General features: G+C 29.4%; 1 protein-coding gene across 3 annotated transcripts; it reads left to right on the top strand.

The window, feature by feature from the left end:
• The first annotated feature begins 80,630 nt into the window (after positions 1-80,630).
• LOC129960872 (uncharacterized) lies at positions 80,631-124,967 on the top strand. Of its 3 annotated transcripts, none has more exons than XM_056074577.1 (4): positions 80,631-80,682; positions 98,681-98,752; positions 116,233-116,325; positions 119,484-124,967. In XM_056074577.1, the coding sequence occupies exon 4, from the start codon at positions 119,509-119,511 to the stop codon at positions 120,535-120,537; it is 1,029 nt and encodes a 342-aa protein (XP_055930552.1). In that variant the 5' UTR covers positions 80,631-80,682; positions 98,681-98,752; positions 116,233-116,325; positions 119,484-119,508; the 3' UTR covers positions 120,538-124,967. The 3 variants fall into 3 exon arrangements, with proteins under 3 accessions (XP_055930552.1, XP_055930553.1, XP_055930554.1); XM_056074578.1 differs by lacking the exon at positions 80,631-80,682 and adding an exon at positions 86,457-86,689; XM_056074579.1 differs by lacking the exon at positions 80,631-80,682 and adding an exon at positions 92,256-92,518.
• The last annotated feature ends 19,212 nt before the right edge of the window (positions 124,968-144,179 follow it).

The raw sequence follows: 144,179 nt of genomic DNA, 5'->3' as shown, positions 1-144,179 counted from the left end.
TTCATTCATATTTGCCACATGCTAGGAAATAATTTTTAAAGTTCCAAAATTTGATAATTTCTTTACAGATTCTGCTCATTTATTAATGGCTTACTAAAAAAGAAGTTTTTTTTTTCTTTTGTAAAATAAATTTTACTTACTACATTGATTGCAGAAAACCTCCAAAACATTCTCCAAAAATGCTTTCGTAAATAAGACTTCTAACTAGCTTCAAACGGAAGTGACTCAATTTTAGTAATGAAAATATCAATGCCTATTGATATTTATTCAATTGTCGAAATGAAATTCTATAGAAATATAAACATGAAAGCTAAGTTTACTTTCAAATAAACACAATTAAAATTTGACATGAAGGCTAACCTGTAAAATTCTATTTGTTACGGAGGATCATTTTAAAATATGTACCTCAAATGTACTCTATGTATTCAATAAATCCATTTAAGAATATTTTAAGGAAATTTATATTTCTAATCTCAAGAAATGCTCAAATATATTCTAGTGTGGTTTATGCTTAAAAATTCCTTTTATGCATACAGTTTACAAATTTAACGAAGCATATTATCAGTATTTCTTTCTCCACGGATTGCTGCGGCGAATTTGAAAACGTTTGAAAGAAAGGAAGAAAGTTTTTGAGTTATCATATTCACAGATAGATAAAATTCCATATATGCATTCCTTTTAGAATTGTTTAGTATATATTTCGCATACGAGAAAGAAAACACGCAACGTTTTAGGCAAAAGAAATTGTGAATGCTGTCTTGTAATAAAAAAAATTTAAATCTATTTCCAATTAATGTTAACATCGTTGAAAACGAAGACACGGAAAATTCGTTTTCGGTTCTCCTGTCTAAACTATGATACTAAGCGTTCAGTATTGTAGAACTATCGTATTGGTATACATAATAGTTGAAAGGAGAAAATGTTTGCCTGTTTATCTTCTAAAAGTTGTTTCGAATTTCAACGTGAATATGATTTTTTGTTGATTTTTAAATTATCGTCTTAAAAAATGATTATCTATTCTATTTCAAAAATAGAATATTTTATTCGAATATTTAATATCAATTTTAAAGTACAGTTGAAATAAATTTTCCGTCTAATGTATTAATCTAAAATTTAAAGGGAGTAGAAAGAGATTATTAATTCTGCACTGCAGAGATTTTTATATACATCACCAATATTTTAGTCCTTCTTGAAATAAATTTTTAATGAATTATTATCTCTTTAATAAATTTTTTAAGTCAACATATTTTTAATTTCAGGAGGGACAGATTTTAAATTCGAAAAGTAATTGCACCGTCAACGTTTCAATTAATATTTTCTGGAATAAATTTATTAAATAATGCTGTGCAACTTTTCATTTAAATTTTTTTTTTTAAATTTTATGATGACAGCAATCAAGTGAAAATTTTAAATTTTATTGTCAGAAATTTGTCCTAAAAATTTTGATTTTTTTCACTTTGAATAATTTAAGGATAACATAAACGTACATTATTTGTGTCAATGGCTCTCAAGTGGTAAATATAGTGAATTCAAAATTAAGTTTGAAATCATTTTTCTCCGGCTTCCCTCACATGTATTGAATACTAGGGATTTACTCAACTTTTTTTTACAGAAAATTTAAACTGTGTCAGTTTAGTGTAAAGGTTTCGACGAAGGAATTTAATAAGAATTGATCTTTCTTTTAAGAATATGAAAAAATTTTAATAATTATAATTTTTCATGTAAGTAGAGTATGTTGTCAAATGCAAAAAAGATATAAAATTTACCTAGGTGTACATTTGAATGAAACATTTCATCCAAAACGATAACTAAGTATTTTTTAATAAAATATATAATTGAATACTTCAATTCTGACATTAAAAATTATGTAATCACCTTTCATAAAATTATGAAATTTGCTTCAATCTTTTTACACTTATATAACCGAACCTGATTTAATGCAAAAAACACTAAGTAGCCCGCAGTTAAGATCAAATTAAATTATCAAAGTCTAAAATTTCTGTCTTTGACATAGGATATCATTTATTTCAAAATTATATCCCAAACTATTCCAGAACTCAAAAGTTCACATGAGAATGTGAGGTATGTGAAAAAAAGGAGAAGAAATAAATTATATTGTATTAAAAATAGGCGAAGGATCTCTGTTTTTGGTCCTCTTTGGTATTGTAAAAATATTTGGCACCACTGAAGTACCATGCTAGTTATATAAAAATCAATAAGGAATATATAATTTTGTTTAATTAATAAATCTAGAAAAAATGAATAGTTTTAAGCATAAATGTTTTCTAATTTCGATTTATTATAATTTTTTAAAACTTTTCTGCTGAAATTTTATAATTTAAACTGAAAAGGGTTAAACTTCTGTTTCTGCACAAAAGCAAGACCCACTGAAAAGAGGAACTTGTCCATTGCGTAGAATATTGAATTACTTGTTTTGTTTAGCTAGTAATTTTGATTAAATATGGAAAGTGCAGCTCAGAATCTTGCTTTTACAAGTTTCTGCAAGTTTGGAGAAATCGGGTCTTTGCTTATATACCATATATTTCAGATAGATTTTAGATTCTTTGCATCGTGTATTTGCGGTATTATTAGGTTGACAATAGAATTTTGATTATATTTAAAATTTTGTTGTTTAGTCGCGACTTTTTGCCTATAAATAACTGAGATAATAGCATTGCAGTCAAATTTCCGGCTGACCATGTTGTGGTCATAAGAAAGATGGACAATCGATTTGATTTCAAATTTAAGTGAGCTGTGTTTCATGATGGTGAAATTAAAAGTTCTGGTTGAACTGGGGGGAAATGTGGTAACTGTGGTGCTGCATTTCTGAATAAGTTGATACATTGGGCTGTGAAAGGCTGCAAGTAGAAAGATAAAAAAAAATTAATTTCCAATTGCTAAATAAATAAAGTAGTAAAATGTAAAAAATTCTTAGAGGTAAAAGTCTTAGACATTATATTAACACTGACATTATATTAACACTGACATTATATTAACACTGACATTATATTAACACTGACAGATATAGTTGATCAGGAACTTTATATGTTTCCGTATGTTCACTTGGTTCTTACAAGATGTATAATAGCTAATCATTTGTTTAAAATATAATTTCAAGTATCTCTATATACTAATAAATAAATCGCAACATGCGCATTGTCAGAAAATTACTAAAACGAAAAAGTAAACTAAAATGTGTATCTAAATTCACCAGTTCTACACCCTTTATTTCAGCTTTTTACAACATTCACATTTATTTATTAGTATATAGAGATACATGAAAAAATCATAAAAAGGGAGAGGAAGTTCATAGAGTGTAGTACCTATCATCCAAAAATACTTAAATCCGCCGTTGTAGGGAAGAAGGTTAGAAATGCAAAAATTTTAAATCCCTTACATAGAGCTTAGTTGAGGAAGAAATACTCTAGTTGATTTCTTTTATAGTAGTTTGGTTTTTGAAATTTGATTGTCGAAAGTCATGTAAATATTCATCCGTTAAATTTTATGCAAAAGAACTAACTACTTTTTATTTGATAGCATGAGTTGCAACTAGGGATTGCAATATCGGACCAAAGTTTCAATACCGGTATTCGGAATTTTTTAGATCTTAATACCGGGATACCGGTTTTAATACCGGTATTAGAAATTTTAGAAAAAAAAAAGAAAACACAGGATTTTTTTTTTTTGTTTTACTTGCCAGTTTTATTAGAGAGTATAAATATCATAAAAAATAATTTGTAACCTATAAATTATAACAGTATATAAAGAATCACAAAAAAAGTAAAGGAACATCTTATTTATTTAAATTACAAAAAGTGTAAATATCACTATTCAGTCTGTGGTACTATTAAAAATTTTTGAAAAGTGATCTTAAAAAACATATTGCATCAATTGTACTGTCATTAAGCCCGAAAAGTAATTTTGTGCAAATTACCAGCGGTCGAAACCGCTCTTTCGACATCTACGCTAGTTGTTGGTACTGTTAGCAATGTGCGATATACTTTTTCCAAGTATTTACCTCTAAATCCCTCATCTTCAAATAAATCGATTTCTCGTCGGATGGTTTTGGATATAGCTGATTTCTGTATTATATTTTGGTTCGTTGATTTTTTTTATCGCTAATTCTAATTTTCATTCAAGAGACAATTCCTTTTCACTATCGAAATTAGTGTCATCATAATCTTCGATAACTGAACGGAATTCTTCTGCATGTGGATAGGTTTGTGGGAAAAATTTTTAAGAAAATTTACTATAAATTTGATCAGAGTTAAATTGGTCAGTCTCTTTTAATTAATTCGTTTTTTATTTTAAAAATCATTATAATTATGTAAATACCAGAAGACATTTTTTTTATTTCGGTATGCCTTTCTTCTGTGCGATTTTTCAATGTAATATATAATTAATTCTTCAGATAGTGATGTGTGGTGTTCTTTCAGTGACTGCAACATGAAATTAAATTTATTGCTGCATTAGCTGTTAATAAATTAGAATCTCTCCGACATAATACCTCAACAGCCAGTTTTATTGGAAGTAGAGCTGATACAGTTCTGGATATTAAGTCGAATTCACTATCTGAAAAAATTAATTTACACGTTTAAGTCGATTATTGCTTTTTGGATTAGATTTCCCAGTTTCAAAAATCATTCCATCATTAGGAGTAACTGTTCCAATGTGTTTTAGAATCTAATATTAACGTATATTATGTTTTATTTTCAGTTAGTATATATTTTTGCAATATGGAATTTTTTGTAGGGGAACGTTTAAATATCTTAAGAATTTTTTGAACTTTATAAATTGTAGGAAGCCATTCTTGATGGGTTAATATTTCATCCTCATTAGCAATATCTTCTTCAACAATTACAATGTCATTATCTTCATTATCAATATCACTCACTCTCTTACTCTCTTCAAAGTTGGAAGCCGAAGCTTCTATATCCACAGTATTTGGATTGTTCTGTTCTTTATTTCTTTATTTTTTTTTTTTGGTATAATATATCCATTGCTCCTAATTGAATTCCATGAGCATAGCACAATTGCTGATTTGCACCAATCAACTTTCCAACTTTTTTATAACTGTTGCTCTATCAGTCGTTATGAATACAATATCTTCTTTCAGGGATAATTCATGTTTCGCTAACTTAGATTTAAGAAATTAATTAAGCCGTTAATTAGCTAATTAATTTCGCCCCTTAGGGTCACATAAAAACAAAAACTTTTACTATTTTGCTACGTTGGCGATCCCTGAACATATAGTGGGGACAATTTTAGAAATTTCTAGTAAATACCAAAGAAACGGTATTTAAACTTGAAATACCGGTATTACAAAATTGTATGAATGGCTCAAAATACCGGTATTCGGTATCCTGGTATACCGGTATTGCAATCCCTAGTTGCAACTCACTTTTTCTGTAAATTGATACATACTTTTCTATTTCCACATCTCTTCTGAAATATAAAGCTAATTATTCATATAAAAAACATGTACATGTATAGGTATAATTTTTTTTCTTACAAAAATTATTTTACAATAAATGAAAACACATAAGGAGGAAATTAAAGTACTGCTTGGCTAAAATTTTAAAAATAGCCATTCGTTTAAGTTTATACCAACGCGCAATTTTAATTAATAACGCGAATTCCATCCTACATTAATTTTATTAATATAAAAATGTATGAATATATTGGTATCATTATTTTCTTATACAAATAGTTATACCTCATATGCGCGCATATAAGCAGAAAATAGAGTATTGACTAGCTGAAGTCATGAAAATATCTATCAGATAAATTCATGTCGAAACGTTAATTCTTTTTAATTGATAACTCGAGTTCCAACCCTCTTTGATAGTAAATTGCCACTACAAATCCGGTTTGGTTTTCTGTCAATCTTTGGTCCAATACAAGACTTATTAAACTTCATTCACTTGCTATCCCAAGTTTATTCATAAGTGGGAAAACAAACTCGACAAAGTATTAATAAAAGATAATTAAAAAAAATGCCAATAACTATTTTTTCACCCCAATTTCCAATAAATATTTGAGGCTATTTTACTTTTTACAAATTTAATGAAAATTATTTTTATAATTTTTGCTTAATAATTTTAGAAGTATGATACATATATATACAAATCTTACGTTCCCATTTAAAGCAGTAACCCAAAATTTAAAAAATTATATTACAATGCAAATCGAAATTAAATAAAGGAATTAATATGTCTGGTTTGATTACAAGTATACATTTCAAACTATTTGCATCTTATGTATTAAATTATTACATTTTCAAGCCAAATTTATCAGCATTCACTTGCTCATTAAAAATGTATAATACTTTCACAAAAATAATTCATTTAAATTTGACTTCTTTTGAATAACTATTATTAAAATCCATAATAAATATTACTCATTCGGCAGAAGCGAGCCATCCCTCAGACTACTCATTTACAATTCCTAAATCCGGCATGCACCAAAACAGACCATACAATGAAATCAGCTCGAATGTACTTCTTGCAAATTTCTGGTGTTCTTAAATAACATATGATTTTCTTGTCGGCAGCAAACTCCTATATGCCCCAGCACTGTCCGCAAGAAAGAGTTCCTTCCATATCCCGTGCCTCAATTTCGTAAAAATGACAATATTTATGTCATGTAAGAATTCGAAACTGCCTAGAAATTAGAGCAATTTTAGCTTTTTAAACGGTTCATATTTTCATCAAATGTTGGTTTAAAATATATTGAAATAACAAATTTTTTGGCATCATATCTGTAAAAATTTAAGAAATTATAAAATTGAGTTGAATTGTTGAAGCAAATAAAAATTTATGGTATTCCAGATTACTAACTTTCTTGTGATGAATAACTACACAAGTTGATTCCTAGAGACGGTAAGAAAGTGTAATAAGAGAATCAGGGTTAAGTGAATGTCCTGTGGAAAATAAGAGCTAATTAGGAACGTAAATATACCTCAGTTCCGAAACAATTATGATTCCGGACAGTATACCTGTATCTTTCTATCTTGCTTCTACGACTTCTAGACCAACAATCCGACACAATCAATAATTTCGCTCTCTTTCTCTCTCTCTCTCTCTTATTAACAAAAGCGCGAACTTTCTAATAGAAAAATATATCAACAATTCATGAAATTCTATAAATCTTTTAAATGAATTTATAGATCATAATTGATGTTGTATCAAAATTATATTTTATTAAAAACAAAAATCTTCATGGATGTCTAACGAAAATAACAAGATGAATTTTGCTATTGCATTCCTGCATGCAAAGAGAAAATATTATAACTGTCAAGATGTTGACGAATCTACACGTTTCTGACCTCCTTTCGTATAAACACATTTCCAGAGTTATACCCACCTGTCTGAGAAATTTATAACTTAAAAACACTTTGTTTTACGGTTAAAATTTGATGTGTAATGTTCCTTACTCCAAATATGTAGATTTTTATCAAATTTTGAACAATATTCATTCAGCGGAAATTCACCATGAAGAACTAAACAGATAACACGCAACCGTCCATCAGTCTACCGATTAATGGTGTGTGCTATTCGATACATGTAAAAGCGATAACATAATAATGCAACGACAGAGATAAATGAAATTTTCTTAGTAAATGTGCTATTAAATTTGCAGTTTCGTGTCAAATTATAGTTTCAATCATTCAATAAAAAAAACGCCCTGAACATAAACTCGGTAGCTTACTCGGGCGCTCACAGCTTTGTTTAAACCCAAGAAGTGTTATGCGAGAGGAGAGGAGAGGAAGGACGGAGTTTTATGCTAGAAAGAAATATGCTAGAAAGTTTTTTGGAGACCAGTCCTGCTGCTTTAGATGTTAGATCATGAATTAGCCTCAATTACGGAAATATTTTTTTTAACTTCCTCTAATCCCTATTTTTTATTTATAAAATTTAGACTCAACATCTTTTTTAAAATTTATTTAATAAAAAATGTATTTTTCAGAAATTTATTATATTCACAATATAGTAATAAAATTTAGATAGTACTTGATCACTGATATCGTAGACTCTGTAGAAACGAGAAATGCAATTTATTCCCCTTAAACCTTTAACGCAATTGAAGTTCTATATATGGTAGAAAAATTGAGAAGAAATTTAACCCATCAAAAAAAGAAACACAGACTATTGAATGTCGAAACTTAAAGGTAGGCTAGCAATCATAATGTCGTTTTAATAAAGAATTTTCATAATTTAAATATCCTAAGAGGAAAATTTAAAAAAAATTAATGACCAAGAAATGTTTGGGAATCATGTATTATTCTTTTTCGAAATTATTTTTCTGTTTCTGTTTCTGTTTCTAGTTTCTGTTCTTTTTCTGTTAAGTTTATTAATGTAATTCCGTATGTTTTTATATTGTATTCGTATTTGTCATGCTTTTTTATGAGGTTTATTTACTATTATATATATAATCTAATATATTTCTGCATATTTAATTAAATTTAGAAAAATAATTGATTTTGTGTATATATTTAGTACATACGTTTCCTGTATTGTGAAAAATCTTTTACAATTGTTAACCCTCTGCACTCGAAGAGTGCTTGTCGTGCACCATATAAGGCAGTGCATCGTTTTGATGCTTTATTTATTTATTTTTATGTTTTGATTGTTAACAATACCTATAGAATAGTAAAAAGACGTAGATTAACATTTTGGAGAAATTCAACTTAAAACAAATATATATATATATATATATATATATATATATATATATATATATATATATATATATATATATAAGTAACCAATCTAAAGTAAGAATAGTTTGAAAACGAAACTAAAATGAAATCGAAACAAAACAGTTTCGAAATCGCAATTAAAAATTATTATCTATTCAAACTAAAACTGGAAAAGGAAAGAAACTTCATAGTATATAGAGAGCGCAACTGCAGCTACTTCTAAAACACAGATGAATTGATACAAAAGTATTAAAATCAAGTTAATAGGAAAATTTACTGAAATATTACTGAATTTTAATATTACTGAAAATTACGTTTTTAATGGCATTAATTTTTATAAACAAGTCAAGGGCATTCCAATGGGAACAGCTTTCTCAAGTGCTTTAGCTAATATTTTCCTACATTACTATGAGAAAAAAATAATTAAATGCAATTTAATAAACGGGTGGAGATATATTGATGACCTGCTTTTGATTAACTTCGACAATACTAATATTGCTACTAATTGCTATCCAAAAGATTTAATATGAAGATAAAAGATTTAACGGAAACAAATAAAAATCAACTTGATGCTACCTTTCTGGATTTAAAAATCGAAATTGCTAATGATAAAACAATAGTTGGTATATACGATAAAAGGGATGAATGCAACTTTAAAATAACAAAACTATGTAACTACCATTCTAATCTAAACTCTAAAATTTTCAAAAATCTAATTTTCTCACAAGTTAACAGGATCAAAAGGGTTTGCAATAATAAAAATTCCTATATTGAAGCATCAAACAACCTCATTAAAAATTTAATTAAAAATGAATTTCCTAGAAATTACTGTAATGTCAATTTTTTAATTAAACAAGGTATGGTTTGAGATTGAACCTTTGGCTTAAATAAAAATAGATCTTTCCTTGCATATTAGATCACTCAATAGATGGCGCTGGCAGCCTACAATTTCTTACCTAATTTACCGGTAATGTTTTTTAAAAAGCGGGAATCACAATCGATAGCTTAAAATTTCCTTGACTGCAGATGGTAAGTTCTTGCCTTTTCGTCTTCCCGTTAGTGCTATTTTATGATATTTTTGTTTATATTGTTATTTTTGTTATTGTATTTTTACTTTGTAGTGGTTATTTTCTTCTAATTTGTTGTTTTCTATTTTCCTTTCTGTAAAAATGGTATATCTCTTGGGCCTAATTTCAGGGGATTGTCGGGTCACGAGGAATCATTATTAGACCTTTGTCTGGATTTCCTCACAGAAAAAATCCCTTTCTTTGAATCCCTGCCTGAGGGTGACCCTTGAAAAAGTCTTCAGGCCGGATTCTTTTTTTATTTGGTTTATTTGATTTTCCTATTAACTTGATTTTAATACTTATATATATATATATATATATATATATATATATATATATATATATATATATATATATATATATTGGATCAATTAAAAAGTATTATTGTGTAACTGTCTCGTATTAAGTGTATAATTATGCATTGAATTACTTTTCCGAGTGCAAATGGTTAAAAATGTAAAGAGATCCGAATTCAACACTCAGACGACTGGAAATAGTGCAAAACTAACCAAGCGAGTAATGTATAGTGCTTCGGAAATACCGATCATATAACTCGGTACTGTTGACATATATTAGAAAGAAATATCTTTTTACACTATTAGAAGGTAAGCTTGATATTAACGATTAGATTCGAAAATTAAAAGGTGCCCATTCAAATGGTGCCAGGTGTCGACTAATAAATCATTGCTACATTTTTAAGGATATATTCTATGGTATTAAATAATATTCGATAATAATGCTGAATATTGAATATTAAAGTATAATATCGTATAATATAGTACATATTGTACAATATCTTGTGCTACCAGGGCCTCAAGTCGTTCAAATTCTCAGTCATAAAAAATGTCAAATTTTTAATCTTTACATTTTGGTTCCGTTATTTCTAAATACATGGGTTTTAATAAACTCCTTTAAGGTGTGAATATATGAACAAAGAAGCGAAGACGTGTACCTCGGAATAGAAAGTATTAGCAGGAACCAAAGCATGCGGCAATTCGGTTTATTTAATTTGAGCATGCTTGAAATGCAAATTGTTACTTATTTGATGCGCTTTTCATTATATAATTTATTCGTTGTGAATTTGTTTCACTCTCTCAAAAAAATGTTTTCTTTTCAATTTACAAAATGTGTGTTGTCTTTTATTGATTAGCTAAATTTCTTTAGAAGTCCGATTTCTGTTTCTTACTAGAAACCAAATTAATTTGTCTATTGCTGGGACTCCAAATGAGATCGACTACATTATTCTACCAACGTATAAAAACGTATAGCTGTACTATAATTGGATTTCTTTACTAAAATATATCTGATATCCACGGACGAAAATGATTCACATTTATGTGGAGATTACTAGCAAGATAGAAGAAATTTGAGACAACATTTCAATTCTTCACAATGCAAATACTTTTATTAAAGACAGAAAAATGAAAACTTTTAATGTTACTTAAATTTTTCTAAGTACGAAAAGGTCCATGCTTTTAGAATAAAGAGGCCAAAAATCTTTAATAAAAGCATGGATATTAATTTGTATAAGAAGGGGAAATCACGTAGTGTGACACTATGCCACTATAGGAACAGCAAACAGATGAGAAGTAAAGAACTAAGGTAGAAGAACTACTAACCATTCAATAACTTCAATAAACTGCTGAAAGGAAAGATAAAGACCAAGGTATCAAATGAAGAAAAGCGTCGATAAACTTCAGCTGGAAGTGCTGAGGCCATTTGAAATCTTTCACAACTTTAAAGAAGGGGGCAGGAAAAGAAAACGAAGAACACAATTTATTACAACATGGATGTTAAAATTGAAAATAAGTACTAAAATAAGATATACCTTTTAAACAAAGCTAAAGTTTACAACATTTAAAAGATCGTGCTACTGGTCAGAAATTGTTTAATGGATAGCCACCGTTCTTCATCAACATCACTTCATAATTTGAACTTTGAAAAAAAAATGATGATGCGAATTTTAGAATAATTGCTATCACAAATATATTTCGAAGACAGAGAAAGAATGAAAACGAGATCTAATCTCAATGAACAAGCACGGTGGGAAGAACAGCAGTGCTCTCAAATATTTACTTCGGTGGTTCGAAAGTAGTTTTTCGGCAGTGAAACCGAGTTCCTTGCGAAGGAAGAGAACATAGAAATCTGTATGAGTCGTCACTACAATCAGGCAAGTGGAACCACAACCAGGACTTTCAGGACTTTTCTGTCTCCACTTCCAGTCACAACCGTCTCTAAACAACTCTGAATGATAAAACATCTACAGCATTATGGATACAATACCAAGAGTTAAAACTGATGGATGTAGCTTCGAAAATAAACCAAATGTGTTGGATTCTTACTTCTCGAGTACAATGACAAGAGAAGTATTCAATATTAACAAATACAAATTGTTGAAAAAGGTTATCACTTATCGACACGCTACGACGTACAACAAGATATGACAATGATTGGAGAAGCTACATGGAGATCAAAATAATTTGGAAAAATATCAACCATGCAAACAACACTCCTGGACATCAAAGATTTGTAATATTACTTTGAAAAATGTGGAAGTGATACTGACCACATACTTTGAGTCTCAGAAGACGTATATGGAATTTTCGAAACCAGCGACATCCAAACACTTCAGCTACACTTGGAATCCCGGATGTAAGGAGACTGGACGTTCGACGAATTGACAAACAACATATGAGGATACCATTTACAAGAGACACTACAATGAGCTGCTGACTGTACAGCGCATTCGAACAAATTCTAAAAGCTCCGGCGCAAATGTATTAAAAACAAGTTGAATTTGCAAAAACATTTACTAAAATTTTTGAAATAACTGTAATAAAATATTGATCAATTTTGACATCCTTGAAAAAAACCTGTAAGTGTTTGTATAAATATTGATATTTTGAAAATATGTGATAGTGAATTCTATTCATTTCTCAATATTATGTTCCCTTATCCTGGAATTGCAGCAACAGTATTAAAAAGAAATTGTTCACAAGAGTTGTTAAAAATGAAAGAACGGATCTGGAATTGAATAAACAATTGAAAATTGATAATCAACATGCATTAAGATAAATTGCTCATTCCATTATTTCGCAGCAAATACTTCAGCTTTTTTTTTCTCTCTTTCAAGTGACGACAACTGACGGCTAACTGTTTGAATAACTAGCGTCCTTTGTTATAATGTTCTTCCGGCGCAGAATGGCTTTTGCGATAATCTACTTTTACAACTATGCCTCTGCTTGCTTTCATTTGCCGCTGCGAAGTTACAAATCAAAGCTTTCTGCGAATTTTGTGCCTTACCAAAATACTTCGTAAACATGCGTAATTCATTTGTAAGCTCATTGATTTTGACTAATTTGTCATCAGCCACTTTCTTCATTTGTGGCTATCAACAACCAAACGGACTTAAATGTCTCAAAGTTGCTTGACAAAATATATAAATATTTGCACAGTAGCATTAGGTAAGGTAACTTATGCTCACCTCTATCTTCAATACCGTTATTGTGTTCTTTCCACAGACTTCCGAGATTAACAATGTGTAGAAATATCATTGCTGATTAACCAATTAAAAGCACAAAAATACAATGCAAAATTTTAAACAACTGGTCTTTGGATATGAGTTCAAATGGATATTTTAGAGCTTCCCAGGCTTCTTGTGCACTCTTTATCTATTATTTTCTTTGACATTTTATCAGTAACAGTACCTGAGATCAGGGATTTGGTATAACTATTTTATCTTCTGTAGAAATCACTCCGTTCTTTGTGAAAGTTTCAACTGGACTGACTTGACATCAATCCGTTCTAGACTTTGATGTATGGTTTTGTGTAATAAGTAACATTTAAGCCTATCACAAATCACTGAATATAATTTTTTCTTTCCATTTCAGAAATTTCGATTTTCATCTACCGCAGTTAAGTTCGAGGTTTCTTGTGCTTTTTCTCACCTTACAGTTGTATCCAACTCTGGAAAAACTGTTTGAGCTGGAACAACTGGGGGTTATGAAAATGCTCATTTAACCATCGAAGGTGTCTTTTGTGAAGGAAAGCTCAACAAAAGAATGGTATTATGTAAGTACTTTGTTAATTCTAATTAGACATTTAAAATGTTAATAAGGGTGTAAGTGTCTTTTTACTTAAAAATTTTCTGATTTAAATTTGATGCAGTTCAAAAGATTTGCTGCTGACAATAATATCCTTTAAATCGCATATGGAAGTGCAATTTAATGTGTAAATGTTTCTCCTAGTCATGATATATTTTAAAAAATTTAGTACTTTCGATATAGAAATGTCTGGCAAAAAAATTGAAACACAAAGCGTTAATAAATTAGTATTCTTTTTTGTGAATCAGGTTTGCAGACTCAATAAAATGTCTATAAGATAATGTACATTCACTCGAACTTGAATATTTCCAGCTGGAAATTTTTATTCTGTTTTTTCTTCAATATATTTTAATAGTATAAAAATTTTCATTAAAGTTAATATAATATGATGCATTTCTTATTTGTCCTTTCCTTGTGTTAGCATATCAATCTTATGGAGGAGAAATGATATGAACTTTCGAGTAATACTTTTGTTTTGCAGTTATTCGAATCTTTGGTTAAATCAGTTAATCAAATTCCTTTTGAGAAACTCCCTCTGATATATATGTTTTGTAAGTGTAATAACTGACATTTAAAACTTTCATAAATCGCTACATATATTCCTTTTTTCTCTTGCCTTGCAAAAATGTTTAGATTTTCATGAACTACATTAAAGTTTTGAGATTTCGATGCTTTTTCTCATCGTTTGAATTGTGTTCAGTTCTGGAAACACGATTTGAAATGAAGCCACTGAAAGAGTGTGAAACGACTATTTTTCTACTCGAACGAGTAATATGTAAAAGAAAATCAAAAACAGAATTAATTCTCGTAGGACATGAATATTTAAGTTTCGCTCTCTTCTTAATTATTTTCTTAATTTCAATTAATTGCATTTTAAAAGATTTGCTGTTGACAAATATCGCCTTTAAATATCATGGACAAGTGCATGTTAATGTATATTCATTTCTAATGAACTTGAAGTGTTTACTTCAAATGGTAGGCACCGATATATTTGAAAATTTAATATTTCCCACAAAGAAATCTCTGGCAAAAAGGGGAATGGAAATTTAGAATTCTTTTATTGATTTTAGTTCATTCGAAATTCAATATTTCCAGTTGGGAATTTCTAATCTTCTATTGTTCAAATTGTTTCAATGACATAAAAATCGACATTAAAGTTTATCGCATATGATAGATTTCAGATTTTTCTTTCCTATTTGAACATATCAATCTTCAATAAAAGAACTGATATGAAATATTGAGTCATACCTTTATTTTGTAGTTAATTCAAAATTATCCGCCTCAAAAAAAATTTTAAGGAGCTTTGTGAGCTCCTTTCGATTTTCTCATATAAGTATATATTCTGGCCCAATTCGTTCAGTAAATTATAACATAATTATGGTATTCTATACATTTAGTCCGTTTGACCGATTAACTCTAAAATTTGAAATTTATTTAGGATGCTGATTTTTAAGTCCATATTCGGAATTTCATATATCCAAATTTTTGAATTATTACTCTCTACCTATCTACGAAATGTCTATAACAATGATGCCTGCCCTTCCAAATTGTTAAATTGGCCAAAATGTGACAGTAGTAGTGACCAAATTATGAGGAGAATTTAATTAATTTTGCTGATTACGCATTCAGGTTATTGTAAAATACAAACCGGCATACCACTTGCATGCTTACTAAGACAACTCCAGTCTTCATTTTGATTTAAATGACTTGGTTCTTTTTAAATATCCAATTATTGCATAAAAGTTCCATCCAAATTTTTCTCATATTACTGCTTGCATTTATAAAACGATAGACGAAATTAAGATAACTATTCACTGATATTGGGAAATCTCAACATTGAGATCTAATTACGATTTTAATGCATAATTCCATACACCATGTAAGAGAAGCCAACACAATCGTTCTTCAGTTCCCTTCAAATCTGTAGAAAGTGGAGAATGTTGTTTCTTTATTATAATACTCTTTTTGTTGTTTTAACAAATTCCTACAGGTAAACAGATTGCACCTGTGATTCCTGCTTTTGCCGCTCCTAGCCACATCAAAAATTTGGTATATTTGTGAATCTGAGGTGATGAGACTGAATGAACTAAACTATGCTGCTCGTCAAATGAAAAATTTTCTCCCATTACTAGCTTGCTATTTCTTAATCGTCATGTAAATGTCACACCTTGTAGGTGGCAGGCATTTTCATTACAGATAACGTTTCCCCTCTGAAAATCATCACCCTGTGCGATTATCTGTTCATTCTGAGAGACTTTTAAGCGATTCATAAATTAATCCGTCTGACATTTTGAACATCAGTGGAAGGCTTGCCAACCTTCAATCACTCTTTCCAAACTGTTTCTTCTACATTCTTGTGCACGTTCACATGCATCATTTGAGAATGATCCTGAGAAGATTAATAAAAAACGAAGGAAATGGCATGCGAAAAAAGTACAGTTCTCATCCTTAGAGAAGTATAATGTCAAACTAAAAGAGAATAGAAAAATAATAAATGAGTATTCTTTTTGTGATTCGAATTATTTTATTTCGGCCTATTGAAATCACCTATGTCCACTCGCCACTTCGTCACTTTTCTCCTCTTACTCATACTTAGACTTGTTTACCTATTTCAAATTCGTTTCAAGAATAAAATTGAACTTCCAAGTACAATTGAAGCATGCCAATGAACAATTAAGTAAATGCTATATAGCGATTATGTTATCATTCCACCAACAAAAAGCATTAAAAGCCATTGAAAATCTATGTTAATTACCTACTTTTTTTTTCAAGTAAAGGCAGTGAAAAATTATATTAATGGGGAAATATTCAACTTCGAATTTTTGATGATTTTACGTACTTTTCCGAGAATGAAAAATAAATATTCGTCAGAATTATATTTCTGCCTATCCATGCTCTAGACAACTAAACAACGGCGACCACATGGAGAATGAAATTTTGTATTCAAACATTGAAAAAAAGCTTTAAATTATTAAAACAATTACTGAAAATTGTGTAATGACTTGTACGTTGAACAAAACCTGTGTATGGGAAAAATTCATAACAACTCTATGATTTAATTACTACATTTATAACTGCCTAGGTATACATCGTTTTCTTTATAAATCGCTTCGCTTCATTTTTTACATTTTAGAAGTTACGATTTTCATCAAACGCAGTTAAATTCCGAGACTCCTGTGCTTTTTCTCACACTTTCAGTTTCTTCTCTATCTTGGAAACTTAATAACTGAAAAAGTGTGAAACGGCCCATTTTCTACTAGAAGGCGGAGTTTACAAAAGAAAACTCAAAAAACAGGACCGTAATAGGTAGGTATTTTGTTAATTCTAATTGCGCATTTAATATTTAAGAATTTGAATCACTTCTTACACAGTATTTATTTTATGTAAATAGATATAGTTTGCATAGTAATTTAAGTTTAAAACATGCATTAATCACTTCATTTTTTTTTTCTTTTGCGTTTCAGAAGTTTTGATTTTCATCAACCGAAGTCAAATTCTAAGATTATTGTGCTTTTTTTCACCTATTCTGCTTTTTCAATGCCTTGGGAACTTCATCAGACATGAAGAAGCTGAATTAGTGTGAAACGGCGCATTTTCAACTGGAAGGCAGCGTTTACAAAAAAAAAATCAAAAAGAAGGATCGTAATAGGTAGGTAAAATGTTCATTCTAGTTGTACATTTAATATTTAAGAATTTCTTACGTATGTATTAGGCCACTTCTTACGTAAGAATTTTTTCTACATATATATATATATATATATATATATATATATATATATATATGCTTTGTTTGCATTTTACTTGATGTTTTAAACCTTCATAAATCGCTTAGGTTTTTTTTTCTTTTCTTTTCTTATTTGCATTTTAGAAGTTTTCATTTTCATGAACCGCAGTTAAATTTTTAGATTTCTGTGCCTTTTCTCATACCTTCCGTTGCTTTCAGTTCTGGAAACTCAATTAGATTGGAAGTAACTTAAAAGTTGTGAAACGGGGCATTTTCGACTAGAAGGCATCGTTTGTAAAAGAAAAATATAAAAACAGCAACGTAATAGGTAGATATTTTGTTAATTCTAATTGGACATTTAATATTTAAGAATTTGAATCATTTCTTACATAATATTTGTTTTATGTATACAGGTATTGTTTGCATATTAACTGAAGTTTCAAACCCTCATAAATCGCTTGGTTTAATCTTTTTGCATTTTAGATTCGATTTTCATCAGCGGCAATTAAATTCTGAGATTACTGTGCTTTTTCTCACACTTTGAGGTGCTTGCTCCGTCCGTCGGAAGTATCTGAAAGGGTGTGAAACGGCGCATTTTCCACTTGAAGGTGTCATTTGTAAAAGAAACTCAAAAAACTGGATCGTAATAGGTAGGTGCTATATTAATTCTAATTGGATATTTAATACTTAAGAATGTGAGTCTCTTCTTACATAATATTTATTTTTTTGTATATAAATTTTGTTTTCATAGTATTTGACGTTTAAAACCTTGATATATCGGTTGGTTTAATTTATTTTTCATTTTAGATGTTTCGAATTCCATCAACTACATTAAAATCCTGACATTAGTGTGCTTTTCTCACATTTTGAGGTGCTTGCAGTTTGTAAATTCAATTAGATTGGAAGTATCTGAAAGCGTGTGAAACCTTGCATTTTCCACACGAAGGTGTCGTTTGTAAAAGAAAACTCAAAGAACTGGATCGTAATAGGTAGTCACTATGTTAATTCTAGTTGGACATTTAATATTTAAGAGTTTGACATTTAATTATTTAATATTTGAGTCACTTCTTACAGGAAGTTTTTTTTATGTATATATGTGTTGTTTGCATGGTAACTGACGTTTAAAACCTTCATAAATCGCTTCGTTTATTTTTTTACTTTTCTTTTTTTATTTGCATTTTTGAAGTAATGCTTTTCATCAACCACAGTTAAATTCTGAGATCCCTGTGCTTTTTCTCGCATTCACAGTTTCCTTCTTGTTCTGGAAACTCAGTTAGATCATAAGCAAATGAAAGGGTATGGAACGGCGTATTTTTCACTCGAAGGTGTCGTTTGTAAATGAAAACTCAAAAAATTGGATCGTAATACGTAGGTTCTATGTCATTTCTGATTGGACATTTAATATTTTAGAATTTGAGGCATTTTTGAACATAATATTTATTTTATGTATATTTGTTTTGTTTCATGGCATTTGACGTTTAAAACCTTCATTAATCGCTTGGTCAATTTTTTTGGATTTTAGACGTTTCGAATTACATCAACTGCAGTAAAATTCAGATATTACTGTGCTTTTTCTCTCTTTCTCTTTTCACTTTGAGGTGCTTGCTGTTCTGGAAATTCAGTTATATATGTATATATATATATATATTAGAAGTTTCGATTTTCATCCATCACAGTTAAATTCTAAGATCCCTGTGATTTTTCACACCCTCACATTTCCCGTTTTGTTCTGGAAACTGAATTAAATCAGAAGTAAATGAGAAGGTATGAAACATCGCATTTTCTACTGGAAGGCCTTGTTTGTAAAAGAAAACTCAAAAACAGGATGGTAATAGGTATTTACTATTTTATTTCCATTCGGATATTTAATATTGATGTGTTTGAGACTCTTTTTTCTTTAAAGCTTTTCGAATTTGCATTTCTTGCATTTAAAATGATTTGCTGTTGAGAAAAATCGATTTTAAACAGTAGCTAAAGGTGCGTGATGATATTTTTTTTTTCCTTTTTGTCATGAAAAAAACTTACTTGATGTGGTAAATGCAGATGTATGAAAATTTTGGTTTTTCGTCAGAAGAATGTCGTACAAAGTAATTTGAAATTCCGAATATAATAAATTTACAAGGCTCTCGATGTCATCATCGTAATAATAATCTGTAATGTCTAATTCGAATATTTCATTCATTTTGTTTATTTTTTATTACAAAAATTATTTTCTTACATCTTCTTAATTTAATAGCAATGTTGCTAAATCAAATTTAAAGAAACTTTAGTCCGGCTCCATGTTTTTTCTTCTTTGAAAATATTTCGTTTAATTTATCGTGCACAAATGTTTTATCTCGATATTCTAAAGCAGAATCAATTTTTGGTAATACATTTGTTTTATTTAACTGATCATGCAAAAAATTAACAGCCTTTTCTTTCAAGGCAGGTCCGACAGCAGACATTACATTGGAAAAGTATCCTCTTCCTTGTATCTTCTTACTCTTCTTACTGAAGAGCAATCTGCTTTAAACTGAAGGGCCTGGAATATTCAATAGTAAAATCCTCTGATTTTTCCACGTTTTTCGAATCTAATATTAGTAACACCATTTATTTGCTAGGTTCTTATGTGAAAGAATATAACACATCTACGACTGATTTACCGTTGTTTCTCTCGCTAATGTATTTCATACAAAAGTAACCACACTTGACAGAAGAAGGCTGTTGTAAAAAGTTCGAGTTATATCCAATTTCTTTTTTGCCAGAACTTTGTAAATATTTCTTAACGTTAGGAAGAATTTTGTACACATATTCTCCAAAAGGATCGAAATACTCAACGAAACTGTTGTTAGGATCGTTATAGTAACACACCCAGTGCGTTCCTGGTCCTGTAGCTATGTCCAGATTAATAATGCCATTTTCAAACTGTCTCATCTTTTTAGGTAATCGATCTGAAGTAAAGAAGCCTCTAAATCCCTTTTCGTGTTTCATGTTTTGCTCAATTACTTCGTTGGATGTTCTCAATTTTGATAAACTCCCTTTCCAAGGGACTTTTTTTTACAACCAAATCCTGAAATTGAATCTAAAGCTTTCTTGCCCCCCCCCACCCGGCCGCTCCACTTGCAGCACCTAATGCTAAGGCCTTTGCCCCATCAATTGATGCAGGTATTAAAGGTGCTAGAAAAAGGGAGAAAACTGCCTGTTTTCTTGAGTTGAGTCTTAGAGATAGTGATTCGCTTCCCCTTCCCGATTTGAGTGATTTGTGTTGGAGTTGAATACATGTCACAGTTAGAGGCTTTTGTCTTATCTATTTGTAGAGACACTTCTCCTTTTTGGTATGCAGATTTTAGCGACCTGATGATCGCTTAGATGTATTTTGGTTTTTGTGTAATTACTCATTTATTTATTAAAAAATTTTTATAGTATTGTTTTACTTGGTAGTTGGTCGTAATTCCTTCTCACAACAGTGCATCCAATAAATCAGCGACTTGAGTGTGTAATTTTTTACTTTTGCTTCCATTACACAGCATGTCAGTAAATCGACCTAAAATTCCCAATTTATCTTTCACGCCTTTACCGATATATATTTCTTTTCGTTGTAAGTCCCTTAGTCGATCTCGATAATCCTCCTAATCTCCATATGATCTTTTAAATAATCAGCCTTACCTAATAAAACATCTTCTCTTTCCTCATCTTTTCTGGTCATTCGAGCTATCTGACTCATAACGTTTCCTTTCTGACGAGCCATTTTCATGTAAGTTTTATTTACTTTATTAATTATTTCCTGCAGTGCTTTCTTGCTTTCATAGTACAATTTTGAAGGTCTCGGAAAATTGTTTTTCTCTAAAAACTCTACATCCAGTTCTCTATCAAAATTAAAGATATCTGAAGGTGATGAATGTTCAATCGCTGGAGGAATATTTTCAATCGCTAGAGGAATGCTAGCAACAGAATTTGTTATAGCCTTTAAATGTTCTTTTCTACTATGTTCATTTTGTCGAAGTTTTTCAGTTACAGGCCTTTGGAAGTCGGACAATGATTTTTGGAGACCTAATTCTTGCTCCAGTTGTTGTTCGTTGTTTCGTCTAATTTCAGCCTGAAGCTTAAACACTTTCAAGTCATTTTCAACTACTTCTCTCAACTTCTTATTTCGCTCTTTCTGTAAAGCATTTATTTATTATTTTGCAAAAAAAAGTTTTTATTGGAAGCAAATTATGTTTTACCGAAAGCAAAATATGTTTTACTGGAAGCGAAATTTTTCAGCATGAAATAAAGATGATTCCAATTGAAGATTATGCTGAAGTAGAAGAATTAGTTGACTCGAATCAGCATTATTTGTAGCCGAAACACCCTTTCAAACTTTTGATCGCTGGAGCTTCAGGTACAGGTAAAACAAATTTGCTGCTGAATTTCATATATGATTATCTCGAATTTGATAATTTATTCGTTTGCGCGAAATATAAGTATGAGCCCAAATATGCTAACTTAAAGAAAAGTACACAATGTTTGATGACGTGGATGTTGACGAAATGTTAGTAAAGTATCCCAAAAAGAAGAAAGAAATTATGCTAGAGTTTTATGAAAAATTTGGCAAGAAGGAAACTTTATTCTCCTCTGATACAAAGGATTTTGTATTCTTCTCTGTGTTGGAAACTTAATAACTGCAAATGTGTGAAACGGCTCATTTTATAATAGAAGGCATCGTTTGTAGAAAGAAACTCAAAAAGCAATATCGTAATAGGAAGGTATTTTGTTGATTCTAATCGAACATTTAATATTAAAGAATTTGATTCATTTCTTACATAACATTTATTTTATGTAAATAGGTATTGTTTGCATAGTAATTTAAGTTTAAAACTTTCATAAATCACTTCGTTTTTTTTTCCTGCATTTTAGAAGTTTTTATTTTCATCAAACGTAGTTAAATTCTGAGATTCCTGAGTTATTTCTCACACTTTCAGATTGTTCTGTGTCTTGGAAACGTAATAACTGAGAAGGTGTGAAATGCCGCATTTTCTACAAGAAGGCGTGGTTTGCAAAAGAAAACTCAAATAACAGGATCGTAATAGGCAGGTATTTTGTTAAATCTAATTTGATATTTAATATTTAAAAATTTGAATAATTTCTTACATAATATTTATTTTATGTAAATAGGAATTGTTAGCCTAGTAATTTGAGTTTAAAACCTTCAAAAAAAAGTTTTTTTTTTTTTTCGCATTTTAGAAGTTTTGATTTTCATCAACCGAAGTTAAATTCTAAGATTATTGTGCTCTTTCTAACCTTTTCAGCTTATTCATTGTCTTCGAAACCTAATCAGACAGGAAGAAGCTGAGAAGGTATGAAACGGGGCATTTTCAACTGAAAGGCGGCGTTTGTAGAACAACGCTCAACAAACAGGATCATAATAGGTAGGTAATATGTTAATTCTAGTTGGACATTTAATATTTAAGAATTTGAGTTATTTCTTAAAAAATATTTGTGTTATATATATATATGTGTTTTGTTGCTTAGTAACTGAAGTTTAAAACCTTTATAAATCACTTCGTTTTGTTTTGCATTTTAGAAGTTTTGATTTTCATCAACCGCAGTTAAATTCTAAGATTACTGTGCTTTTTCTCACGTTCTCAGTCCCTTCCATGTCTTAGAAACTTAATCAGACAGGAAGAAACTGAGAAGGTGTGAAAAGGCGCATTTTCAACAGGAAGGCGGTGTTTGCAAAAGAAAACTCAAAAAACAGGGTCGTAATAGGTAGGTACTAAGTTCATTGTAGTTGGACATTTAATATTTAAGAGTTTGAGTCACTTCTTACATAATATTTGTTTGAAGTATAGTAATTGACGTTTAAAACTTACATAAATCGTTTCGTTTCCTTTTTTTTCCCATTTTAGAAGTTTTGATTTTCATCAACCGCAGTTAAATTTTGAGATTTCTGTTACTTTTTCTCACACTTTCAGTATCTTCTCTGTCTTCGAAACTTAATAACTGCAAATGTGTGAAACGGCTCATTTTATAATAGAAGGCATCGCTTGTAGAAAGAAACTCAAAAAGCGATATCGTAATAGGAAGGTATTTTGTTGATTCTAATCGAACATTTAATATTAAAGAATTTGATTCATTTCTTTCATAACATTTATTTTATGTAAATAGGTATTGTTTGCATAGTAATTTAAGTTTAAAACTTTCACAAATCATTTTTTTTCTGCATTTTAGAAGTTTTCATTTTCATCAAACGTAGTTAAATTCTGAGATTTATGAGTTATTTCTCACACTTTCAGATTGTTCTCTGTCTTGGAAACGTAATAACTGAGGTGTGAAATGCCGCATTTTCTTCAAGAAGGCGTGGTTTGCAAAAGAAAACTCAAATAACAGGATCGTAATAGGCAGGTATTTTGTTAAATCTAATTTCATATTTAATATTTAAGAATTTGAATCATTTCTTAGGAATTGTTAGCCTAGTAATTTGAGTTTAAAACCTTCAAAAAAAAGTTTTTTTTTTTTTCGCATTTTAGAAGTTTTGATTTTCATCAACCGAAGTTAAATTCTAAGATTATTGTGCTCTTTCTAACCTTTTCAGCTTATTCATTGTCTTCGAAACCTAATCAGACAGGAAGAAGCTGAGAAGGTATGAAACGGGGCATTTTCAACTGTTTGTAGAACAACGCTCAAAAAACAGGATCATAATAGGTAGATAATATGTTAATTCTAGTTGGGCATTTAATATTTAAGAATTTGAGTTATTTCTTAAATAATATTTGTGTTATATATATATATGTTTTGTTGCTTAGTAACTGGGTGATTTTCATAAAATTTGTCACAATTCAGATTTGAAGTTCCAGTTTTGTCAAAAAATTAAAAATTATTTACATTAATTCTTTATGTGGTATAAGCTTTGTTATAATATAGAGTATTGTAAAAAGGCTAATGTTTGCGAGTTTTTGTTTTAATTAACTCAAATTAGGTGGTTTTTGTACTTAATGTACCAATATATCTCAAGAGTGTTACTATTTTAATTTAATTAATAAAATTTTATTAAAAACTGAATAAAGTTTGTGTGTTTAATGGTGCAGTAGACATATCTGACATTATTTACAGATATTGCTGAAGAATATTTATATAATGATTTTCTTCATTTTTTTCAGAATAAAGACTCACGAGTGTTACACTGTTGCAAATTTAGAACCGAATATTTCTGTTAAAAATTATATTTTTATATTAGTATTTAAAATCATGTTAATAAACTTAATGATATTTATTAGCCTATCACACCATAAGTTTGTAATTATTGAAATTATTTTTTTATGTTCTAAAATTTGAATTTTGGTTACAGTAATATTCATGAGGCGTGGTAACACTCTTGAGTGTTTATAAAAATATATGTTATATAAGAGGAAAATATCTTGAAAATGATATATTATATAGGGAAAGAGGATTCAGGGTTATCAATTTGCTTTATTGTAACTGGTAGAATTGAGGATACTTTGTAAAATTATACAGTCTATGACTACTCGTAAGCATCTATGCTTCCTTTAAATTTATAATATGCTCGTTTGCCATTCAACCTTAACATCGGATCTGGCAATATTGCTACAATTTGATCAAAATTAACATCTGAAATATCAGACTCATTTAACTTGAACAATGTATTTTTTTCTCCACAGTTTTTTAAATACATAATTCGTACATCACCATCTTCATCAAGTTCAGATTTGCAAAGCCCTACATATCTATACTTTGTTCTTTTCCTTGATCCGCTTGCAAATTCTACTAATACAAAAGTCCTTTTTTTGACTCCATGTACAGAAGGAATTTGTAGACATACATCCTCCTTCTGTGCAGATTTAACTGATCCACTTATCAGGTCATCGTCTATGTCAGAAAAAATTGTACCATCAGAATCGCATTCACTTGATGTGTATATGCGGCATTTCTTTGTTTTCTGTTTTATCAAAGTTGTTACCTTCCAGCCAAAATGACAGTTGCACAATTTACCTTTATGCCATACATTTTTATGGCAGAAACAAGAAAGGTCGATGAAAAATTTGACCTCTCACATTGGCACAAATTTGATGGATTTTTTGAGTTCCATCTACTGCTTTAAGATCACTTGAAATTAATTTGGAAATATTCTTATTTTCCTCTTCTGTTACGAAAAAGATCTTCACCTCTGAGGTATCTTTTAAAGTTTCAAACAATATTCTTGCATCTGGAATATCTTTTCTGTAAGCAACATAGTCATTGGCTTTCCTTTTTAGTGCACTGCCAACACCGTCAGCTGTTCCTTTCCCATGAGAGAACTCAAAGAAAGACCAGGTACCAGCCACAAAAGTGAGATCAAAAAGACGAGTTGAAAATAAGAAAAAGTTCTTTTTTTGGCGATACTGAGTGGAAGGTCCATCAGAGAAAAAGTGTATGGTATCTACTTAAGGAAATTGCTCTTTGAGAAGTTTAAATATGGGATCCAAATGGGCCCATATTGCTGATGGGCTATGGTCAAGTGAATCCGATATAGTTGCAAATGAAACAACTTTTTTGCCTACATAGAAAACTCCTGTGTGTAGAGTTGCTTGGTTGCGAGATGAACCAAAATGGTAGGACTGGATTTCCTTGGCTAATTTGCAAGAATAATTCTCCGAAAAATCCACGAGAATAGCTGCTTCATTGTCCATGAAATTTTCTTTACATGATTTAAATTCTCTATTTTGATTCTTAATATTAAACAAATGCCTCTTAAAATCTTTCATATCCTTCTGGAAACTTTCTTTAAGTCTGCTGATAGTATCAGTTACGATTATTTTCTTTGATTTTTTATTTTCCTTTATAATTTTCTTTCCGGCAGCATCTGTTTTTTCAACTGTTTCTTTAACAATGGTCCCTTTCTCATATGAAATATTTTCTTCTGCATTAATCATGGTATCAGAAAATGGTAAGATTTTGTTCTTGCAAGAGACACAATTATTATACATTCACTTAACAGAGTTCTTATTGCAAGTTATTAACTCGCACAATGCGTGGGGGTTGTTGTCACTCAAAAGGCCAAATTATTTCAGCTTTTTTTGCTTTCAGTTCAATATTTGTATTAGTTTTACACAGACAAGTATCCTGTCCTATATCAGTAGGCTTTAGAACATGAAATGGTCTATACCTTATAAAAGTGGTATATGAAACCTTTTTACTGACTTCACAAAAGAATTTCTTATACAGTGTTTTAATGGGAGCATTTAAAAATCACTTTTGTTTTTTCAACTTATTCTTGGTTATTGTTTCTTTCATCCCTGCTGTATTTCGACTTACATCATCTCTTACAAAAAATGATTCTATGTCTTTCTGGAATTTTCTCTCTCTTTCTAGTTGTTTCTCCACCATCCTTTTTCTTCCAGCCAGACCGACTGATCTGCTAGTCATTGCTTGAAGTCTGTAACGCTTAACAAGACTCTGTGATAACATTATTTGGCTTAAAATATTTTTATCTTTTCTCTTTCTGGCCTGTTGATAACTTTGTTTAAAGGATGAAGCAAGGGTGTTATAAAAAAGTAGCCGCCGAATCTATTTGCTTTTATCTCTTCCTTTTGTTTTCTGAGCTTCATGAAATATCTTAGTGGCCTTAGATTTTGGTGTTAGTTGATCCTCGGGAGTACTCATAACACTTTTAGCTTCATTCTCTGTAACCTTTTTTTATACTTTGCATTCTTTCTTTTTCTTATTGGAGCTGATTCTTTAGTTTTTCCATTTCCTCTTTCAATTTATAATTTTGTCGAACACACTTTGAACGATTCTTGAGAACAACTTTTCTTCCACGAATTTCGTTGCCTGAAAACTCCAGAGAATTATCACATGGTGGAATGGGAGATACATTCAAATTTTCTGTCACCATCTTCTGTCTCCTTATTCTGTCATAGACTTTCCACTTTCGTCTCTGAATGCGCTTCTCTCGTGCTGTCATTTCTTCATTTTTTTTTCTTTTAGTATTCCCCATTTTCTGTTTTTCCTTGTAAGCTGCTTCTCTATTAGGATCAAGTTTTCTTCTTTCTCGATAGAGACGCTGCTTGTCAGAAGCCTTGCCTAAAAATAATTATTTTTAAGCATTTGTGGAAAATTTGAAGCATAATACAAAAACAATAAATTCATATTAAGAGTTTAGAAAGCGAAACAGAACATATGAAATTAAAACACACACACAAAAAAAACAAGGCGCAAATTGTCAAATTATCTGTGAATCATTCATATAAAAACATTCGATATTTAAACTCATAATTTTAATTCATAAATTAAATAGAAAAAGTTCAATAAATATTAAAGAAATGCTCTGTTTTTGCTTTGAAGTTTCTAAATGGAACAATAATTCTTTTTATATTATTCTTAAACTCATGAGTGCAACATCCTCATGATATTAAAACAAAAAGTAATTATTTTTAAAGATTTACAGGAAATTTGAAGCATAATACAAAATATAAGAGTTTAAATTAAGAACAAAAATTAAGACTGAGAAATAAAACAAAAAATAAAATCCAAATTAGAAAAAACAGGTGTGCAAGTTCTTAAAATTTTTGTGAAATCATTCATCTAAACACATCTGATAGTTAAACTCACAATTTACTTTTAATTCATAATCTAAATAGACAAAGTGTAGTAAATATATTAAAAAAATTGCTTTGTTTTTTTGTTTTAAAGTTTCTAAATAGAACAGTAACTTGTTGATAACATTCTTAACTCATCACAGTAGAATACTTCTTCCTCAAGAGTGTTACTTTTATAGAGTAACACTCTTGAGAAGTAACACTCTTGAGATTTCACATAAAGTTTTTGCTCTAAAAGAAACAACTTGCACATATAAAAGTACGGTTACTTCAGTAGACTAGTATACAAATATGCGTCACATTTTAAGTGAAACTTTTTTACTGACTAGGTTGAAATACATATTAATCACAGTAACACTCATGATATAAAATAAAAATACTCACCATAGTGAAGATGAATTTTCACAATATTTTTGAATGTAGTATCACAGCTCAATTTTTACCAGCAGTAAGTAAATAGAAGACAAACATGGCTCACTCCAGAACTGTTGCCAATCTTTAAAACTAAATTATTATAAATATATTTGAGAAACACTCTTGACGTAACACTCTTGATCAGCAGTGGGGGACAGATTATAAACTGAAGTTTTAATGCACAAATTCAAAATATAATAAAATACTCATTCTTTTTTTTAACTTAAAATATTACAGTATATCTACTAATTAATATTTTATTGCTGTCTCACTTCTTTAATTTAAAAAATCCCAATGAAATCTTATTTTTTGGAGTTGGGACATGAAAAATTTCCTGACTCTATAACCACTTAGCAATATAAATCATTAAAAACATAATAAAATCATCACATGTTATATATATTTGTGAACTAGAATAAAAAGTCTGTTAATTTATTGATATAAGAATCTTTGAAAACTAGAACTTTTTATGATACTGATTACTTTAGTGCTGGGACATCAATGTGATAATTTATTTGAAAATCACCCAACTGAAGTTTAAAACCTTCATAAATCACTTCGTTTTGTTTTGCATTTTAGAAGTTTTGATTTTCATCAACCGCAGTTAAATTCTAAGATTACTGTGCTTTTTCTCATGTTCTCAGTCTCTTCCATGTCTTAGAAACTTAATCAGACAGGGAGAAACTGAGAAGGTGTGAAAAGGCGCATTTTCAACAGGAAGGCGGTGTTTGCAAAAGAAAATTCAAAACACAGGGTCGTAATAGGTAGGTACTAAGTTCATTGTAGTTGCACATTTAATATTTAAGAGTTTGAGTCACTTCTTACATAATATTTGTTTGAAGTATAGTAATTGACGTTTAAAACCTACATAAATCGTTTCGTTTCTTTTTTTTCCCATTTTAGAAGTTTTGATTTCCATCAACCGCAGTTAAATTCTGAGATTCGTGTTCTTTTTATCATCTGTTCACTGATTGAGTCCAGTCTTGGAAACACAATTTGTAGGAAGTAACGAGTGAAAAGGTGTGAAACGGAGCTTTTTCTACTGGAAGGCGTCGTTTGTAAAAGAAAACTAAAAAAACACTGTCGTAATAGGTAGGTTCGCTGTTAATTCTAGGTGGACATTTAATATTTAAGAATTTCAGCCACTTCATACGTAATATTTTTATTTAATATATATATATATATATATATATATATATATATATATATATATATATATATATATATGCTTTGTTTGCATTTTACTTGATGTTTTAAACATTCATAAATCGCGCTTCGTTTCTTTTTTCTTTTCTTTTCTTAGCTTCATTTTAGAAGTTTTCATTTTCATCAACCGCAGTTAAATTTTGAGATTTCTGTTACTTTTTCTCACACTTTCAGTATCTTCTCTGTCTTGGAAACTTAATAACTGCAAATGTGTGAAACGGCTCATTTTATAATAGAAGGCATCGTTTGTAGAAAGAAATTCAAAAAGCAATATCGTAATAGGAAGGTATTTTGTTGATTCTAATCGAACATTTAATATTAAAGAATTTGATTCATTTCTTTCATAACATTTATTTTATGTAAATAGGTATTTTTTGCATAGTAATTTAAGTTTAAAACTTTCACAAATCATGTTTTGTCTGCATTTTGGAAGTTTTCATTTTCATCAAACGTAGTTAAATTCTGAGGTTTCTGAGTTATTTCTCACACTTTCAGATTGTTCTCTGTCTTGGAAACGTAATAACTGAGGTGTGAAATGCCGCATTTTCTTCAAGAAGGCGTGGTTTGCAAAAGAAAACTCAAATAACAGGATCGTAATAGGCAGCTATTTTGTTAAATCTAATTTGATATTTAATATTTAAGAATTTGAATCATTTCTTACATAATATTTATTTTATGTAAATAGGAATTGTTAGCCTAGTAATTTGAGTTTAAAACCTGCACAAATCTCTTTTTGCATTTTAGAAGTTTTGATTTACATCAACCGAAGTTAAATTCTAAGATTACTGTGCTTTTTCTAACCTTTTCAGCTTATTCATTGTCTTCGAAACCTAATCAGACAGGAAGAAGCTGAAAAGGTATGAAACGGGGCATTTTCAACTGAAAGGCGGTGTTTGTAGAACAACGCTCAAAAAACAGGATCATAATAGGTAGGTAATGTGTTAATTCTAGTTAGACATTTAATATTTAAGAATTTGAGTTATTTCTTAAAAAATATTTGTGTTATATGTATATGTTTTGTTGCTTAGTAACTGAAGTTTAAAACCTTCATAAATCACTTCGTTTTATTTTGCATTTTAGAAGTTTTGATTTTCATCAACCGCAGTTAAATTCTAAGATTACTGTGCTTTTTCTCACGTTGTCAGTCCCTTCCATGTCTTAGAAACTTAATCAGACAGGAAGAAACTGAGGAGGTGTGAAAAGACACATTTTCAACAGGAAGGCGGTGTTTGAAAAAGAAAACTCAAAAAACAATGTCGTAATAGGTAGGTACTAAGTTCATTGTAGTTGGACATTTAATATTTAAGAGTTTGAGTCACTTCTTACATAATATTTGTTTGAAGTATAGTAATTGACGTTTAAAACCTACATAAATCATTTCGTTTACTTTTTTTTCCCCCCATTTTAGAAGTTTTGATTTTCATCAACCGCAGTTAAATTCTAAGATTACTGTGCTTTTTCTCACGTTCTCAGTCTCTTCCATGTCTTAGAAACATAATCAGACAGGAAGAAACTGAGAAGGTGTGAAAAGCCACATTTTCAACAGGAAGGCGGTGTTTGCAAAAGAAAACTCAAAAAACAGGGTCGTAATAGGTAGGTACTAAGTTCATTGTAGTTGCACATTTAATATTTAAGAGTTTGAGTCACTTCTTACATAATATTTGTTTGAAGTATAGTAATTGACGTTTAAAACCTACATAAATCGTTTCGTTCTTTTTTTTTCCCATTTTAGATGGTTTGATTTTCATCAACCGCAGTTAAATTCTGAGATTCGTGTTCTTTTTATCATCTGTTCACTGATTGCGTCCAGTCTTGGAAACACAATTTGTAGGAAGTAACGAGTGAAAAGGTGTGAAACGGAGCTTTTTCTACTGGAAGGCGTCGTTTGTGAAAGAAAACTAAAAAAACACTGTCGTAATAGGTAGGTTCGATGTTAATTCTAGTTGGACATTTAATATTTAAGAATTTGAGCCACTTTATACGTAATATTTTTCACACACACACACACACACACACACACACATATATATATATATATATATATATATATATATATATATATATATATATATATATATATATATATATATATATATATATATATATATATATATATATATATATATATATATATATATATGCTTTGTTTCCATTTTACTTGATGTTTTAAACATTCATAAATCGCGCTTCGTTTCTTTTTTCTTTTCTTTTCTTAGCTTCATTTTAGAAGTTTTCATTTTCATCAACCGCAGTTAAATTTTGAGATTTCTGTTACTTTTTCTCACACTTTCAGTATCTTGTCTGTCTTGGAAACTTAATAACTGCAAATGTGTGAAACGGCTCATTTTATAATAGAAGGCATCGTTTGTAGAAAGAAACTCAAAAAGCAATATCGTAATAGGAAGGTATTTTGTTGATTCTAATCGAACATTTAATATTAAAGAATTTGATTCATTTCTTTCATAACATTTATGTAAATAGGTATAGTATGCATAGTAATTTTAGTTTAAAACTTTCATAAATCACTTCGTTTTTTTTTTCCTGCATTTTAGAAGTTTTCATTTTCATCAAACTTAGTTAAATTCTGAGATTACGGAGTTATTTCTCACACTTTGAGATTGTTCTCTGTCTTGGAAATGTAATAACTGAGAAGGTGTGAAATGCCGCATTTTCTACAAGAAGGCGTGGTTTGCAAAAGATAACTCAAATAACAGGATCGTAATAGGCAGCTATTTTGTTAAATCTAATTTGATATTTAATATTTAAGAATTTGAATCCTTTCTTACATAATATTTATTTTATGTAAATAGGAATTGTTAGCCTAGTAATTTGAGTTTAAAAGCTGCACAAATCTTTTTTTTTTTGCATTTTAGAAGTTTTGATTTTCATTAACCGAAGTTAAATTCTAAGATTACTGTGCTTTTTCTAACCTATTCGGCTTATTAATTGTCTTCGAAACTTAATCAGACAGGAAGAAGCTGAGAAGGTATGAAACGGAGCATTTTCAACTGTTTGCAGAACAACGCTCAAAAAACAGGATCATAATAGGTAGGTAATATGTTAATTCTAGTTGGACATTTACTATTTAAGAATTTGAGTTATTTCTTAAAAAATATTTGTGTTATATGTATATGTTTTGTTGCTTAGTAACTGAAGTTTAAAACCTTCATAAATCACTTCGTTTTATTTTGCATTTTAGAAGTTTTGATTTTCATCAACCGCAGTTAAATTCTAAGATTACTGTGCTTTTTCTCACGTTCTCAGTCCCTTCCATGTCTTAGAAACTTAATCAGACAGGAAGAAACTGAGGAGGTGTGAAAAGACACATTTTCAACAGGAAGGCGGTGTTTGAAAAAGAAAACTCAAAAAACAATGTCGTAATAGGTAGGTACTAAGTTCATTGTAGTTGGACATTTAATATTTAAGAGTTTGAGTCACTTCTTACATAATATTTGTTTGAAGTATAGTAATTGACGTTTAAAACCTACATAAATCATTTCGTTTACTTTTTTTTCCCCCCATTTTAGAAGTTTTGATTTTCATCAACCGCAGTTAAATTCTAAGATTACTGTGCTTTTTCTCACGTTCTCAGTCTCTTCCATGTCTTAGAAACATAATCAGACAGGAAGAAACTGAGAAGGTGTGAAAAGCCACATTTTCAACAGGAAGGCGGTGTTTGCAAAAGAAAACTCAAAAAACAGGGTCGTAATAGGTAGGTACTAAGTTCATTGTAGTTGCACATTTAATATTTAAGAGTTTGAGTCACTTCTTACATAATATTTGTTTGAAGTATAGTAATTGACGTTTAAAACCTACATAAATCGTTTCGTTCTTTTTTTTTCCCATTTTAGATGGTTTGATTTTCATCAACCGCAGTTAAATTCTGAGATTCGTGTTCTTTTTATCATCTGTTCACTGATTGCGTCCAGTCTTGGAAACACAATTTGTAGGAAGTAACGAGTGAAAAGGTGTGAAACGGAGCTTTTTCTACTGGAAGGCGTCGTTTGTGAAAGAAAACTAAAAAAACACTGTCGTAATAGGTAGGTTCGATGTTAATTCTAGTTGGACATTTAATATTTAAGAATTTGAGCCACTTTATACGTAATATTTTTCACACACACACACACACACACACACACACATATATATATATATATATATATATATATATATATATATATATATATATATATATGCTTTGTTTCCATTTTACTTGATGTTTTAAACATTCATAAATCGCGCTTCGTTTCTTTTTTCTTTTCTTTTCTTAGCTTCATTTTAGAAGTTTTCATTTTCATCAACCGCAGTTAAATTTTGAGATTTCTGTTACTTTTTCTCACACTTTCAGTATCTTGTCTGTCTTGGAAACTTAATAACTGCAAATGTGTGAAACGGCTCATTTTATAATAGAAGGCATCGTTTGTAGAAAGAAACTCAAAAAGCAATATCGTAATAGGAAGGTATTTTGTTGATTCTAATCGAACATTTAATATTAAAGAATTTGATTCATTTCTTTCATAACATTTATGTAAATAGGTATAGTATGCATAGTAATTTTAGTTTAAAACTTTCATAAATCACTTCGTTTTTTTTTTCCTGCATTTTAGAAGTTTTCATTTTCATCAAACTTAGTTAAATTCTGAGATTACGGAGTTATTTCTCACACTTTGAGATTGTTCTCTGTCTTGGAAATGTAATAACTGAGAAGGTGTGAAATGCCGCATTTTCTACAAGAAGGCGTGGTTTGCAAAAGATAACTCAAATAACAGGATCGTAATAGGCAGCTATTTTGTTAAATCTAATTTGATATTTAATATTTAAGAATTTGAATCCTTTCTTACATAATATTTATTTTATGTAAATAGGAATTGTTAGCCTAGTAATTTGAGTTTAAAAGCTGCACAAATCTTTTTTTTTTTGCATTTTAGAAGTTTTGATTTTCATTAACCGAAGTTAAATTCTAAGATTACTGTGCTTTTTCTAACCTATTCGGCTTATTAATTGTCTTCGAAACTTAATCAGACAGGAAGAAGCTGAGAAGGTATGAAACGGAGCATTTTCAACTGTTTGCAGAACAACGCTCAAAAAACAGGATCATAATAGGTAGGTAATATGTTAATTCTAGTTGGACATTTACTATTTAAGAATTTGAGTTATTTCTTAAAAAATATTTGTGTTATATATATATATTTTGTTGCTTAGTAACTGAAGTTTAAAACCTTCATAAATCACTTCGTTTTATTTTGCATTTTAGAAGTTTTGATTTTCATCAACCGCAGTTAAATTCTAAGATTACTGTGCTTTTTCTCACGTTCTCAGTCCCTTCCATGTCTTAGAAACTTAATCAGACAGGAAAAAACTGAGGAGGTGTGAAAAGACACATTTTCAACAGGAAGGCGGTGTTTGAAAAAGAAAACTCAAAAAACAATGTCGTAATAGGTAGGTACTAAGTTCATTGTAGTTGGACATTTAATATTTAAGAGTTTGAGTCACTTCTTACATAATATTTGTTTGAAGTATAGTAATTGACGTTTAAAACCTACATAAATCATTTCGTTTACTTTTTTTCCCCCCCCCCCATTTTAGAAGTTTTGATTTTCATCAACCGCAGTTAAATTCTGAGATGCGTGTTCTTTTTATCATCTGTTCACTGATTGCGTTCAGTCTTGGAAACAGAATTTGTAGGAAGTAACGAGTGAAAAGGTGTGAAATGGAGCTTTTTCTACTGGAAGGCGTCGTTTGTAAAAGAAAACTAAAAAAACACTGTCGTAATAGGTAAGTTCGATATTTATTCTAGGACATTTAATATTTAAGAATTTGAGCCACTTCATACGTAATATTTTTCACACACACACACACATATATATATATGCTTTGTTTGCATTTTACTTGATGTTTTAAACCTTCATAAATCGCACTTTTTTTTTCTCTTCTTATTTGCATTTTAGAAGTTTTCATTTTCATCAACCGCAGTTAAATTTTGAGATTTCTGTTACTTTTTCTCATACCTTCCGTTGCTTTCAGTTCTAGAAACTCAATTAGTTAATAAGTAACTGAAAAGGTGTGAAACGGAGCATTTAATACTAGAAGGCGTCGTTTGTAAAATAAAACTCTGCATCGTAAAGGTAGGTATTTTGTTAATTTTAATTGGACATTTAATATTTAAGAATTTGAATCATTTCTTCCATAATATTTATTTTCGTTCGTAGGCGTCGTTTGTAAAAGAAAACTGAAAAACACGATGGTAATAGGTATTTATTATTTTATTTCCATTCGGATATTTAATTTTTATGTGTTTGAGTCTCTTTTTTATTTAAAGCTTTTCTAATTTACATTTGTTGAAGTTAAAATGATTTGCTGTTGAGAAAAATCGATTTTAAACTGTGCTAAATGTGCATGATGATATTTTCTTTTTTCTTTTTGTCATAAAAAACTTACTTGATGTGCTAAATGCAGATATATGAAAATTTTGGTTTTTGATCAGATAATGTCCTACAATGTAATTTAAGAGGCTGACGATAATAAATTCGTATTCATTTGTGAAGCAAGTGTGCCGTTCCTATTAAATATCGATGAAGAGCATTCACTCTAAATTCAATATCTCCAGCTGGAAATTTGTGTTTTCCTTTTTTTCAAAATTGTTTTAATAATGGGAAAATCGGCAATAAAGGTTATTTTATATGCTGAATATCTTTCTTTCTTTTTTTTTACCATGTCTGAACATATCAATTTTATTTGGGAGAAATGTTATGAAATATTGAACGTACCTTTATTTTGCAGTTAGTCCAAACCTTGGTTCACGATCAAATACCTTTAAATAAACTCACTAAGATATATGTGTTTTAATTGCATGATAATTGAAATTGAATCCTTTAAATAATCGTTACGTATAATTTTTTTATTTGTCTTTCAGACGTTTCGATTTCCATCAACCGCATTTAAAAATTTGATTATTCTGCTTTTTCTCTCCTTTTCAATTATGAGTTGTTATGAAAAAATTGTTTGAGGACTCAACGTAGAGTGAAAGTGCTGCGTTTCCATCGAAGGCAACGTATTTGAAACAAAACTCAGCAAATAAAGCAGTAATAAGTAAGTACTTTGTATTCTAGTTACTCATTTTATGTTTAAAAGTTTGAGGCTCTTCTTATTTTGATGTTTTTGAAATGTAAATTTGTACCATTTGAAGAGTTTAACTCCTTATCAAGCTCGATTTTAAATCGAAACTAGTGGTGCATGTTAATATAAATTTGTCTCCATTGTTCATAAGAAAATTGCCTGATGTTCGACAAATGACTATCATTGAAAGAAACGGAAATAGAGGATAATAGCACCCATATGTATTCTTTATGTATTATTTAATACAGTTTTTCACTATTTGTCAATTAAAGAGATAACATAAAAAAGAGATGGGCAAATTATCACTCAGCCATTAAAGATGCGAAAGCCTGCTAGGAAAATTGGTGATAGAAATTCAAAACCAATTTATGAAGAAAAGGAGGTTTAATTATTCAGATTCGCGAACTACTTGTTGTTTTTATTTTTTTCTACATTATTTCTACATTATTCTTTGAGCTTTATTCTTCTTTTATGGACAATAGACCAATATTTTAATGTTTACTGAATGTGTCAAATAATCTCTAAATATTATTTAAAATTTGATTCCTTAAAACCGTTGCAATCAGGATGGGAATTTCAGGAAAAATAATCGTTTTATAATATCTTAATTTCTATAATAATTTGTTAGAAATTATACGATATGTAGAAATAAAAATAAAAATAATAAAATACGCTTTAATAATTTGCTTAAACCCAAAAAAGGAAACATTTATCAAAATCATAAAAATAAAAATAAAAAATGGCGAGAACATTACCAAAAAGAAACACAATTTCTTCGATTATCAGAAGAATAAAAATTCCTCAAAATTCACTAATTACTATAAATAACGGCTGTGACTAGAATTTGTGGCAAACTAAGGAATTTTGTAACCTAAAGCAGTGCATATTACGAGGTCTTTCTTAAAATAACTACCAAATCCTTTTCAGTACTAACCAAATTTTTTAACTTCATGAGCAGGTTAAATATTTATTTTATTTTACTTTTTTTTAATGTATATGAACATAAATATATATTTTAATATGTATTTCATGGGAGAAAAAAGACAAATTCATGAAATTCATGTAAAATATTAGTTACTTAAATACTAATTTAGGTAAAAATACATTTAATTAGTATGAGAGAAGTTATTTAAGATCCGTGATAAATAGATAGACAGACTAATTAATAAATTTATTTATAAAATAATAATAAATATCAAACATATAGAGAATTAAAATTATTTTGCAGGACCTCTGAAGGGGAATGTAACATAATCAGCTAAAGGAATAATTGATATTCCATTATATTTTAAATACCTAACTAATTATACTTAATTTATTAATAATTTAGATAATTCAATGTAAACACACATTGTAATTCAAAGGTTTTATTATCCATAAAGATTGCATTTCATACCAATTTATTTATTTGGCAGCCAACCCAAGAATTTTTTTTAATCGATTTGCGAGTAGACCTTCTGAACCCTGTGTATTTAGGCAAGTCCGTAGTCGGAAACTCGCCACTGATTAGAATTTTAATATTTTGAGAAAATTCGAATAAAAGTCCCTCTGTTTTAATATTTAGTTTTTACATTTAAATTTTAAATAAAATATTATTTTCTACTTTTTAGTACAATAATAAAATCGTCTTTAAATGTTATTGTTATTATCACATAAACGCTCTTCTAGCTGTAATTCCTTCATGTCACATTGAAACAATCTTTTTTTTCCCCAAAAAATTCATAATTACATTTTAAGTATGTCCTCAGAGGATAGACACACAAATACTGGTGTAAAGCTCCAGCTAATTTCACTTTCAGAAATTTATCTTCAGTATGTCAATCTTGTCTTCGGAGGGGGGGATGAACTACTATTAGTTTACAACATTTTGGTTTTCAAGATATGTAGAAACCGAATAGCCTGATCATAAAGTCGCGAATTCGGAGTCAGAGGGAATAAACTCTATTCCAACAAGGTAACGCCAGCTTGCTCTGAGTGGATCTAGAGCAGGAGAATTAACTCGATCTAGAACAGGCTAAATCAAAAGAGGAAGGGGAACAGATACAAGCACTGGGCCCTTTCTCGTCATCTGAGTATAATTCAAAGTTACTTCAGATGGTAATTGAAGACATATTTGAAAATTTTGGATTTTCGACAGAGGAGTGTCAGGTAAAAATTTTTTAATAAGTACGTTAATAAATTCGTATTCATTTGTGAATCAGTTTCGCTGAGTCGAAGAAATACAGTCACGAAATTCAATATTTCCAGATAGAAATTTTTACTATCCTTTCCTTGAAATTGTTTTAATAATGTGGGTATTGACATTAAAGATTATTTCAGATGTTTCTTATTGATTTTTACCTTATCTGAATATATCGATCTTAAGTAAAAGAAATGTTATGAAATATTGAAACATACCTTTTTTTTACATTTATTACAAACCCGGTTCTTAACAAATTTTTAGTGAGAAACAAACTTTGATATATGTGTATTGTTTGTATCATTATGACATTTAAACGTTTCTCAAATCGCAACGTATGATTTTTTTTTCCTTTTCAGGAGTTTCGATATCTATCAACCGCAATTAAATATCAAAAATTCCAATGATTTTTCTCATTTTCCAATGCTTTCGGTTCTCAGCTTTTCTGGGAACACTATTGTAAAAGCGGATACTGAAGAAGTGTGCAACTGCTCAGTCTCTTTCGAAAGCGTCACATCTGAAAGAAAACTAAAAAAAATAAATGGTAATAAGTCAGTCTTATTTATTCTATTTGCATTTTTTATATTTAAAAGATTGAGGATCATATTTTTATGTTTCACAAATTTATACCATTTAAAAAATTATCTTCTTATAAAATTGATTTTAAATCGACGCTACAGGTGTATATAAATATATTTTTTTCCTAGTGATAATAAAAAGATTACTTGACATGGTAGATGCAGATGCATTTGAAAATATATGATTTTCAACAGATGATTGTCTGGGAAAGGCACTGAAATAGCGGACGATAGTGTAAATATGTCTATCCTTTTCGAATTAATTCAGACAAACATGTTTTTCGTGTCTGAGTTGGTATGTGATTACCAGTGATGTCTCGAACCTCCTCAAACCAGTTATATCTACCTAGAGATTGCTGACGGATCGATCGTGACTATAATTTACTGATTTATAATTAAAATATACTCGTTTGACTGGTTTTAGTATAACAGTAGCTCAGTTGTGAGACTTTCAGCGTGGCAGCTGGTAATTATAATTTGGGGAACAGTGTATGTAACACGTGTTAGTTTTACTTGTTCCAGCATGGTCATTACTTCGAAGAAGCATTCTAAAATTTTCGCTCTTAATGAACACACTTCTATGATTGTAAAAAGTATAGCTACGGCAGTTGGTGTGGGAAAATCAAGTGTTTCAAAATTTTTAAGAACATTTCAAGATTCCGGATCGTAGTCTCTAAAGAGAAAAGAAAAATGTGGGTGCATACGGAAAACTAATCCTAGAACTGATAAAATTCTAATAAGAAATACAAAGTAAATCCTAGAAAGACAAGCAGAGACGTTCGAAGGGATTTATTGGATTATGGTCTGGAAGTAAGTACCTCAATTGTACGGAAAAGGCTTCTGGTAGTTGAACATAAGGCAACAAGACCGAAGAAAAAGCAACTTCTAACTCAGAAAATTATGTAAAAACGTTTAGCATGGACCAAACAATGCCGATCATTAACAGTTAACAACTGGAAGAACGTGATTTTCAGTGATGAAACACATTTATTTGTGCAGGCATATAAATCAAATTTAGTTAGACGAAATGAAGATGAAACTCTGCCACCAGATCGTATCCAACAAACTATAAAACGCACTTCTAAACAGATGTACAAATACATAGAAATATTACGCAGTAGGTTTGTTTACTTCATAGAAAGATTTGTCGGAATTTTTCAATATGACTTGGCCCCTTGTCACCCTTTGCAAGTAGTCTATACTTTTATGTGGAAAAATAAAATACTAGTTTTTGATTGGCCTGGTAATTCACTAAAACTAAATCCCATTGAGAACTTATGTAATATTCTCAAGAATTGTTTAGATAATATGAAATGCATGACAACAGAACAAAAGATAAAAAAATGCTTTACAAGTGTGGTTCCATGATAATGAAGTCAAGAATACGTGCGCTACACTAGTGCAATCGATGCGAAGATATGTTGAAAAATTCATTCCTGCTAAAGGAGGATATATTAAAATTCGAGTGAATGTACTTCATATTCTAGGAATTTAATAAAATCATTGAACATGATTAAAGAAAAGAATACTATACTGTTCCAACTAATTGGGACAAATGGAAAAAAAAGATTTTTTTCTAAAACCTTAGCTTTTAATAATGGCATACCTTAAATATGCTGATAAGTCTCTATATTAGTAAGAAGTATCTCCCACAATGGATTTTTTTTCTTTGTTAGATTGGAAATCTTATGTACCAAAACGATATGAAATATAGAGGCTTAAATTCATTTTGCGGGTAGTTCATACCTTAGCTCCTTTTGAACTCCTTTTGAAAAATCACCACTCATGTATGAGCTTAACATACACAATAACTCATATTTAAATCAAGCAAATAATTTATACCACACACACACACACACACACACACACACACACACACACACACACACACACACACACATATATATATATATATATATATATATATATATATATATATATATATATATATATATATATATATATTCAGTTAAAAATCTTAGATTACTGTGCATTTCTATTTTAGCTGGAAAATTAATATTTAATAGCATGGGTCATGAAGCTTTTCTGATTTAACTTTGTTGCATTCGAAAATATATAAGCTCATAAAAATCGATTTTAAATCACAACGACAGATATACGTTAATAATAATTAGTTACTACTGACCAAGAAACGCTTAATTCAAATGGTAGTCGCAGATACATGTGAAAATGTAGGTTATACGACAGAAGAATGTCTGACAAAGACATACAAAAAGAGAAGGTAAATAAATTCGTTTTCGTTTTGAGAATCTGGTTCAACAACTCGATTAAATGTCTACATGATGACGCACATTCTCTCGAACTTCAGTATTCCCAGTTGAAAATTTTATGCTTCTTTTGTTCACATTGTTTTAATAATATAAAAATTGTCTTAAAGTTTATCTCATATTATAGATTAATTAATTGATCATTCCTTGTTTGATTGTATCTATCTTATATAGAAAATTTTTTATAAAATATTATTTTACACTCAGTACAAACCTTGACTTATGGTCAAATCCCTTGTGAGAAATACAATATGATATATGTGTTTTGTTAGCATCATTAATGACATTTAAACCTTTCTTAAATTACTAAATATATTTTTTTTTCAGATTTTTGATATTTGTCAACCACATTTAAATATCCAAAAATTCCTGTGTTTTTTCTCACTTTATCACTTCCGATCTTCTCTGAGAAAAATATTTGGAAGACGGGTGTAGATAGAGTGTGAAACTGCTCACTTTCCATCAAAGTCGCAGTGTGTGAAAGAAAACTGAAAAAAATAAGGTGGTAATAAATCTTTTCTTCTTTATTCTATTTGCATATTTTATATTTAAGAGATTTAAGTTTTTCATAATTTCATGTTTCTCAAATTTAAATTTAAACCACTTGAAAAAATGACATCCATATAAAACGGATTTTAAATCTACTCTACAGGTGCACGTTAATATAAATTTATTCTCTATTGATAATAAAAAGATTACCTGACACCTTCGATACAGATGTATCTCAAAATATATAATCTTCGACAGAGGAGTGTCTGAGAAAGAGATTGAAATAGAGGAAGGTTGTTTAAATATGCATTCTTTTCTTAAATTATGTTCGATTATATCATTAAATTCTTAGAATAGGAAGTGCATTCACTCGTTCATAAATGTTTTTACTGGAAATTTTTATTCTCATTTTATGCAAATTGAATTAAAAATCTAAAAATTTGTTGTAAAGTTTATCTCACATGACGGATTTCTTATTTGTTTTTTCTTTGTTTGATCATATTAATCTTATGCTGTAAAAATCAATTCAAATATTCACGCTTAAATTTATTTTGCAGGTGGTTCTCATCTTAGCTTAAAGTCAATCTCTGTTTGGAAAATCCAGTTTCATATATGAGTTTTGTATGCCGAATAACTGACATTTAAATCAATCAAAAATCTCTCTCTATATATATATATTTCAGTTCAGAAGTTTTCATATTCTTTCAAAGCAGTTAAAAATTCTAGACTACTGTACATTTTCTTTCACTTTCAGTTGTGTCCAGTTCAGTAAACACTATTTGAATTGAGGCAAATGAAAAAAAGTGAATTGTTTCCTCTTGAAATCGGTATATGTAAATCAAATTTTAAAACAGAATAGTAATGGGTAATTATTTTTTTGATTTTAGCTGAACATTTAATATTAAAGAGCATGTGTCTGTTCTTTCTTTAAATATTTTCTGACTTAAATTTGTTTCATTCGAAAAAAATTTCTGCTCATAAAAATTGATTTTAAATAGCGGCTACATGTGCATGTTAATATATATTTGTTAATTCACATCAAGAAAAGCTTAATTCAAATGTTAGGCGCAGATACATGTGAAAATGTAGGTATTATGACTGAGGAATGTCTGACAAAGAAATTGAAAAAGAGAATGTTAATAAATTTGTTTTCGTTTTGTGAATCTGGTTGGCCGACTCCATTAAATGTCTACAAGATGAAGTGCATTCACTCGAACTTCAGTATTTCCAGTTGGAAATTTTTGTGCTTCTTTTGTTCACATTATTTTAATAATATAAAAATAAACATTAAAGCTTATCTCATATTATGTATTCCTTAATTGATCATTTCATGTTTGATTAGATCTTTTTTCTGTAGAAAAACTGTTATAAAATATTGAGTCATACGTTTATTTTACGCTTAGTACAAACCTTGACTAACGGTCAAATTCCTTGTCAGAAAAACAATATGAAATATGTGTTTCGTTCGCATCATAAATGGCATTTAAACCTTTCTTAAATTACTATATATAATATTTGTTTTCATTTTCAGATTTTCAATTTTCATCAACCACATTTAAATATCGAAAACTCCTGTGCTTTTTCTCACTCTATCACTTCCGATCTTCTCCGAGAATAATATTTGAGAGATGGCCGTAGATAGAGTGAGAAACTGCTCATTTTCCATCGAAGGGGTTTTATGTGAAAGAAAACTGAAAAAGATGACGTGGTAATAAGTCATTTCTAAATTATTCTATTTGCATATTTTATATTTAAGTTATTGTGGCTTTTCTAACTTGATGTTTTTCAGATTTAAATGTATTACCTCAATATAATTTTCGATTTTATATCGAACCTAAAGTTGCAAATAATATAAATTTATTTCTGCGATTCAAGAGAAGATTTATTCAAATGTTAGACCCAGATATATTTTAAAATGTACGATTTCAGAACTATCAGTGAATGAAATTAAAACAGAGGACGATAATATACATAATAATTCTTTTTTGTTAATCATGTTCGCTGACATTAAATTCCTAGAACTTTAAGTACAGTCATTACAACTTTAAAATTCTCAATCTGAAATGTTTATTCTCCTTTTGTGCAAGCAGCTTTAATAATGTGAAAATTGCCTTTAAGGCTCTTAATCTCATATGTTAGATTTCTTTTTGTTTTTAGTTTGTATGAACATATCAACCGTATGCAAAAGAAACGATATGAATTATCGATTCATACCTTTGTTTTGAAGTTAGTGCAAACCTCGGTTTCAGGTCAAAGTAATTTCAAAACGCTCACTTGGATAGTTGACTATTGTTTGCGTAATAAATGACATTTATTAAGCATTTATTTAGTTTGTTTGTTTGTTTTTTTTCCTTTTTAGAAGTTTTGATTTTTATCAACATCGATGCTAAATTCTATGATTCCTGTGCTTTTTCTGACACTTTCGGTTGCTTTCATTTCTGGAAACTCAATTAGATTGGAAGTTACTGAAAGGGTGTGAAACCACTCATTTTCCACTCGAAGTCGTCGTTTGTAGAAGAAAGCTCAAAACACAGGATCGTAATAGGTAGGTACTGTGTTAATTCCATTTGGATATTTAATATTTATGTGTTTGAGTCGCTTCTTACATAATATTTGTTCTATATATATATATGTTTGATTTGCATAGTAGTTGTACTTTAAAACCTTCATAAATCACTTTTTTTTCATTTTAGAAATTTCGATTTTCATCAACCGCAGTTGAATTCTGAGATTCCTGTGCTTTTTCTCACTATTTCAGTTTCTTCTTTATCTTATAAACACAATTAGGTAGGAAGTAACTGAAAAAGTGTGAAAAGGCACATTTTCTACTGGAAGGCGTCGTTTGTAAAAGAAAATTCAAAAAACCGAATGGTAATAGATAGGAACTTTTTTTAATTCCATTCGGATATTTAATATTTATGTGTTTCAGTCTCCTTTTACTTTAAAGTTTTTCTGATTTAAATTTGTTGCATTTGAAATGCTTTGCTGCTTATAAAAATCGATTTTAAAAAGTAGCTAAAGGTGCATGATGAAATTTATTTTTTCTATTCGTAATAAAAAACTTACTGGAGATGGTAAATTCAAATATATGAAAATTTAGCTTTTTCAATAGAAGAATGTCGTACAAAGTATTTTAAGAGGCAGACGTTAATAAATTCGTATTCATTTGTAAAGCAAGTTTGCTGACTCAATTAAATATTTATAAGATGAAGTGCATTCACTCTAACTTCAATATTTCCAGCTGGAATTTTTTAGTCTCCTTTTCTTCAAAATTCTTTTAATAATGGGAAAATTGGCAATAAAATTTATCTGATATTCTGAATTTCTTTTCTTTTTTTTTTACCATGTCTGAACGTATTAATTTTATGTGGGAGAAATGTTATGAAATATCGAGCCATACCTTTATTTTGTATTTAGTACATTTTAATGATTTTCTAAACATGCACGGCATTTAGTTAGAAACAACAACTCCTTATACTCCACATTATAGTCAGAGTTAAATTCGTGGTAACAATATATAACAATGATGTAAATGGCTTCAGTATATTTTATTCTGTCTGCATGCGTATTGTAAGTCATTTTATTTACAAAATAAACACAATGACTGCTAAGTGAATGGACTAATAAAACTCTAAATACTTCTGAAATGGCGTTTTAAAAAATATTGAGAAGTTTCTTTCAGTAAAATGTGTTTCCAGCTCCGTGTTCTTCGAATTATCTCGAATATTTATTTTCGCAAGTACACTAGTGAGTTGACAAAAGCTAATCACAGTGCTTGTCTTTCTGGGGAATAGAACTACATGGTTCTATTCATGTGCAACAATTTTTAAAAATGTATTTCAGATTTTGAAATTTTTCTCTGTTTTTGTGTGATAAAACTTTTCAAATTTTGAATTGTTTCATAATTTTAGCCACATCTGTATAAAAGTGTTGGCTACATATAATGTTAAAAAATATTTAACGCTTGCAAATAAGTCTGTATACCTTTCAAACTCAGCGAGTGTTACTCACTGGATACTTGGATCGTAATTTTGGAATTGATCATGGCAAAAGTATTAAATGCTAAATATCATCGACATACGAAACGAGATTCTAGTTAATTGAATTAGGTACTATTTTCATTTACCAACCTTTTAGCTAAGCATTATTAGTTCCTCATTTTCGAAGTTGTCGTACGAAATTAGTGACTTGCTTAGCAATTATTCAATGAACTTTTATTTATTCTACATTGTGGAGGCTCCCAAAACATTCTACTACATAATATCAATAATTTTAGATTTCTTATTTCATGAGATAATCAAACTTTTGATGATTAAACTTAAAGGTTTTTCATGGATATCGTACTATAAATGCAGAAATGCCCAATATTTTTTGACATATTTTAAATTAGTATGGAGTAAAATTGTGTTATAAATGAAATTATCTTAAAAATAGGTTGTTAAACTTCTCAAGTGACTTTGTTGGTGATGTGTTTCTTAGAAATTATTTGCAATGTGATTAATATAATGAACAAAAGTTACATCTTTTTCAAACTGTATATATGTTATTGGTTTTTATATAGGTAAGGGCCGCGGTGGCATGATGGTAAAGCCTCGGCTAGTGAGACGAAGGTTTTCAGGTTCGAGACTCGATTCCAATGAAGAACCGTCGTGAAAGGGGATCTGTTGCGCGGTAAATCCGTCATGGCCAAACGTCTTCCCGCTGGTACAGAGAAGGAGGTGCGCGCTCAGGTGTCGTTCTCGTCATCTGACTGCAGTTCAAAATTACGAGGTCCGTCCCAAAATAACCTTGTGTTGCTTTAAAACAGGACGTTAATATAACTGTTTCAGTAATATTGAAGATTTTTATTCAATAATTTCTTGATATTATAATCAACCAATATTAAAAAAATGGAGGTACATATAACTGTTTTTAAAATAATTATATGAATTCATTTCAAAATCATAACTAACCGCCTTAAAATAGTGTCTACAATCAAGAAAACGGAATGTACTATGTGGAAAACAAGGTTGAATTTTTATAATATTGTGTAGAACTAGCGATTAATCCCTTTATTATAGTGTCTAAACTTTTATTTTAGAGATTCCCAACCATAGAGGTTAATCACTTACTATTAAAAATTTCATAAGTTAATGTGTGTGTAAAGTAGTATTATTTCCATTTCATTTCAAAATGTTTTTCCAGTGATATATTTTACAAGATACAAGTGAGACGTGTTCTTCCTTCATGATTTTTTTTAACATTGTTCAAAGTTCTTTTGCTTGTGATGCGTTTGTCTCATTGCAATGTAAATTATTTGCAGCTTGAGTCTTGACTGTAAATTTAACCCGGAATCTGTATGAATGAGAATTTTTACTTTGTTCAAATTAATTTTAACCAGATTATGCTACATTGTTTAAACTATATATATATATATATTATTCATTTTATAAAATATTGTAAAATGTTTGTAATTTGTATATTTAGGATATCTAAAGGCAATCGTTTAAAATCCTGAATAATGAGATTTTATTTCCATTCATGAACAGGCAAATTATAGTTCTGTGTTAAATTTTGCCTACGGTCGGCTTATAGAAGATACCAAAAACGCTTATTATTATTTTTTTTTTTTTCAGTACACTACAAGGCCCAAAGCGAGTGCGATCTTCTGCTCCGCTTTCCGAGTAATCTTGACGTTCACGGCATTTCCCAAATCCCACAGTTTGGATGGATAGCAGGAAGGTGGATAGCATTCTTATAAAATCCTGATCCCATGGACCACAGCAAGGCGTTTCTCACCATAAGTCCATCGCCACTGCTGCCCTTGTGTGACCAAGGTGGTGAGGGGCAAAAAAATCCAGGAAATCTGCAGAACGCAGATAAAATCCTCGGATATCAACAGCCAGAACCTGTAGTAGATTGTCACGTGAGACTGTAAAGAGTATATGCAGAGTTTCCAAATCGCAGTTTTCTAGAAATTTGGCAGTTCCAAGTATTTGATTATGAAGTAGAACAAAGATATAATTACTCATACTTTTCAATTTATACTAATAAAACATTTTAAGAAGAGTTTTTTATACATTTAATCATTTCTACAGCTTAATTTAATTACAACAGTGCTGTTATCGTGATTTTATCATCAATATCATTAATTTTCTATTTATTTTTATCATGCGTAACATGATATTCTGTCGGATGTAAGGTTAAAAATAACCGAATTAATAGAAAGAGAAAAATCGTTGTTAACCTGAATCTTGGCTTATTTCTAATTGTCTTGTTTCTAACAAAACTTGAAATTTTAACTTACACTTACAATATATTAGAAAGATAAATATATTGAGCATATATATGAAAATTAAATTTTTGCTTAATTACACTAAATTTACCATTGAAGTTAGCAAATATGCCTTCGATCAAAAAAATCCGCAGTATGTCTTTATACAATTTAATAATTCATGTTATTTCGTAATCATTTTTAAATGTAATGTATTAGAGAAGAAGGTGTAAAATATTACACGACTTATGTAAATATTATGCATAATAATACCATCGAAAAACTTTTATCTTTTCTATACATTGAAGGCATTGAGAGAAAATATACAAATGTATCTTTGAAATAGAGATAAAATTATTAAAATCTTTACAGTCATACGAACAAATTTCCTATAGGTTTTTAGTATTTGAGCTATTTCAAAATCTTTGTTGCTATATCCAAGAAAAAGAAACAATTGCTGAATTTATTTTGTAAAATTGCCGACAGAATCTCATCCAGAATTATTTTAAATGCAGTAAGAAAGTGCATCAGTTGAATCACTAATGCTTCCAAATTCAGTAAAAAATTCTTAAATTTTGGAGATATTTCAAAGGTAGAAATCAAATTCCAAAACGTTCAATTTACCACTTAAGGAGGGAGGTTCGGTTTCTCAGACCGCTAAGAATGGACTTTCGGTCACCTCCATTCTATTTTTAGCTCAATCGAATGGATTGACAATGTAGCTTCATGTTTCGTGACCTTTACTACACGTGCATTTTTTCGACCGGTTTTAGCGGATGCTTTTTTTAATATTTTAACTATTTCTTTGCGTGATGTCTTTGAGACAGCACCTCCGCTTTAGTTTTCCAGTATCATACATGGCTTAGCAGATGTCTCTAAAACTTAGTCCTCAAAATATTATCCAGTCGATTGATGCTCTTATGAAGCAGAGCTCCAATAACTTTTAAATGAAACAAAAAGTGATTTTAGTGAAAAATTTATAAAATATATTAATATACCAAGAGAAATATCTATAGAATTTATAGGCTGATTTTTATATTAGTACTTAATCTGTACGTTTAAAATGCCTTTGAAAATTTTGCTACGAAAGTCACACAAGCCGATGAAAAATAAATTCAATTTTTCCCATTGCCATTTTTTATTATTTTATTTTTCCTATAATTGTTGAATTTTCTGTTATATTGTTTTCTATATACCTTTGGAAACTGGAAAAATAAATACGATTTAAAAAGTAATATGCTTTTTCAAGAATATTATTTATTGTAACATGTAATTTGAAAAGGAAATATATGTTCACACGCAATAACATTTTTCAATGATGAAATTTGAAAAATTTCAAAAAATATTTATATATCAAGAAAAATATCTGCAGAATATTTTGGTTGATTTTCATACCAATATTTTCATCAGAAAATTTAATTTTAATGTAAAGAAAATGCGGTTTCGTAGACCGCTCCTCCCCAGTTAAATAATAAATTTTCACCTTTCCAGCTAAGGGTTATTTTTTTTTTTTGTATTATAATAAAATAACAATTATCTTTAAAATCATGTGAAAGATAAGTTAGCGCATTGAAGAGATTTTTAAACACATTCAAATGATCATATAAGTGAAGAGAACTTAAATAAAATTGAATTTTTCTGGAAAAGTATATTGACAGATTGAACCTTATCTATGTTGTAAACAAATTATCTGATAAAATAAAGCTAAAAACCCAAATTTTTTAAAAAGAACTCCATACCATCCAAAATTATTTTTAAAAATAGATCTAAGTTTACAGAATTTTTTGTTTTGTTTCTACAAACATTCATGAATTTTTGAAAATTTTTTACAGTATTATTTTTTGAATATTTAAAAAAAAATTATGATCATATATGATTCAACTTCAATTAAAAATAAAATCGATCGAAACTGTTATAATTCTTAAGAGAAAGAATGTGTTTGTAAATTAGATACTATGGGAATATTTGCTTTTTGTGTAGGCATTTTTAATGTCCAACAGATAACATCTCCGGTCGAAGCGAAACACTTTATACGAGGCCACGAAAGTACACACCCAACAGGAGTGCCACCAATAGTGGATGGACCTAGTGCAAGAAGTTCCTTTTGGGAACAAGACTTTAGGTCTTTTGAGAGAGAGTTTTGGAGAGTCAACTCCCGCTGGTTATTTTTAAGACCCTTCTTTTTGAAAGTGCTACTGTTAATTTTGGCATTTGTCTTCTTATTGGTTTTTTTCTTAATTTTCGAAGCTGTAAAATAATTCTTTGTACTTAGTTAAGTTATGCATCTAATAAGGGTCGGCCTTTAACCAATTGAACCTGTTTCTTTCAGTAGGTCCCTGCATATAAGAAGCCTAAGGGACCCTGGACCAGAATATTATAAAAAATGTATTCCAACTTATTTGAAAAGAAACTATGTATCGGATCATTAAATTTAGGATTTTTCATGTTTTTAAATTCTTTTGCTGACCTATGGGCCTTTTGCACAGCTATCAGTTTTAAAAAAGTGCAAACAAGAAAGAAAAAAAAAAGAGGAAGAACAAAGAAAGAAAGGGTCATCCTTTAGTCGCCTCATGCAATGACCATCATTGGGATAGTTTCCCTTTCGCCTTGCCGCTGGCTTCAGTAGCTATAAAAAATTTAAAGCTATATAAAATCGTCCAGACCTTGTACAGAATAGGTTGTTTGTTTGTAACGTAAAATTTACAGCTATTCGTTATTTGTTTGAGAAATGGTAGGGGAAATTCTAGCAAATCTCTACTTTATTTTCTCTCTCACACACACACATTTTGAAAAAGAGGACATACTGTATTGTGTGTACAGCCACATTCAGACAACCTGTGGCCTTACGGATTTGGCCGTAAATCCGCCAACTAACCCATTGTTGCACCACCTCCGCCTGTGGACATTGGTCTGGAGCTTCCCGCAAATTGTCTGTAAAATGACGTCAAAAAACCCCGGAAAACCACAAGAGAGAGGCAACAGGAGAAAATGTGCCAGGCGGAAGGCCGGCGCAGGTCATCGGAAGGAAGCTTAAAGAAATCCACTCATCCGGGGATGCGGAAGAGAGTAAGACTTGCTGCAAACTGGTCATTTGCCAACTAATGTAATTCGATTATGCTTTCAAATAGCAACGAAGTTATTTTCCTTAGTTAATTACAGTCTACTTTATGTCCACAGTGATCATGAGTAAATGACTTTTTAAGGCCTTTAATCCCTCGCGCACTTGATTGGTATTAATTGTATCCAACAGAAAAACAATGAAACATTTCTAAATTTCTAAATTTTTTAAAAAAAATTTATGAAAGTGTATTATAATTATTATAATAAAACTATTGAAGTTTTTATCAACAAATATTATTATATTATTCTTTAATATTTCGTGATTTATTTATGCACTGTTTCAAAATATAATGAATGATTTTTTCTTGCCAATTTTAGCTTAAAATTCATCGTTTACTCCTGCTATATTTTTATTAAAAGTTTTTTCTTAATTCAAATTTTTTTAGATAAATCAAATTTTTGAGGCAGCTTCGAATTAGTCAAATTCCTCTCTTTTCATTATTTTGTATATTTATTTATTATTCGCTTAAAAAACATGATTTGTTTTAATAAATCTGTAAATGTATACAGATATAAACTTCCAACAAATATTCATCATAAAATAAATAAATAAATAAAAGACAGGGGGATTTTTCAAATATTAAGATAAAATGGGATAAACGAAAGGGAATTTCTCTTTTCAAATCCCATAGATATAATAAAGATAAATAACAATTTGAGTTGAATTTCGGGATAGATTTTTTTAACATCAAGATCATTGTTGTTTGTCCTTTATAGAAATTTTCTGGTTTGACATATTACTTATCACTCTTTTCTACAGAGTCATTTAAATAATAATAAGCATTTGATTTAAATAGAGAAAATATTTATTTTTGTGAATCAGGCATTTGATGTATAATATTTTTTCCACTTTCGAATTTAATATGTAACTCATTGGGATTCCCAATGGAGGTAATTAAAGGAATATATTTCTTTATAATAGAATTTTCTCTCACTTCTTGAAATGGTAGAGTTTTAAAGTCCTACACCTATTTTATTTTCTATGACTATACACAATTTTAGTTTTTTCAAAATATACTTTTGAATCGAACTATCAATATACTTACATTTTAATTTTTTGTTAATGGCACTATTTGATAATAAATTTAAGAATCCATTTTGAATCTAATAAAAACTCATGATTAAAAAGAAAAAATTTAAATTAAAATATTCTATTTTTTTGTTCATTATTAAACGTGCTTTTTAAAATTATTTTTTAATTAAATTTATTTTGTATTTTGTGTTAAAAGTTGGCTATACCCAGCTACTAACGCAAATTGTTAAAAGTTGGCTATAACCAGCTACTAACGCAAATTATTTCTAATTAGGACACCACACCTCCTAAGGCTGGCTCTGTATCTAAATTACTCTTCCGAGTACAAAGGAATAAGTAAGGAAGAAACCAGCAACAGCAAAATTTCTGGAATTACCCTTAAATATAAAAAATTCTTCTTTATTGATTTATTATTTTAACTTTGACATGAATAAAGCATTTACTTTAATTATTACGCTTTATTCAAAGAAACTATTCTTTTAAATTGCAATGCACGATACCTTATTAGAATTTACAAAATACCTGTGAAAAATTTGATTTCAATCTCTGCATTTCTTCTATTTTATACAATGCACTCTTGCGGTAAATATTCATAAGAAAGGTAAATACACATCGAAGTATCTTTTTTTTTCAACTTTAAAAGCAATTAAAAAAATCTAGCCTATAATAGCCTTATCAGAAAAGAAACAAGAAATAATGCTATTTAAAATATTTTATTAATAAAAATGAACTAAATTGAAGAGGAATAAGAATACGTATTAGTAAAGACAAAGGATTACTGTGTTTCTCCATAAATACACCAAAATTTCATATTTACAAAAAAAAAAAAAAATCAAATATGCTCAATTAATAGAGACAGTTACTACTACATGGAACATTCAACAGATATAAGTTTAAAAATTCACATCAGAATTGTAAAATGCATTCATGAACAATATATTTCTAAAACTATAATAAGTAACAAAGCAATGAGACATAAAATGAAATGGCATTTAAAAAAATCACCTTTGACAATTCATTATCACTTCAGAAAATAGAACTTAAAAACAAGTCTGAGTTTTTTTTAAAAAATTGATTCACCCATCATATTTATATTACTTTTTTTAATAAGAATTCCCTGCTGCCGTTCTTTAATTGGTCAAAGAAATCAATAAAAGTAGAATCTTTTATCGCAGTATACTTATGCCCTTTTTTTATGACAGTTGTAAATGTTTACAGATATTCGAACTGTTAACGGCTGATTTATTATTTCCCTTTTATCATCATCACTAATACAGCCTTGTATTGCATTTCCAGCAGACACTGGACCGCTGCAAACAGCTTCTGAAAAACGTGCAACACGGCCATGGGCATCGAAAAACGTCACTAAAACGAATACATTCACAATGTGTTCTCTCCTATCTTTCCTGTTTAAAGTAATAGAACAGGTCATCTTACCTGTCTCTGGCACTTTTTCGTAAAAAAATCCAATATTCCATGAAGTTGGTACACCACAAGTTGCGTCGAATTGCAGAGTAAATGACCTTGATTCTACGGAAGCTTCTCTATTAACGCAGAATGCATAAATAATTTCATGCCCATCAAAAGATTCGATTTCATCTCTGAAGACAAGCAGCAATTCTTTTTCATTTTCGGTCATCTTTGCAAAACGCTTCTATTTTATATTTGCTGAAAACGCAGATGGTGAGGTAACTAATGCAAGATAATTTTTAGAAAGCTTTTTATGCACTTACTAAAAATGCTTGGAAGGTATGTCTATAGCTGCGGTTTATCTTAAATGAACGGTTTCAAAGATCTTTTATCTTATGCAGTCTCATTTCTTTTAAATACTGATAAAATATTTTGGGTTGACATAATTTCTAAAAATATTTTTGCTTTCATTGAAATCCTGATATCTTTTAAGAAATCAAAATATGCACATAGAATATATCTTTGTGGTATTATTCTGTCCAATTGATTAATTTTTCCTAGTAATTGGGTTTATACAAATAAATGTCCTCCGGGAGCTAGATTGTACTGTTTAAAAATGTTCTTAATCACAACTGAATATAGCCATAAGAAAAAATTTTAAGTGAAATTTCGCAATATCATTGGAATTCACGCACTTTTTGCATAAGTTCAAAGACAAAATTTTTTGTTATTACGTGATATCGACACTATTAACTGAATAATTTGAAATAGACCTAGACTTATGGAACGGTATGTAATTATTAAAAGACAAGATTTTCTAAAGATGAATATAAAATTATTTATAATTTATCCACACCAATAATTCAGTCATTCACACGATTTGTAGAAGATTGCTAAGACGCGCTGTCTTCTCTCGTGAAAGAGGAGACAAGTACCGAGAGATCTTCTAAGGCCGAATGATGACCGCGCATCCTGATTTCGTCACCCATAGCAACGGAGCTGCTCGAAGTTAAAAATATTTTGGGCGAGCTTCAGGATTATGTTCGGCATTCGCTAGTTATTCAATAATGTATCGGAACGCTTGATATCTATTACATGTTAAGCCATTTACAAAATATATTTATCACATTACAAAGGAAACATGCATGAAATGCTCTGACTTATACTAATCTTTTAAATTTGATTTTAACAAAATCCGAAGAAAAAAATATAGGGGTACTTTTGTGATAAGTATTTGAAAAATAAATGTTCTTATTCCCAAAAGTAGCCTGCACAATAGGCAGTATACTATTTGCTGATAATTATGCATAAAACGTTATGTTTGGTTTTAATAACATCAAACTTATATTTTATTTCAAAATTAAAAAAAAATGTTACAAAAATATACGTTTAATTTTAGGAAAGTTTGAAAATTGCATACATTTTGCATTGCAAAAATAATTATTAAGAACAGGAAGAAAAATACGACGAATTTAATGAAGTTCTTAAGTAAATGAAAAATATTATTAATGTATCTGATATTCTCTGGTCTCACTTGTTGATAGCAATAAATTCATTAAATTAGAGGTATAGAAAATTTAATTTTCAGTCATTCCTTCAAATCTTTTGTATTAATATTACATTTAGTTTTGATTATTAGTTTTCATGTGTGATGATCTGGATAAGAAACTAATCATCAGAGAAATATCTGATGGCCAGATCTGATCTGATTTACATTCTTTCAGTACATGTAGAATTATAATTTTCTTTGAAGATGTATAATCTCTCAAGTCAAATATAGGAAAAATCAATAGAGCATTAGCTTTCAAAAAATCCATATAGTTTTATATGAACATTATTTCCTATATAATTAAGCAACAACATAATTAAATTGTATTCTCCCGAATATGCTGTTCAGTTCAAAACCAAAATCCAACCAACCCCCACCCTTGCTTAATAGTTCCTTTCAAATTCATTAATTCTAGCTATGTTTTTATTAGCTTCCCTATAAGGTGATTAAGCTCATCTGAACAATAAAATAAAGATTCATACGAAATATTTCTGTTAAAAACATCCGTTTAATTTACAAAATTAAAGAATTTTTTTTAAACTGTGAGTCTGCTTCGTGCTCTTTTGTAAAGTTACCCCCTCTTCTTTTTTTTCTTATAACTTTTTTATGAACGGTTTTGCTTAATAGTTCCTTTCATATTCATTAATTTTAGCTATATTTTTATTAGCTTCCCTATAGTGATTAAGCTCATCTGAACAATAAAATAAAAATTCGTACAAAATCTTTCTGTTAAAACCATCCGTTTAATTTACAAAATTAAAGAATTCTAAAACTGTGAGTCTGCTTCATGTTCTTTTGTAAAGTTACCCCCTCTTCTTTTTTTTCTCATTAACTTTTTTTACGAATGGTTTTTCTTAATACTTCCTTTCATATTCATTAATTCTAGTTATGTTTTTATTAGATTCCCTATAAGGTGATTAAGTTCATCTGAACAATAAAATGAAAATTCATAAAAAATCTTTCTGTTAAAACCATCCGTTTAATTTACAAAATTAAAGAATTCTAAAACTGTGAGTCTGCTTCGTGCTCTTTTGTAAAGTTACTCCCTCTTCTTTGTTTGTCATTAACTTTTTTACGAACGGTTTTGTTATCAAATTTCTGATCATGATGTCATGCTTTTAGATGCATGATGAATTGTCTCAAGATAGCATGAGTTCCCAAATGTGTTTCTGTATCATATAAAGTAGAAAGTACCATCGGAACAGAAATTAGCATAATCCAAGTAATTCAAAATAAAAACTTTATTTAGAAATATTTGGGGAAAAAAGCATTTTACTTGGGATTGGATTCGCTTATAATGAAAAATCCGTTATAAGGAGAATTTTCACCGAAATCGCGCGTTGTCATTATAATGGAATTTAGTGTATATATCAAGCTTTCTTCTTTAAGGCCACTAACGTTTCTTTTTTTCTGTTTCTTCTGTTACATTTCCCAAGTGAGTTGCCCATATTCTGAAATTTTACAAGTTAAAGCAGATATTTAAATGCTTACATTAATTTTTTAATGCTTATCATTTATCACGAAGCAGAGAAAAAATTTTAAATGTCGCTGTAAAATTAAATAAATCAATATAGAGGATACATAAATTCAATATAAATTATTTTTAAAGATGGTTTAATGTTAGTATTCTAAAAAACAGGAAATGTTATTGCAATTATTTTTCATCTTTCAGTCATTAATTTACAATTCATTATTATGAATATTATTAAGTATAGACATCAATTTTTTCATAAATTTACTACAAGATGGCGCAACAGGTTCTCACTCAAAATTTCATTTAATTAATCCATTATATGAAATTTAAATTCAGGAAATATTAAAATAGAATACTTTTATAAAAAAATGCACAAGTGTACAAAATTCTCGCAGTTCAGAAAGATATTGAAATATTGATTACAGAATTCCATCTTTAAAAATATGAAGCAAAGTGAAGTGAAATAAAATCTTCTAAAAATAATATCTTACTTTAAATATCAATTTCATATTGTTCTAAAATAACATCATTTATCAGACCAAAAGATAATAGCTGTTAAACTTTGAAGCTATCACAGTATTAACATCACAGTGAATACTTAATTTTCAAAATCTAAATTCCAATTAAACAACTTTCTACACTTTTAATAATATACTCTCAACAAGCGACTTCTATTAATTTAATCTTTGTTAAATGTTAATTTTCCAAAGGTGAAACCAGAAGAACCAATTTAGCTTTGTTAAAAAGCTTGAAGTGATAGCTGGTTCGATTTAAGAAGAAAAAAAAATTATTCAGTTTATTTATTTCAGACTTTAAAGTCAAGGTGAACACTTGTAACAAAAGTACTTCAGTAGAAATTGTGGTAAAATTAGTGAGATATATATATTGGACAGAAAAGTTACAAAATGTATTCATAAAATTAAAATAAAAAACATTAAAAAAATCATCTTTTATATATATATATATATATATATATATATATATATATATATATATGGAATTCTATGTACTAAACTGGGAGTAAACTATGTACTAAACCGAAAATAACTGATTATTTCAAAAAAATTTGATATTATTTTAATAAAACAAACATACTATTACAATTTTTGATAAATTTTTAACATGCAGATTTTTTTTTGTATACATTTAGATACACAATAAAATTTTAAACCAGTCCTTTGAAATTTCATTATAAAGTTTCAAATTTATAATTGAAATTTCAATCATGAATTTCAAAGAATTAAAGATGCAAAATGTCAAGTTTTATTAACATTCACTCAGAAAATAAAATGGCTAGTTACCTTATTTTATTATTCGTATTTCTTTACTATCAATCCTATCTGATGCAACTTAGATATGGAGATGAAAAGTAGCCGGTGTGATGGTTGGTTTTCGCTTTTCAAATATGCGAAGTAATGATATGGGATGGGTACGGGTCATATATTTGTGCCAGGGATGAACATATAAACCATGCCATAATGGGGGTTGTGATATTTTCCATAGTTTCTATCTAATTTTCATGGACATTTAACCATTCAGATTACCCCGAACGCAAAAGACAAGGTGGGATGATTCCCTGCTATCACCTATTTCGCAGCTGGAAATAATAAGTTATTACGAGGTATTTTTATGAAGAGTTTACTAATTATGATACATTTACGGCATTAAAGATTAATCATTTTCATGATAAATTATTAAATAAACAAAAGTAAAAGTTGTTAATACTGATAATTTATTTCTCATAGAAGCAAAATTTCTTTCATTTAATTAGCGTTTTTAACTTGAAAATCCATTTAAAAAATTTCTAATTTCATCAGATTGCTACTCCACATTTGAATAATTGTGAAGTATTCAGGTTTACAAAAATTTTGACAAACCAGATAGAGTTTTATAGTTGAAATAAATACCAGGTGAATATGAAGATTTTTTTTATTTTTTATTTTTTTTAGTCTTGTCTTGATATTTCTGGAAATGTAATATAACACGAAAAATAAAACAATGCTCAGTATTATTTCAGTATTTTATAAGAAAATGTTTATAAAAAAACGGTATAAGGATTTTTCTTTTTTTAATTAGAATTAAAAATCACGAGAAGCCGATCATAAAAAGAGGAAATCTAGTTTCATAGACTATGTAATATCTAAAGACCGAGTTTCTGATACCAAGAATTTCACAAGATTTCATGAAACGTTTTCTCAAAATGTATTAGATGCTTCTCATAAATATTCAGTTTGGTGCAACTAATTGATAAGAGTAATTGGAGAAAACTTCGTCCTAATAAAGCATATTAAACAACTTAATTCAGAAATTCGGAATGTTTTCATTTCCTTATTTATATCCTTTTTCAGTTATTTTGACTGAAATTACTTTTTTTAAAATATACTATTCAAGGGAATTGCTAAGGATTTGCTTGTTTTTACTTATTTATTTATTACATAATGGAAGCACTTCAAATATTAAATTAAAATATCTGTTTCGCATATTACAATGAAGAATATTTTATTGGATTTAAATACCATTATTAAAGTAAGAGATGAATAAAGAGAGTATCATTATTAATATAAAGTAAGAGATCTTTAGATTATGGGTTAAAGTAATGGGGTTCAAACTCAAAGTAAATTTAGTGTAATCTCAAAACGGACGTAATAATTGATCCAAGATTTAAAATCTAGTATAATGTCATCCGTCTCATAAGAATTTAAATTCAAAGATGTACTATCTATGAAATTAAAATCAGCAAGTCTAAAGCCTGCTTCATGTTATTGTATTAAATTTATTTTTGCTAAAACATTAATCGATTACACCGAAGAAAAGGGTTTATAATGCAAAATTATCAAGGAGAAAAACTAAATTGTATATACAGAGTCGGTTTAATAATGATCCAATAGGTAATTTCTAAAAAGTTAGATAGGAAAATACAGATTTTCCTGCTGTTGTAAAAAATGGATTACATAGAAAAGCATATTCTTCCAAGTGAAAAAAATTGTTTCATGCCGTAGCAGCTTGCAACTTACATATTAGATGGCAAGCGTTTATTATGCAATCGTAGCGTTTATTAAATTATTCCATTGCTATAAAATGACACGCTTTTTCCATCCTCCAAAACCGGTATCTGATCATTTTATTTAGATGTCGCATCATCATTTTCATTAATAAGGAAAAGATAACTAGCATTATTACTAATGCATGACAATAGTTCCTGCTGAATGAAGATTCATTTAAATTTTGGGTAATAATAAAAAATAAAAAAATGCGTAGGTATCGAGAATATCTAAACAGAATTTGGCAATTACCATAAAGCGAAAATTTGGAGATGGGGTGCTGGCTCATATGTAATCCTCGCCATCTCATCAAGGCTCAAACCTACTTGGTTCGTCACAAAATAATCGTAGTATTACTTCGAAAAGGGACTTAAATGTAAATGAAATTTAAAAAAGCTTAGAGGTAGCGTTGTGAAGGTATCCGGTGATAGATCTAGCTTCCACGTTGTCACGACACCGGTCACTCAGATTACCCTTGACGCTTTCGCAGGAAAGGGTAACATTTTTGCGACAGTAGTATGGTGTTTTCTTGATGAGTGAATTAACCCTCACTATACCATATTATTTGCAAATTTAAAAAAAAAGTTGATGAAAAGAATAATTTATTATGCCTTATGTGCAACGTTATTTAAATCGAAAAGATTAATTAATTTCATCAAGCTTAATTAATTAAAATAATTCTTTCGTTATTCATTACTATCCAGATCAGAAATATGTAAGAATGTTTTGAATGCAAGTGATGAAACTTTTGATTATTTAATTAAAACAAAATCTACGGTGAAAGGATATATTTTGCAGCTTAATGTCCTATTTAGCTGGGGGGGGGGGGAAGGATATTGTTGCGAATACTTAGTATCTATTTTTTTTACTATCAGCGTTTGTATTTCGAATATTCTTCCAGCACACATTAATATTTCACAGCTGTGTAACAAAAAAAAGCATAATTTTAGAATACAAATAGTTTTTCAAAGTAAAATATATTGCAGCATTGTTACTTCTAGTTCTCCCGAAATCTTCCGAATTTCATGACACATTTCCTCGAGCTTCAGACTATCGATTTGCTGAATATCAATCAATCTATCAAATTAATTATAATGGTCAAGTTTAGATGTTCTTTCATCTGATAAAGCTCTCAGCATCACTTCTCAAGTGGGATAGCATATTATAAACTAAACCGCCTTTTGCGACCATTTGGTTCGCCGTGATTGTTGGTTTTACCAAATTCCAGTCAAATCGCTTAGATATATTTTCACGTCTATGATTCCTCCAACTTGTTTTAATTATCATGTATAAGTTCAATTTATTGAATACATGAACCTTTCTAATGGAGAACAGTCACGTCTTCGGCGACCAAAAATACTAGTTATATTTCTTTTTAGATAAATCATGCAGATATAACTTCATGCATTTGATTACACCAAATTGTCTGACATTAAAGCCGTGTTACCTTAATTATTTTACTTTAGTTTTATTTACGATGTACATGAACATTTCGAATGTAGACAGTCCTGTAACTTCATAGGACTATTAAAAACATAAATATCCGGTTCATTTATCAGCTATATTTCGCAATATTGTGACTTCACTTTCTTATTTGTCTTGTAAACTTCACAGATATTAAACAAAATTATTCTTCTTTGGCTTTAAACGATGGAAGAAAATCACGCGATTAAATATTTGATGAAACAATGAAAGTTGTTTGAATTTCATAGCAACAAAACAATCTATTGTTAAAAATTAGACAAGAAGATATTTTTAAAAAAAAAGTTACCAAAATTCAGCACCGATTCTCACGATTATTAAATCGGTATATTTAAAACACAATATTTTTGTTTTATAACGGTATAAAATTCATTTTACTGTGGTGATATTTTTAGAAGTTCTCGAGGAAAAATTCCAGCATTCTGATTAATTTTTTAATTAATTGAAATTCTTTAAAAAAATTCATAAAAATCATTGCTTGGTACGTACACATTTCCACCTTCCAATGTATACAATGTATATTCCAATGTTTAGTAGGTTCTTCTTGTATACAGCCGACCACCCCGCCACCACTAAACAAAGCAATATCGACAGGATTTGCTGTGGCCGACTTCTGTCTATAACACTGGCCAATACACCAAACTAACATCCTCTTCGAGATAGCTGGCCCCCAACCACAAAGTAGTCGATCACTGACCTCCCTCTTGATTTTCCCGTATATTTATCTTCTTGTTAAACAAGGAGCAGGTCATCACTTTAAGAAAATCTCCAGAAGTTATCAATATTCTTCTGCAAAACAAACTTAGTAGTTGTCAGTCAGATGACTTCTCTTGTACAACGTCAACACACACATTCATCTTTATTATTAGTATAGATTATTGTAAATTTTGAAAAATGATGCATACTTTTTTATTTACTAAATTGAAACAGCGTAAAATATAAAACCTTTGTTATATTGCACAATACCCAGTCAATACAGTACAATATAATCCCCAATATTACACAATGCTGTACACAAAACTAAAAATATTCTCAATATTAAACCTAAATATCTATGAAATTATGGTTGGAAAATATTTAATTTTTATTTAGTGTATCATCTTTTTCTTATTCTTTAATCACTATTTATTGTCACCCCGCGTATCTTATTATTTCCCTTGTTGCCTCACTGGTAACTTATTTTGAATATCATGCATTTTCATACATAATTTTCAATAATCTGTTCAATTAAATTTAGTCTTGATATATATATATATATATTTTAAGTAAATAATATAATTTGTAATCAACGAGAAGTCGATTTTCGCTCATAACTAATATTTGTAATTGTAATGAATTATGGAATTTTGACTTAAAATAATCTTTTTTAAAAATATGAGACATTAAGAAACCGAAACCGTTCACCGTTTTTACTTTTTTCTGTGCAAATTAAATAAAGAGAAACTATCGTAATCGTCATAAAATTCGCCCTCACGTTTTTGATGAATTTTCAGACCCCAAAAACACATTTTTAGAATTATATATGTCTTTCCGTAAACTCGCTAACTGAAAAATGCTTTCAGTTAAAGGAATGAAATTTGGTATGCAATTTTTACAAAAAAAAATTGAGGTTTCTCTCAAATTGTGAATAAAATCCACTGTCAGGGGGTTTGTCTATATGTCCTTGTGCAAGTACAATAATTACAAAATTTTAAAAATTAAATGAAAAAAATTTGGAGGACAATTTTACCATCTAAAATGTAGATCCTTATTAAATTTTTATACCTTAGATGTCAAAGGATTGGCCATCTAACAATCTATACATCCCTATCCATCTAAACGCAATAACTAAAAAACGCACCTACATAGATGCATGGAATTTTGTACATGATATTGTTTCTAAAATTGTTGTTCTATGTCAAATTTTAGTTTCAATTGGTTGAAAAAGGCATCTAAAATGCATCGGTTTCCTTCACTATATTACAAAGGACAAAACGCTGGTGTGCCGGACTTTGAAAATAATCTATCCTTCACAAGCACTTGTGAAGTTCTGAGTACTTTTCCAATGTTTACGATATTTATGTGTTAGGTAAAGCATTAATAGTGTTGATTAATTTCAACGTTAACTTTTTCTTAGTGTTGAAATTTTAAATGTTAAAATTTCATCATTAAGAAAAAACCGTAATAGAATTTTCTGTAAAATGCTGATTGTTTAACAGCAGATACTTTAATTAAGCCTATCCGGTCCATTGTCTAGTTCCACTGCACATATTTCGTTGACATAAATGAAAGAAATTTTATGCTTGTTTAAAACCTCTTTCATATATTTACTCGAGTACCATAGTTGCTCTATTATATTCTTGCTGATAAACTACTTTTAATTTCTTATTTTAAAAATCAATGCTTTTTGCCAAAGAATTATGAAAAAAATTCTTATGTCGTAGTTTATTCGGTACTAATTAACAACAAACGTCACCATAACCACACCATTGCAAGTTTAATAAATTAAATAAATAAATTATAATTGTTGATATTTATTTAGTTTTTTTGCACCATTTGGTTTCAATGGTCTCCTACAGATGGCAGCACGTGATATTCCGATATATTTCTTATGGTGTTGCCTGAAAGGGAAATCAATCTCTTGACGCATGGATACTAAGATGTTTTGCTTTTAAGGATAAAAAGGAGAAATTTAGTATACTTTCACTTCTGATTTTTTTAAAGTGATATATATCTTTGTACACTTTTCTTATGCTACATTTCTTTCAATTCTTCTTTCAATATTTTTCTTACATCTCTAATACAATACTAATTCTTTTAATATTTTTCTATTTTAAAATATGAAAAGATTTGCTAAAATTAAATTAAAAATATTTAATTATATTAAAGGTTTTATGAATATTACTGATCTGTGCACCAACATTTGACATTTATTAATAGATGTGTTTTAGATTAGTATTAAAAGTTTGCAAAAGGCAAAAGTAATAATAAACCAAATGATCATCATCATGTTCCGATTTAAATAAATTATATTTTAAATAATTATTATTAAATTTCATGTTTTCAGTTTGATTTTTTTTTCTTTTCTGTCTGTGTATTTCTTTGGAAGATCCACTGAAGAAAGTAACAGATTATTCTAATGGATAAAATGTCAAAAGTTCATGTTGCTACTCAAAAAAAAAAAAAAAAAAAAAAAAAAGATGTAGCAATTTAAAATAATTGTTTTGCCTATTACTGTGTTTTTTTATGAAATTTAAATAACAATGTCATAATTTGCTTGCAGCGTCAGAATGATACATTTTATTTACTTTGAGATTTAAGTTTTTCATTTTCTTTATTTGTGCTTAGGGTTTTGTCACACAATTCTTATTACTCCGAAGTCATACAAGTTAATTGTTCCAATCAATAATTTGTGATAATTATTAATATTTAATTACAATTGAAAAAATAATATTTAATTACACTTAATTAAATATAAAATGGAATATTAAGTACTACTTTGAAACTACATTCAATACATGTTGATTTCATCGCCGTCGGAGATGTCTTGTTATCAATTGGAAAATTTCTGCAGCGGCTCTTAGATTTTAACAAATTCTATATTTAAGATTTTTTTTAAAAAAATTAAAGGAAAATTCATAACTTTTACAGATGAAAGATCGTCTTTCATCAAAATATTAAAAAAAATACACTCATCTGTAAGAAAGGGGAATTAAAATTTTGAGAAACAACGATGTTTCATGTAAAAGGAAGCTTAATTGTGTAACTGGTACATTCATTAACAATTTAGCGAACATCAATTTAGCGAACTCGGAATTCATCAATAATTCGCTTGTAATTGCTTCTCTCTCTCTCTTTCTCTTTCTTTTCTTATTTTAGTCTGATTTTTTATGATTCTTTGTGGATCTGTGATAAATACTACTTATTTTCCCTTCAATAACGCATTAAACGTTCTGAAATTTGTTTTAAATTTTCTTTCTAATTGGAAGCCAAATAAATATGCTTGAATTTGTTTATTATCGGGTTCACGTTTTCCATTTGCATGTAAACAAGATGTAACTCATAGGTAAACAAAATAAATAAATAAAAATAATGCAAACAGTTTTTAAAATATATAGCAATAACAAAAGCAGCAATACAGAACGGAAGTGAAGCTTTCAGTTTCAGTAAGGAATTAGTATTTGTGTGGCTTATTTCCTCTTTTCTGCTGCAAATATCGATCTGACCTGTTGAAAATTAGTTTAACAGTATCTTTAAAAAATATTATTAGTTTTTTCGGGGTGGGAGAAAAGTCTTAAATAGTACAACTGAACTCTTAAAAATCATTACTAATATTACAAATTAAATTATGAGGAAGATACTTAAAACAGAGAAATTTGTAAAGAATAGTTAACAATTTTGTTCTTCAAAGCCAATTAAACTTGTTGGAAGCATTTAGTGCTAAACATTTGGGCACATGTTTACTGCATGCGATACACATGAAATTAATATACATTGCATCAAAAGAAAAATCTAAAATGTATTATAAACGAATGCTATAAAAAATAAGAAAAATAATTTATTTCCTGATATTTTTTTAACAAATGATTTTATATGTATCGATGAAATTTGATTACTTTTATTTTACTTATAATAGTTCCATATTATTTTAAGTATTTTTTTTAAAATTGTACTATGTTATTGACAGCAGGTTTGAGATGTTCATATATTATTTCAGTTCCGTTACTGAATTTTTTCATACTTCATTATGAATAATGAAATTGCTATCATTCATAAGATACATTTTTTTTTTAATTTTTCGTATTAGCTTTCTTTCTTTCTTTTTTTTTTTTTTTTTCGTTATCTTATTGCATAAACTTATGAATGTGCCATTTTATTATTATTTATAAATTTTAATTAAATTTAAGCTAGAGGTATCACGGTCTCATGCCAAGCAGTTACTGGTTTATCGCAGTTAACTGCATGATTCCTTCCCAAATTAAGCAACTGAGAGTGACCATAAACTTCAGAGTTTTTTGTTGCGTAATTTTCTAATTTTAATAAATGTTATTTCACAATTTCAACACTTTCTGAAATTATAATTAGAGAGTATTTTGTCTCTCTTAAAAGAGTCTCTAATTTTTTTTAATACTTCGCCTGAATTGCCTTTAAATCATAATTTTGAATATTTCTATGTGTGAAATACTAAAGTCATTTCTTTTGAAGATTAGTAACAACCAAATCTTTCTAATTTAAATTTCTCATAATATTGATTCTTTAAAAATTATTTATATAGATATTCAATTAAAAGTTTTATTTCATCAGTTGAGGAAAAGAAAGGGTTATAATATATGAAATCTGTTTTTTAGTAAGTTTAGCAACATTAAAAATAAAATGCAAAGAGGGGGGGACAAGGGCATCCGCAAGGTCAAAAAATTTGCGCTTGTTACATTACTTTAAGTTGGTATAAAAGTGGTGGAAAGAGCAGAAATGGCAATTTTGCCATGACTCACTGGCTATGCCATTGATTTTACGTACAGAGTGAGGTTCAGAACAATTGATTTTGAATTTTTCATTTTTAAAACATACGAGATGCTGCACGAGTTGAAATGTTTTCTTTGTTTAAGCAATTCCGATCAATTATTTTTTCCCCACTTGCGCACTTAGCTCCATGTGTTATAAATCCTGCGAAACATGCGTTTCTTATCCTTCAACACATGCCTTCCTAGGACGGCCGTTGCTCTTTTGCAGGAAGCTCAACCCTGCCTCCCCTGTTTCAGAAGAAATAAAAATAACTTAAATATTTTATCATAGCAATAATATACAATCAGATACCACTATAATAGACTTCATTGTGGTAAGATATTGAAATGATAAAGAATACTTTGTCGCATTTATTCACGTCGAGAATACGGATGGAATAAATAATGGTTTAAAATAGATTAAAAATTGCAGATAAAGAGGAACAAATGGTCATTTTTACTTTCTTCTATACGAAGCATACAAACCGAAAGTATTGTCAAAAAAATGTGGACCTCAAGATTTTGTCGAATACCCAAGTTTCAGATCTCCCTGAGTCCCAAAAATACATTTTTGAAATTTTATCTGTCTGTAAGCAAGATAATTCAAAAACGCTTTAAGCTATAAGGATGAAATTTGGTATGCAGTCTTTAAACCAAATATGTAGATTTTCTTTCTCAGATTTTGAACGAAATCCATTTATTCGAAGTTTCCCAGTCTGCCCGTGTGCTATTGATAACGTTAACTACAAAAAGCACTGATCTAGATAGGTAAAATTTTGTACATGATTTTTTTAAAGTGTAGATCCGTATTTAATTTTAAACCAAATCCATCCCTGGGTTGACCATCTGCCGGTTTCTAATTGGCATATATGTCAATGCAATTGCTCAAAAGCGCAACAATTTTGATAAATGAAATTCGTTATGCGATCTAGCCGATATAATTCAGAATTTTGTGTTAAATTTTAGATTCAGTCGATTGAAAGAAAGGTGATAAAAATGCATATATGATTTTCTTTACTATACTATGAAACGAAAAGCCCTCGTGAAGGACTCTCAAAACAAAAATCTAAGCACTCGTGATGTTCATGGTCTTCCCCGAGCCTTACAGTTTTTACTGTATTCTGTTTTTAATTTACTACAACTACTAACCATCACTGTATCTGCCATTCCTTATACGATTTGTAATATTATTATTGCTCTGCGTTCTTATTAGTCGTTATGTGCCATTCTGTGTACTAACTGTAATGTTGTTATTACTGTCATTATGTGTCATTCTGTGTACTAACTGTAATGTTGTTATTACTGTCATTCTGTGTACTAATTGTAATGTTGTTATGACTGTCATTATGTGTACTAATTGTAATATTGTTATGACTTGTCATTATGTGTGCTAATTGTAATGTTGTTATGACTGTCATTATGTGTACTAATTATAATGTTGTTATGTCTGTCATTATGTGTACTAATTGTAATGTTGTTATTCGTGCAACAAATCTGCCAACACCTTTATTAAGGAGTGCATGACAAAGTCTCGAGAAGATCACTCTAGACGCTTTCATATAATTTTCATTCATATTTAATAAAAAAGTGCCCGCAACAAATGTAATTTTTAGGTTTTTATTATTATAATTTTTTTCAATAAAATATTTATGAAATGTGCCAATATTTTATAGCTATCTCAGAAAATTGTAAATCTTGCTATTCATAAAAAAGACACCTTATGCATTTGAAGGTTCTTTACTATAGTTATTTATTAACTTTTTAATGTTGATGAATATTGTAAAAAAATTAACTACTTTCAAAAAAATGGATTTTTACTATTGATTTTTTGCCAGCGAATTAAATGTAAAACAAAAAGAATGTACAACTCAGATTTAATGGAATACATTAGTTCATTAACCCATTTGCATAAACAACAATACTTGAAGCTGTGTGCTTTAATTGACAAGTGCTTTGAACACTTAATTACTCAACTGTTGTTCTTTTTTTGTCTAATTACATGGCACTTTTTGTTTATGGAATGTGCAGTCTTACTGATTCAATTAAGAATCCATAAAATGCTTCAGCTGCTCATTGATTATATGTCATTTTTGTATCGAATCATCGCGTCTTTGATGATTTAAATTTCGGTTTATAGAAAGTGATAATCCGATAACTGTATAACGACACACGGGGTAGACTGTTAATGTTTGTTGTTGATACTGTAATGTCTTGATCTAGACGGATCAAATAACGAAGCAGAATTTCCATTTTACAGCCCTATATTTACAAAAGAACAACTAGTTCTAATCTTGGTTAAATAAATAGTTATTTACACCTGTAGTAGGAGACACAACAGTCGAAGTCGAAGGTTTTCTTGAAACTCAGTTTTCCATCAATACGGAGAAACAACACCACAGGGAACTCAGGTTGTTAGTCAACAAGACCACTCCAGTGGTAGTTCTCCGGACTCCGAACTCGTGGGCGTAGTCCAACAGTCCGCCTGCAATTCGTTTCTTCTCTTCCCCTAAAAAAAAAAAAAAAATCTCCGCACTTTATTTCGGCGACAATCTCCGCCTCTTAATTTACATTGGTCATTTGAGTTCTCTTTCGGCCAATCGGGGTGCAGCAATATGCACTCTCAGCGGCGCCAATCGGTCGTGGGAAGGTCCTTGTGATGCACGTTTCATAACTGACTATTCTGGAACACGGAGTTATCATAGTCCTTTCACAATGAGAAACATTTAGCATCCAGATGTTTGGACATCCCTTTCTCTTTGAAGGTACTCTCAATATCTCTTGGACGAGGAATTCCCACATGTGGTCTTTCACTGTAGTCGCTAATAAACAGATGCGAGACCACCTGGTGAAAAAATCCACCATCTGGCTGTCTCGAGGAGTTTAGAAAGTAACAGTGACGACACTGCTGGCTGTAAATGTCTTATCAGTACTGGGAAACGGGGAATGTTACAATACTGAGACCTACTATCCATTACTACTTTCTCCTATATAAAGTATATAGAAAATATAGTAACTGTCAAAAAATTCGATTTACGATTACAATACTTTCTCCTTGAACACTTCGTACAAGCAAAAAAAAAGAGAGAAAAAAATGATTTTCCTCATAGATAAATAGTTTGGGAAAACATTAACTATTTCAGTGTTATCACAATAATCCGATAAAAGTTTATGTAAATGAGATTATATGCTCAAGACAGAGTCATTCTTACACAAAAATTTCAAATTATCATACGTTGAAATTTTAAACTCATGTTGTCTTTACAGCGATGTGATTTCTTTCGAGAAGAGTTCCTTCAATGTCTTTAAAAGGAAACAATTTTATACAGGAGCTGAAATCTTCTCAGATTTCCTAACAAAACGCCGACATCTCTTGCATACAGGAAATCTAATATATCAAAAGCGGACAATTTTGATACATTTCTTCTCCTTTTGACATTTTTTAATACGAAATATTGCAATCGTCAAAAAATTCGAACTCGAGATTTTGACGAATCTTCACATTTCAGATCTCTCTGATTCAGAAAAATACATTTTTGACATTATGTCTGTCTGTGGACACGATAACTCAAAAACGCTTTAAGCTAGACAGCTGAAATTTGGTACATAGAATTATGACCTTATATGTAGATATCTGTCAATTTTTGAACGAAATCAGTTTGGCTGTTCAAGTGCAGTGAACTCGGGAACTGCAAAATGAAAGAGAAAGGTAGATAAAATTTGATATGCAGATTTAACATCTAAAAAATATATATTTATCAAATTTTGAACCAAATCCGTCAAACGATTGACCGTCTATTAGTTTGTACTTTCGCATACATTGACAGATGGAGCGCAATGACTCATAAACGCAATGAGTTGGATCAATGAAATTAGGTATGTTGTTTTGTGACTACAACTGTAGTTTTGTGTCAAATTTTGATCTAAAATGCATATTCTCGACAGATTGAGTAAAAATGCGAGATTCTAGCCAAAAATATATATTTCGCATCTATAGTTCACCATTGTCATGCAAGGAATGATCGGCCTTATGCAAGATCCACAATTTTAAGCGGAGGAAGGGGGGGGGGATAACATCTTTAATGAATAAGTGAGAAACTTTCGGGAAGATCACTCCAGCTGGTCGCACCTATCATCTGCATAGAACATGTGAAGTTGTTTTTCATGTAATTGGGTTATTTTGCTATTGTAAATTTTGATAATGGTGAACTATAGATGCGAAATATATATCTTTGGTTAGATTCTCGCATTTTACTCAATCTGTCGAGAATATGCATTTTAGATCAAAATTTGACACAAAACTACAGCTGTAGTCACAAGACACCTAATTTCATTGATCTAACTCACTGCGTTTATGAGTCATTGCGCTCCATCTGTCAATGTATGCGAAAGTACAAACTAACAGACGGTCAATCGTTTGATGGATTTGGTTCAAAATTTGATAAATATATATTTTTTAGATGTTAAATCTGTATAAAAAATTTTATCAACCTTTCTCTTTGCATTTTGCAGTTCCCGAGTCCACTGCACTTGAACAGCCAAACAGATTTCGTTCACAAATTGACAGATATCTACATATAAGGTCATAATTCTATGTACCAAATTTCAGCTGTCTAGCTTAAAGCGTTTTTGAGTTATCATGTCCACAGACAGACATAATGTCAAAAATGTATTTTTCTGACTCAGAGAGATCTGAAATGAGGAGATTCGTCAAAATCTCGAGTTCGAATTTTTTGGCGATTGCAATATTTCATATACAAAAATGTCAAAAGGAGAAGAAATGTGCCAAAATTATCCGGTTTTGATAATTCACTGACCAAAGCCCCCACGTAGTGCCTCCCTCTTTATGTTTCCGACCACATACTCCATTTCAAAGTTGACTTATTTACTTTGTATATGCTTTTCCTACCCTTAAAATTCGCAAAACACTTTTCGGTTCACCCTGCTCATGCTTCTGTATATCACATGGAGAAAAATTCTTATGTTATAAAGAGCGCATAGCGTGAGTAAATTGAATTTACATGTTTTGTTTTATGTGTGTCGTTTCGTTTCCTCTTTCCCTCTGTAATAGGCTTTTAAAACACGAACTAAAAGAAGAAAACGATTTTAGAAGGGCCCCTAGTGGTTACTGCCCGGGACATCCGATCCCCAAGCCCACCTCTTGTTTTGAAGTTGTTCTGAATGAGGATCTCGAAATGTATTGTATGGGAGAATTTGCAGGATTGCTGAAACATTGATTACCTCTGCCAGATTCTTCAAAATAAAATTATTAACTCTTCACTGGCCGCAATCATTTTCATCCTTAAATGAAATCCATCCTAAATTATCACAATGTAAGTCACTGATACAAAATCTATTGTTTAACATATTCTTATGGTTTGGATGATTTTCCCTTTTTAACTATAATTTGCTCTAGTGAGAGTGTAAATGGGTATTCTGAAGAAGAAATTTAAATTGGATTGTTTAATGGACAAAATAAAATAAATTTAATAAAAATAGTTTTTAAAAATTTCTTCCTTAAAATGTATGCTTTTTCATTTTTATTATTTTATACATTTAAGTCTTTAATTAATAATTAATTCTTATAGTTACTTGGGATTTCTGAAATCAATTTTCTCCTAATTCACTTTTCAGATGTGCTATTTATAGAGAATTAATGATTAAGCAAAATATAATTTAATTTAATTAATCTATCACATAATAACTAAGTTTTTGAAATATTAAAATAGTATATTGTCATCCAGAAAATGTAAGCCTACCAAATGTCAAAACTCTGGCACATCAGAAAATGAGTGTAAAACTAATTACATATTTCTATCTTCACAAACACAAAACAAGTGAAGTTAACACATAAAAAATATTTAACAGCAAATGGATAAAGAAGACGAAAATATTTTCCAGATAAATATTTTAAATTCAAATAGTAAATGCAAAATATTAAAGAAACTCTCTTTCAGAAAGTATCTGAATATGATTGAATTTTTCTAATATCTGAAAGGAAGTGAAATATATACATATTTCTGAAGAATATATACCAATTTACTGCAATTCATCAATTCATTTTCATAGATTTACTGCAATTCCTTTCCATTATTATTTTATACATTTAAGTCTTTAATTAATAATTAATTCTTATAGTTACTTGGGATTTCTGAAATCAATTTTCTCCTAATTCACTTTTCAGATGTGCTATTTATAGAGAATTAATGATTAAGCAAAATATAATTTAATTTAATTAATCTATCACATAATAACTAAGTTTTTGAAATATTAAAATAGTATATTGTCATCCAGAAAATGTAAGCCTACCAAATGTCAAAACTCTGGCACATCAGAAAATGAGTGTAAAACTAATTACATATTTCTATCTTCACAAACACAAAACAAGTGAAGTTAACACATAAAAAATATTTAACAGCAAATGGATAAAGAAGACGAAAATATTTTCCAGATAAATATTTTAAATTCAAATAGTAAATGCAAAATATTAAAGAAACTCTCTTTCAGAAAGTATCTGAATATAATTGATTTTTTCTAATGTCTGAAAGGAAGTGAAATATATACATTATTCTGATAATTATACCAATTTATTACAATTCTTTTCCATAGATATTGTTTTTAACTCCTTATCAATCTTGGTTTCATTAATTATATTATCTAATTAGTTATTATAATCTAATTAGTTGACAATTCCCATTTCGAGAATTTGCTGTCTTACTGATTCAATTGATACTGCATACAATACTTCATTTATGAACTATATAAAATTTTTGTATTAAATTATAGCTGTTTGAGTAATATGATTTCAGCTTAGGAACGTGGGAAGCGAATTTAAAAAAAAGTTTTAGAATTATATCAGCATATCTAAAAAAAAATACATCTCTATGAATCTATACATATAGATAAATATGCATCTATCAGCAATTTTTTGACACTCGAATAGGTTTACATTAATCAACAATGAAATTTTTATGAATGAAAAAGCGAAATTCCAATGATTTTAATGATACTTCTGAAAATACTATCGCAAAAAAAGATAATTATCACCTTAAAATGAAATACCTAAAAAGATCCTTACGCCAATTTAAAATTCAAACGTTCATCTTTTCAATCTTATATTTAGTAATAAAATCCCCCCCCCCATTTTAATAAATTAAAAAAAAAATTCTAGATATTATTTTCTACAGTAGTCTCATTTGTTCCAATGTAAATCAGATTTATTTCTTTATTCCATAAAATCTTTAAATTATCTGTTTTTCTTCTATCGGTAAAGATTAGGGTATCTCAGATAGCTTTTTAAGTCCAGCTATTATGCGATAGAAAGGCGGTAAGTGGTATTATAACTTACGAATATTAAATTCTCTTTCTCTGTCTTTGCGTAATCTTAAGCAAAGGTAACTATTATTTCAGGGTTAGATATTTTCATGTCATGTTTATTAAGCGCACATAAATTATTTAGGAGATTTCTACAGCTTCGAAATCTATAGATATTTTCACCTATGCATTTCTTAAACAAATGACGATTCTCCTTATCTTGAGACTTAAAAAATATGTAATTATTAAATTATGCTTTTCATTTATTCGGCATAAATATTTTTATAATATAATATATAAACGTTTGAAAAATTCCATGATTCATTCTTTAAAAAATTCTAATGTTATAATATATTTTTTTAATAGTTTTAATAATAGAAATGTATGACTTCAATGGCAGAAACTGAATCTTAAATAAATAGATATTTGTTGTAAACCGAAATTGATTATTAATTTAAAAATTAATTTTGTTTTAATATTGAGTTAAATATTTGATTAATTTCAAATCTTTAACTCAAAAACTTTCAAAAGAACCTTTGAGATTCGTTGTCTTTAAACAAATGCACTTTAAATATTCGGAAACTTGTTTTTTATCGAAGGAAATTAGAAAGAATGACTCTACAATCGATCCCGCAGTCATTGAAAATATAAAAAAATAAGAATAGAATATTGGTTTAAATCCTTTATTTATAAAAATTAACTGAACTTAAATATTTATAAATCCAAATATATTAATTTGAAATTAAGTTGCATTAAAAAAAAATCTAAGAAATCGACACTAAGCTTTAATTGTAAATATTTTTAATTTTTATGAATTTTGATTTGGAGTTTAATTCAAGTATGTAAATGTAGAGTAGTAATTTTATTAATTGTTGAATATCAAATACTGTTCCGCAATTAAAGGATTATTGACTGTAAGAAATTCTCAGACTAAACCAGTTTGTGAAACTCCAGCGAGAATTCGATTTCCAAAAACACAGAGCTGATATTACGGGCGAAAATATCGTCGAGGTTTCTAAATTGTTCTTATTTAAATTTAATTATTTATTTCGAATTTAAAACGAAATAAATCCATTCCAACCTCTACATGTAGAAAAATTTGTGATTAATATATCGTTATTATTTCCAGACCTTTCTCATGATATAAAAAAGTCTTTTGCTTATAATTTGTCTACTTGGCATTTTTATTATAAACTAACCGCCTTTGGCCAGCAGTTTGTTCGCTCACTAAAATTTTCAATTCATTATTTTATGTAACTTGATCTCTTTGTAATTTCTTCAGAAAAATATTTTTAAGTTTCGAATTTTGATAGTCATATAACTCGCACTATTATAAAAGCCTTAAGATGTTCGCCTCATTTTACTAAATATCTCTTTGATTTTCTGTCAGCTCCCATAAAATTTGAATCCAGACATCCGAGTTCCGAACTCTCTTCAAATTAAAATGGAAATGATGAAATTTCAATTAATACAAAAACAATTTTTGCTGAAATAAAGTATGTTTTTTTAATATGAGTAAAGAAAACAAAATTGTTTGGCCTTGAAATCTTATGTTATGTGCAATACAGAAATTTTTTCGCAATTTATGCAATATTTCAAATAATTATCCAATAAAAGTTTTCTGATCTTCATAAAATTCTTTTTTTTTTTAGTTTTACCTTCAAAAGGATTTAAATAGCGTAAATAATAATATTTTATTTTGTTTAGAGTCTATAAATGTACTTCTGAAAAAATTATGAAGTCTAAATTTTATACAGTCCTTTGGTCCTAAGGAATAATTTTCTGCAAAATATTCTTGGCATTCCAATTTTTAAATAAAAATTTAAAAGAACCTTTTCCTCTTCTGCAATCAAATCTGAACGAATTATGAAGTTTTGAATATTACAATTTCAGAACAATCAACATTCCCATAAACGTAAGTCTATTAGCCTAGGGGAAACTCTGAGTGTGTTAAGCGTACCTTCTTTGAGACGGTCGATGGAGTGGTCTAAAATCCTTTGTTTTCATAGCATAATAACATTCAGATTTTCATAACTCGCTTAGTTTTAGTCGCCATAGATCTTTCTTTTTATTTAAAACTATTCACTTTTGGCGGCCAGCTGATTCGCTGGAAATAACAGTTAAAGCTGTGTTATTTTAATTGTCTCTTACATATGTTCTGTTTATAGTATGCATAAACTTTCTAATACAGACAGTCCTATAACACAATAGAGATGTTGAAAACATAAATATGCAATTCATCTTTCTTCCAAATTTCTCGATATTGTAAGTCATGCCATTGACTCTCCGACACGCCCGAAGGCACACAGATAGTACATTCTGAATGACCGGATAACCGCAATAGCAACACTGTCGTTAACTGCGGTTGAGTCCTAAGGGCCAACACCGGCCACGGCTCAACCCTTCCCGAAGGATCCCTTCCCGTCATCGATGCCAGGAGACAGACCCCTACTTTCTCGTGTGCTCTCCAGGGTGGCAAGATCCAATCACCATGCCGGAAGCATTTCATCCTCATTTCGAGATGCCCCCCAGGGGTATTCTCGATATTGTAACTTCGCCTTTTTATTTGTCTTGCAAACTACACAGATATTAAATAGAATCTTTTTTGCTTAGATTCTAACAATGGAGGAAAATTATCGCAATGAAAGAGCCGATGAAACAATGAAAACAGTTTGAATTTCAGAGCAACAATATAATCTATAATTGTAAATTAGGCAAATTTTTTTAATTGCCAAAACTCAGCAAAAGTTCTCACAATTTTTAAAATAGCATCATTATAAAGACAATTTTTCATATTTTAAAACGATGTAAAAATCATTTTTTTACTGTAATATTTTCGGAAGTTATCATGAGAAAACTCCAAAATTTCGTCTGATTTTTAATTAATTAAGATTTTAAAAAAGCGCTTGGATTTGCATATTCCCGACCTTGGATTTACCCTAAATTTGGTAGCTGTAGATCAAACGGTCTGGCCTGTAGAGTGCCAACACACACACATTCATCTTTCTTATAATATTTATCTTTATTATTAGTATAAATAGATGAGATGTCTTCCCAACACTTCTAATTCAAATTAGTTTTGTTAATGGCAAATCTAAACTAACTTTTAGGCATTTTAAACTATTATTAAGCTATAGATGTTATAGATGTAAGCTATAGAAGCTATAGATGTTATAGATGTAAGCTATAGAAGCTATAGATGTTATAGATGTAAGCTATAGAAGCTATAGATGTTATAGATGTAAGCTATAGAAGCTATAGATGTTATAGATGTAAGCTATAGAAGCTATAGATGTTATAGATGTAAGCTATAGAAGCTATAGATGTAAATATTTATTCTTCTTCAAAAGTACAAAATAAATTCTAGTTTTAAGTGTCTTTTTTCGATACACAATTGAACTAAATATTTCCTCTAATGTACTGAAATAAAATGCAAAGGAATTAGAAAAATATTAATAATGCTATATTGCTCAGATTCTCATTTACATCGCTATTATTTTATACCTTTTTGAAATTAATGTTACCTAGTTGAATATTCCGTTAATAAATGATTTAGTCAATATATTTTCCATTTCAAGAAGGAAAGATCTTAAATACCAAATTTATTAAGCCTTCAGCACATTAATTAAACTTATCAGAGTCGAATTTTTAAAAAATAACGTTATGCAATTTTTATTTGTTTTAATTTTTTTTTATTTTATAAATGCAACAATCAAGTGAGAAAGAAAATTTTGAATTTATTCATCCAACATTTTATCCAACATTTTTTTTTTTTTGCTAAGAATAAATTTAAAAGAAAACTAAATGTATATCTTTGAATCAAAAGATATTATCAAATATACCATCGAAAAAGTACTATCTATAAAAAGATAAATTTATGAAATACAAAATTAAATATATAATTATTATTCCGGTTTCCCTTACGCTCATTGACTACTAACAATTAACATAACTTTTCTGTTAGAAAGTTAAAACTAGTGCAGTGTAAAATAAAAGTTTCGACGAACGTGTTGTAGTTTTCATAATTAATCAAAATAAATCATCCTTATAAACTTGTTAAATATGATAATTTTGATTTTTCTGTTAAATAATCATGCGGTCAAATGCAAAAGAAAGGTAAAAGTACCTAGATAAAAAAAAAAGATAAAGAAAATACATAGGTGCGCATTTTTTCTGCACTATGAATGAGACATATCCTCCAAAACGGCACCAAAAAAAAGTTTTTTAATAAAATTGGATACTTCGAGCCTGACCTCACAAGCTTCATATTCACCTTCTCAAGAAATTATAAACTTTGCTTTTATCTTTTTTTACCTTGATTTAACCCAAACTGGTTTAATGCAGTAAATACTAAGTAGCTCAATGTTAGGATCAAAGGAAACTCTTGGAATCTAAATTTCTGTTGTTGACCTAGGACATCATTTATTTGACACTTTTAACTCAAAATGAAGTTTTTAAGAACCTGACAGTAATAATGATGATGTGAGGTATGAAGAAAAAAAAAGCGAACAAATAATTTATACTATATTGAAAACAAGCGATGGCAACATAGGTTGTTCTGGAACCTTTCTAGATCTGAGATGAAATATGGCATCACTGCAACAGCATACTATTTTTATGGAAATAAATGAGAAATAAATAATTTTTTATTTATAAATCCAGAAAAAAAAATAATAGTTTTAAACGTGAAGTATTCTAAATTCAGTTTTTAATCATTTTTAATTTTTATTATCTAAAAACTAAGAATTTGTGCCAGAAAGAGATAAAACTGCTTTTTACTACATTTTCATATTTTAATTTTTGAAAGCTTTTAAATAAAAAAATGGAAAAAATTCACACACAATTTAAAATCGAATTTTAGAATACATTTTCTCATTTCTTTCTCATTAATATACTAAATATAATTCGTGCATAATTTCTATTTTTTTTTTTTTTTTTACATTTTCCTTTAAAAACTATTAATCTTACAATAAATCATCAAAAACGTTATAATTGATATTTTTAATGAAAAAAATATATTCTTGGGGAAATGTATGTCTGTGAATGTAATGAATAAATAGATAACGAACTTGACGGATGAAATGTGGCACAGTCTTAACACTAAAATTATTGATTTCTATTACATTTTTGAACCAAATTCGTGAACTAAAAGTTTTTTCATCCATAATTCCATGTATACGTGAACATGATAATTCAAAAACTCTCTTCCTTATATAAATTGAATTTACAGTCTAGTTTCATTACTAGTATTGTGTCATATTTTGATTTAAATCCGTCAAGGAATTTGTTGCCAATTTTTGTTTGCCATGTGAGAACCTGATAACTCAAAAACACAACAAGCTATGTAAATGAAAATTTAGTATTCAGTCTTGATACCAAAATTGTTGATCTATAGCAAATTTTTGAATAAAACTTTTGAAGGAGAGGCCTTAAGTGTAGAAAAATTCCTCTTCTTACATCCTCGAACTAAACGGAATATGCTTTGATTTCTGGTAAAAGAATGTCGATTGGAATAGTTTAAAGTGGAAAACTCAACTGGATGGCAGGCCCCACCACCTGTAAATCTAAGTAAAGACTTATGAATAAGGAAAATTAGTTAGACTTATTAGATATACTATGTTGCAGTAAAGTGAAGAACCAAAACTAAAAATCTAAGCAAATGAGTAAAAAAAATACATATATATTTTGGTATATGAGTATAAAAAAATATATTTATATATTTATATAAAAAATATATAAATATATTTTGGAGTACTATTATTACTTAATAAAATATCATGTACAAAAAGCGACTATGTAAAGTTGACCCTCCTTTTTTTTTTTTTTTGCGTCTTAAAAACAGCAAAGAGGTGAAAAAATTGGAGAGGGGTGGCCTTGCACCCCTCTCCAAGACCCGCTGGCACTCCACAAGGTCATTGTGGAGTGCAACGAGGTCTCCACGAGCCCAAATTTCTAGGGCAGTTTTCTAGAACAATTATTGATTTTTAGCTGCACACGTGCCCCAAAGGAGGCATGCGCTGAAGTCGGATAGGGAGATGAGGAGGAAGATAAAGGAACCACTTGTTGTCAAGATGGTAACAGGTATCTTCCTTGTTGCAGAGTAAATCGCTAGTAAGTTGTATTTTGAATTTAGTTTTAAATTTCTTTTCTAACTGCAGATGATAACTTTCATTTACGTCTTTTATATATTTTGTATTTTTTAGTTTTTAAAGAGAAATAATCCTTTAAATTCTTTTAAGAACTTCATGCTTCAATTACTTCTAAATAAGGAGGGAGTATTAAATATGATATTTACGTAAAAACTATTCTACTATTTTACAGGCTTCATGATTAAATAATGGAAACGGGAATCTTCATACTTTAATTTTAAATATTTTTAACATACTTAAATGAAGTTATTTTCAGAATTGCTTTAAACCTTAAAAGTGATGCAAAAAAAAAGAATTTTAATTTTTTTTCATAAGTGTTAATATTATAACATTAACACTCCGGTAGATATTGCTTCAAATTTAGGAATTAAAATAGGTGACTGCTTTGAAAAGACGATTTTCTTTAATTATGAAACAAATTTTATTTAATATTCTTAATGTTTGACAGCTGAATAGACAGCTGCCTAGGGCCACTGGACAGAGAATGGCTGAAGGTAGAACGTTAAAAAAAAGTATTATTTTTCTAGTTGTTAAATCAATTCATTAATAAAAAGTTAAATATTATGAATAATATGATATCAACATTGTCAAGTATAATTAATCAAATTCTTTATATTATTATAACTTTTACTAACTATTATTATCTATCTATCTTATATATTTTTTTATGTTCACTTAGTTATTAATTAAATAGTTAAGTTAGTTTGATTTATTTCAATAAATCTTAAAATAAAGATTAATATTTATCAAAATAAATCATTAATAAGCTGATTAAGCTTAAAAAATATATAACGAAATGCGTAGCTGAATTCACCAGTTTATTTAAAAGGAGGGGCTCCATAATGTGCTTGGATCACAAACGTACTGCTTAGAATCACAAAATGCTCAAAACTGCTATAGAAGAAAGGCTGAGAGAACACGAATTTCAAATTTCTTTTTTGTGTGTGTGTGTGTATGTGTAAATTTAAAGAAAGCTTAACTACTGTCAGTTGTTTCTTTTGTAGTGTTTTTTTTAATTTGATTAGCCAGTAGTGAAAATATCCACTTAATAAAGTCCCTGCCAAAGCGCTAACTATTTTTTAATTGATAACACGAGCTCCAACTCACTGTAACATTGAATTGCCACTACAAATCCGGTCTGTTTTCCTTTTTATCTTTGCTCTAATGCAAAGCTTATTAAACTTCCTTCATTCGCTACCCAGTGTGCACACATAAGTAGGAAAACGAAACCGACAAATGAAGTATTAATGAATGATAATCAGAAAGAAATGCCAGTAAATATACATTCCAATTTCCAATGAAATATTTTAGGTTATTCCATTTATTTACTAATTTAATTACAATTAATTTCAAAATTTCAGAGAAGTAATTTTATAAATATGATAAATGTTTGTACGTATTTTGTACGCATTTGCATAGATATGATAAATATTTAGGTATAATTTTTACTTATATAAATAATTTTACTATATATGCGCACATAAGCAATCAAATAAAGTATTAATTTACCAAATATTTCAAATCAAAATGACTTTTTCAACTATCTTAATTTTCTAAAATCAATATGACAGCGTTTTTTTTTATCCCAAAATTAAAAACTGCGTTCCCTATCCTGGGGGAGGCCCGAAAACTTCAGAAGCTAAGCTGCAATACAAATAGAAATTAAGCTAAGGAAGTAATAAAGGAACTAATTTTGCTGTGGCACATACAAACCATTTCAAACTATTAATCATTAAAATATTGAAAAAATCATTAAAATATTGATTTTTTAAACCAAATTTATCTAAATTCATTTGTTCATTAAAAACATATATAGTATTTTACATAGCTTACTTCTTGCCATTAACCTTAAATTTCAAAAAAAAAAAAAAAAAAATGTTCAACGTCGTTAAATTGCATGATGTAAGCGGCTTGTTCTAATCGCCAAAATGAGAAATTATACTACCAGGAATTGTCTCATGCAGTAATTCAATTGCTACTTGAGCTATATGACATGTGGTACCGACCATACTTTGTACGAAAATTGAGAACTGTAGCTGACAAGCCATTATTTTTAAAGTACTGTTCAGCAACAAAAACTCATTGTTCTTTCATGTAGCGCTTCATTTTCAATAGCCATGAACTGTCAGCTATCATACTGTTTTTTTATTTTTCTTCCTTCGTTTGTAACACTTTATCGCTCAAATGATACAAAACTCAAGTCTTGCATGAATTTTGAAACATCTTGTATTATTTTCTGTTCGGCGGCCAACTCTCAAATGTCACTAGGAAGCTCACAAGAAGGATTATCCTTCTTCTCCGCCCCTTTCCATTTAAATTTTGCCAAAAATCAAAAATTTATACCATATTGAAATTTTAAAAAATCCCTAAAAACTAGATAAATTTGAGTTTTTATTAATAATTCATTTTTTTTCATCAAAGGGAGTCATAAATATCACCACTTATTGAAATATTAAATTTCTGACTTGATACTTGCAAAAACTTGTATCTGTATTGGATTATACAAACAATTTGAAAATATATGGCATTGCAGATAACTTAGCTTATTTATGATGTGTAACTGCACTACTGAATTCCTAGAGATGAGAGAACGTAATAAGGAAGCCTTGATTAGGTGAATGTCCTGCCGACAGCCAAAGCTAATATGGAATGTAAATATATCTCAGTTCGCGCACAATTATGATTCTGGACAGAATGCTTATTTCTTTCTATTTCACTCCTACGCCTTTTAGGCCAGCATTCCGACACAATCAACCACTACGCTTTTTTCTCTTACTATCAAAAGTGCAAACTTTGTAACGAAAAGAGAAATCAGAAGTACATGAAATTCTAAAAACGTTTTTAAAGGAATTTATTAGATTATATTTGATGTTGGTTCTAATTATATTTCATTAAAAATAAAAGTCATCATAGATGTTTATCGAAAATAACAAAACCAATCGTGCTTTTACATTTTAGTATCCACAGTTTAGTTATATTAAGTCCCGTTGTGAGGCAATACTAGGGCTATTTTGGGACGTACATTCGGAAAAGGGGTCCAAAACGCATACCCTGTTTTCTTCACTGTAGTACGAAGCAAAAAAAGATTACAATACGTGAAAAAAAGTAGAAAAGCAGTAACATTTTGTAAATAATGCTTTGTATTTTGATCCTGTTGGTCAAAAACATTTTTTGACGTTATTTAAATATTTTTTCTTTTATTTTAAATTAGTAAATTTAAGACTATTAAAAATTAAGAAAAACAGTACTTAAACTATTTTTGGTGTGTGAAAAAAAAGGCCAAAATAAGTGTTTTGAAAAATACTGTAAATCTTAAAATTGACTATTTGTAACTGTTTTTACTAAGAAAAACATTCGGTTTTATCGAAAGCCGTCGTTTTCATCATTCTTAGAATTCCTAGAGAAAATCTTTAAGTGAGTTTCTAAAAAGACAACTTGTCGCCTACAAAAATGATGGCAAAAAAGGCAGAGAGGTTGCAACCCGCTATATATCGGTCCAAATACTGTTTCGAACTTTTTAAGAAATTCTAATAATCAGGGGACCAAAAAGAATGACAGACAAAAAAAAATCGATGCAACTCGATCAAAAAAAAAACCTTTCGAGAACTAACAGGATAAAAGTGTTGTCAAGGCTCAAACTAACGCAAGCATCACATATGTTTCAAGAAGAATTGTCGAAAACTACATAAAAAGTTTCAAAAGTTCTTTTTGAGATAAAGGAAGCACCAATCTAAATGGAATCTGAAAGGTACATTGAATACCGATTGCAGTGGGTTAAAAACCACAAGTCCTCGAGTTCAGAATGATCCTCCATAATATTTTTTGATGAGAAAAAATTTAATTCAAATGTCCCACATGGCTACCAATATCATGGGCATTGTCTCTGTAACAAAGAAAAAACTTATTCTACTTGACAGATAGGAGGAGGGAGTAATATGATTTGGAAGGCAGTCGGGTACGGAGAAAGAACAAGCCTAGTGTTCCTAACATACAGACTATTTTCAAATTTTGAACTCATACCTCCTTTCCTATGGTGTTGAGCCAAGTGGAAATGGCAGGATTTTTCTATATGAAGGGGCATCAATCCACACAGCTAATGGTGTTAAAAATTGGTTTTGCAGAAAATTATGTTAGGGTTTAACCTGACTTGCTAAAAGTTCTAACCTCAAGATTGCAGAGAACATATGGGAAAGGGTTATTCGTCGCATTTATGGGGAACGCAAACAGTTTGAATATGTCGAGAGCTTCGGAGAGTTGTGAATGATGTATGGGGAAAAATTTTCCAAACAGAAATTCAAACTTCATACGATTCGATGCCAAATCGAATTTTTGAAATAATCAAAGCCAATGGTGGAATCATTCCCTTTAATAAGATTTTTATTTGCACTAATTTAAAGAATTGGCCGATTCGAAAATAGACAACATTATATCAAATTTGTATTTTTCGGCTTCGAGTAGATTTGAAATCAGGAGACGCGTCAAAATCTTGAATTCGAATGGTTTGATGATTGCAACACTTTCTCTTATTAGTCAAAGTAAAAAATGTTGCAAAATCGAAAAGATACGTAATTTTGAGAAAAGGTGCAATAATACTTTTTTAACATGATGCATATTGTAATAATTCAATGCAACTAGCCTAAAAAACAAAAACAAGTTTATATGTATTTTATCTAGTTAGCATTCAAAATTACTTTAAATTGTGTCTAATTTTCACTCCTTGTGAGTTTTTCAAATGTTTTTAAAATTAATCAAAATTACCTTTGTTTACTTATACTCTTTTTTTTTAATGTCCCTCGTAAATAACCTAAAATGGTACTGAAAAAGGGTTTTGGAACCATACTTCAATACTCGAGTGCCACATTTATTTCAAAATAATTATAACTATGCATATAGCAAAACTATTTAGATAAAAATGCTGAAAAATCGAAAAATACGCAATTTTGGGAAATGATGCAATAATACTTTTTTTAACATGATGCATTGTGTAATGCATCAGTGCAGCTAGCTTAAATACCAAAAACTAGTTTATATGCATTCTATCTAGTTAGCATTCAAAATTATTTTAAATTGTGTTTGATTTTCACACCCTGTGAGTTTTTCAAATTGATTAAAATTACCTTTGTTTACTTATATTCTTCTATTAATGCTCCTCATAAATAACCTAAAATGATACTGAAAAGGGGTCTTGGAACCATAATTCAATACTCGAGAGCAACATTTATTTCAAAATAATTATAACTATGCAGATAGCAAAACTATTTAGATAAAAATGCTGAAAAATCGAAAAATACGCAATTTTGGGAAATGATGCAATAATACTTTTTTAACATGATGCATTGTGTAATGCATCAGTGCAGCAAGCTTAAATATCAAAAACTAGTTTATATGCATTCTATCTAGTTAGCATTCAAAATTATTTTAAATTGTGTTTGATTTTCACAGCTGGTGAGTTTTTCAAATTGATTAAAATTACCTTTGTTTACTTATATTCTTTTTTTAATGTTCCTCATAAATAACCTAAAATGATACCGAAAAGGGGTTTTGGAACCATACTTAAATACTCGAGTGCAACATTTATTTTAAAATAATTATGACCATTCAGATAGCAGAACTCGGTAGTTAAATATAGAACTATGATGAGAGCTAGCTGCTGATCTTGCATACGTCATTTCGTTACCCTAGCAACCCTCAGGGATCTTGCGATCCCCTGGAAAGTGGCAGAGAAGATTTAGAAGAGAAGGTGCCATGTTGTCTGTTCTCTGAGGTCTAAATTTTTAATAATCTAAGAGTAAATAATTTGAGTAAGTATAAAGGAAGATAGAAAGAGTTTGAGGAAGTATAAAGGAAGATAAGTTTGAGAAGAAATTGAACCCCATCGTAAAAAAGGGGCACTGGCTATCGAAAGATAGTCGAATCCATCAGCAAGCATACCGCCATTTTGATGGAGAAGTCTCGCCATTAATTATCCAGTGAGTAAAGTCTAAAATTTTTTTTAATTATCCAGAAATGTTGGATTTATTTCTGTTTCGAAATGATTGTTTCTGTTTCATATTAATCTGTTAAATTGATTAATTTGTACTCAAAAAAGGAGTTCGATTTACTTTTTCATTTCGTATAGATTTTCATTACTTTTTTATATGATTTGAAGCTTACTATCTGTTCGTCCTTTGTTTATTCATTATTATAAAATATATTTAAAATATTTTATAATAATGAATAAACTTTTACAAAATATAATTAATGACAAAAAATATAACTAATAAAAATAAAATAAAATAAAAATAAAAATTAAATTAAACTAATGACAAAATATAATTATTATAAAATATATCGTATATATTTCTTTTAACAAATTCCGCTTAGGAAAATAATGGGTTTTGTGTGTCTATTTAGTAATATTGTGTAAAAACTTTTATAATTGTTTAAAATGCAAAGAGATCTGAATTCAACTCCGCGTAGACTGAAAATAAAGTAAAACAAAGTCAGCAAACGAAATGTCGTTTTAATGAAGAATTCTTGTCGTTTAAATATTCTGTAAGTAATTTTTTTTTAATTTTAAATAATCCGAAAATGTTGGGAATCATACGTACGTCTGTTTTGATTTTTTTTTCTGTTTCATATTTATCTGTTAAATTGATTAATTTGTAATCAAAATAGGAGTTCCGTATACGTTTTCATTTCGTATAGATTTTCATTATTTTTTTAAAATATGATTTGAAGCTTACTGTTATATGTTCTTTCTTTGTTTATTCATTATTATAAAATTGGATTATATTTTTGTCATTTCATATAGATTTTCATTACTTTTTTTTAATATGATTTGAAGCTTACTGTTATCTGCTCTTTCTGTGTTTATTCATTATTATAAAATTAAATTATATTTTTTCATTTCGTATAGATTTTCTTAACTTTTTTAAAATATGATTTGAAGCTTAATGTTATCTGTTCGTTCTTTGTTTATTCTTTGTTATATGATCGGACATATTTCTGAATTTTCATTATTTGAGCCAACGAATAAAAGAACAAAAAACTTAGATTTGTTATTTCATGCCATGAAAACTATAAAACCAAGCTCAGTAGCTAGTGAACGAGTATTTTCAACTTCAGGCAATATTGTCTCCAAAATAAGAACAAGACTTTGCCACCGTTCATTGGATATTTTATGTTTTTTTAAAATCCTATTTTCTTAGGAGAAATTTAAATTATTGAGAATAATATAGTTGAAATTTTTCATTGAATTTTCGTCATTTTGTGTAAATAATATGTATATGTAATTCCTAATTATTATTTTTTTATATTTTGACTTTGACATTGATTTTTTTTTGTTATTTTATATAAATTGAATAAAATATTTTTCCCTATTCTATTTTTTTTTTTTTGACAACAATTCGAAAACCGGCTAAAACCAGTTTTTTTAAATATTGAATTCGAAAATCAGTTTTTTAAAAAGTCGGTTTTTGTATAAAACCTAGTAAAGATCAAAATCATGAATTCATTAGATTAAAAAATATCTTGAATTAATATTTAGCACAATTACTGGTGCATTTTTTACTGTTCTTCTTTTATTGCAAAACTAATTCATTTCTTGATGTTTTGAATCAATGAATGCTTTCACTTAACAAATATTACTAAATATTTGGTGAATGTAAATTTGGTTCACATAATTAAATTAACACAATTAATAAGATGGAAGTAACAGCTGGTGGCTTATATTTAATACAGAACAAATGTAAATATAGAAAAATAATTAGTTATACATACCAAACTGAAATATTTTTATTTATTTTCCTTCTACTGTTCAAGCTGTTCAATCCGAGCAAAATCTTCCATAATGCTTAATCCATCAGAAAAAAAGGATTATTCTTAAATTCAATTTAATTGCAAATTGAGTCAATCTAATTCTTAAACTTTTTTTTGTGCCGCTTCTCTATATCTACGTTACTGGGTGGGCCAATCTTACCTACCCCTCGATACGGCCAATATAGATCTCTTACGAAAGACTTGTATAGACTTTGAGATATTTCAGAATTTTCTAGAAAAAATTGTTAAGAAATCCAATGTGACTTTAAAGATTTCATTGAGATTTGCTGAATACCTTTCTCTTTATAGAATTTCCTTTGCTTTATCATTTATTGAGGGCGCGGCAAAATTTATATATTTACAGTAAGGCTGCTAAAAATTAAAATTCTATAAATTATCAGGAGTAAAAGAAATGTGTAGCTCCATAAGATGAACATTTTTTATAAGTTGCCTGTTGGTCTGTATTGTTGTTTAACTCTTTGACTACTAACCTGTCCCGCCTGTATTAAAATTCGTTGACAAAAGGCAAAGAATTAATTTAGATGTTATTAGTGCTCCGTGGAGTGATAATGCTTCTAACCTTAATTTTGATTTCTAAAATAATCATTAAATGACTAGAGAGTTGTTTTTAAAAAGAAAATAGGTGCTAAGATTTTTATTATCGTTTTTATGAAAAGAAATAGATATAGACACTCTTTTGAATCTAACCCAAACACCCCCGCATAATAGTAAGTCATTAATTAAGAATTGAAGATGAGAGATAATTATAGAAAATTTAGTTACGTCATTTTTTCAGAAGTTTTCTTTGGATTTTTAAGCAATTAATATTTTATTGTAATAAATATGCAGTTTTTTGCTCTTCTTAGCAATCAATCATCTCACACGCACCCTATCAAAGCATAATGTAAAACATTTGATTATTAAAAATTTCCTCAGGGCTTTTGATTTTTCCAATGTATTTAATATATGCCTGCTCTTAATTCCAAATTCACCTATAAGAATTTTCGAGAATCTATGAAAAGTAGCTAAACGAGCAAATTTCTATAAGCAACAAATGGCAATTACCGATAACAATTTCAGACAATTAGATTTGCAATATAACATAAATCGTTGCAATTCATATTCCTTCTAACTTAATTTTTAAAACTCTTTCCTGACATTAACATTTTGTAACATTTTGTAAATAATGCTTTGTATTTTGATCCTATTGGTCAAAAACATTTTTTCACGTTGTTTAAATATTTTTTCTTTTATTTTAAATTAGTAAATTTTAAGACTATTAAAAATTAAGAAAAACAGTACTTAAACTATTTTTGGTGTGTGAAAAAGAAGGACACATGCTAAAAAAGGCCAAAATAAGTGTTTTGAAAAATACTGTAAATCTTAAAATTGACTATTTGTAACTGTTTTTTCTAAGAAAAACAATCGGTTTTATTGAAAGCCGTCGTTTTCATCATTCTTAGAATTCCTAGAGAAAATCTTTAAGTGAGTTTCTAAAAAGACAACTTGTCGCCTACAAAAATGATGGCAAAAATGGCAGAGAGGTTGAAACCCGCTATATATCGGTCTAAATACTGTTTCGAACTTTTTAAGAAATTCTAATAATCAGGAGACCAAAAAGAATGACAGACAAAAAAAATCGATGCAAATCGATCAAAAAAAAACCTTTCGAGAACTAACCGGATAAAAGTGTTGTCAAGGCTCAAACTAACGCAAGCATCACATATGTTTCAAGAAGAATTGCCGAAAACTACATAAAAAGTTTCAAAAGTTCTTTTTGAGATAAAAGAAGCACCAATCTAAATGGAATCTGAAAGGTACATTGAATACCGATTGCAGTGGGTTAAAAACCACAAGTCCTGGAGTTCAGAATGATCCTTCATAATATTTTTTGATGAGAAAAAATTTAATTCAAATGTCCCACATGGCTACCAATATCATGGGCATTGTCTCTGTAACAAAGAAAAAACTTATTCTACTTGACAGATAGGAGGAGGGAGTAATATGATTTGGATGGCAGTCGGGTACGGAGAAAGAACAAGCCTGGTGTTCCTGAGTGACAAGCCTAGTGTCCCTAACATACAGACTATTTTCAAATTTTGAATTCATACCTCCTTTCCTATGGTGTTGAGCCAAGTGGAAATGGCAGGATTTTTCTATATGAAGGGGCATCAATCCACACAGCTAATGGTGTTAAAAATTGGTTTTGCAGAAAATTATGTTCGGGTTTTACATGACTTGCTAAAAGTTCTAACCTCAAGATTGCAGAGAACATATGGGAAAGGGTTATTCGTCACATTTATGGGGAACGCAAACAGTTTGAATATGTCGAGAGCTTCGGAGAGTTGTGAATGATGCATGGGGAAAAATTTGCCAAACAGAAATTCAAACTTCATACGATTCGATGCCAAATCGAATTTTTGAAATAATCAAAGCACGTATTTTTCGGCTTCGAGTAGATTTGAAATCAGGAGACGCGTCAAAATCTTGAATTCGAATTGTTTGATGATTGCAACACTTTCTCTTATTAGTCAAAGTAAAAAATGTTGCAAAATCGAAAAGGTACGTAATTTTGAGAAAAGGTGCAATAATAATTTTTTTAACATGATGCATATTGTAATAATTCAATGCAACTAGCTTAAAAAACAAATACAAGTTTATATGTATTTTATCTAGTTAGCATTCAAAATTACTTTAAATTGTGTCTAATTTTCACTCCTTCTGAGTTTTTCAAATGTTTTTAAAATTAATCAAAATTACCTTTGTTTACTTATACTCTTTTTTTTTTTTAATGTTCCTCATAAATAACCTAAAATGGTACTGAAAAAGGGTTTTGGAACCATACTTCAATGCTCCAGAGCAACATTTATTTTTAAATAATTATAACTATTCAGATAGCAAAACTATTTAGATAAAAATGCTGAAAAATCGAAAAATACGCAATTTTGGGAAATGATGCAATAATATTTTTTTTAACATGATGCATTGTGTAATGCATCAGTGCAGCTAGCTTAAAAACCAAAAAACTAGTTTAGTTGCATTCTATCTAGTTAGCATTCAAAATTATTTTAAATTGTGTTTGATTTTCACACCCTGTGAGTTTTTCAAATTGATTAAAATTACCTTTCTATACTTATATTCTTCTCTTAATGCTCCTCATAAATAACCTAAAATGATACTGAAAAGGGGTCTTGGAACCATAATTCAATACTCGAGTGCCACATTTATTTCAAAATAATTATAACTATGCAGATAGCAAAACTATTTAGATAAAAATGCTGAAAAATCGAAAAATACGCAATTTTGGGAAATGATACAATAATGCTTTTTTAACATGATGCATTGTGTAATGCATCAGTGCAGCAAGCTTAAATACCAAAAACTAGTTTATATGCATTCTATCTAGTTAGCATTCAAAATTATTGTGTTTGATTTTCACACCTGGTCAGTTTTTCAAATTGATTAAAATTACCTTTGTTTACTTATATTCTTTTTTTAATGTTCCTCATAAATAACCTAAAATGATACCGAAAAGGGGTTTTGGAACCATACTTAAATACTCGAGTGCAACATTTATTTTAAAATAATTATGACCATTCAGATAGCAGAACTCGGTAGTTAAATATAGAACTATGATGAGAGCTAGCTGCTGATCTTGCATACGTCATTTCGTTACCCTAGCAACCCTCAGGGATCTTGCGATCCCCTGGACAGTGGCAGAGAAGATTTAGAAGAGAAGGTGCCATGTTGTCTATACTCTGAGGTCTAAATTTTTAATAATCTAAGAGTAAATAATTTGAGTAAGTATAAAGGAAGATAGAAAGAGTTTGAGGAAGTATAAAGGAAGATAGAAAGAGTTTGAGGAAGTATAAAGGAAGATAAGTTTGAGCAGAAATTGAACCCCATCGTAAAAAGGGGCACTGGCTATCGAAAGATAGTCGAATCCATCAGCAAGCATACCGCCATTTTGATGGAGAAATCTCGCCATTAATTATCCTGTGAGTAAAGTCTAAAATTTTTTTTAATAATCCAGAAATGTTGGATTTATTTCTGTTTCGAAATGATTGTTTCTGTTTCATATTAATCTGTTAAATTGATTAATTTGTACTTAAAAAAGGAGTTCGATTTACTTTTTCATTTCGTATAGATTTTCATTACTTTTTTATATGATTTGAAGCTTACTATCTGTTCGTCCTTTGTTTATTCATTATTATAAAATATATTCAAAATATTTTATTATAATGAATAAACTTTTACAAAATATAATTAATGACAAAAAATATAACTAATAAAAATAAAATAAAATAAAAATAAAAATTAAATTAAACTAATGACAAAATATAATTATTATAAAATACATCGTATATATTTCTTTTAACAAATTCCACTTAGGAAAATAATGGGTTTTGTGTGTCTATTTAGTAATATTATGTCTGTTTCATATATTGTGTAAAAACTTTTATAATTGTTTAAAATGCAAAGAGATCTGAATTCAGCTCCGCGTAGACTGAAAATAATGTAAAACAAAGTCAGCAACCGTAATGTCGTTTTAATGAAGAATTCTTGTCGTTTAAATATTCTGTAAGTAAATTTTTTTTTAATTTTAAATAATCCGAAAATTTTGGGAATTATATGTACGTCTATTTTGATTTTTTTTTCTGTTTCATATTTATCTGTTAAATTGATTAATTTGTAATCAAAATAGGAGTTCCGTATACGTTTTCATTTCGTATAGATTTTCATTATTTTTTTAAAATATGATTTGAAGCCTACTATTATATGTTCTTTCTTTGTTTATCCATTATTATAAAATTGGATTATATTTTTGTCATTTCATATAGATTTTCATTAATTTTTTTTAATATGATTTGAAGCTTACTGTTATCTGCTCTTTCTGTGTTTATTCATTATTATGAAATTAGATTATATTTTTTCATTGCGTATAGATTTTCTTAACTTTTTTAAAATATGATTTGAAGCTCACTGTTATCTGTTCGTTATTTGTTTATTCTTTGTTATATGGTCGGATATATTTCTGAATTTTCATTATTTGAGTCAACTAATAAAAGAACAAAAAACTTAGATTTGTTATTTCATGCCATGAAAACTATAAAACCAAGCTCAGTAGCTAGTGAACGAGTATTTTCAACTTCAGGCAATATTGTCTCCAAAATAAGAACAAGACTTTGCCACCGTTCATTGGATATTTTATGTTTTTTTAAAATCCTATTTTCTTAGGAGAAATTTAAATTATTGAGAATAATATAGTTGAAATTTTTCTTTGAATTTTCGTCATTTTGTGTAAATAATATGTATATGTAATTCTTAATTATTTTTTTTTTATATTTTGACTTTGACATTGATTTTTTTTTGTTATTTTATATAAATTATATTAAATATTTTTCCTTATTCTATATTTTTATTGACAACAATTCGAAAACCGGCTAAAACCAGTTTTTTTAAATATTGAATTCGAAAATCAGTTTTTCAAAAAGTCGGTTTTTGTATAAAACCTAGTAAAGATCAAAATCATGAATTCATTAGATTAAAAAATATCTTGAATTAATATTTAGCACAATTACTGGTGCATTTTTTACTGTTTTTCTTTTATTGCAAAACTAATTCATTTCTTGATGTTTTGAATCAATTAATGCTTTCATTTAACAAATATTACTAAATATTTGGTGAATGTAAATTTGGTTCACATAATTAAATTAACACAATTAATAAGATGGAAGTAACAGCTGGTGGCTTATATTTAATACAGAACAAATGTAAATATAGAAAAATAATTAGTTATACATACCAAACTGAAATATTTTTATTTATTTTCCAAGATACAAAATAAGAACAAGAATTTCTTTCTGCGTGATGCTCTTGTTTTATGTATAAGAGGCCCCACCTTCTACTGGGCAAGCTGTTCAATCTGAGCAAAATCTTCCATAATGTTTAATCCATCAGAAAAAAGGATTATTCTTAAATTCAGTTTAATTGCAAATTGAGTCAATCTAATTCTTAAACTTTTTTTTTTGTGCCGCTTCTCTATATCTACGTTATTGGGTGGGCCAATCTTACCTACCCCTCGATACGGCCAATATAGATCTCTTACGAAAGACTTGTATAGACTTTGAGATATTTCAGAATTTTCTAGAAAAAATTGTTAAGAAATCCAATGTGACTTTAAAGATTTCATTGAGATTTGCTGAATACCTTTCTCTTTATAGAATTTCCTTTGCTTTATCATTTATTGAGGGCGCGGCAAAATTTATATATTTACAGTAAGGCTGCTAAAAATTAAAATTCTATAAATTATCAGGAGTAAAAGAAATGTGTAGCTCCATAAGATGAACATTTTTTATAAGTTGCCTGTTGGTCTGTATTGTTGTTTAACTCTTTGACTACTAACCTGTCCCGCCTGTATTAAAATTCGTTGACAAAAGGCAAAGAATTAATTTAGATGTTATTAGTGCTCCGTGGAGTGATAATGCTTCTAACCTTAATTTTGATTTCTAAAATAATCATTAAATGACTAGAGAGTTGTTTTTAAAAAGAAAATAGGTGCTAAGATTTTTATTATCGTTTTTATGAAAAGAAATAGATATAGACACTCTTTTGAATCTAACCCAAACACCCCCGCATAATAGTAAGTCATTAATTAAGAATTGAAGATGAGAGATAATTATAGAAAATTTAGTTACGTCATTTTTTCAGAAGTTTTCTTTGGATTTTTAAGCAATTAATATTTTATTGTAATAAATATGCAGTTTTTTGCTCTTCTTAGCAATCAATCATCTCACACGCACCCTATCAAAGCATAATGTAAAACATTTGATTATTAAAAATTTCCTCAGGGCTTTTGATTTTTCCAATGTATTTAATATATGCCAGCTCTTAATTCCAAATTCACCTATAAGAATTTTCGAGAATCTATGAAAAGTAGCTAAACGAGCAAATTTCTATAAGCAACAAATGGCAATTACCGATAACAATTTCAGACAATTAGATTTGCAATATAACTTAAATCGTTGCAATTCATATTCCTTCTAACTTAATTTTTAAAACTCTTTCCTGAATAGATATTTCGATATGGTTAGTTAATAGTAAATTTCCGACTCTATAAAACCAGCAATTTTAACCGCAATTTTCATTGTTTCAGTTACTACCCGCAATATTCATAGAAACAACAGCAAACCAGTGGCAAGTAAATCAGAAATATAAAGCTTCTTCTTTTGAGTAAGAGACACCTACAGTGACTATCCTGACATCTGGTAACCCTGATTCGAGGAGAAATGAAAAGTATATTTGGCGAGACGCATCACAAAAACGGGGACACTTTTTTTAATATGAGGTAACCCTGAGCTACGGCTACCTTGCTATTGACCGTGAAGACTAAGGCACACCAAGGCCACACAGTATCGGATCTCTATCTCTTTGTTGACATTTTGCAATGACGCAACGGGAAGAGGACGGATGAGCAGAGTGCTCTAGCAATTGTCGCGAGGCGACTATTCAAGTTTCATTTTAGTTCGAATGCATTAGTTCCTGATCAGAAGGCCGAAAGGATATCCCTTTGGAAATCTCGATGGGGAAACCTCAAATTCATAAGACTGATGCGAAAAGAATTTTATTCTGTTTAAAAGTCTTTAAAAAAAGAAATTAGAATCGGGTCTATGTATAAAAAAAAACAAAAAAACATTAAGATATAATATCCTTAATCTTTGCTTTCTTCTTTTTCTGCCTTTCGTTCGACATGATTTATAAATCAATTTTTCGTTGTCGAGCTTTAGTTGATCAAGCGAAATTTTGGTATTAAAAATCGTACCGCCAGAATTTTATGAAATCGTTTTCTGTGTTTCTGTTTTTGAATATTTAGAGAAAGAAATGCAAATTTGAATAGAGTTGTTTTGAAAACACATATTTAATTTTTTCCTTTTATTTTCATGTTTGAAATTTATAATTTAATTTCTTATTCATAAGATGAAAAAACGTTTGCTAAGTTAGCAAAATTTTGATTATAAAAATCATCCTTTCAAATACTAAATTTATTTTTCTGTATTAATATGTATTGCAAAAAATTCTGCAAACGATTTTATTTTCTATTGTTTGTCCGATTCTAGGTAACATGATATGTTGGAGCAATAACATTAGTTGGTAACATAAAAGGGAGTTGGTATACCCGATAGTAGTTTAATCCTTTAATTTTCACATGAGATTTCTTCAATTTTACTTCAACTTAGACACTTCGGTGAATAAAATACATTAAGAATGCATTCATTTATTTTGATTTCATATTAAATGTTAATGTAGCTATTTGATTTACACTGAGATAAATCTATATAAAATTGTTTCCGTCTTTTAAACTTCGAGGCCAACTCCATTGAATACCTGACCTTGAGTTTCATTTAAGCTACACCAACCGGAAACTATGAGAAATGGAAGGTTTAGAAATGGGAGAAGGAGAGGAGAGGGGAGGGGCGGTTTTGGGATTGCAATGATTTTCATTCCTGATAAATAAATTTTATTTTCAGCTGCATTTTTGCTTTTATGTTTAAAAAAAACTGGTGTAGTCTCGAAACTTTCTTTCATACTCTTTAATAAATATGTTATCTCTCCCTTTCTCCCACATAAAACTGTTGATCTTGGGCAAGGCCAGAACGCCACGAAGGTTAATATTTTTATTTTCAGTCCCGCTCATGAGAGTTTTGTACTTCGTAGTATAGTAAACTGAATATACATGTTTTACGCCTTTTAATTCGACTGCCAGAAAGGAAACTTTGACACCGAACTGTGATTTCAGTAACAAAATTACATATAGAACTCCATTGACCTAAGTCGTTGAGCATTTGCACTTGCATTTGAAAATAGAATCAATGGATCCAAAGGGAGACTGCCAGATAGATTTGGTTCAAAATTTGACATGGATCTACATTTTACATGCTAAATCTGCCACCAAATTTTATCCATTTAGCTGTTTACATTTTATAGTTATTGTTTTCACATATACTAAGACAGACAAATAGGCAGATTTTCTTTGAAGAAATTTCGTTTAAAATTTGATAGAAATCCACAAACTAAATTTCATCTATTTAGTTCAAAGCATTTTTGAGTTATCGGGTTCACAGACAGACAGATATAATTCCAAAAATGTGTTTTTCGGATGCAGGAAAGTCTGATAATTGAAAATTGATTATGATAATTGAAAATTGATTAAGATTACATCTCAAATTAGTTTTTTTTCCCCCTCAATTACAATACTTTCTTTTTGTATTCTTCATTTACGAGAAAGTAAAACTCTTCACAATTCATCACATCAATTTCAAAATTAGAATACAAATCTGACTTATTTGATAAACTTCATTTTTTAAAATGTATTGCTGATTAAGTATCTACGTTTAATTTAGTGTGGTCTCTAACCATGGATCCATGATAAAAAGTAAGTGTGATACTTTTCATTTTCAAAGTGGGCTTGGAGTTAGTGACTTTAGCTGTAATAAATGAGGTTAGTTGCCTTCCTTGTTGATTTTCCTGGAGAAAGATGTTCATATTTGTGTTTCGCTTGGAGGGAATCTTCCAGTAACCTGTCCAGCCACAATAAGAAATACTTCACAACATAGTCATACCACTGACTCTTCGACCCGCCTCGAAGGCACACGGATAAAAAAAACTGAATGACCGAACCGCCGTTACAGCAACACTGGCGGGAACTGTGGTTGAGTCCTAAGGGCCATCACCGGCCACGGTACAACCCTTCCATATGGAAGTACGTCCCGTCAGCGATGGGAGGAGCCAGACTCCCACCTTTTCGTGTACCCTCCAGGATGGCGGGAACCAACCAACTTCACTACAGCATGTATTTTTCTAACTTTTGAAAAATGATGGTAAATACATCTTCTTATTGTTCAAGTACCCGAACCATGCTAAGTTTTAGTCCACAAAATCACTAGTGAATTTAAAGGTCCTTTCAAATCCTGAGATCGGAAGCTTTGTGTGTAGAAAGTAAGCGCTATAAAGTAATCGCGAAAAATGTGAAAATGAATTAGGGAAAAAACACATTAAAAAGGCTCAAAATTTTACTTTTTCTATGATACAAATTTCATTTCTGTGCGATATTTTAGATATTCTAATAGATATTCTGATATTGATAGCTATTCTGTTTCCAGGTTCAAAGATCACTGACAAAGCCTTGTTATTCTCCGTAGCACAAGCCAGTAAATTTCAACTTCTGTTTCCAGGTAACGTTGAGACTTTGAATTATTGTTCCTATGAATTTAAATTTTATTTTTTTAAATATTTTACAGTGTTTTTATTGGTTTAAAAAGTATTTTAAGGTTTATTTAATTTGCTATTTTTTAAAAATTATATAATTTAGCTATCGGCGATTAATACAATAATAATCCAAAATTATTAATTATCTGCATTTTTTAAAAATTGCCTGATTTAATAGATATTATTATTCAAAACGCTTTTCAGAATATATATATATATATATATATATATATATATATATATATATATATATATATATATATATATATATATATATATATATATATATATATATATATATATATATATATATGTATGTGATGATATTTTGATATTTTAAACATAATCCAAATTCATTTCCAAAGCTTTATCTCAATTCAGCCCATAGTAATTTCATTCTCATATTTCCTGATCCAATTCCACTCTCTATTTAATTTATTCAACTGAAGCTGTGTAAAAATTACCTCCACATCAGTTCCACGTGTCAAGTGAAAATGATCCCTCCGTCGCCCTTGTCAAAGGTCAACACGTGTATTCAATCGACGCGTGGCTGGAAATCCCATGCTATATAAGACTAGTAATCATTTGTTTCGCCCTTCCTTACTTACTTCTGCTTTTGTGTCGCACTGTTGTGGACATGTTCTGTCGGCGCCTGCTTGTAAATAAATTGGCTTCCCGGGATGGATTAAAAGGAATTTTAATGGTACATGATAATTAGATTAATGTAGTAAATACCTCAGGGGAAATTTTTACACATCTGACAGTTATTAAGCTACCCACTATTATCTGTGTGTCTGAATACTTTTTTTTACAAAATACAAATGTTTTTTCCCCTTTAATTGCCAAATATTTTTTTATATATTTCCCAAGCACTTAAACATATGAGTATTTTGAGCCTTGTGTCTGTTACATTCATTTACAAATGTTTTGTTTGAAATCTTCGAATTTTGCAATTATTATTATCATTTCCAAATGATTTATTTGAAATACATGAATCTTACATTTATTTACATTTCCAAAAGTTTTATATGAAACCATTCAATTTTACAAGTATTATTTTCATATCCAAGTTTTTACCTGAAGTTTTGAATCTTGTGTTTTTATTTACAGCTAAAATACTTTATTTAAAATCATAACTATACTGATATTTCATTTGGGTGAAGTCATAGCAATATCGATATATTTAATAATTTAAGACTTTATTTCTAATTTAATAATTTTCTAGAGTCAGACTTCCTAGCATTTAAGAATAATATAGGCAAATATACCATAGACTGTCTTCATTAAATAAAGTTCATCAATTGAGTTTTTACAGAAAAATGGTCAAAATAACTTTGTGCTCTATACTATTTAAATTTATTAATATTTTGTTATTACTGTTGATTATTAAGGTTTTTATATACTATTTTCACAAATATAAGTCTTTTTATGCTTCAAATATAAAATGATGAATGGGATTTCTGTATTAATGTAAAGGCAAGGGAAACTTAGGGGTCACTTTCAATGTATTTTTTAATTAAACTTACTCAGACACCACTGTAAGGTATGGTTGTGTGTCAAAGGGCCTGGCGCACTTCCACGTCTTGCGGTGGGGGGGGGGGAATTGTAATGATATTTTAAACTCTTAATTTAATCCAAATTAATTTCCAAAGCTTTATCTTAATTTAGCCCATAGTAGTTTCATTCTCTTATTTCCTGATCCATTTCCACTTTCTATTTAATTTATTCAACTGAAGCTGTGTAAAAATTACCTCCACATCAGTTCCACGTGTCAAGTGAAAATGATCCCTCCGTCGCCCTTGTCAAAGGTCAACACGTGTATTCAATCGACGCGTGGCTGGAAATCCCATGCTATATAAGACTAGTAATCATTTGTTTCGCCCTTCCTTCCTTACTTCTGCTTTTGTGTCGCACTGTTGTGGACATGTTCTGTCGGCGCCTGCTTGTAAATAAATTGGCTTCCCGGGATGGATTAAAAGGAATTTTAATGGTACATGATAATTAGATTAATGTAGTAAATACCTCAGGGGAAATTTTTACACATCTGACAGTTATTAAGCTACCCACTATTATCTGTGTGCCTGAATACTTTTTTTTACAAAATACAAATGCTTTTTCCCCTTTAATTGCCAAATATTTTTTTATATATTTCCCAAGCACTTAAACATATGAGTATTTTGAGCCTTGTGTCTGTTACATTCATTTACAAATGTTTTGTTTGAAATCTTCGAATTTTGCAATTATTATTATCATTTCCAAATGATTTATTTGAAATACATGAATCTTACATTTATTTACATTTCCAAAAGTTTTATATGAAACCATTCAATTTTACAAGTATTATTTTCATATCCAAGTTTTTACCTGAAGTTTTGAATCTTGTGTTTTTATTTACAGCTAAAATACTTTATTTAAAATCATAACTATACTGATATTTCATTTGGGTGAAGTCATAGCAATATCGATATATTTAATAATTTAAGACTTTATTTCTAATTTAATAATTTTCTAGAGTCAGACTTCCTAGCATTTAAGAATAATATAGGCAAATATACCATAGACTGTCTTCATTAAATAAAGTTCATCAATTGAGTTTTTACAGAAAAATGGTCAAAATAACTTTGTGCTCTATACTATTTAAATTTATTAATATTTTGTTATTACTGTTGATTATTAAGGTTTTTAATACTATTTTCACAAATATAAGTCTTTTTCTGCTTCAAATATAAAATGATGAATGGGATTTCTGTATTAATGTAAAGGCAAGGGAAACTTAGGGGTCACTTTCTATATATTTTTTAATTAAACTTACTTAGACACCACTGTAAGGTATGGTTGTTTGTCAAAGGGCCTGGCGCACTTCCACGTCTTGCGGTGGGGGGAAAATTGTAATGATATTTTAAACTCTTAATTTAATCCAAATTAATTTCCAAAGCTTTATCTTAATTTAGCCCATAGTAGTTTCATTCCCTTATTTCCTGATCCAATTCCACTTTCTAATTAATTTATTCAACTGAAGCTATGTAAAAATTACTGCGCCATCAGTTCCACGTGTCAAGTGAAAATGATCCCTCCGTCGCCCTTGTCAAAGGTCAACACGTGTATTCAATCGAAACGTGGCCGGAAATCCCATGCTATATAAGACTAGTGATCATTTTTTTCGTCCTTCCTTCCTTACTTATGCTTTTGTGCCGTGCTGTTGTGGACATGTTTTGTCCGCGCCTGCTTGTAAATAAATTGGCTTCCCGGGATGGATTAAAATGAATTTTAAAATGTAAAATGTCTATATAAAATAAATGTGTGTGTGTGTGTGTGTTTAAGCATAATTTTTTGATCAGAAGGCAGTTTCGAAGATAGTGAAGAGACTTTCGTTTCTTTGACATCGTTTTATTTTATCCAGGAGAGGCACACATTATGCACAAGTAGGACACGACGAACACATTACACAGAACAACATCACAGAGCGAAAAGAGAAGGATGGAGCCCAACTGAACATTTTATCCCTGACCTTATATAACATGAGATTTCCGCCACGTATCGATTCAATACACATGTTGACCTTGACAAGGGCAACGGAGGGATCATTTTCACTCGGCACGTGGAACTGATGCGCATTATTTTTACAAAGCTTCAGTTGAATTAATTAGAAAGAAAAGAGTAATGTGATCAGGAAATAAGAGAATATTTTAGAATGATTTTGACATGGGATGAATTTGGCTGAAAAATTAGGAAATTAAATAGGATTAAATAAAATATCATTACAATTTTACCCCCACCACAAGACGTGGAAGTGCTTCAAGGCCCTTTGACACACAACCATAGCTTACAGTGGTGACCAAGTAAGAAAAATTTAAAATTATAGTGAAATCGAGACCTAAGTTTTTCTTAACTTTACATAATACAGAAATCCCATTTATCATTTTATATTAGAAACATAAAAAGACTAAGAATTATATTTGTGAAAATATTATATAAAAACCTAAATAATCATCAACAACAAAATATTAAAAATTTAAATAATATTATGCGCAAAGTTATTTTTGAGCTTCTTTCTGTAGAAACTCAGCTATTGAATTTAATTTAATGAAAACAATCAATGGTATATTTACCTATATTATTCTTAAATGTTATAAAATCTGACTCAACAAAGTTATTAAATTAGAAATAAAATATTAAATTATTAAATTAAAAATCCAAATACTAAACTGTTCAATAAAATATCGATATTGTTATGATTTCACCCAAATGAAATGTCAATATAGTAATGATTTTAAATAAAGTATTTAGCTGTAAATAAAAACACGAGGTTCAAAACTTCAGGTAAAAAACTTGGATATGAAAATAATACTTGCAAAATTGAAATATTTCATATGAAACTTTTGGAAATGTAAATAAATGCAAGATTCATGTATTTCAAATAAATCATTTGGAAATGATAATAATAATTGCAAAATTCAAAAATACCAAATGAGAAACTTGGAACTAAAAGTAATAAATGCAAAATTCAAAGATTTCAAACGAAACACTTGTAAATTAATGTAACAAACACAAGATTCAAAATATTCTTATAAGATAAATATTTGGATAATTGAAAAAATATAGATATTTTATTTGTAAACAAGTATTTTGGTACATGTCATAATAGAGGGTAGCTTAATGACTGTCAGTGGTGTACAAATTTCCCCAGAGGTATTTACTACATTATTCTAACTATCACGTGCCATTATGTAGCATATAAAAACCTTGGTCTGCTACTTTTTTTCATTCACAAGGTCTGTTATGCATATTAAAACATAAAAGCAATCTGACACAATAAATACACAATAGCAATCTGACACAATAAGATGAGTTTTGAAAAACATGTTTCAACTTTCAGGTTCTAGAACTTTCATACAAGATATATTTTCTTGAAAAATCAAATCTAAGTACCACTTTAAATACCTTGGCTAAAATGGCATTCCACCTGTTGGCGCCGTATTGCCTGGGCTGATGTAACAAATATGACATCGACCTAGATCACCGGAAGATATATTTTGTCGTTTCCTGATACTGAACGAGATATCAGATAAACCCAAATAGTTTTTTTAATGGTATATCTTAAGAAGCCGCATTACACCATCAGAAAGATGTCAATTAACAATGAAAAAAATTATACCCTTATCTCTAATAATTGCCGTTAGAAATGTCTTTAAATGTTGAAAAACCTTAAAATTTGGCATTGACCATTATTCTTGCTCTGCACATTTAGATAAAAACCTACTTTTGGAGGAGCTGCATCTTAAAAGCTGAATCATACGACGGACGAGGTCATGTTTTTGTAATAAAAGATAAGGTTTCCAAATCTCTCACATTTCTTTAAGAGGCATGTGCTTTTCGTGAAGCTGTTGGTTTTACCGAAGTTTTCTTATCAAAATGGATTCGTCACACGAATAAATAAGGCAATACCTCTATGTTCCACTCCTAGAACCATGGCCTTGGTGGATATCCATAATAGAACCTATTCCACACAGGAAAGTCAAAGTAGAACAAAGACACCTCAAAGCTATCTCTATTAAATAGTCTCTTAAATTTTATACAATATACCATGAAATACAAACGCCACTTTATGCCATGCCTTGTTTTTAATCTAAGATTTATAAAACCGTAATAAATTATATTATTAAGACTTGCACCCTTTAGAACAGTGTGACAGTTTTATCAATGATATTGTCATTCAAAGTCTGTAATTGCATTTGGAAATTGGATTATTAACATGATGTAAATAGTATATCAGGAAAATGAATTAAAACAAAAAAAAGTCAAATAATGTAATGTCATTTGTATAGATCATCAGGGTAGCTGATGAAATAAAACTGCAAATGACACTCACAAATATGAATGTTTCATGCCTGTCATTGAAAAAGCTGGTAAGCTTCGTAGAATCTGATTTCTTTGAGTAGAAGCTTCACATTTTTTTTTTGTTGTAGTTGTTGACAATTCTATGTAAATTACAGTTGAGAGCAAAACTTATTTTTAATATCAATCTTAAATAAAATTACTATACCTAATCCGGACTGTCCCAAATTTTGACTTTCGGTTCGAGTTTGAATCAATGTTCCAAATTGTTCCATTTTCGCATTATGAAAATAATGCGAAAACACATTAATAAAAGTTAACTTCCAACGTCCAATCCTCCTATATTTTTAAATGCTTTTACTTATTTATTATTTTTTATTTGTAAAACAAGTTCTTCACTGAACACACATAATAATTGAAAGTGGCTGAAGGTAAGAAATAATAAATTGATCAGACCTTTTTTTTAATATCATCTGTATAAAGAATTGTTTATTTTTCTATGACAAATCATTTATACAGTGATTAAACGATCCATAAAATATAATTTTTAGCATTTTTTTAATGGACTGAACGAAAATATTCTGCATTGTTTTGATTTCAATAAAACACTTCTATTTAGGTTTACTTATTTCATGTCTTTAAAGATGGAATTTTTGTAATCTATTTTTGATTCACTTTCGGATTGCTAGAGTTATTAGATTTTGCACATTTATGTACTCTTTTAATAGCAATATACTATTATTATTTTTTCAGATCTTAATGATCAGTTATTCAATAAAATTATTTAAATTTTGAAAAATGATGCACTTGGCGCCACCTAGTAGTACATTTAAGAAAACAAGAAATGGGCATCTTTGCATTAAAATAACAAGAAATGGGCATCTTTGCATTAAAATTTCCATTTTCCTTCCTCTAGATTATTATGACATTTTTTTTAATTCTTAAAAATGGAACAAAAACAGAAATAAATTGAATGAATGCACCGAAATACATCTACGATATAGCAGACAGTTCAGGTTGTTGTTCTTTTATTTGTTTAAATCCACTTGAGGATAAAAATGTTTTTTATTAACCCTCTAACCCAAACATATTTTGAATGTCCGGTTTCTTAACATATACTTTATGGTCATAGTGACCGATATCCTGCTCAAAGAGTTAAACAGTTTTATTCAATTTTATTTCCATAATAGAAGCATTCAAAACAAAAAAAAGGGGCAGCTTTTCATCATTTTGTTTCTACTCTATCGACACAATTTTCTTACTTAAAATATATTTCACTTTCTTCTTTTTTTTTTTAAACTGTTACTTCTCTATGACTAAAATAGAAATTTAGTTAGCTAAAAATTCATTTAAAACCAAGTGCTGTAACTTTGTTGCGATCATCACGGCCAGGTGTCAATTTTTTTGCAACAGAGTGTAAAATTAATGATCAATGCAAATGATCCACCATACATCAGCGGTGAAATAATAAGAATAATTTATTTATATTAAGAATTCAATTGCACCTATTATAAAATGATTAATCTCCGTTATTCAACACACTGAAAAGGAGAAGAAAAATTTCGACACTATTATCTATAAGAAGGTAAACAGCAGAATATTTAATTGTGTGTAAAATAAAACAAATTGGTTCCTACAGTAAGAAAAACAGCTTTATTTATCTTTGCATCGTGTGTGTCTAAAGAATATTTTTTTATTCTCAATTGTGAAATCGCTAAAGTGGATCCTTTCAGAGTTTTTCTTCAGTTTTTATGAAAATAATAAGCAATTATTCTAACTTTTTATGGCGGGAAGACAGAATTTGCTTCTGGTTTTAGATTTTTTTAAGTTTCGTTTTATCGAAAGTATGAATCAACTACATGTATCTTGATTATTTTTTTTCACTAGTTCTTAATGTTTACTAAATGATTGTAAAAATAATGAGCATCTTAAAGGATTCTAATATTCAAAAGTATAAATGCTTTTCAATCTTTTTCCATGTTCAATAATAAATAGTTTTTTTTTTCTAAAATTATCTAAGAACTGTTGTTATTTTCTGTCTTTATGTTTAATTTGAAAGAGGATAAAACACTGTTTAGATGGAATATGCAATATCTAATGAGCATTACAATAAAAATTGAGTACTCAGTGTTTATAAATGAGCATCTGAATTTTTCTGGAGTTTATATTTAATTTCCTTTCTTAAACGCAAAATTATAAAACAATGAGAGTACTCACCCTTTGACTTCCGTGTATTCGTTCACAGAATGGCGATTTTTATGCTTTGAATTTCTTAGTAAGGAATCGACTGTGAAGTTTAAACCTCTGTTCTTTTTTGAAAAAATTAAAAAATTCTGTAATTTTATTGACAAGATCACATGCAAAATTTTATTTATTTATCTAGTTGGGATTTTAGTCCTCTTGTTCACATACAAATGGACAGACGATTGATAGTCTACTTATTGGAGATTTTTTTCGAAAACTAGACACATATCTGCAGTATTTTTAAGAACCTATATTATTTTTTTAAAATCTAGTTTCTTTTATTTTGAATTTTCGCGTTAACACTCTGGAATAAACAAAACAAATAATAGACAAATCTTTTTTTTACAGTTTTTCAAGAAAATTTGCTCCGCGTCTATTATTCTTGTAATAAAATCACATGCCAAATTTCGTTCATCTAGCTCGCTGTATTTTTGAATTAGATTTAACAGATTCAAAAACTTCCTTTTGGCAGTTTTCATTCAAAATTTATTACAGTTCAACAACTTTGAAGTAAAAATCACATATCAAATTTTATTTGTCAAACTTGCTCCATTTTTTAATTATGTTGAAGACAGACAAATGCAATTGAAAAAAAAAAAAAAAAGATTTTGAATTTGTGTCTGAAATATGGAAATTCAGCAAGATCACAACCCACAAGTTTTTGTTTTTTTTTTGGGGGGGGGGGGGAGGGGGGATTATATATATATAAAAAAGCCCTCTTTGGCAAAAAATGTAAAAAGTTCACCGCCCCCTTCCTATAATATTGCAATCTTACTGTAGCATTCATTATATAAGAAAAGAAAGGAATAAAAATTCTACCTTGGCAAAACAAAAAGCTTACGATAGCAAATATTTTAGGTAAATTCCCATTGGAAGACAATTAGGTAGATTCTTTTAGGAAGACTACCTATTGAAATGGTTCTCATGACAAGACTTCGGAAAAATTTGTTCAGTTCTTCACCGATCTTGGTCCCTAGAACCCAAAACCACCCTTCATTCAAAAGTTGTGAACAGAATAACTAGAATAATTTTGTTTGGATTATAACTGGCTTGGAATATGTTGTTGGAAATGTAAAAAATCTCGGACCAGTTCGTAATTGGCCCATCTAGCTCAAAGGAGTGGAAATGTTGGGGTGTTGAAATTTTCATTTCGCTATAACTTTCTTAATATGGAAGATATAAAAATAAATCCAATTAGCCAAATTAGCGCCTCATTAAGACGAACAACTTTTGTATTTAAAGTTTTTCGATAATTACAGTATCATAGAAGTTAGGAATTGAAAAGTGATTTCCGTGCCCTAATATTGACTGTTTACAACAATTATCAACAACATCAACAATTTATGTTGTTGCTTACATCAACAATTTATGCAGTCAGATAGTAACTAAGATGTAAAGGAATTTACTTTTACCTTCCAGCTTGCCGACAGGAATTTTTTTACATTGTGCATTTTGCTTATTTCAAGTAATATTTATAAAAATTACTGGCCATTTGAATTTTCTTTTCTTATTTACTTTACAAGTATATGACATTTCATGAATCATTCGAGGAAATAACATTTTATATTCTTTTTGTTTTTGTAACCATTTTAAGTGCTAAGAAATTAATAATAGAAATAATCTCAATTAATCCTCTTCGAAAGTATCATGTTTTTCTCATAAATCAACTAATGCTGTCTTTCAAAGCTTTCGCAGAGTAGTTGTTTGTTTACCAAGCGATCCATATTTATCTTTCAACAAGACGAAGATGTGATGTGGTCCATTAAGCGGTCGGTCGAGCCATTAGCAGTTTGAAAAAAAAGTGTAAGCTTTTAGTATGTTTACGAAACTTCCTGCTTGCAGTTACTAGACCACACTTCTAACCTTACAAAGCCAGCGATCCATAGTCGTGATGATACAGCTGATGTAGACAAAATTTATAATAAACCATTTTTTTTTTTTAATTTTAAAATCCTGTTTCGCCCCCAATCATTAGAAACTATTGAAAAATATGAATTGTTGTTGATTCATTATTATATATTTATATGATATACATATATCAGTCAACAGCTTTGAAATGATATAACTTCTTACTCGTTGCAAATAGGATTTTTTTTTTATATTATTATTATTATTGAGAAGTACTTGGGAAAGAGGTTTCATGGATAGTAACTTCAAAGTGAGAATTTTCAGAGGTAACATAATATTACAACCTAATCAAAGGCTTATCAGATACAGATTCAAAATTTTTTTTTTCTCCTTAAGGCATGAAAGTTTTTTTTAATGCATTATGAGGATTGAAGCTAATAATATCTTTTCTCTCCTTGTAAACCATTTTTTATATGACCCAAAGGCAGAAATGTCACGAATTAATATCTTCTAAATAAAGTAATCAATCCATAGCACTAAGATAGCGATTACGGTGTTAATAAATGGTAGTTTACATAACAAAACAGGCTGATAAGGGTTAGGTAGATTTTTGAATGTTGAAAACTATTTTCGTAGGAACGGTTTTGCCTTGAAAAATTAATTAATAAGTAAATTTTTCTAATAAAAATAAGATTTTCGGTTGAGTCTAAAACAATTTGACATAATAATTGAAGTGACATTAAACAATATCCTTTAAAAACTGTAAGTTAATTAAAACTTACAATGTACATTGTCTGAATGGAACTCGAACTTTCTTTCATGCTCTTGTTAAGTTCAAGTGAGTAGACATTCCGGTTAATCAGGTATAGTCTCGGATTTTTGGCTATGACCCGAATCAGTCAAATTTTTAATTATTAACTAAATATTTCATAGTAAGAAAAAATATTGACCAGACATTCGCTTTAAAATGTGAATATCAGAGTAATTCTTTAAACCAAACCTGAACTATGTATAGAATATGGTAGTCAGTTTTAGTAAATAATGACAGTTGAATATCTCAATTTTTAAAAAATTTTATTTATCTCCATTATTACTTGAATCTTGACGATTACTGTGATAATAGAAGATAATTCAAAATATTCGATTTGTTACTTCATCATGACGATCAACTTTTGCATGAAATGTTTTCCATGGCTGCAACTATTTAAAAATTATGGGCTGAAAAATGATCTTTAGCCATTTAATTCGTCTGTTTTCAACTAAACACTTAACTTCTCACTGGAAATCTTTCATCATTTTCATTCTTCTTCAGCCTATAGCTCTAATTTAGAAAATGTGAGAAGGACATTGTGAAGGGATGAAATTTTCTTTTCGATATATATCCACCAAAAAAAAACTACCATTGCTTTCCAGCTTTCCGAAAGGAATGTTTATGTTTAGGTATGATAAAAAATATTTCAAGCAAATCTTTACTTAGCTATGCAACTTTCGATGAAAGTGGAGGATGTTTAAAACAACAGTGTTTTGTCTCGTGAAGCATACTATTTTGTGATGAAAAGTGATCTTTAGTCATTGATATCGTCTGTTTTCAACTAAGCATGTAACTTCTCATTAGAAAGCTGTCACCATTTTCATTCTTCTTCAGACTATAGCTTCAATTTAGAAAATGTAAAAAGGATATTGTGAAGGAGATGAAATTTTCTTTTTGATATATATCCACCAAAAAAAGCTTGTAAAAAGGAATGTTTATGTTCAAGTATGATAAAAAATGTTTCAAGCAAACCTTTACTTAGCTTTGAAATTTTCGATGAAAGTGTTGGATGTTTAAAACAACAGTTTTTTCCCCGTGAAACATACTATCTTGTGATGCCGTTAATTTCGTGAAGAACAAGCGTGAATGTTTTTCATGGGGCTATGAAATATTTATGTTTTAATTTCTAACTAAGTTCAATGAAACTAAAAATTAATTTGAAGCTCCCTGCCTCCTTCCTAGACCACGTGCTGAAATACTTGTTGATGATGATGTCAAATGATGATGATGATGATTTGATTTCAAACACGAAGTACTTTATCAATTGTCTCTTTTCTTTGGGTTAGAGAGAGGTACAATATTAAAATATTTTTAATTTAAAAAAAATTCTGGAAACTTTTACAGAAGGAAGCACAGTTTTTTAACTTTAAATCTCTCTCATAATGATATTTATGATATTTTAAAATCTAATTTAAAACTTAATTAATTTCTTAATTTGTATCTTAACTTGGCCCATGTTAATCTCATTTTAAAATGTTCCCTTATTTCCTGGTCCAATACCGACTTTTTTATTGAATTAATTCTACACACGCTCTAAAAAACTGATAACTTGCATTTCCCACACTCAGAGAGAGGCGGTAAAAAACCTCAATGCTTACAACATTCTTTTGAAGATAATTAAAATTCTCTTGCTGAAATCTACTCGTGGCAAAGAAATCCCTATCAGAATCTCATGTACCTTAATCCTTAATCTTAAGTAAAATCATTAAAAGGACAAAGAAATTTTTACATATATACGCCAAACGCTGGCGCTAAAATTGTTTACAGTAATAATTAATTATGGTGGAGATTAAAACCTGTTATATATCAAATATAAAACTCTACGATTTAGAAATATGTGTGTTTCGGTTTTTCTTACATTCTCATAGAACAAACAGATACAGACGGAGCAGAGGGTACTGTGGCTAGTATGCTATAAATCACGCAGCATTTTATGAGTTCTTAACTAAAAGTATCCTCTACATATAGAATATTCAAAATCTAGTTTTTTTGTTGCTGTTGTTTAGCGCTTATTTTTATCGAATTTACCATGAAGTGGAATTTCAACAGTTGCCAAGGACAGAACACTAATTTATATAATTTGAAATTAATTCAAATTTTTGTTAGATTTGATCGCAAGAAACAAGTAATTGGCACTTGAAAGCCAAAATATTTTATAATTTAATGTTTACGCATATATTTTTTTTTTTGCCATTTTAGTGCTCTACAAAATTTTATTTAATTTGACTTGTTTCATGTCTCTACAGGTGGAATTTTGTAACAAATATTTCACTCGCTTTATGGCTTGTTGCAGTTTTCAGATCTTGTATGCTCGATAACTATTTAAATATTCTGAAGAGTTAATTATCAGTTAATCGATTTATTTGATTAAATTTTCAACTGTTTTAATGAGTTTGTGAAAAATTAATTTCAGGATCCCGTATTATTTAAGATGATAAATTATAAATTAAAGCTTAAAATTAGGAAGTGATTAAAATAAAAACAAAATTTTACTTTACAATGCACTAATAAAAAAAGATAAAATAAAATGCACTAATTAAAAACTGTTTTTTATTAAATTTAGTCTAGTTAATTGATTCATTTTAATTTCAGAGGAAGCTCATATTAGTATTTTTGAAATTTTGAACATAAAGTTTTTTTTTTAATATGATATTATTGCTTTCATTATCGGCCGACACTAAACATTTTTCATTCTCAAAAATTATAACGTTTATTTGTAATTCTAAACTCAAAGATTTTCAGCTTTTGTTAATAAGTGTTTGTTAACTTCTTTTATTAAGCTTTTATATGTTCAAAGGATCTTAACTTAATTAGTTGTCATAACATAAAGATTTTCTCTTTTTATTATTTTTTTTATTTATTTATTTAAGAAGATTCAGAGAATTAATGATCCAAATTATTTAGAAGACTGGATTTCTTTCAATGAAGAAAATGTGTACAATAGAAAATATTTTCGATTACTACAATGGAATGTTTATTTATTCATTGGAAAAACGTCACAGAAAATGTTTCCATCTTACACACGCTTTACTTAATGTGATTTACATTTAAATGCTATTATGAAAATAAAATTATGGATTTTTTTATATCTAAAAATTTCTTTTTGCATGCAACTCGCTTATTTAAAATTCAGTGCGACAAGTGCATTCTATTTCTACTCAGAGAAGTTTTTAGCCCCTTTTCTTCCCCTTACACTAAAAATATTAACGAGTTCAATTTATAATAGAAGAAATCATTTACCAATGATTTTTCTTTCAACTGCTTAAAAAAGAAAGTGCGGCTCCAATTGTTAGTTCTCACGTTACTCAAACGATGGAGCTGTTTGTCTCATTAGTTTGTTGCAATATAGAGGTAGATCTCGGTGCTACCGTCATTTTCCCCCACCGATCGTGCCTTCGGAAACACTGAAAAACGTATAAGGAAAGTAGAAAGTGTTTATCTAATGTGTGAGTATACTGGTAGCATAGAGAAGACAAGTGAAAAGTTTGATATTACAAAAGTATCTAAGGAATGATTTTCAACTTCGTTGGCTTATTAAAAGGGTTCTTCCTGAAAAATCCTTACATCATTTCTGATGGTGACAAACGTATTTTATAACGAAATATAAAGTTTTTACTTATAAAAAATCCCAAATTAATACAGGAAACATATTATGTAAAGAGAGTGCTGGACTATTCTGTAACAAGAGAGTACGAATATTCAACATGCATAACATTACTCCATTAATGGTAAACAAAATTCAGCGATCTTATTCCAACTCCCTTCCATTTAAGAGCCCAAAATATAAAGATGTAGTGGAACTTGCTAGCAAATACGTCCCATAAAATGATATATAGTTCTACGATGACCTACAACCCGACGACACAGCAGATGAGTCCGACGTTAGAAAGGGGGGGGTTATGATGATTAATAGGAATACATTTTTTTATTTTTAAAGCCAAGTTGTGTATATATTTGGTTAGTTTACTTGAAATCAAATAATATTATAGTAAACTGCATTTTTATCATGAAATATTCTTCTTAGAGGTAGACAGACTATCTATTTGGTTGCAAGAAGAGGTAGCTCCAAAAAAACTCCAACATGTGCCATGTCATCTGGAAAATATATTTTTGAGTGAAAATACTGTCAAATGTAGGAACAATTAAGAAGATTGCTTAAAAAGAAAATCTTCGCGCAGTATAGAATTTGGAATTTTCAAACGTTTATTACGGCTTTCTGCAAAGTGAAATATTTAGAGCTACCTCCTTTTTACAGCAAACCTTTCAATTGCAGTCTGAATAGCCACAAGAAAGAGATCATTCTCAAAACTGAAAAAAAAGTTACCAGAGATCTAATACAGATCAACAGAGTTTGACAAATCTTGCAATTATACCTACTGAATGTAATATTTGACAAATCTTGCAATTATACCTACTGAATGTAATATTTGACAAATCTTGCAATTATACCTACTGAATGCAATATTTGACAAAAATCAGTTATAAATTTACTTATAAATTATCTGAGGAAAACAAAGCCTGAAAAGTTCAGTTTCCATAGTAGTTTAATTTCTACCAAATGTTGAAATTATTTTGCTAAAAATTGTTTCAATTTATTTGTCTATTATATAGTATATGTTTTATTCTTTGTTAACGTGATCGGACACAGCTTGTGTGAAAATGGATCTAATATATAAATTTAATATGATGTTAATAAATAAATTTCTACACAACTTATCTTTATTTACTAAATATGTTTCAATTATTTAACATATTATTTTTGCAAATTAATTTGCTTCTAACTGTAAGATAATAATGTGAAGCGTTATATTTGGTATTAGATATGTTTTGTATATTATTTTGCAGTATTGCATTCTAATGGTAACTTTTAGAACTTTGTTATTAAAACGACTCAGATCGAGATACATTTTTTTAGGTTTTAATCACTGGCGGATTTCAACATTATACAGCCCTAGACAGTGGGAATTATGAGACCTATTTTAATAATTTGATAAATTTAGATTTACGTTTCAACACATTTTAAATTTAATTAACATGTTGATTAGATAATTTTTTTAGCTAATTGATTTTGTGAAAATGTACAATTTTATTTATTTATTTATTCACTATGACTCATGATTTCGGAGCATTTATTTTCATGCGCAGTTATACAAAGTGAGTACAAATGATGGACCCGATTTTAAAAAAATATATTTTCGAAACTGCTACACATATTACAATAAGTGATACATGAATTTAAAGAGAAATATACCAAGTTTTTTTTTCAGTTACAAATGTCCAATCTGTGACCCTCTTGTTACACAACATCTGTCCAATCTGTTCATTCCAGATATTTTGTAGCATTTTGTTTTGTCTGCTACCTTTGACATAACCCCACAAAAATAAATCATTTAGATAAGACATTGTTTATGTACCACCAATGCCGAAAACACAGCCAGAACTTAAAGAACGCATTTGTGCAGCATTTAGAGTCATTGACAGAGTGATGTTACAAAATGTTTGGAACGAACTAGTTTACAGATTGGGCGTATGTCGTGTAACAAGAGGGTCATACATTGAACATTTGTAATTGAAAAAAACTTGGTATATTTCTCTTTAAATTCATGTATCACTTATTGTAATATGTGCATTAATTTCTAAAATATGTTTTTTTTAATCGGGTCCATCATTTGTACTCTGTATTTAAAAAGATGCTTGGTACTTATAAATACTGTAATGACTGAGAGAAAGTAATCAAACAGCTAGGAATCTAATCAATTATACTTGAGAAAGTTTTAATATTATCTTAATATCTTACAACTCTTGGGAGTTTATCACTTTTTATAGATTTAGTTATATGGAAACTAGTCTATTAACTTTTTTAAATCGTTCCTGCAATAGTCCAGCGACCATAGAAAGCGACTTAGTATTCCTAGTTGGAAATCCACCACTGAGTTTAATCAATAATGTATTATGTTTTTATTATTCTTGAACCAATTATACTTAAGAAAATTTTAATATTATTTTAATATCTTATAACTCTTAAGAGTTTATCACTTTTTATAGATTTAGTTATTTGGAAACTAGTCTATTAACTTTTTTAAATCGTTCCTGCAATAGCCCAGCGACCATAGAAAGCGACTTAGTATTCCTAGTTGGAAATCCACCACTGAGTTTAATCAATAATGTATTATGTTTTTATTATTCTTGAACCAATTATACTTAAGAAAATTTTAATATTATTTTAATATCTTATAACTCTTAAGAGTTTATCACTTTTTATATATTTAGTTATTTGGAAACTAGTCTATTAACTTTTTTAAATCGTTCCTGCAATAGCCCAGCGACCATAGAAAGCGACTTAGTATTCCTAGTTGGAAATCCACCACTGAGTTTAATCAATAATGTATTATGTTTTTATTATTCTTGAACCAATTATACTTAAGAAAATTTTAATATTATCTTAATATCTTATAACTCTTAAGAGTTTATCACTTTTTATAGATTTAGTTATTTGGAAACTAGTCTATTAACTTTTTTAAATCGTTCCTGCAATTGCACAGCGACCATAGAAAGCTACTAAATATTCCTAGTCGGAAATTCGCCACTGCGTTTAATCAATAATATATTATGTTTTTTCGGAAAAATTGACTCTTTAAACTTGTTTCTAATTGTATTCAGCATTTTACAAGCAAAACCATAAAATAATTATTGGCATTTATTATACAGATCCAGCTCCTTTGAGGTGCAGAATGTGACCTTTTGCTGTTTCCTATACCTCATCAGACAAACTTTTGTTTCACACTCTTCTATTGTGAATAGGTGAGTAATAGAAGTAAATTATTGTGTTAATTAAATATTAAAAAATTTAAATTACAGATTTGTATTATTATTTTATTGATGCCGAAGAAAAAAATTATTCATTTTATTTTGAATCAATTGGGTAACATTTAAAAACATAAGCTTAAGAAAAAAGTCAAAACCTATACAAAATATTGATTTTTAACAGTAGCATAATTCCTTACGATATGAATATTCCCTTACTCAAGCATTTTAATAGTTCTCTGTCGTCCAAAATTTAAGCATTTAGCGCTATATAGCCAGGATTATATTAAATTATACTGAAAAACAGAGCAATAGCTTTTTTTTTCATATTAAATTCAAATCAAAATTTGAAAATGGATTGCTTTTATAATTTGGCACAGGAACTTTGAAAATTAAATTTATAAAAGATTTTCAAGTTACAAAACACATTGAACTCAATGCATGAATAAAAGTCTTCAGCATTTCATATCTAAGTTTAAATATATACTAATTCTGAACTATTAACGTTTTTCAAATTCTATTCTTCTTTTCCAGAACGGAAACCGAAATATTTAGGTATTTGTTTTAAGAAGGTGAAGGATTTTTTTTATTATAGTCGGATAACAAAAATATATAGGATTAAATCCAGCTTAAATTGCAAACTTTTCCGATAATTATAAAGGTATATTCCATGTATGAATTCTTGCATAATATATAATACATATTTATTTGATTAAAAAATAGAATATAACGTTAAAAGATTCTCACATCAAACCATTCCCTTTCAATCCATCAGAGCTGCTTCGCTCAGAGCCCTTAATCAGTTACAATTATTATAATTACTCCAGATTATCGTAATGTTTATATTGCTATTATACGTTTATACTCTAATTTAACTTGAAATGTTCTTAAGATCGTTAAAAACCTATCTTTTTTAAAGATTTTTTTAATGTATTGAGTGATCTAAATTGAGCAAGAGATGTTCATATAACTGCACAGATTAAAACCTCTATCAGATTTTGTATAAATATTCTCCTGAATATGTTGTTTCAGTTTCAGAACAAAAAAAATTAATTGATATGTGGGAAAGTAACACTGATGTGCAAATCTTTTTAAAAAGTGTTCAAATGCTTTCCATTTTATCCAAACTACTAACACCGCAGCACAACGTCCCCTTTATCGACCAAATTTCTTCTGAAATCATAACCGCATACTCTAGTGGGTATGTGTGCAAAATTTGAGTTTGATCCAACCTGCAGTTTTTAAATCGTAAATGCCTAAACACTAACAATTTAATTTGGATCACCGTGTATAAAATCATCCCATTTCATAAATTTCGAAAGATTAATGAAAGTTCGAAGACCTATACTCTAAATGTTAAAAAACGTAGAAAATTCAAAGATAGATCCTTAAAACACTAAAAAACCTTTCCTTAGAAAGTTCAAATATCTATCCTTAAAGCGTTAAAAAACCTATCCTTAGAAAGTTCAAAGGCATGTATTATATACATAAACCATATTATTACCTTTGAAACAACATAAGCCGTGCATTGGAACATTGAGCACCAAGGATTTCCTTGAGTGACAATTTTTTTACTATTTTTTTAGTGGCATAGTTGTTAATTTTAAATTCTGCATGTCTTAATTCCCCATTTTTTGCTCAATGAATGAATTGTGAAAGTACTTTCAAAGATTTCACTAAAAATTGCTACTCAATTACATAATCGTAGAATGCTCGCCATCAACTGCGAATAAATCACGGGAATTAAACCTTATATTTTTATACTAAGACAGCCTGAAATTTAAGACTTCTATTTTATTGATTTAGTGGTAAAACGACAACTGAGAAGCGATTTGTCAGCAGATGACTATTAACGTATTTCACTATCAGAAATTTCACTCGGTAATGTTTTAACACTGGTATATTTGATTTGATGATATTAATGTACCATTTTGAAACTGTTTGAGGACTATTTTTAGAAAGATATTGTAATTCTAAACTGTGATCAGAGGACGAGGAAAACACTTCAGCCAATGTCTCAGTTTTCAAAATCCACTTTTTACCCTCTTGACGACATTTGATTCTTAAGCAGACTTAACGAGTTTTAAATCTGCTTTTAAATTTTAACAATTGACAAATGGAGAGGATGACAAACGAGTTGACCCTCTATTGTCAAGGCTTCCTAGCCATGCTAATGTCAGATACAGCAATTTTACATGCCACAGGCTCATGCATGCGACGGATGTGTAGCAGTATCAGATTTAATCCCGCGGTTTACCGATTCTAAAGTCGAAACCTTGTCACTGGCTTGCCGTAATCATTTAACACCAATATGAGGAGAGACATGCACTTCTAATGATACATAAAGAGGAATCTGTTTTCGATTATACAGAATTTACATGAATGGACCGTCTGTGACACACATTAAAAACTTTACCTTTATCGTATCATTTTGCACATACAATGGAACTGTAATTATCCGTAGTCCAACTATATACATATCCAGGTAATAGAATCGATTTTGGGATTAAAAAAATATTAAAATTGGAAAAATGGTAATGGGGATGATCTTTTTGAAAGGTTTCAGCTAAAATAGTGTATAAACACATTCTATTGTTCGTATATTATTTTAATTTCGCAATATTTAATTCGTTCGCTTCTATGAATATTTATTTCGTTTCATTTTTTTTATTTCATCCTGGTAATTTTTTTTTTCATATCTTACAGTTTTTACGTTTATTCTCTTATATTTGTTACACTTAAAGCAAATATTTTTTTTTACCCTTTTTTTACCCAATTTCTTACTTTTATCAAATTTTATGAATATGAATCGGTTCGATTTTCCTTCAAATCGTGTAATTGCATTTTTAATTATAATAAATTATAAACTAATTTCATCAGTTAATGTTTTTTTCATTTAGAAATCAAAAGTTTGTTACATTTATAAGACGATTTCATGCATTGAGTTGTACAAAAAACGAAATTTTTTCCTGATTTTAATATTTATAAAGAGAAATTTTCGAACATTTTTTTATATATATCTATAGAATTACCTTCCCACTGTTAATAGAGCTCAAGAGAATGAGTTTTTATACGAGTATATAAATCTATTACATTCTTCCTCTCTAATGATTTTTATTTATTTTCCTCTCTAATGATTTTTATTTTTTTTACAGCTTCTTCGAACCAATTATATCAGAAATGGAGATAGATTTAGAAATTGCATACGAATTGAAAAGTTTGTGTTATTTAAATATTGTGCTAGCGCAGATACGAAATAACGCCCGATTGACAGAGGAAAACTTCATCACAGAGAATTATGTCAAAGAAACCTATCTTCAAAAACAATATGAATTATCTCTTCAAATAGAGATGCTACCATTGCCCAACTGTCTAATAAGAGAGTTAAGCCTCTTGCTTAATAAAATTTTCTCGGAGATCCAATACTTTTGGGATTCGAATAGCCGAATTGGCATTGCTGGAGAAGCACATATTTTAGACACACGTAACTGGAACCTTGATGGCTCGTTAAATGAAAAAAAAATAGCCAAAGCTATTAGTCAAGATTCTAAGATAAATAAATGTCAACGTTTTGTTTTGGCATTCCATAATTGCTTAGAAGAAGAAGCTGCGCTTCTTTGGGACCAATTGTCTTTACCGGAGCGAGTAGAAGCGCGCAGTTCTGGTGTTAGATACTTCCGTAAAAACATATTTATGTTTATGTATTTAGAAAATAAAAGTTTCTATACGGATGTAAATGCCCTCTCTTTTCGATTAAGGAATGTGGAGGATGAAAGAAAAATTGAGAAAGTTCTGAACCTGGCAAAACAGGAAAACATGATACCAAAAATCATGAGGTTTTGTTTATCCTTATTAAATCCTGAACAACAGAAAGAAATCTGTATCAAGAATCCAGGTGGTGTTCTGCGTGCTTTATTAACATGGCCATATCACCAACAGTTCATCACAGTCGCCAATTACTTCTGGAATACCATTCCAGAAGAGAAATTTTGCAACATAATTTCACTTATTGCTTGTGAACTTCAGACACATCCACAGGTGGAACAGCTACAAATTTTGAAGGAATTTTGGGATGCTAGCCCTGATAAATTTAAAGTTTACTTAATGCAAGAAGAGCGATTTACATGTTTAATCCATTTCTTTGATTCTCTGGAAAATATGACCCCAAATTTAATGTTATTTCACATTTGGAAGGGTACCTGGCCTTAAGCTTCAAATGCTGAGACGCAGGTAAAAGTGCATTTCTTTGGACCATCTTCATCTGTAAACAAACATCTTCATTCCTATTTCGAAGGCCGCTCCTAATTGTTTAAAGCGGATCATTTATCAATAGTGCGGTCGGATTCCTATAAAAAATTCGTGGACCTGACCACTTTACCTGAAAGTCCTAGAGGGAAACAGTGGACTTGATTTCCCCACGACTACATGGACTAGTTAAATACGATCACATGGTCGAACCTAAGTCAGACGTCTGTATCAAATGTTACCTTGGAGAAGGATACCATATGAGTTAGCATCTGATTCTAGGATACCATATGAGTTAGCATCTGATTCTAGGATACCATATGAGTTAGCATCTACCATATGAGTTAGCATCTACCATATGAGTTAGCATCTGATTCTAGGATACCATATGAGTTAGCATCTACCATATGAGTTAGCATCTACCATATGAGTTAGCATCTGATTCTAGGATACCATATGAGTTAACATCTACCATATGAGTTAGCATCTGATTCTAGGATACCATATGAGTTAGCATCTACCATATGAGTTAGCATCTGATTCTAGGATACCATATGAGTTAGCATCTACCATATGAGTTAGCATCTACCATATGAGTTAGCATCTGATTCTAGGATACCATATGAGTTAACATCTACCATATGAGTTAGCATCTGATTCTAGGATACCATATGAGTTAGCATCTACCATATGAGTTAGCATCTGATTCTAGGATACCATATGAGTTAGCATCTACCATATGAGTTAGCATCTGATTCTAGGATACCATATGAGTTAGCATCTGATTCTAGGATACCATATGAGTTAGCATCTGATTCTAGGATACCATATGAGTTAGCATCTACCATATGAGTTAGCATCTGATTCTAGGATACCATATGAGTTAGCATCTGATTCTAGGATACCATATGAGTTAGCATCTACCATATGAGTTAGCATCTGATTCTAGGATACCATATGAGTTAGCATCTACCATATGAGTTAGCATCTGATTCTAGGATACCATATGAGTTAGCATCTACCATATGAGTTAGCATCTGATTCTAGGATACCATATGAGTTAGCATCTGATTCTAGGATACCATAAGTTAGCATTTAAGATACCATATAAGCATCGTCTTTTTACTCGAATCCTTTATCAAGTAGAATTACTCAATAACAAAAATACTAATACCTGTTTGAGTATTTGTTGGTTTTTACAGCTATGCTAGCAGAAATGTTATCCTTCTCCGTAAATTTATTGTTGGGGTGAAGCGAACAAATTATATTTCTGGATATCTTTGTGCGTATGAGATTGCAATTCCTGCATCCCTCATTCCAAACTCTCTTCCAGCGAGCTCTCAAACATGTGTGTGTGTGTATAATAAATGTGCTGTCTGAAAGAACTGTGACCACGAACTTATTGAAAAACGACAACGATAGCTGAATGTGGTTATGATCCTTAAGAATCCTTTATGAAAAAAGGAAATATGTGAAGCGAAATCAAAACTCTAAAACAGACGAGATAAACGTCTCGGACTTAAACGGAACTGAATTATTTCATTTGGGCTCTAAAGTTTCAGTCTACTCTTACTTTAAATATTCAGTTTGCTCTGGCTTAAAATATTCAGTTTGCTCTGGCTTTAAATATTTAGTCTGCTCAAGCTCTAAAAACTCAATTCAAATTTGAAAAGGCTGAGTATATACTGTGAAATCAGAAATTTTAGTGAAAAACAAAGAAGAGATTGGAATCAGAAAAACTGACACTACTGCGTGCATTAAACTGTCCCTCTCGGATTTATATGCATTACAGTTCGCCGCTGGAGGAAAGTTACAAAAGTCAAGTCCTGTGGGCTAAAAGACCGAAAGACAATGAACTGAAAAACTTTCAGATCAAAAACTACGAATCGGAAAGAGACTAAGTCGCATTTCCCCTTGCTTTAGCGATAAAGTACCACAGCTTTTGTTTTGATACCTTATCAAGGGAGCGTGTATACTATACAGTACACGGTCTAACAGAAACATTTTCCCAAATATGAGACATCCCTGAAACGAAACACGATAAATCAATGGGTGAAGTGTTAAGAATTCTCCTTGAAGAAGGAAATACGTTTAATTCTCCGGAAACTCGCACCGAAGGGTCAATTCAAAAATGCTTTATTTAAGAAAAACAGAAATCCAGGTACAAAACTTTGTTACATTTGCAGACGTCAGAATCACGTAGCTAAGGATTGTTTTCACAGATGAGAAACGAGAAAAAGACTCATCACTGCGCCAACCAGTCAACTGAAGATCGAGATTCTATATTTACTGCATCTACACATCATGAAAAACTGACAAATTGTGATTACTGGACTATATACTGATTTAATGCAAGAAAAGTCACAATTTTTCTTATGAAATGCAAATTAAAACATATCTACATCTTAAACAGTTATTAAAATCTCTTAAATAATTTGTGAAGATTTATAAACATCACGTAACAGGTGTAATGCTTATTTGAATGTCCATGAATTCACTTAATTTGCAAAAGCTGTATACACAAATATTTTAAAATTAAAATCAAGTATCGTTTATTTTTCAGAACATTAATCTTGGTTATTGTTGTTTCATGTGTTTGAATATTCCCCTACAATTCTTTGCAGCTGGTTGACTGACTACCAAGTAAATAGCCTTGGCAAACTTTGTATTGAAATATTTGAAATATTTAAAATGTATTTTAAACAATTGTTTTCTTTTACCATTTTGCTTACCAATGCCATATACACAAATATTTTTAAATTAAAATCAAGTATCGTTTATTTAGCAGAACATTTATCTTGGTTATTGTTGTTTCATGTGTTTGAATTTCCCCCTACAATTCTTTGCAGCTGGTTGACTGATTACCAAGTCGATAACCTTGGCAAACTTTGTATTGAAATATTTAAAATGCATTTTAAAAATTTGTTTCTTTTACCATTTTGCTTAAAATTACTTTTAAGGGTTTTTTAATATATATATATATATATATATATATATATATATATATATATATATATATATGTGCGAAGTACTAAAGCCTAAAGCGTAATGTGTTGAAGGTAACACGTAATAAAATGTTTTTATATCAGTTTTGAAAATATTTGTTTCTTAAAAACTGTAAATATAGATTAAAAATCAAATCAATAAAAAAATTGTTTGGGAAGGGGAAAAGATCCCTTCCCTTCCTCCTCCCCAAAATAGTTCCCTAAGTTTCCCTATAAAGCTAGATTCGTACCTGTAAATACGTAGAAGAATTTCGTCCTTTTCTATGGTCTTTGAAAGTAGGAATAATCCGTTCTGTATGTTTTCCCACACCTGAATAGAGACATTGAAATATTATGAATCTAGAATATAAAACTGTTTAAAAAATGCTATTTCTCCTAAATGCAACTCATTAATGCTTGAATTTTGCGTTTGCTGGTTTTAGATCCTACGATAAACTATTGTCAAGAATATAACTTTTTTAGTTTATATACATATATGTGTGATTAATTTAATGATAGTTAAATTGTTAACTATCAAATGTTACTAAACTACAAAATGTTATTATTTTTTTAGTTAATATTAAACATGCATTTATTTGTTTGAATTCAGAGTGTTATAACCTTGCTCATTATTACAAAAAAGAGTTTTACAATCAAACTGTTTACCATTTCTTTTATTTGTGGTTTTCAGCTTTGATTTGTTTTAATTTCATTGAATGTTTGATTTTCCTTGTCATGTGTTATTCTACAAACTATATTGAAGCATTGTGCGATCTAAATTTTCTATTTATATATTCGTATATTTACATTTCAGAAGATTTTATGCCTTTCTAATGCTCTGCAAAGGTTCATGTACATATTCAGAATTATTTGATGGAACTGGTGCTAAAAATATATGGAACAGACGTATATAAAAATGCATATTTTTTTATCATAGGCTTAAAAAAACAATAGTTATGATGAAAATAAGAAGTGCATCCCTCTCCGTGATACGGGTTGCCTATTCAGCAATTCATAATTTTTAAATTCAGATTTTTAACATTTCAACTGATTTGCTGCTCATCAAGTGCTCTAAGAAAATCGCAGATCCCATTAATGTTCTTATCTTCGGATGAGGCTTGTTCTGAAAAATATACCTCAGTGAATAGAAAGATAAATATGACAAAATAGAGGGTTTTAGACAGGGGTGAGGCATTTTTCATTTAAGAAAAAGATCTTATTTCCTTAAGCACTTCATATAAACCAATGAGCAGCTTATCAGGCGCTGAAAGCCGAAATATGTCATTAGCCAAATCTAAATTCTAAAATAACGTCTGTAGATATCCAGCCTCCTTTTAATTTCATGTACATGAAGAAATAAATATTGTAGTTGCTTGAGTGTTTGTATCCAATAAATAGTCCTTGATTGTCTTTTGCTTATTTATTCTTGACATTTAAAATCACACATACACAAACATGGACAACACATAACATTATCGCTAACAAAGAACAAGTTGTATATAATTGCCCAAGTTATAAAAAGAACAGTCACGTAGGAAAAGGTAGGGGGATAGCAACTCACTCGTAATTCATTCTCCAACTGCCTATACTTAGAGTATACATACTGCGCCATCTAAAGGCAGCATTAATTAAGATTTTTAGGGCATGAATAATTATATTACAATTAATAATAACAAAAAATTGAATTACACAAACAATCATACCACTTTTTTTCGATTTTGCATATATTTCTGCCTATTTGTTTATATATTATATATTTCTGTTTGTTCGTCGGTGAACACGATATTTGATCATAAATGTAGATTTTTATCAAATGTTGAATGCAATTCGGCCACTGAAGCATTGACTATCCATCCAATTATATTTATTTAGTATGATAACAAGAATACACTAGTAGCTAAATGTGTGAAATTGAATAGTTTCATTACCAGAATAATAACTGTGTCTCAAATTCTGGATCATATCCATCGTGTTCATTGTCTTTGCACCTTTCCATTCGTATGCAAAATCTCATAGGCCCATCCTCTTTGATAAATGGAATTTGGTATATGATCTTGTCACTGCAATTGGGGGTATGTTTCAAATTTATTTTCCTCAATCTCTCAAAGTGGCACACCTTAAATTGTATGTTTATTATATATTCCAAGCTAAAAGCAGGTCATACTTTATCATATTGTATGTATGAATTTGAGGGTGACCTTCTCCGCTGTTTATTCAATTCTTGTTCCGTCTATTATAAAATTTTCCAGAATATTATGTTTAAAATGTTGATATTAGACCATATCCTACACTTATTTCAAAAGTATGACCATCTGGTTTACACATAAATATGTGCGACAAGTTTGTTGATCTTCAAAGCTATATAAATTTGTCATTTTTTTAAGCTAATATAAGTAATTTTTTTTAATTGAGAATCTTTAAACCCTGCCAGGTTCCAGAGAGAAGAGTTACGTATTTTTTTACGATTTCTGCGCCGTTACATGCTTGGATTTTCTTTATTTTCATTGACAGTTGATTTCTTTATATTTTGTGCCATATTGTCTTCCAAACCATATTTAACCTCTTCGCATATAATGGTGAGTCTGACAGCAAGAAATTACTGAAATTTAATTTTAAATCCACAATTAAGTGAAAGCACTAGGTAATTTAAAATCCAAAAATCACTTAGAAGCACTTCAATATATAAAATGTCCTTTATATTACTATAGGAATTAAAATGTCCTAAATAGGATGTGTCATCTAATTAGGAAGTTAAGGAATTAAACTGTATATAATGAAAATTTTGTAAAATTACATTCGGAATTTTTTTTTTTATTATTATTTTTCTTTAGTCAAAATTAATTAATCTTTTTAAACAGTAAAGTGAAATTTTGTCAAAACTAGTAATTTTCTGTTTACTTTTTGGAACATAGCAATATACCTCTAGAAAAAATAGTAGAAAATACTAAATGAGCAATAGTTGATTAACTTTGCAACCTTTAGCATTCAGGAGTTCCAAAAAGAATCCATGCTACCCTAAATTCTTCCATATAGTTTTAAAAATCTCATCTATTTATATGTTACTCAAAGATTTTTTAGTCGAGAGGAAGTGTTCTTCTTTTGACTTTCCAATATAAACACACGATGTGCGTCCTGGTTCGGGCATGGTTGTTCTTCTTCTGTGTTCTATCTATGAGGTGTGTGAATGTGCCCCCTGTAAAAAGGGGTTGTGCAAGCGAATGTGACGCATGAATTAGCTAAGTCGTACTCTTGGCCCTAGTTCGAGCTACTGAAAAAACATGCGATCTAAGCTCACACGGCTTAAATCGCTGACAGATAACTGTCAGTGAACTTGTAAAGTGCCATACGTCACAACACAACAACACACAATGTAGCGAGATTTGTTTTGGGCAGCATAGCATCATGATGATTATGCTGTTTGTATTTATTTCCCATGAACTGATTAAGACCGAGATTTCATACAAATTTAGAATTTTGATTTCAATACCACATGAGAATTTTCATTTATCTGACTTTTTGCATTTGTGAGTTATCACGCTCACGAACCCACAAATAGACCACAACAGAATGTCTTTGCGTCAAAACTGTAGGTTTTAATCAAAATTTGCCCTAAAGGCAAATCCAATCTGATTATCAATCTTCCCAATACTGATTATATTAGTATGATAATACAAAAATGCTACTAATTAAATAAATGAAAATTGATGTATGTTTTCATTACTAGAATTGTATCTGTGTCAAATTTTGGATCCAATCCCAATTCTTGGGTTCACTATCCGTTTGTGTCCGTGTGAGTGCAATAACTACTAGATGCAAACAGTTAAGAAAATGAATGAAATGACACTATAATTGTAGATATGTTGGTTTTAATCGGTCAAAGGGTGGCAGTCAAACTCTGTACTCGTATTTCTTCATTTTACTTTGAAGAACAAAGTACGTCATTTGCTGTAAGTATATGAGAATATTGAGATTTTACCATACCCGCTGATTATTGAACTCTCATTCCACCAAGTGTAAAATTTTTAGAATATTTTCTAAATTTGAAAATTTGTCGTTACACTATATGCTAAAATATCATCAAAATTATGACTGTCTTTTTTTTGTATGCATATATATGCAATTGGTTTGTTGATATCACAAAGCTTTATAATGTTATCATTTGTTTAAGTTGATATAAGATGCGTATTTATTTGTTTTGAAATGAGAATGCTAGAACCCTGCCAACCTGCACACAGAAGAGTTTTGTGTGCAGGTTATTCATCATTTTTTTCAAGCTATTCATCATTTTTTTCAAGCTATTCATCATTTTCATCAAGCTATTCATCATTTTTTTTATTTGTGTATTTAAGTATTGATTTACTTTATTTTCCTTCATTATTGAAATTTGATTTCTTCTTATTTACGCATCATGTTATTCTCCAATCCATATTTATACTATGCATGATTTCAGTTTTCTATTCATATATTTACACTTGGAAATTTTGTGTTGTTTCTTGATAAAGATTATTTTATTTACTTTACAATAGGTAGGAAATTTTATCTCGTCTCGCAGCTTTCTGTTCAACTTTATTCTTGCCTGAACATAGTAATCAATCTGTAGGAAAAGTTATGACATTTTTCGATTGTTAACTCTTTATCGTCCAGCATACGCGAGTTCTAAAAAGAATCCGTACTGCTAGTTCCCACCCTAATTTTTTTAAAAACCATTTTAATTATTTCTTTTCTACATATCTTTCTCATAATTGCTTTGGAATATCAGGATTATTCCACAAGCTACTTTCTCAGATAAACACATAAAATGGCGGGATTTGTTCTGAAAATCGTACTATTGTGAGTATAATCATTTGAATCCTCTTGATCGAATGAGTCAAATATTTTATATAGATTAGAATGTTGATTTTGAGTCTATATGCCAAATTCCATTCATCTAACTTTTAGCATTTTTGAGTTACTACATTCAATATATCCACGAACAATAGATCAACACAATGCCTGCTATACAATGAATATGGTCCAAAATGTAACAAAATTAATAATAAAATTTAGGTGGCCGCCGAATTTCACCCATCTGACTGATTGCGTTTTTGATTCATAGTCAAATACGAACGACATATTATATGCATTCCTACTGAGACACAAATAGTTTTCGCTTAGATAAAAGTGGCTCTATTTTTTTAGTCTCAAATTGTTGTGTGGTAAAGCGAAATTTTCATACATCCGTTGATAGCAGTCGTAGGAAGACAGACCAAATTCCAAAAAGTGTTGCATCAGTCTGCACTAGAGAAAGTAAGTAGAGCACAGTTTCTCTTTAAATTACAGCATCATTCCAGTCCGATTGGCGGGTGGTAGGTGAATTTATATTTTCCAACACTATTTATATTTGGTATTATTAATATTTTATTTGGCAAGGCTATTATTATTATTTATAGAAAATGCATTTAAATACAAAAATTTTCCTATGTATAGTCCTTTTTCGGAAGCTGTAACCTTCGCTACCTTTGCCCAAACCCAGTCAATTTTGTTTTTAATTAAATAGGGGTAAAATGAAAAAAAAATCATACCTTTTTATAAAGTAATATATATGAAGAGAATTTTTTTTATTTATTGCTATAAATCTGGAAAATTTTAATAAATTTTTTTGTAATTTTTTTTAAGAACGGATTTTTACAGTTGGCTGTTTAAGAACAGTTTTTTTAGCACTGCTTATCACCCTTCTGAGGAGTGAAATCTTCCAAATGGCATAAACATTGCTTTCTGAAACAAACAATGTGCATAATTATTATAAAAAGTTGAAAAACATGTAATACGTGCCCCTTTACATATATAACTAGAAATAAAGCTTCACTGTGAAATTTTAAACTTATTTTTTGTGATCTTAAATGGGGATAGTCTTTAGAGTATAAATAATTATTATATATAATAATAACGGGCATTAATAATAATAAAATAAAATTTCTTAATGTTCCCTTTAAAAACACTTACTTTAAAAAGTAGCGGGAGTGGTCTCTTCGAAAACTTCTCGCATATTCTCCAATAAAGTTCTTTGTCCCCTTCCACCGCATAAAATTGGGGACATTGGGTAAGGTCCAGAATACCTTGCATGGCATTGGTAAGCTCTAGTTATAAAATATAAGTCTGTGATGCAAATTATAGAAGTTTTATGAAACTATCATGAGAATAGGTATTTTGGACGCCTTTTTGCCAGGCCGATTGACACCAAACTTTGACACGAAACTACAATTGTAATCTCAAGATATCATTGATACAGTCTTTGTGATTAATGAGTTATTGCGTTTACATGTACGCGAGACTGACAGACGGTCAGCCCTTTGTTGGATTTGGTTCAAAAATTGATAAGTCTGTATAATATAGATGTTAAAATCTTTGTACCGAATTTTATCCATCTAGCTCTCTTCGCTTTGTAATTATCGAGTTCACTTGTATTCGAACAACCAAACAGAAAGACTTCCTGTCAAAGGATTGCGTTCAAAATTTGATAGAAATCTATAAATTTGGACTTTATTTCATATATCAAATTTTAGATGGTTAGCTCAAAATCTTTTTGAATTATTCTGCTCATAGGGAGACCGACAGACAACATAATGCCAATAATGGGTTTTTCGAACAAAAAGAGGTCTCGAACGAGAAGATTCGATGAAATTTCGAGTTGGAATTTTGTTTACAATTATAGTACTTCCTCTATATTCCGTATAAGAGAAAGTAAAAAATTAAAATCGATTTCTGAAGTTCGAATTAAAATTGGGTTTATTTTTTTATCAATTAAATATTTATTTTACTTTACGTGATCTTTATATTAAAATCTGTATTGGCTGCTTAACTGTATAAAGGGCCGTGCTATTATTTCTTTGCGTGATTTTTCATAAATTTGATGACTAGTGATTTAAATATCTTTTCTGTGTTCTGATGTCGGAAATTTCGAAAATTCCATTTTTCATGTTGAAAAAAAGCTAAATAAATTAATCACGACGCCTGATGCTCTTACTTTCTTTCTTAAAATGAAATAAAATTTGTAAACAGTAAAACTTAAATAAATCTTGTATTTAAATTCAGAATTTTAAGAGGGTATTTTGCCATTTATCATAGTTAAAGTAATTTTGAAGTGATGTAGGATATTTTTAAAAAATCTACGAAGTCTTCTTAAACAAATATATGAAACTTAAGCGATTAAATTAAGTTAATAAATAACACGTAATTAGGACTAAATGAATTTAATAAAAATACCTCTTCTTCGAACCTGATAAAATTTGCGGTTTACTTTACTTTTTCTAAGGTACAACGAAATATACTAATCATCAAATTAATTTGTAAATGTACATTGTAAGCTATTTTATCATCTCTCCTTCGAGCTGCTATCGCTTCATAAATTAAAAAAGCATTATTTATAAACATTTTGACTACATAATATGGTCTCCGCAATCAAATTATTTTTATTTAGAGATAGTACCATGAAGTTATCTACCAAGTTGAAAAAAAAGTTGTCATACGTTCCTGGCAAACTTCTGCTGAAACAAAAATCTAGTTATTTCAATTTCTTATCTCAAACCATGAGGGGAAGTGTTATGATGCATTAAATATTAACTTATCTAATTAAAAGTCCTTATTAATATTATTTAATAAGCTATTTTCCTAAATTCTCCTCTTAAATCGGTCACAATCCCGACAATTTGTTAAAATGCCATTACTAGAAAAGAAGGACCATTTTAAAGTTAATGTTGGTTATTTTTAAACAAAAATCGTAGAAAGGCATGGTAACGAAACTGAGAGAATAAGAAGCTTCTGTCGTTTCCACTAGATTAAGTTGGCTTTTACTCAATATAGTATCTTAAGACGATAGACGATAATGATGTGTTTCATGGTACTACATTGAAAATCTCATTTTCCGTTTTTGATGAAAACTGAAACCATGTGTTTGATGACATAAAGATCGGCTTCTATTATTATTTTACAAGCTCATTTATTTTAAGGGCTTCTTAAATGATAATATGCATCATTACAATCAATATAAACTATCTTATTCCATACTTTGTATCTTTATAATGATACAAAGTATCCATTACACGATACTTTGTATCATTACAGTGATACAATCTTTCTCATTATAAAGATACTTTGTATCATTATAATGAGAAAGATTGTATCAAATAAAGATACAAAGTATCTTTATAATGATACAAAGTATGCATTACACGATACTTTGTATCTTTATAATGATACAAAGTATCCATTACACGATACTTTGTATCATTACAGCAGTGGTTCTTAACCTTTTTAAGCCGCGACCCAAATTTGAGAAATATTTGAGAAAAAGTCACAATTTTTTCATTGCTTCATTTTAGATCGTATTTTTAAAAAAATCTTCAATCCTACGATGATAATATTTTAACTTACAAATTTTTTATTTATTTTTTTAATAATAAAGATAAACAAAAGTACTTTTCGATCCAAGGAAAATTTAATTAATAATCAAGTGTTTTTAATAATTTTTATTGACCAAATTAAAATATATTGATAACTTTTTGAAAATAATTGACATTTTAACTTATTCCTAAAAAAAAGAAATATCAATACATATGTTAAGTCTTTTAAATTTTAAATGCAACTCATACAGTTTTAATGAGAACCTTGTGCTTGAATACATTTTGAAAGATCTTCAAACCTCGGTTGAATGCTTGTCAAGGAGTACCTTATATCTATTTCAGGATTTAACTTGTTCCGGTAATTGTTTTTGATTACACACACAGCCGAAAAACCAGCCTCACACATATATGTTGTTGCAAAGGGCAATAATACTTTTAGGGCTTCTTTAACAATTATTGGCTTTTCGGTTTTTAATTTTAACCAGAAAGCACATAAAGATTCAGTGTTTTTGTAGAAATTGTATCGAAGTGCTTGGTCACTTTGTATTTCTATTAATTGTTCTTGAAATTGATTAATATTAACAAATTCCTCATGCAAATCACTTACATCAAAATTAAATGGCATTCGAACCCAATTATATTTGAAAACATCGTCTGCAGGGTAATATCGATCAAAGTCTGCTGTTACTTTTCCTAAATGATTAATAATAATTTTCCTTATTTCAAAATCAATATTATTGTCTTCAAGTAAATTAAGAGTCGGGAATGAAGCAAGTTTCTTTACTTCAACCTTATTTCTCCATAATTTGAGTTTATTTTTAAAACATGTCATTTTTTCAGTTAATTCAATAATAGTATGATTACGTCCTTGCATAGACGTATTTAGATTATTTATTTCATATAAAATATCTGACAAATAAGCAATTTGAGTAATCCACTTCAACTCGGAGAAATTTGGTGTATTACTAACTTTTTTGGTTCGACTCAGCGCGACCCAAGAAATATGCTTCGCGACCCAATTTTGGGTCGCGACCCATAGGTTAAGAACCGCTGCATTACAGTGATACAATCTTTCTCATTATAAAGATACTTTGTATCATTATAATGAGAAAGATTGTATCAAATAAAGATACTTTGTATCATTGTATCAAATAAAGATACTTTGTATCATTGTATCAAATAAAGATACTTTGTATCATTGTATCAAATAAAGATACTTTGTATCATTGTATCGGATAAAGATACTTTGTATCATTGTATCGGATAAAGATACTTTGTATCATTGTATCGGATAAAGATACTTTGTATCATTGTATCAAATAAAGATACTTTGTATCATTGTATCGGATAAAGATACTTTGTATCATTGTATCGGATAAAGATACTTTGTATCATTGTAATGATGCAAATATCTTATTAGAATGTATCATTTAATTTAATATACAACTAAATTTTGTATTTTTGTTTTGTATTTGCCGTCAATTTTCATTTACTCAACATCCGGAAAGATAATGAATTCAGATATCTGAAGAAGAGTTTTGTGGAATTACCTATGCTTAGTCTACCATTTAGGGTGAAGGTTGTTTTAATTTCAAAATTTGCTTAAATTGATTTAATAAATAAGGTTTTTTTATTTTTACTAATTTATAATGAAAGGCTGGTTTGCATGAATTTAAATCTTCTGTACGTCTAAATTTAGTAACAACAAGGTTTTTCCCCCTAAAGGATTATAAAAAGTGAAATCCAGAATTCTAATCGCTGATAATCTCCTCAAATCCGTAATCTTCTTCAGCTCTCGGGCGCTTGATGACTGAGACTTGGCATCAAGCAACAGCCGAAGGTCACAGGGGTCACAGGTTTGAGACTCGGTTTCTCCAAAGTCGCATTATTTATAAAATCCTGGTGCAGAATAAATTGACTGGGAGTCAAACATTCTCCTGTTGGGGAGAAGAATCAGTTTGGGGAAGGATTTCTGTGTCAGGAGCAATCAATTGAATCACTGTTCATATGGTTTAAAAGAGCATAATGAAGCCTCCAACGGGATGAATAATCGTAACATTTACAACTATGTGTGCAATTCTTTTCAACAAGATACGTGGTTATTGATATGCATGCCAGAATGATAATTAGACATTGATTCGTGTAAAAGTATATATCAAGGATTGAAAAAAACAATACACCGAAGTACAATCTTCAATATTTTAAAGATTTACTTGTCTGTGGTATATCCCATTGCAATTAAGTATTGGCAACTATCGAATCTTATCTAATTTCATTCCTTGGTGAATTCTTAAATATAAATTTTTATGAAATAATATTTAATAATAAAATCATTTGATTATCGATATCAGAAACATTCTCAAGCAGGTTTTCATTTTTATAATATCAGCAAGAATAGCTTCCAAAAACTTTATCACATACCCTCTAATAAAGGTGTTATCTCAGAGAACGCTTTGCATGGCACTGACATACAATAGTTACCAAATATTATCCCCGAATTTAGCATTTTTACCGATTCTGTCTTGTGATCATTGGCGAAGTTTTTGGCAATTAATCTCTGGCATACGGTTAATAGTATCCGAAAACAGAATTTGTGTTCTAGACGCTTTTTTCCCAGCCAATTGTAACAAAAAATTGACTCAGAACTACACTTGTGGTGATAAAATCACATATTAAATTTGATATATTTGAGTCACTGGGTTTTTGAATTATCGTGTTTACATGATTCTGAAAATGCAGGCCAACAGAAGCTCAATCTCTAGTTGGATTTGGCGTAAAATTTGATAAGTGTCTACATTATAGATGTTAAATCTGTGTACCGAATTTTATCCATCTTGTTCCTTTAGTTATGTAATTATTAAGTCATATTTGAACAGCGGGAAAACTTCCTCTGAACAGATTTTGCCATAAACCTGCTAAAAATCTGCAATTTGGTGTAAAAACTGTTTATCAAATTTCATCCGTCTAGCTCAAAGCATTTGAGTTATTTTTCCCACAGACAGACAGACTGATATAATGCCAAAAATGTTTTTCGATCTCGGGTAGGTTCGATTCATCAAAATCTCAAGTTCGAATTTTTTGATAATTACAATTCTTTCCCTATACTTCCTATACGAGAAAGTGAAAAGGATGATTTAAATGTAAATTTAAACATATAGAAGAAATCAAACAATAAGGTAATAATTATTTTGTGTTTTATAAAACTAATTAAAATGCTAAAAAATAGAAGAGAATTTTTTTTCAGAAAGTCTGACGAGTGTGCTAAAAAATGTTAACCCTGTAAATAGTTTTAACAACTTCCTTTTATTTAAACTAAAATTCAAATTATTATTGAATACAAAATTATAGAAAATTAAATTACTTTTCTAGAAAATACCGATAAAAAAATTCGAGTTTATTTTCAAGCTTACGATATTTACGTTTTTTATAAGATAAAGTAAATACTGGAAGATAAACATTTCAGTCACCTAAATCACATTAGATGCAAAATATAAATGGACCATTGCAGTTAGTTTAAATAAATGTCATTTCACAGAGATTAACATATAGAAGAAGCTGACAACTGTTTTTAATGCATAAAAATAATATAATGATGACAAGATAAAATGTTTTAAGAAGGCGAATCTGTTTAAGACTTGTAATTTTCAACGATTGGCTGACTCTGGATGGATTGTTTAGAAAAATTTTGCACATCAAACGGTAAACGAAAAATGGTACTTCGATTAAAACAGCAGACCATAAATTACCAGAACCAGTATATCGAATTGCGATGACAGTGATAAAATGATTTTCGTTGTAAAAAATAAACTCTGCACTGCTTAAGAAGTTCACCATTCATTTGTCATCATGAATATTATACAATTGTTACAACGTATTGGTAAGTACCACTACAGTTGAAAACGTTTTCGCTTAATTATGTACCTCTGATTGGTTATACATTTTTGATGGCTCTATGATTTAACAGCATTAAATAAGTGAGTCTCATAAGTATTTAAATTATAAGTATTGAGCAGCTCTCGCGTGATTGACTCTTAGGAACTTTTGTAATGGAATGTGAGTAAACTTAAGTTCGATACTCATTATATATAAGCTTTAAAAAAGCATGATTTTATTGGAGGATTAAAACGAAAAATATTTTTATCAAGAATCTGAAGGTCGAAGCAAATACAGTGCGCGAAAAAATTATAAGGAGAACATGTAATTGCATGAAAATATGCTTTATTTCCATTTCACCTAAATGAACTTTTTATGTTTCTTACTTCTGCTGCATAATTTTGTGATAACACTTATACCACATAAAAAACATAATTTAGCTTCAAAATATTGATTTTACAAAATTTAACATTAAAGGAAATACGGAAAAAATTATAAGGACATGTTGTAAATACTTAAAAAATGTTTCAATAATCAAGAAAACTACCTTTTTTTCAATCACTTGAATAAGCCGAGAGATCATAGATCCTGAAAGATCTTTTAAAATATCCACAGATATTTTTTCCCAAGCGTCTTTGATAGCGACGACAAGATCTTGTGTGCATTCATACTGTGTGCCGTTTTTATAAACTTCTCGGGCTAGAAGTCCCCATAAGTTTTGGATTGGATTAAGATCGGGACTTCTCGCCGGCCAATCAAGTAAATTTACAGAATTAGCTTCAAACCAGAGTTTTGCACTCGTAGAAACGTGTATTGAAGCCTTATCCTGTTGAAAAATATAGTCCCCTGAAGTAATTAGTGGCGCTTCAGGTAATAAACTTTCTTCTAACATATCAACATACCTGTCCGAATTCATTTTACGGTTGATAAATACAATTGGAGTGGTTACATTTGCCGCAAAAGCGCCCCATACCATAACCGAGCCACCACCATATTGACGCCTGGAAAACACTTCCTTGGTCTTTCGCAGATCATACCAAAAATAACGAAAACCATCAGGTCCATCAAGATTGAACTTTTTTTTGTCCGAAAAAACTACATCAGCCCACTTTTGACCAAGAGAAATGTATTTTTTGGCAAAGTAAACTCTTCTTTTCTTATGATGATTTGTAAGAGGGGGGCGTGACACTAATTTCCCATAAGAAACTTGAGGATGTTTACTCAAAACATTTTGAACAGTCCTTGTTGAGCATGGTGAACTCAAATTTTGTCTAACTTCATTTGCGGTTTATCTTTTCTCGCAAGCTCTCCTTACAATCATTCTTTTTTTTGTCGACGAGTGAGAATTTCTGGTCTCCCAGTTAGCATTCTCATACCATACGTCCCAGGATTTTTTAGAAAATTATAAACCACCGTTTTAGATCTCTTGATTCTTTTTGAAATTTCCCATCCACTTAATCCACATTCTCGAAAAGCAATAATTTTTCCTTTTTCAGAGTCAGAAAGTTGAGTTCCTTTGGGCATCGTTTAAAAATTCACACTGAAAGTCGCCGAGTGGGAAATTCTTTTCGCAAATGAATCTTTTACTGGGAATTATCATTTTATGCTTTCAAATATGCAAATTTTTAAATAATTACTGGAGAAAAAGCAATGCCCTTATACTTTTGTCCGTTTTCATTTAGGTTTAAAAATCAAAATTTAAATTTTAGCAGATTTAAAATTGAAAATTTTAATTACTTTACGCATAAAATATTTTAGTTTTACTTCTATTTTTGCTGCAAAAATTTGCATACGATTCTGTAAACATGGCTTCTATATTTGGCGATTTTTCGCGTGTCCTTATAATTTTTTCGGGCACTGTATTGTAAAAGCCTAGAGAGATAATAATCTACTGTGTACTGGAAAATTTTAATCATATTCGTAATATATTTTGATTTTTGCTGGATGTTTAAGAAATTTCTTTTTCTTTGATATCCATTGTTGCTTAATTTCCTCATTTAAATGTTCTGAGCGGTTCAGGGTTTTACGATTTTTGTTTCGATTTCCAGACTTTCCACCAAAAATTATATTCTTACTTGTACACTGATAAAAGTACCTTTTTAAAAATCTGATTTTCATCATTTTCTAATTTTTAATCTTAAATAATTTTTATTATATATTATTATAATTATTAGAAAACCTTGCTGTGAATATTCTTCAGATTTATTATCACGTGGTGTATCTCATATTGATTCCAAGCTGCATATAAATAAGCGCTTGATTTATAATCATATTCTGAAATGCTGTACTTTGTCGATGATTTCAGAAATTCAAAAGTCTAGAAAATCAAAGTGAGTGAAAAATCAATTTCGGAATTCTATCCTTACAAACATATAACAAGTGAATTAAATAAAAGCGTAGGTATAGTCAAATTTAAATTGCTGATCACTCTTCTTTCGATTAGGCTTATTTAAAAATCTTATTCTTAAATAACCTAAAATGGATCTTAGTTTGTTTGTTTTTTATAAATATCCTGATATTGTGTGGAGTAACTATTTATATCTGTTTATTAATTTGCTTATTAGGCATCTGATTTCCAATTCATTCAGCTGTCAAGAAAAAGTTTTGAATCAAAATAATTCATATATTTCTTAGCTTTGTTTAATTTTTCATTCACGTCCAAAGGGAAAGTTAGACTGAATTATATAGTTACTAAAGCAACTCCAGAGCTATTTTGAGCCATATCTCACAATTCTAAACCGTGGTCAGTGAAGAACCGTGAACGTCTGTCCGTGATGATAGGAAGGTATTTGGCCCTGATGGATTTAGCGTACTCTAAATCAGTTTGTACGGCGGTACTTTGTGTGGAATTGGATTCGAATCTGCATCCCTCTGATTCCGAAGCTGAAACTTTACGACCAGGCATAGACATCGCTTAAAAACCAGAATGTTGTAAACTGATAGCAATATTTTTTAAAAACAATTAATCGGGATTTATAAAATTAAATTTGTTAGAGCTTTATTCTAGTATTTAATGGTACTCCAAATACTTAACTGTCATTTCTGTCTTTGACGTATTATAATAGGCCCTATGCGTGTTAAAATTAAATTATATTATTGCGGCACGGGGGGATTACCATCAGATAAACACCTAATTGATAAATTTAAGTAAAATTATAATAACATTTAAGCGCGCTTAAATTAGTGCACTAAAAACAAACATTTTATCGAATTTATGACAGTCAAAACTAAATCGTAAAAGGATGAAGCACTGATATATTTTCTAATCAAATTAGATTTTTAATTAGATGCAAACGTACAGCTAGGCATATACTAAGGAACGAAAATTTCCCTGAGCACGCAGATCGATTAAAAATGTTATTTGCCTTGTTGTCAAATTAATAAATTTGTAAAAAAATATTTCGATGAATTATAAAATATTAATAATGAAACTATGAGAAGAATTCAGTATTATAACTATAACATAAAATTATTAAATTAATATTGAATTAAGTATAATTAACTACTAATTTTAAATATGATGGGATATAAACTTCATTTAATTAATTATAGTCCATTTCACAGGTCCTATAAAAATTTTTAATGTTCCCTTTTAGAAAAGTTTTTAATTTCCTAATTAATTAATTAATTAATCTATCTATCTATTACTAATCTTTAATTAAATCTATCGAAATAATCAAATTATTTTTGATAGTAAATAGGGGAATAATTACCTATCATTATGGCTCATTTTTTAAAAAAAATGTATTAGTTTAGTCTTTTTTTTTTCGTGTGTGTGAAATAAATATCAGTAATTAATATATATTCACAAATTTTTAAATGACATACTTATCAAGGTGGACTAAAAAAATCAAATTTTTTATTTTATATTTTGCCTTCCCAGGGATAGATTTAGCCTTCATGTGTTTCTAGGCAGTGCACATCATCAAGTTGGTCAAACCTATAATAAACTCGTAAATTTAGTTTCATATTTTAACACATTTTAAATATAATCAATATGTTAATGATTAATTTTAGGTTATTTTTTTATTTTAGTAATTTTGTGGAAATGTATAAAATTTTATTTACTTATTTATTTGCTATGTCTTACGACTGCGTTGACCCTATGTTTATTTCCATTTATAATTAAACAGACGCGTTTTATCTATAAATATTATAACAATTAGCGAACGCAATAAAATAGATAAGAAGCAGACCAATTTTACTTGACAAAATGTTAATATTATCCTAATACTTTATAATTCATAAAATTTGGGTTTTCTAGAAATTTATTTATTTAGCAATTAGGCTAACAACTATATATTTTTTTTTGTTCGAACTATGTACGCAAGTGGCCTTAGGCAACTACCTAGATGGAAAATCGCCACTGTTCCTACTTTTCAAGCTTCCTTTTAATATTTATTGGAAGTATTATGGAATCTTGAAAGCAGTTTTTATTTTCAAAGTCACCACCAGATGTCTCCTACCATATGTAATGAAAATTTACTTAAATTAATCGTGTAACTAATAATTCGGTTATATTCTGAAATATTAAAACAACGCATTGCCATGGAAAACACAAAAAACTTTTAAATTTCAAAGCACTGGCAAGTCAGAAAGTCAGTGAAAATAGATAGCAAAATTCCCTCGTCGCAAAAAATATATTTCAATATTATAAATTTTTGACAGTTCTCTCGTCCTAAAAGAAATCAAAGTAGCAGACATATTCTGTCATCGACTACCAGATATACTTACAAAGTATGTCGCGTTTTATGTTTAGCTTCGTGATTACAGTGAAAAGAATAGAGTATGCATTTTTGAGCTCTTTCCTTTGACATATTGTTGTTCCTTAGATTTTTTTCTTAATTATCTAAAATGCAGGATCAAAATACATGCAAAGTTATACAATATACACACAAATAGATAAATCGACAGGCAGCCAAATGGTCTTTGACACTCTTAGCCTAAAATTTAATCCAAATCTATTTTTCTAGAAATCAAACCACATGCCAAAATTGTTCCATCTGGCTCATAACATTGTCGATTTAACGTATTCACATTCATATTTTCAAACAAGCACAGAATATAAAGCATGACTTCCTTTTGATTGATTTTATCCAAAATTTAATACAGATGTATGGTTTTGGAATTAAAATCGCATTCATTCACAATAAAATTTCGTTCATATGACTAATATATTTAATAAAAACAGTTTTTACGAACAAACTTTTATAAGTCTACAGAAAGGACATTTTATTTGTTTATTTACAATAACATTTTCTATTTATATCTTTCGTGCACGAAAAAGTTTTTAAAAAAGTGTTATAACATCAAATATTTATCTTTTCTCTTTGCAAAAATATAAACCAACAACTTATAGGTCCAGAAATCTATTTATTAAATCGCAATTGTATGTTTAGCCTCCTTAATGTAAATAAAATTTCCAAAAAATATTTCCGTTGCTTATTTATGTCCTTTTTCGATCATTTGAAGTATTGTCGCACAATCTAAGCGGATAAGTGGAAGTATATTTTATTTTAGAAGCTTGAAATTATTTTTCTGTCTCAAATTCAATACGGGATGACATCGCTCGCAAGGAATCAAATTTCTATTAAGACTCAACGAAAAAATGAAAACTAAGTTCTGAAAATATTAAATTAGTTCATTGGCCTCAAGAGCCTATTAACCGCTTAACTGTTTTGCCCGAGTGCCATGCGTGGATCGATTTATCGAATTTTGATAGTTGTAAGCAAAAAATAAACCATTCATAATGACTATAATTCAATATTAAAATTACTTCGAATACCTAGATACGTCAAGCATTCAATGGATTTCCATTTGAATCAAAATAAGAAAATATTCCGATAATAGACGGTGTCATCTTATTAGATAGTAAAGAAAATAAAACAGTTAAGTGAAGATAAAAAAAAAATTCAAAACTCTTGCAAATCAGGAAATATGTCAAAAATAGATTTTTAAATTACATCTTTATAACTCGGCGGCATCCGCGTTTTCACATAATTTCATTTTAAGACGCTTGGGCTTTTAAATACTGTAATAACTAGTGAACGTAATGAAATAGATAGGATCCAGAACAATTACACTGATTTGTTATTGAATTGCCCAGTTATGTTAATTCAATAGAATTCATACAATTTCGTAATTCATAAGTGTTTTATTTTTAACAAGCTTATTTATTTAGGAACTAGATTGCTAACACTTTTTAATTGATCTGCCTGTGTCCCCTTCTGAACCAAAAAGCCTAGGCAGCTGCCTAGTCAGAAATCCGCTACTGGGAGGATGTCTAAAATGTGGAAATTCAACAAAATCTCATGGCCGAATTTTTTGGAAATAACAATACATCAATAACGAAATTAAAAGTGAATAAAAGATCATTCCTATGAACTTATTTGAAAATAGTGAGAGAAATATAGTTCATTTGCTTAAAAGCACGTTGAGTAATCTAATCTTTCAGATAAGAGTAGAGGAATAGGAAGTCTTTTAAAGGATCTGTCGAAATTGTCCTAATGGAGACTCTACTTTGTTTGGGAACAATGTTATGTTCGCTTTTGAAATATATGGTTACCATATTCCGAGTAACATATAAACAATTTCATTTCAAACAAGACACTTTAAACACTACTCAAAATACATACAGCTGATGATAAATGCATAAGCTCGCATAAACAAATGTCGATTGTTATCCAATAAGTATTTATATGCGACAGAAAAATAAGATTCGACTGGAAAACTGGAAATAACTAGGTTCAAATTCATAGGAACAATAGACGATTAAATGTGACAGTAGCACTTCTGCAATGAATCAGCAATAGATTTCAAAATGTCAATTAAATAAGTGCGTCAATTTAAGCAAAAATTAAAGTTTAAGTGCATTTGGCGAGTGCCAGGACTCCCTGGCTAAAAGGGGATCCCTAAGGGAAGCCATTTATTTATTTAAATATCGATAGCGATAAATTCTTTCCGTCTAAACATGGATTTACGCTAAGGCAGTAATATCACCGTCTAAGCTATACATGAACAAAAAGATTACAACTGTGCAGAGAGGAGAATAGCACTTGCCCTGACGAAACAACGACATGAACGGGGCTTAAAACCGCGTTTCGACGACCTGTGACTTTACGACCTCTGCCAAATGACCCATTATTGGACCATCCTTCGCCTGCGGACGGCGATCGGGAGCTTCCCGCAAATTGTCAGTAAAATGAACAGACTTCAAAGAACTCCAGCAAACAACAAGAGAGGGAAAAGAGGGCAAAGTGTGCCAGACTAAAGGCGGGCACAGGTCGTCTGAACAGGGCTTTACGTCCCACACTGATTCCAGTGGTTATTTTAAGCAGTATTTCTTGTTTGTTAAGGCTGACAATTCTACACATATGTTGCTGATCTCGGTTAATAAATACAGGCAGTTCACCATTGGTTTTCCATGGAGGAAAGTTATGCCAGAAATTAAATATTATGACACACCGTTGACACTGTGGATCTCGGAATGTTGAATTCCTTAACGATTTCCAAAATGCAAAGCCCCAAGCGTCTAGCTCCAACTAGCGTCCAGCGTTCAAAGTCTGTTAATTTCCGCCGTGCAGCCATCATCACATAAAAGAACCTTTTCACATGAATCGAAAACAAATGAAAACCCTGCCAATGTTCTGCCCATTTATAAATTTTATACAACATACTATTGCTATCTGTCTATTTAAATACTTCTATCTTATGATTTTCGTCCTCAACGTGTAATTAGCTTGTAAACAGTTGCAAAAGTTGTTTTTTTTTAACAATGTGGTTAAGTTTTGAAAATTTTAACCCATTCAAGAAGTCATTTTTTTAGACTATTCCCAGAAGCTAAAATTATTAACTTGCAATCATTGCACATACAATTTGCTTGCCATCTTTTTTGGCTTCGGAATTCTTTGCATTCAAGGTGTGCAATCAGTTTCCAGTGGGTTAAGCTTTATTATTTTGCATCACTTTCAAAAAACAGAATATTTCAAAATCAATAATCAGTTTTTATTAATAAATAATTACTCATATTCATTTTTCAAAATATATGAAATTGTCATGTTATTTACTAATTAAAATGGTCAAATAAAGATCTGTGCTAGCATATTAGAATTTGCTTCATTTTTATCACTTTTTATTAAGATTAGTTCTCTATGACCTCTTGAATTGCACTTCTTTTGATCTATAAAAATACATTAATTTAGCATAATTAGTTAGATCAAAGTAATCCAGGGCATTTTTAACTATGGCATAATTTGAGGAAATTTCCGAATGATCCGAATTTGTGTTAATCATATTGATCAATTTTCAATAATCTTTATGGATAATTTATAAATTAATTTTTGAAAACACCTGCCTTTTGTTCATTTAAAAT

The sequence above is a fragment of the Argiope bruennichi genome, chromosome X2, assembly GCF_947563725.1.
Source record: "Argiope bruennichi chromosome X2, qqArgBrue1.1, whole genome shotgun sequence".
Taxonomy (NCBI): Eukaryota; Metazoa; Arthropoda; class Arachnida; order Araneae; family Araneidae; genus Argiope; species Argiope bruennichi.
The sequence above is the reverse complement of the archived record's forward strand: the minus strand, read 5'-3'. Positions and strand labels throughout refer to the sequence as shown.

Excerpts from the sequence above, each read along its gene's own strand:
- LOC129960872 (XM_056074577.1), top strand. The coding sequence starts at position 119,509 with ATGGAGATAGATTTAGAAATTGCATACGAATTGAAAAGTTTGTGTTAT.